Raw genomic sequence first — 121,896 nt, forward strand, 5'->3', positions numbered from 1 at the left:
TAACATGGACAGGGAGATCTACAACATCATACAGTTTACATTGCACTCTTTCATGCCGTCATTGTTCCTTTTACATGTTTGTCTTTGGAAGAGAGAGTGATTATTTGCAGATAAAAGAAATTTACCGGGGCTATAATTTTCAAATAATGTCGAGCTAATTAACAACACACAATGCATTGGTGTGTATATATGGGGACAAGATGGAGCTAATCATTCTGTAGGCTTCTATGTATAGTATAGAACGACACTCCTTGACGTGTAGGCTGCGATGTCGGGGTAAACTGTACCAGTGTTGTAGAACACTGCTGTCGCGTGCTGGTAACTTCCTAGTACATTGGGAGTGTGATTGTGCTGATGTGCATTTGGATTGTGGTAGGGGATGCTGAGGGAATGTATAACATTCCATGTCTTCTACACAATCAATTAAATACACACACCGCAGACGCTAATTATGGCACTTGTATGGCTTATTCCGGCAGTGTAAAAGCACATCAGGAGTATGTTCGTGGAACTCGGTCGATGTATCAACGTGTAAATTTAGTTAAGTCAATACTTCAGTAGTACAAACATGTCTTCCCATGATCCTTGGTATTGTGTTGTTGTAGTTGCACTTTCATAGACCTTATCTCAAGGGGAAATCGTACGGCCAGTCGAAAATAGTGATCGTTACGTATGTTTCTAGATCACCTGTCTCTTGTTGACTGCTGTAAATAGTGTACTTTTCATTGTCAATGACAATCCCTCCTTAACAACGGCAAGCTTCTTGTTCGGGAATACTTTCTCTATCATAAACATATTTGAAGCAAACTACATCACAGCGCACAGGAACGTGCGAATTCAAAACAACACTATTCGTCATTTTGAGTTTAAATCCAATTACATGACCACACAGACATGAATGTTTCAGTATAAGCGTCTACTGGTTCATGAGAGGATTGTAAGTTGGCCTTATCCATTTCCATTGCGTAACGGTACGATAACAGCCAAATAAATTAGATTTCAGTCTGGAAAACCGGATTTAGTATATTATTGATTTTAAACATTCATTGATTTCTATGTGTGATGAACCAAATGACATCTACGTAATGATATAGTTACAGAAGCGAGAGAGACCAACGCACCTGAACAGCACCTTGCCAAAAACTTTACATCCCGAGGAAGAAGCCGGCAGTTTTTTCCCCCCAATTATATCACAAAATATCAATTTTTCCCATGGTGCATTGCGGTATCCGTAAAAACGATAACTGGTAGCATTTATGAAATATCATCCTTCAAAATTGAATTAAAAATATTTTATTATTAATTAATTTGATTACTTCTGGAATCTAATTGTGTTTTCGTAGTCTATTTTGTTTTAAAATTATCAATGTAATCACTCAAGTTTGAGAAAAAATGTAATAAATATCATATTCCTTGTATCTCGATGAATGACAGTTTTATTTCATCTAATGATGCGAAAACTTTCATATTTTTCACTCACACATCGTCCCACTCCACGACATATCACCAATATTCTTCAAAAGAAAATCTTTTCTGCGTTATTTATCAGCGCAAAACCAACTTAAAAAACATAACATGTAATATTATATATGTAAAAGGCACGAGGCGTTTCTAAATAGACTAATGAATTATTGTTAGAGTTAACTAATGACTAATCCAAAAATCTACAGTGTAGTGTTAATTAAGATTAAAATAAAAAGAGAGAAATAATCGAGATTTCATTCATGTAGATCTGGTACAAACTTCCGCCATTTATTTACCGAAAATCTCCCAACAGCCTTTGCTATAAGCTTGCATGAATGCCATCTAACCAAGATTGGTGATCGAAACTAAAATAAGGTTAACAAAATTTAGACAGAAATTGACGACTTTGAAACATATTGATATAAAAAAGAATATTTCAGTATAAATAAATGTATATTGTACGAATTGCTGGCCATGTTTGTCGCTTCTACACTCGCTAAAACTTAAGACACTACCAAATCTGTTGGAGCTGACAGTAATGGCTGCTATAAGAGACCTTACTTCATTGTCTCCAGTTGATTTAATTCCACAATAAACATGAATCACCGATTTTCAATTAGATATCAGAAGATTAATTCTATGTCAGTTTGGAAACTTAATCATTATAGATCCAACACCCAAAAAGTGAAAAGCGACAAAATAAAAATTACTGCGAATTTCACAAACTACTCAAATCAAAATATATCGGAATCCTACCCGTCTACAGTACTGGAATCCTACTCGTCCACAGTACTGGAATCCTACCCGTCTACAGTACTGGAATCCTACCCGTCCACAGTACTGGAATCCTACTCGTCCACAGTACTGGAATCCTACCCGTCTACAGTACTGGAATCCTACCCGTCTACAGTACTGGAATCCTACCCGTTTGCAGTACTGGAATCCTACCCGTCCAGAGTACTGGAATCCTACCCGTCCACGGTACTGGAATCCTACCCGTCTACAGTACTGGAATCCTACCCGTCCACAGTACTGGAATCCTACCTGGAATCCTACCCGTCCACAGTACTGGAATCCTACCCGCCTACTGTACTGGAATCCTACCCGTCCACAGTATCGGAATCCTACCCGTCTACAGTACTGGAATCCTACCCGTCCACAGTACTGGAATCCTACCCGTCCACAGTACTGGAATCCTACCCGTCTACAGTACTGGAATCCTACCCGTCCAAAGTACTGGAATCCTACCCGCCTACAGTACTGGAATCCTACCCGTCCACAGAACTGGAATCCTACCCGTCCACAGTACTGGAATCCTACCCGTCTACAGTACTGGAATCCTACCCGCCCACAGTACTGGAATCCTACCCGTCTACAGTACTGGGATCCTACCCGTCCACAGTACTGGAATCCTACCCGTCCACAGTACTGGAATCCTACCCGTCTTCAGTACTGGGATCCTACCCGTCCACAGGAATGGAATGTTAAAACACTAGTGTCTTATACGATTCGTTGACACCATAGAAACACAACATGGACATGATAGCATAGCTAAGTTACAAGTTAAACGTTATACTGGCCAAATGTGGAGTGAATAACGGGAAAAAAAATACAAAAACAAAAACAAAAACCCACGAAAATCATACTCTTAAGGGTATTAACATTGGTCGCCCAACATGACCGTACTATCGTAACTTTCCCTCTTCGGGGCCATTCCGTTAAGACGGTTCCATAGATCAACGATCCTTTCTTGACAAGTAAACAAAGTAGTTGTGTGTTACAAGGTTTTTGATCTCTAGAATAATTGACAGGAAAACAAACGAGACTTGTCGTGTTGGTGTAGAGTTTTTTTGTTTTTTGTCGTACGAGAGTCTTCGTCCCAAATGTCACCGAAACGAAGTGTTACACATGTGCGCGAGATCGTCACGTCTTTCCCCGTCTAGGGAAGATTGCATCTTTAACCTATTTTAAAACACTTTGCTTGACTGCAAACCAAGCCTTTCAAAACACCATGTTTTATTAACTAGCTTTGTTTGGTATCCCAATAGTTACTCTATCTTAACAGGTGCCCCCCTCCCCCTCCGACCAACGACTCGTTCACACCGGTCTTCCTCCTCTTTGACCCACTTCCCCTCTTTAACTCGTGTATATTTACCCCGATATTTTCTCTTTGTCCGACTCTTCAAACGTTTCGTTGTTCATTCTTCTTCCAACTTTTCCGTTCTTTATCTGGTACAACCTCTTCAACTCTGTCTCAGTACCTTCAACCATTTTGCTTGTGTTTCGAGCCCGTACAGTGGTTTTCAAGCATTGTAAAAAGAGGTAATTTTTTAATCAGTAACTATAAAAATTATCACTATCAAGTCATCGACTAGAGTTTGAATGAGACTGTTTTCCTTCGACAAATTGTCGTTTATTCTGATAGCCCATCTGTGTGTTGCATTGGTTTCCGAACAATGACAGAATCGTCGGAACCGGATATCAACTTGATGAGGTCCTGACATGCGCTTCAGTAATATGGTTTGATGGACTTCTTAATGATCGCAAGATATTTCATCTAATCACGGACATGCTTAAATTACACCTAATTTCTTGGGAGGAACTGTCTCGTAAAACATTTTGATCACAATATAGGATCGACTGATCACAAAACATGAACGTTGATGCCGGGTATGTGAGCATGTCTTGACGTAATCGTTGATACTAGGGGACACATAGAAAGTCTACAATAGGGAGTCACGGAAAGGGACAGACGACAGGTATTGATGTATCTTGAGAAAGATTTCAATAGGGACTGTGGAGACACGAAAAAGGGACAGACGACAGGTATTGATGTATCTTGAGAAAGAACGCAATAGGGTCTGGGGAAACACGGGAAAGGGACAGACGACAGGTATTGATGTATCTTGAGAAAGAACGCAATAGGGACTCGGGAGACAAGTAAAAGGGACAGACGACAGGAATTATGAGTCTTGAGAAAGACTACAATAGGGACTCGGGAGACAAGGAAAAGGGACAGACGAACGATATTGATGTGTCTTGAGAAGTCAGCAATAGGGATTAGGGAGACACGGAAATGGGACAGACGACAGATATTGATGTGTCTTGAGAAAGCCTGCAATAAGGACTCGGGAGACAAGGAAAAAGGACAGACGACAGATATCGATGTTTCTTGAGAAAGCAAAGACTGCAACAAGAACTTCGGAGACACGAAAAAGGGAAAGGAGACAATGCGAACTGAGGAGGCTTGTTTCACATGTGTCTCCTGCCTTTTTGTGTCACATGCAGTCACAATGAACTGATCACAGTTGTGTCTGGTCGTGACACACAAACCTATTCAAGGTCGACTCTGACCGATTCTTTAAACACATTTCTGTCATGAGCAGCCAAAAAGTGTCCTTATTTGTCACTTATTGTCACAAAAACTGACATGGTTTATTTCTAATAGCGATAAATGCGACACCCTCTCTATTTTGACCCTTTAACCCCTACCTTCACTCTCTCTGAGTCTAATTATCAAATGTGAGAACCTTCGATGTGTCTATGTGGTCTGCTAACTAATCCATATCCTTTACATAATCAAAGATTCTGAACGACAAAATTACCCCCAAGGAGATGTTGTCTACATTCAGGCAATACTTTTCAAATGTCAACGGTCATTACCAGTCATTTAATATCTGTGTACAGTGACAGAGACCTGTGATTTTACATGCAGTTTTACTGTATATCTGTCAGGTACAACCAAACCTACATATATCGGCTGCTCACGTTCATCCTCAATAGAATTTCACCGAGAGGGTATTTCATCGAAAGGTGAATGTAGTTTAAAATATAACGCTGTTTATTGTTACCCGACTTATTAATCTTCTCGATTGAAAAAAAAAACCCAACATGATGTCCATGTGACGGTGGGAGAGAAGGATTTTGTCATCGGTCTGAAAAGATGGTACATTCATTCACTTTTTTAAAAATAAGGCAAGGAGCTCTGAGTTAAACCTAAGGCAAAAAGATACTATTAGCAACCACACTACTACACAGATACAGAGCTAGATAACAAGTGCAGAGGAAAAATCAAGGAGTGTGGGATAGAGGCCAATTAAAATATGATCCAGAAAAACATCATCAAGCTTAATTAAGTATAAACAGATCTGTTGTGTCACTCGAGATTTGTCTATCTCAATGTACCTTACCTAATTTTCAGTCCATATGTCGCTGACTAAGATCTCAACTCCAATTCGACGGAATTTAATTAAGAATAACACCTGATAGATTATAGACGAAACTCAGCTGTTCTGATCATACGTCGCACACAGTTTCATTAAGATCACTCCAAAAATACCCAGCCTATATTATTTGTAACTATAAATGTTTTTCGTTATTATGTGATGAAGTGTTTACTTTTCGGTTTGTACCAATATTTATTATGGTCGAGTATTTGGTGTGGATTAACCATACATACACTTCATGTGTTATTTTGATTCGATACGCCTATATACAATTATATATATATATATATATATATATATATATATATATTGTTGTAGATTCGATACGGAATATGAAAATTGAATACACAACTGTGATGGTCGTGTCAGACAGTGGCACTTCATCACAGTGACGGTTGTGTCAGACACAGTGACACTTCATCACTGTGACGGTCGTGTCAGACACAGTGACGGTCGTGTCAGACACAGTGACACTTCATCCCTGAAACGGTTGTGTCAGACACAGTGACGGTCGTGTCAGACACAGCGACACTTTATCACTGTAATGGTTGTGTCGGACACAGTGACACTTCATCACTGTGACGGTCGTGTCAGACACAGTGACGGTAGTGTCAGACACAGTGACACTTCATCACTGTGACGGTCGTGTCAGACACAGTGACGGTCGTGTCAGAGTGCATTGACACAAATACATACAATTATTTCACTGATGGCTAGGTTACCTGACGCATACACATATACATGTCCAAACTTTCCATTAGCTGGATGTAATAAACAAATTCCATCTCCGTTTTATAAATTGCTATAAACATAACATGGTACCAGTTTCAAAGGATACCTTAGAAAAGTAAAACCATAAAAACGTAATACTTTTGGTTTTCTCTTCACTTAAAAGTCTAACATGGCCTCTTTTGGACACATTTAAAAGTATATCCATGTTCAATTTCCGGTGTTTAAACAGAAATGTCGTGAAACGTATCAGAGTGAATCACGTTGGTATTACCAAGGAAATTCGGTTACAGTCCGGATTTCATGGAGTGAATGTCTTGTGTAGGAATGCAAAATCCAAAAATCAATATACTGATGTCCTATTAAGTGATGTGTCATTTCCAGCGAAATCTTAGAGAGTGATTATTTCGGGAGTGATGTCACGTTAAAAAAGTATATTGGACCGTCAGACCACCATAGTGGCTGGATAATTCTTAGATGTACAAACAAATTTATGAGCTATTTAAAGAATTCTTGCCTTGTACAGGCAACATAAAGAGAGGATTGGTATCAGATTTAGGGTGTGTGTTTCACATATAGAGAGAATCATTAACGGATCGAGAAGTGTATAGGTAACATATATAAAGGATCGGTGTAGGATCGTTAAGTGTATAGGTAACATATATAAAGGATCGGTGTAGGATCGTTAAGTGTATAGGTAACATATATAAAGGATCGGTGTAGGATCGTTAAGTGTATAGGTAACATATATAAAGGATCGGTGTAGGATCGTTAAGTGTATAGGTAACATATATAAAGGATCGGTGTAGGATCGTTAAGTGTATAGGTAACACATATAAAGGATCGGTGTAGGATCGTTAAGTGTATAGGTAACATATATAAAGGATCGGTGTAGGATCGTTAAGTGTATAGGTAACATATATAAAGGATCGGTGTAGGATCGTTAAGTGTATAGGTAACATATATAAAGGATTGGTGTAGGTACTAATTAATATCTTTGCCGATAGACAAGAGATCTCATCTTTAGAAATGGACTACATATTATACAGATTATTGGGGACGTCTTTTGTAGATGACATATGTTTCTACAGACGTTGTATGTTACATAATTTTATCTTATCAAACATAAAATTGAAATATTTGTATTATATTAATACTACATCAGTTGCTTAGGTTTGTTATTGTTTGTCGCTAATATAAGTATACCTCTCATGCTCGTATCGTACATCAGTTAAACATTGGACAATTCTACTGCTGTGCAACACTGACGCAACCGTAAACCACTTGTCGGTAGCCGGCCATTCTGAGAAGATATGTAAAGTGCACGTCCTGTTGCAGACTAAGACTATACTGCTGCACGCGGTAATGATTATTAGAAATCAATACCCAATTGATAAATGCACATTTTTTCTTGACAGCAGAAAACGCCAATTTACTGGATGGCAGGTTGGCACAGCTATTCCGTTGGCTGGTTATATCGATTTTGTTGTTACATTTAATGTTTATTGATTAGCAAGGAATGATATTTTTTCTCCAAGACATGACTTAAATTGGTGTGACTACCTCATTTCCCGGGATGTCAATAATACGCCCAAGGGATTGGTAGCAGCAGATAACAACCTGCATTAATGGAAGAAACCCGTACAGACTTAAAATCTGATAAATGTTTCGCAATCGTAAAATTAAAGAAACATTACGTGTTGGAAGCATGCAGCACAGAAAAAAATCTCGTCAACCTGCAACCAGCGAAATAGTTATGTTGTAAATATTATATCTACGTTTAATTAATCAGAAGAATCACTAGATGACATTGAGCTATATATAGACACAATAGATGACATTGAGCTATATATAGACACAATAGATGACATTGAGCTATATATAGACACAATAGATGACATTGAGCTATATATAGACACAATAGATGACATTGGACTATATATAGAAACAATAGATGACATTGGACTATATATAGAAACAATAGATGACATTGGGCTATAAAGACACAATAGATGACATTGGGCTATATATACACAATAGATGACATTGGGCTATAAAGACACAATAGATGACATTGGGCTATATAGAAACAATAGATGACATTGAGCTATATAAAAACATTAGGTGCCGTAAAAGTTCAGGTAACGAAACAAGGAATTATTGATAGAGAATCTGCTACTGAAAGTGACAACAGGATTTACATGACTCTTCGTGCTTATGTCACCCTTTAACTACTTAATTAACATTTTGACCACTTAACTGACAGTCCACCCTATATTTGTTCTTTTGATCATATGTACTAATTTCCTGGAGCGTTCCCGTTATAAGGATTAATCTGTTTACTTCTCTTAGTGATTATGCCAAAGCTATAACGATCAATATAGACACTTTTGTACTAGGCGAGCCTACCTGTGACAGAAATAGTCAGACATAAAGTCATGTATACATTGGTTTATTGGAAAATCCTCACATTTTAGTTTTTACATAATCCAGGAGGAATCCATAATTATATTATATTATATATATATTATATTATATTATATTATATTATATTATATTACATTATATTATATTACATTATATTATATTATATTATATTATATTATATTATATTATATTATATTACATTATATACATTATATTATATTACATTACATTATATTATATTATATTATATTATATTATATCACATTATATTATATTATATTACATTATATATTATATTATATTATATTATATTATATTATATTATATTATATTATATTATATTATATTTCCATTGATGAAATCTGATATCAATTTACAGATTTTATATAAATCCTATTGGACATGTTTGCGATTTTTATTCTTGTTTTTTTAATTCTTCTTTTTTTAACTTTCTGTCTTCCTGATATTTCTGTTTGAGTGAGATTTTTCGAACAGTCTACTTATGTCCAATGAGATAACATTTCATACATAGTTAACACACACAGATAATATACATAGTTGTGATAAGTTAAGTAATCAATTGTGAATTCCCTCCCTTGAAATGTTTCATTGTTTACATTTTAAATCTCCATATACTAATCTAGCAACCCAGGAATTGGTGTCTGTTACATGCATCTTTTGTCTCACCCTATTTGTCAATAAATTTTGTTGAAATGAATATAACTGATATTAACGCGAACCTTACCGGTGTGGGCCTGGTTCATAACGAAACGGTAGCCAAAGAAACCAGTGATTTTTTCTAAGACTGACGAGGAGCTCAGACGCCGGTGCTGACGAGACAAAAATGCTGTTAAACGATATTAAGAAGCTCTTTAGGACTGAGGTGTTAAGTGTCTTATACTTTCTCGTCTTGTGATAGAATTACATCGATATTGTAATCAGCACCCTTTGTTACTAATTTGTACTTTACAGCTTGTGAAATCTCGTTAAACTGCTTTTTATTAGACTGGCGACCTGTTGGACCAGCTTGATTTATTTTGATGTATTGTTTACGGGTTTGTACTTTCTTAAGAGTACATGTCAATTCAGTATTATGGCTTGACTTGAGAAAACATATGTATCAGGTATCTTCAGTAAGTGTATAAGTCTTGATACGCCATCTTCTTAGTTTTCTTGTTGATGCCAGTTTTTAAAAGTTCTATTTAGAAATATGTCTGTGACTATACATTGAAACTATCACAATTCATGTAACCATTATATTAACTAATTACGGGTATGATTTTATATAAGATTTGTTCAATACTCGTTGATATGTCTGTAGATACCTTATAAACCCGGTTTTCATTTGAAAATGTCGTGATATGACATGAAAAATCATATGTTAACGTGTGTTAGAGGGGTGGTCGGATGGCGCAATTGCAACACATTCGCCTTCCACCTAACGTCCGTGATTCGATTCGCCGAACGGACGTGAAAAGGTATGGGGTCACATGGCCGACCATATGGGTTTTCCCGGGTCTTTTCAAAGTAAGACCCATGGGGCGCTTCCCTTCCGACTAACGAGTATGATATAACTCGCTCGCTGTTGATGTAAATCAAAAGACCCTTTCAAATCACTTGTTTTATCACAAGTACTTTACAAAAGAACTCTTGTTTATATTTTCCCCTCGTTTCATCTGTTTGGAGTATGAAGATAATTTCACCAACATATCGGTATTCTCGTGGACATAACGTCGTATTTATGATATTTATATATTTGTTTTACTTTTCCAAACCAAGGATTGTTACGAACATCACATCAGATAATGATACAGCGACACCATCCAGTTTTGGTTTGTTGGCTCATCAAATACACTGTTTAAAGAGTTATAATGGACACAAACGGAAGTGATGATATACCATAAATTTCTAAAACTGTCCACTCCAGGTGGATTTAATGGCGAATTCTTATCGCTCCATGCAGGAAAGAAATGGAACTGGATTACAATGTAAGGACATCTATCGCCAAGGTGTTTCAAAGATTGACGAGGCGGACATGAGGCTGAAATTTCTGTTGCCCGTTATGGTCGGTGTTATACGACAATAAGAGCCTATTTATTGAGCTGTTATCACGTGGTTTATATTTCCTCGTCCTGTTCTATATATGGCACCGTTACATCCGCGAGTCGTAACGTTATCAATCTCTAATTGTACTTCACAACTTGTGGTTCCACATCAAGCTGAATGTTGTCAGTGTAACTGTAATACAAGACAAAACGAGTTCCGCAATCAAATGTTTTGTTTGATATCGGATTTTAGGTATATTATATAATATATATATCATATTGAGAATTTAAACTGTATCTTATAAAAAAGAATGTAAAATCATTCGGAAACAAGAATTAATGTATTCAATAATGACGACACAATATAACTTTACCATGGAATAATTACCTAGAAGGAATTAGCTGTAAATACGTAAGTGGTGTTCAATATTTCCTAAAAATACTGTAATCAAATCTCTGGCATGTGATTAATTTGATATTGTGACTACACCACCAAACAATAGGAAACAGATACCACCAGACTGTAGGAAACAGATACCACCAGACTGTAGGAAACAGATACCACCAGACTGTAGGAAACAGACACCACCAGACTGTAGGAAACAGACACCACCAGACTGTAGGAAACAGATAACACCAGACTGTAGGAAACAGACACCACCAGACTGTAGGAAACAGACACCACCAGACTGTAGGAAACAGACACCACCAGACTGTAGGAAACAGACACCACCAGACTGTAGGAAACAGACACCACCAGACAGTAGGAAACAGACACCACCAGACTGTAGGAAACAGACACCACCAGACTGTAGGAAACAGACACCACCAGACAGTAGGAAACAGACACCACCAGACAGTAGGAAACAGACACCACCAGACTGTAGGAAACAGACACCACCAGACAGTAGGAAACAGACACCACCAGACTGTAGGAAACAGACACCACCTGACTGTAGGAAACACATACCACCAGACAGTAGGAAACAGATACCACCAGACTGTAGGAAACAGACACCACCAGACTGTAGGAAACAGACACCACCAGACTGTAGGAAACAGACACCACCTGACTGTAGGAAACACATACCACCAGACTGTAGGAAACAGACACCACCAGACTGTAGGAAACAGACACCACCAGACTGTAGGAAACAGATACCACCAGACTGTAGGAAACAGATACCACCAGACTGTAGGAAACAGACACCACCAGACAGTAGGAAACAGATACCACCAGACTGTAGGAAACAGATACCACCAGACTGTAGGAAACAGACACCACCAGACTGTAGGAAACAGATACCACCAGACTGTAGGAAACAGATACCACCAGACTGTAGGAAACAGACACCACCAGACTGTAGGAAACAGATACCACCAGACTGTAGGAAACAGATACCACCAGACTGTAGGAAACAGACACCACCAGACTGTAGGAAACAGACACCACCAGACTGTAGGAAACAGACCACCAGACCAGACTGTAGGAAACAGACACCACCACACTGTAGGAAACAGACACCACCAGACTGTAGGAAACAGACACCACCAGACTGTAGGAAACAGACACCACCAGACTGTAGGAAACAGACACCACCAGACTGTAGGAAACAGACACCACCAGACTGTAGGAAACAGATACCACCAGACTGTAGGAAATATACCACCAGACTGTAGGAAACATATACCACCAGACTGTAGGAAACAGACACCACCAGACTGTAGGAAACAGACACCACCAGACTGTAGGAAACATATACCACCAGACTGTAGGAAACAGACACCACCAGACTGTAGGAAACAGACACCACCAGACTGTAGGAAACAGATACCACCAGACTGTAGGAAACAGACACCATCAGACTGTAGGAAACAGATACCACCAGACTGTAGGAAACAGACACCACCAGACTGTAGGAAACAGACACCACCAGACAGTAGGAAACAGACACCACCAGACTGTAGGAAACAGACACCACCTGACTGTAGGAAACAGATACCACCAGACTGTAGGAAACAGACACCACCAGACTGTAGGAAACAGACACCACCAGACTGTAGGAAACAGATACCACCAGACTGTAGGAAACAGATACCACCAGACTGTAGGAAACAGATACCACCAGACTGTAGGAAACAGATACCACCAGACTGTAGGAAACAGACACCACCAGACAGTAGGAAACAGACACCACCAGACTGTAGGAAACAGACACCACCAGACTGTAGGAAACAGACACCACCAGACTGTAGGAAACAGATACCACCAGACTGTAGGAAACAGATACCACCAGACTGTAGGAAACAGACACCACCAGACTGTAGGAAACAGATACCACCAGACTGTAGGAAACAGACACCACCAGACTGTAGGAAACAGACACCACCAGACTGTAGGAAACAGACACCACCAGACTGTAGGAAACAGACACCACCAGACTGTAGGAAACAGACACCACCAGACTGTAGGAAACAGATACCACCAGACTGTAGGAAACAGACACCACCAGACTGTAGGAAACAGACACCACCAGACTGTAGGAAACAGATACCACCAGACTGTAGGAAACAGACACCACCAGACTGTAGGAAACAGATACCACCAGACAGTAGGAAACAGATACCACCAGACTGTAGGAAACAGACACCACCAGACTGTAGGAAACAGACACCACCACACTGTAGGAAACAGACACCACCACACTGTAGGAAACAGATACCACCAGACTGTAGGAAACAGACACCACCAGACTGTAGGAAACAGACACCACCAGACTGTAGGAAACAGATACCACCAGACTGTAGGAAACAGATACCACCAGACTGTAGGAAACAGACACCACCAGACTGTAGGAAACAGATACCACCAGACTGTAGGAAACAGACACCACCAGATTGTACACATCACCACCAGACTGTAGGAAACAGATACCACCAGACTGTAGGAAACAGACACGACCAGACAGTAGGAAACAGACACCACCAGACTGTAGGAAACAGACACCACCAGACAGTAGGAAACAGATACCACCAGACTGTAGGAAACAGATACCACCAGACTGTAGGAAACAGACACCACCAGACTGTAGGAAACAGACACCACCAGACTGTAGGAAACAGACACCACCAGACTGTAGGAAACAGATACCACCAGACTGTAGGAAACAGACACCACCAGACTGTAGGAAACAGACACCACCTGACTGTAGGAAACACATACCACCAGACAGTAGGAAACAGATACCACCAGACTGTAGGAAACAGACACCACCAGACAGTAGGAAACAGACACCACCAGACTGTAGGAAACAGACACCACCTGACTGTAGGAAACACATACCACCAGACAGTAGGAAACAGACACCACACAGACTGTAGGATGTAGGAAACAGATACCACCAGACTGTAGGAAACAGATACCACCAGACTGTAGGAAACATACCACCAGACTGTAGGAAACATATACCACCAGACTGTAGGAAACAGATACCACCAGACTGTAGGAAACAGACACCACCAGACTGTAGGAAACAGACACCACCAGACTGTAGGAAACAGATACCACCAGACTGTAGGAAACAGACACCACCAGACTGTAGGAAACAGATACCACCAGACTGTAGGAAACAGACACCACCTGACTGTAGGAAACAGACACCACCAGACTGTAGGAAACAGATACCACCAGACTGTAGGAAACAGACACCACCAGACTGTAGGAAACAGACACCACCAGACTGTAGGAAACAGACACCACCAGACTGTAGGAAACAGACACCACCTGACTGTAGGAAACACATACCACCAGACAGTAGGAAACAGATAACACCAGACTGTAGGAAACAGACACCACCAGACAGTAGGAAACAGATACCACCAGACTGTAGGAAACAGATACCACCAGACTGTAGGAAACAGACACCACCAGACTGTAGGAAACAGACACCACCAGACTGTAGGAAACAGATACCACCAGACAGTAGGAAACAGATAACACCAGACTGTAAGAAATAGATACCACCAGACTACTGGAAATAGATACCACGTGACTGCAGGAAAAATATTCGTTAGATGATATGTGTACACATCTAATGACAGGATATATTTTTTCTCTGAAATCCATTATTGCATGCTCATTGAAGTTCTAACGTGTCATGACTTTTATTCCTATGAGTTCCTGAAAGTAAGTTCAAATTGATGAAAACAACCCAAAAACGCACCTGAAACTGTATACTTCGTCACCACACGAGGAGTAGAACAGAAATGATACCATACGAGGTGAGTGAACACGTCATTTATAGATGGCATAACATGTGCTCCCTTGTTACACTATATATTTTTTACAAGTGGCCATCTTTTTTGTTTTTGTTTTCAGGGCGCATTGTACAGCTGTCTTCAAATGTTTAATTTTAAATTCTGATATTTCTCTTTAACATAAAATCAACAGTGTGTGGTAGGATTTGTTATCCCCACGCGACGAACGTTGTAAGAGGGGGTTAACGTACCGTAACACTTATCTTTGTCAGCAATTTGGCGGCCTCATGTAAAGAATGATTATATCTCAAAGTTCTAGGATCAAGGTCAAGGAATCCGTTACGTTTTTTTGGTTTTGTTTTTTTAGAATTTCCGTCACTTATTGTTGACACGTGAGGGGATTTGTATCGCTTGCGATGTCTTGTTGGCCTTGTGCCACACCTTCCTTTCCGTAGCCTAACTGCTGCAGGAAATTTTACATGAAATTTGATGTTAAAGTATTTACCTTATAACATTAAATCACCAACATATCGCTGCATTCGTTTTGCCTTGTTTAACAAATTCATAGTCTAACCCGGTCTCTGTTGTAACTATGCAGTAATTTGCTGTTGTTTGTGTATGCCTTGTGTCTCATGTTTCCTTTGTCAAGGTAGGTGATAGCTCTTGTTTAACCCATCCTTGAATACGTTATTAGCTTTTCAGCAGGAGTTCTGCTGTAGAACTGATCACGAGGAGCTTCCGTAAACATTAATAAAGTAATTAAAAGATACATGTCTCGTTGGAGACCCTCAATGGTTTTAGTTTGTTATTTATACTAGTTCTAGACGTTTAATCAAATGATGTTAACGTCGGTGGTGTTTCTATTATATATGACTTCCGGTTAATGCTGGGAAGAACAGTTTAACTTGTTTTACTCATAAACTTCTTCGTTTTTATAAGTTAAGTGATTGATTTCAAAGTAATTTCAAACGTTTTTCTGTTAGATGGAAATGAAGTAAACATATGACGGCGATATAGCTGGAAACAGGCTTCGGTGATTCTGTATTCGCCGACGAGCAGAATGTCTTCAGGACATCGACCCTTTGCGTGAGAAAACATATTGTTAAGGAATACTGAGACTTAAAGATCAATATTAAAATATGAAAAAAAAATAACAGTTGATGTTGTTCCCTGTCAATAAGAGACATTTTATGAAGTCGTTTTTGTTAACTGATATTGTAACTGAATTGCCATGCGAAGTGAAGCAAGTGACGACACAATTGAAGACGATTCGTTTTGGCAGTTGACAAGATGAATTTTCGTAAGCTTCATAGATTTTATTTCATTATGACTGAGGTTTGAATCAGACTTTGCCACAGACAACAATCAGTGGAGAAGGAAGACACTTGTGGCCTCATATCGACACCTTGTGTGTCTTTTATAAAAAGTGGACTAGGTTATATCATTGTAATGAATGTATTCTATTTCTGATATATACATCATAACTTTCATACTTCTATGATCATAGTGATGAAAACGTCAATTAAATATTAAAAAACGCAAGAAGACGAAAGAAGTCCTGCAAACTATGTCCGATGTTGCGATTTATGACTTATAACGCAGACAGAATCGTTCGTTCGGTCTTACAAATAGATCTGTTTTCTACAAAGTATATATTATAAACATAAAAAAACAAACAACTATACAAAAACAACCTCCTTTAACAATGTTCAGTGATTTTGCAAAATTACATTATATTCAGCTCTTCTTCAATAACAGGAAATTATTTAAGAGCAATTGAAGGCTTTCGAAACCATAACCACGACAGTTTTATACGTTACTGCACGATGTTCAAGGATTTTTCCCGATTAAAATGTTGTTCCATCATGTTAGTGATGTCACCGTAAATACATTTCGATAGTCACCGGGTAAGGTTCCATTCTTTGCTATCAATGGCGGGACCGACAACCGTTTGACTGTGTGACGATAATTACTCTCGGGTTTGAGAAAGGAACACATTTCCCGTTGGATTTGTTTGTGTTTTTCTTTGAAAGTAAGCAATTACTCCAGTGATTACTTGTGTTGCCTTTGCAATGTTTTGGCTGTAGTTAAGTATAAATGGAAGCTACCAAGATTGATGCTGCATGTACTTTAAGAGAAAGAAGTACGGGTTTTGTTTGCTGCCGTTTGCTGAGTTTATCACATTGTGAACAGACACTATCATGCTGAGGCGGCTCTCCATGCAGGTAGCTACTTCACTGAACACAATGCAAGAGGGTCGTCTTATGTTATCCAGAGCATATAGAATAAAGTCTTTTGCCGATAGACACAACCACGACAGGATAAAGAATCCGCCATGGATAGGGAGAATCGTACCACACATTGTATCACCATTTGTACTAACCCAAGTGAAAGGATATATCTTATTAAATTGAACATATATATACTAAAAGGATAAAGAAACGCAGGATGAACTTTAAACCAGAAATTAAGTATGATATCGGGCTTCATTTAAAACGAAATTTTGTATACTTACAGATAAATTAAAGCTTAAAAATTTCCAAAGTCTGTATTTTGCATCTGACAATTGATTTAGAGGTACTAACGATTAAATTGAATGGACCCATAGGATTTTGAAATTGAAATTGAACTGAGTCATCAATATCTTGTGTGTCCGCCGTTTGCTGTGATCACGGCTCTTATTTTTCTGGTCATAGATTTCATGAGAGCGTTAATCCGTCTTATGGGGATGTTGTCCCACTCTTCAATCAGAGCTCTGGTCAACTGCTCTCGAGTAGCAGAGGGTGGCTGGCGCTTTCGAACCTGTCTATCCAACTGGTCCCAAAGATGCTCGATCGGGGACAAATCAGGGCTATATGGCGGCCAATCTAGTGGTTGAATGTTGTTGTTGGCCAGAAAGACTTGGCAAATCCTTGCTACGTGGGGCCTAGCATTATCCTGCTGGAGGGTTAGATTATGCTGCTGTAAGAAAGGGATAACATGGGGTCGGAGGATCTCATCTCTAAACTTAGCTGCTGTTAAATTGCCATCAATAACAACCAATTGTGATTTTAACCCGTGTGAGATTCCTCCCCACACCATTACTGAATCGCCCCCAAACCTATCCCTCTCTACAACGCAAGGGTCCGTAAAACGTTCGCCACGACGTCGGTAGACACGTTGAGGGCCGTCTGATCGATAAAGACAGAATCGAGACTCGTCCGTGAAGAAAACTTGTCCCCACTGCCTCAGTGGAAACCGTCGTGGAGCATTTGCAGCGACCCAGGCCATACGACGCTGACGTCGAGTAGGGGTAAGGTGTGGACCTACGTAGGGGCGACGTGCTCTCACACCAACTTCTCGTAATCGATTCCTTACAGTTTTTGAACTTATAGGACGCCCATGATTTCCACGAACATCAAGTGCACTCTCAACGACAGTAAGGCGCCGATTACGCGCGGACGTCATCGCCCAGTTTCCCGAACCGTCTTACAAGACGTTCTATGGTGGAAACATTAACACCAAAGTGCCTAGCAACCTGATTTTGCAGCTGCCCTTGCATCAGCATCTGAATGGCCTGACCCTTCTGAACTTCTGTGAGTCGTGCCATTCTTAAAACGAATCCAATTCTCAATTAATTTTAGGGAAGCTGTTGGTCTGTATAAAGACTAACGAAGAGTGACTTAACCAACGCTGCATGAGACCAGAACAACACGGTGCACGAGATTCTTGTTTTTTCCTTCCTCCATTTACCAGAGCTGCGCACTGTACCGTGACTAAATTTTCGATACATGACAAGGTGTAATATGACCTTTATCACTTTATTTGGAGAACAAGTTTTCAAAATATCGGAATAAATATTACCCTGCGTTTCTTTATCCTTTCAGTATATATTCTGTAACATAGAGACTAGATCAAACTATTATATCATGTATGTCATTTACATAAGGGAAAAACTAGTTATTTTCTATAATAATTATTGCACTTTTTCGGTTTAATCTATTTTGAAGTTTTTAGAAGTATAAATGGTTTGTCACGGCGATTTTATGTTTAATTTCGTAGTGATAAAGATAAAAACTTTATCAGAATATTTCATCTCATTTGCTTGTTTGTTTTTTTTTCAAACATGGTGTAAAACGTTCATTTTCCCATTCTCTATAATTTGTGCACTTTGAAAGTTAAAATTGGATGAGACGATCTTAATTATTATTAATTTTATGTATGTTTCGAAGGGAAGGGGTTACAATTGGTTGGTTAAACATTTTACTTCGTATCAATATAATCTAAAACGGAAGTAATCAACTTATGATTCTATCATCCTTGTTTTCAATCATTCTATTCTAGGGAGCAGTATCGTTTTTGAAGATTTATTTAACACGTCCTTTCATAAAGAAGTTTGTTTCTTTTGTTTTTCTGTGGATTTTAATTATAAAAAACTAAATGGAAAAATAAACGAAAAAAACCCGAAATTTCTCTTTATAACGATTAATTGGCCCTGTCACCCGTCTGATTAGTAAAATGATTACATTCGTATGTTGTATTTAATTCAAGCTGACATGCTTTAGGTCTGTCAAGAGAAAATATTCCTTTTATACTGTAATATAAGATTAATCACAATTTGTACAGTAAGGCCTAGTATCTGTCAACTCTCCTTTCTCGATTTTAATTGCTTTGTAAACAATATCTGTTTTGTCTTGCCGATCGGTGAAAATGTTTTCATTGTCACAATATGACATCAAATACTGTCATTATTTTGATATTTGTTTTTATAACGGTTTGTTTTGTACTTCATGAAGCTCTAAATCCATAGATGTTATATCAAGTGTATGAAAATGGAGACGATACGAAAAAAAAGCGGAATGGTTATCCGGAATACATTGATTAGGACTTTATCACGGGGAGTAAACAAGGCATCAGTGACTGTCTGAGACCGGATATCTTAGAGTCAGGACAACGCTGTCTCCAATAGGTCTAGCTTGACTAGAATCGATCAGAACTACGGGGAAATTAGGACTGAATCAACCCGAGTCAACATTGACGTAATCAAAAATGTGTAGTTTCACTCTCATATGAAGAGTATCAGTAAATAGACTTCTTGCCTGCTACATAACCTTCTTTCACACCATTTATCAAAACGTTATCCATTACATATAAGTTAATAATACCCTACCACATCACATAGCCTAGTAACTAAATACATAACCTTCTCCCCTACCACATAACCTTCTATCCTACCACACAACATTCTCCCCTACCACACAACCTTCTCCTCTACCACATAACCTTCTCCCCTACCACATAACCTTCTTCTCTACCACACAACCTAGTGACTTAATACATAACCTTCTCCCCAACCACACAACCTTTTCCCCTACCACACAACCTTCTCCCCTACCACACAACCTTCTCCTCTACCACACAACATTCTCACATAACATTCTCCCCTACCACACAACCTTCTCATCTACCACACAACCTTCTCACACAACATTCTCCCCTACCACACAACCTTCTCCCCTACCATACAACCTAGTAACTTAATATATAACCTTCTCCCCTACCACACAACCTTTTGCTCTACCACACAACCTTCTGCTCTACCACACAACATTCTCCCCTACCATACAACATTCTCCTCTACCACACAACCTTCTCCCCTATCACATAACAGTTTCCCCTACCACACAACCTTCTCCCCTACCATACAACCTAGGGACTTAATTCATAACCCTCTCCTCTACCACACAACCTTCTCTCTACCAAACAACCTTCTCCCTACCATATAACCTTCTCCCCTACCACACAACCTTCTCTCTACCATACAACCTTCTCCCTACCATATAACCTTCTCCCCTACCACACAACCTTCTCCCTACCGTATAACCTACTCCTATTGATAATTAGAGGCTTAAAAAGTGCTAAAATCTAAATTACATAATTTGGAAGCAGCTTAATTTATTATTTTCTTATTTTCTTACAGGAAGTCATTAAATGTGAAATATTAGTTGATAAAAATATGGGCTGAGTAGATTTGATGAACTGCTTTGAGCAATTTGAGATCTTTAAAATATGTAAGACTATCATATTGAATGTAGCAGCTATACATAATAACAGGGTCATGATTTCCCACACTTCAGTCAGGTAAACACAAAGAATAACGAAAGTTCAGCATAGGTTTTATTGTAAATATCTCAGCAACCCTCCATGTCATGTATTGTTCCTTACAGAAACTAAGTTGGTCAGTGCAGTGACGAAATCAGTGATGCAAAGAGCTATGAAATGTTAGACTGTGAGAATGAAAATAGAAAGAAACCGAACAGGTATCAATAACTGTCAACACCAACAATAACGATAAAACAAAATGATGTAGTGAGACAACAGTATGTGTATCACAAGACGTAATATAGTCTTACATGTATTAAACGGCCACTGTTGGGAAATTATGAAAGTGGCCTTTATAGAGAGGTGGCCTCTTAATTGAGGTTCTTTATTTTCGAACCCATGTTGCGGCAATTTACACATTGACATTTTGATACAGTTTAATAATAAGATATAAAAACATCATCTGTTATTATTTATTACCTTGTTAGCGAGTAATTTGAAGACAGACCAATCCTTATTTTATGACACAACTATAAATACAAAAGAACAAAATTGAAAGGAAGGCATGTACAAGTTTTAATGAAGCTATTGAAAAATTCTTAATCGAACAACCGTAACTTTCTACCTGTAATTTCGCATGTGATTCAAGTCAAAACATTTCCTTCATGGTTTGGTTTGTTAATGCAAAATTATTCCCAATAATTGTTAATATTTGTTTGAATATATTACATTTACGAACAAGAAAACGTAAACATAAATTATTCATTACTAATCTGCCTGCGTTTTCAATCAAACACTCGATGCCATGTCTAAACGACATCCAGTAAAGACTGGTATCTAGAGTGGGTGGGAACTTTATAATGACGTCGCACGAAAAATGGCGGCAGAGCGGAAGCGCTCCGGTATTGTATCTATTGTTCTTACAACCTTCAAAAACGAACCACTGCATTGTTTTTCCTTTCTATCAATTAAAATATTTCTTTATAAAATTTCTCATCCTAGTAACTTGTTGTCAGGAATGTTTCTAGGTTTTACTCTACTCCTCATTAATATTCATGACCTCAGGTTACGGATAGCCGCTCTCTATTCTAGCGAAATGTTGATTTTACGAAGCGAAAACACTCGCAATGAAATTTGATCGACATAACACAACTAAATGTGGTATTTTTCGACATGGCATTTATTCTCTCTTAATGATCGATATTTTGTTCGATACAGAAACTTTCGATCCGATATATCTATCGAACGTAAAATACCGGTTTTCGATACATCTTCAAGAGTTAAAGTTTTTCGTTTGCTGCTCATATTTCGAAGTGATTTGCCACAATAGTGATTATATGCCTTTATTGTGTATACCAGTGACGTAAATGAAATCAAACCCATTATAAAATGCATGGTGAATTGTGTTTACGTGCCATCAGCTGTTTTCTTTGTAGAAATGTTCACGTGGCGAGAAAACGTGACTCGCAGTCAAGAAAGCTTGTCAAATGACTTGTGGTCAAAACGGCCGTTTAAACGAGGTTCGATCGCGAGTTTGGGGACGAAAAGGGTGGCCGCTGGCCGCGTTAGACAGGTGGCCGTTAAATTAGGTATCATTAATGAGCAAAAACGATTGGGAGGATCTGAAAACGGCCGTTATAAGCAGGTGGCCGTCTAACTAAGGTGGCCGTTATGACAGGTTAGACTGTATACACCTACGGTATACATTTCATCATTCTTGTTCAGTTTTCTCTTTCGGTAAATGGATTTCGATATGGTAGATGACTCCTCAATGGTAATGATTAACCAGTATATCTATACCTACATAGGATTTCGAGTAGGACTGACGGAAATCAATGATTCTGAGATTGAATTGAGCAGTGATCTATTTCAGGATAGCCCGTGCTTGTTCAGCTATGTCCTTTGTTACAAATCTGACATTTTGTATAACCCGATATTGATCATCCCAGACCAGATTCGATGGCAATGGAACATCCGTGATCAGGTGAACATAAAGTAAAGGAATTACAGCATATTAATCAGCATTAATTCACAAAAGGTGCCTGTCTTTGCGTTGGTGGAGTACTGGCACAACCTGGAGATTGTGGGGTAAGACACTTGTGGTGGAGTACTGACACAACCTGGAGATTGTGGGGGTAGACACTGGTGGTGGAGTACTGACACAACCTGGAGATTGTGGGGGTAGACACTGGTGGTGGAGTACTGACACAACCTGGAGATTGTGGGGGTAGACACTGGTGGTGGACTAATAGTCCACGAGGTTTGCAGTAATCTGTTGCCAGTTGTTTCAAAACTTGGAAAGAGATAATCAACGGTTTACGAAAATTATCAAGTATGAATGAAAGAAAGATGGAAACATTTTGTAGAAACCGGTCAAATTGATATTTTATCGTCATTTTTTGTAGTTAGAGTCCTTGTTTTTTCTGTTTCAACATTCCATATTTTTCTGCTAGACATTAATTGATTCTAACCATACTTTAATCAACTGAGGCCTGTATGTACCCCCTAGCTTTAACCCGTCTCAAAAACAAAACAGCGGTGTGATACGATTTCTTTTATCATTTAGCTTTAAGTATATAATTCTAAATCTGTATTGAAAGCCTCTATGTGTGTCATTTGTACATTAGTCTTACTAACAATACTATATAAAAAGGGAAATATAACACCTTATTTGAACGATATGTTACAAAATGTGTCAACAGTAATACTGGTGTAACACTAAATACTAGTCGCAATATACCGTACGGTTACAAAGATCTTCTCTATAGCTCGATCAGACTAGTAAACACGACTCAGAAGTCCCGGGTTCGAATCCCATCTGAAACATTGAAATAAAAAACTCCTTCTTCTGTTACACTGAAGACTATTTATTAAGGCTTATGTGAGTACTTATAGTTTAAGGTTCTGTCCATTAGGTATTTAGCTCAATACTAGTGATGCATGTCCTCATACCTAACACTTTATTCTCATTCCATCAGTAGATGTTTACACTATCAAATATATCTGTAGGTAGCTTCAGTTTGTAACGATTGATGACACGGAATCAAGTTTGACTTCCAGGCTTGATCTCATTCAGATACCGTTTTAGATTTTAGGTCAATGTCTCTGAGAATCTCACAATACGTCCATTTGATGTACATCTAATATGGTTACTAAAATTGAGTCTATTTCACTCCTACTTACCATACGTTTCCATTCATTGGGACATTGAAGAATGACTGGCCTGTTACATGGATAATGGAAACAGTGCAGATTTCTTCAGGTCGCTTCCTACATCAGCGGTAAGAACACGTGAGCTTTGTTACATATATATCTAGGATAGGAAACAATGGGGATGGTAGGGAGGTGGTTTATAAATAATCAAATATAGATTGATTGCTTTACACGAGATTTCTTCACCATATACAATAGTAAGGTTATTTCTACATATCTAAATGTCGCTTTATTGATCATTCAACACGATACACGTGTAATCGTATTGACAAAATTGTATGTGAACAATGCTGAATTGATTTGTAAAGAAAGAACTTCATCAGCTGAGAAATGAGATACTATATTTGACTTATTACTAGCAGCAGGCTGAATGAATGTGGTATTTATACTGAGGAGGACAATTTCATTTGTGTCTATCTATGAATCCTGTCTGACACTCTATATAGCCATCCCTACTCTCCCTAGGGATGACGTCGAGGAGGAGCTATAGACGATGGAATGTCGCCGCTAGGGTCTACACCCACACACCATTTTACTGCTGACGTTTCAGTATTCAGCTCCAGACTCAGAGGAACCTCAGCACTGACTATAGTCATTTATAACTTTCAACGGATAGAACACACCTGTATTTGGTTTCATTTAAGGTAAAATTAATTTCACTCAACAACATGTAATGTGACATTTTTTACTCCGTTACTTCCATTTTAGGGCAAATCCAGTAAAAATAACAAATATTCATATATATATATATTCTTATAGCAAAGGACTGACCAAAAAAGTTTATCTAATACGTTATGAGAAAAGTGTTTGTAATGAAGCATCGAACATAAGCTAAATGTCCAGATAATTTTTATATACAAGGAGTAAAATGGTTTAACAGGAAAAACCTGACTATAGAATCTTACACTGTGTGCAGTTTCTGCAGATCATTGAATAAATCAAACGTATGAATGACAAATGTCTGCAAGCTTACAGATAAGTTAGCTACCAGTGTTTGATGGTTCCCAACCACGCAAAGATCTAAATGCGTCCTACTTCTATAGATAAGGGGCCAATAAACAAAAGCTTGGGATAAGCGAGGTAGGACATGATTGCAGCGCAGAGTCGAGGAGTTAATAGAATGTAACGACCAAACAAGATGGATGGAAACCATCAATGGTTCCAACTACGACAGATATCATCTTAGATTCAGCCACGGGTCAGGGCAGAGTCCATCTACGACAGATATAATCTTAGATTCAGCCTCTGGTCAAGGAAGAGGTTAAGTTGTGTTTGATTCCACTAGAATTACTGACACGGTCGCTTTTATGTAATTTATCAAATATTTTTTAAAATGAAAACTGATAGAAATTATCCATATAAACATTTTCTTTGTAATAAATGGACAACACTACTTCATAATGTTGCTTAATGTATTATTTCGCTCCTCTGCATCTAGTTCAAAAATTATATTATATTTATTTGACTCGTTTATGATAGCTCAAGTATGGAATGATAATGTTATCTGTACATATATATACATTTAAATATCCTTTAAGTCGACTTTTATCGACTATGTTAGTCTGTTTTGTCGTGTTCCAATGTAATATACACTGAACTGAAACCTGGATATCATTGAGTGACCACGCTTTACCTCCATTGTTTCCCACAATGGTTTGTTTTGAATTTAACGTCCTCGCAACAGTAAGCCATACGTGTGTCCAGAGGGACGAAAGGAGCAGATAATAGACCATTAAAACGTCGGAAAAAACCCCACAATATCCAGATTTCCCAACAGCGACTGCTTTCCACTAAGCTGATAAGCAAGTAGATTTCGATTTGTCCATGGTTAAGTTACTATTTCCAGGCAATGAGCTTACATGCCACAGTTGATTCGTTATTCTAAAGTGTGTTCCAGATATAACGACTTTCGTGAATCATGTCGACAGATAAACTTACAGGGTTTGGAGGGATGAAGGTTGATGGACACTGCGGATTAGTCTTATGGTCGTCACCATGATCTTGTTTTCCTTGTGTGACATGAAGTTAAATGTGTTCGATGCTCTTCAGCATGTCTGGTTTTCGTTGTTAACTTCATTCTCACTTAATAATGTGCCGTTTCTTGAATCGACCAAGATTTAGATGTTGGATGACGAAGCGGAAGACAATTATCCTTTCGTAATACAGTCTAATTATCATTGAACTCGTGTCCAGGATTATTGCGTAAACGTTTCTTTGGTTAATATTTTGTCCTCGTTTAATTGATTTTGAATTCGAATCATGTGTCTATTAGTATGTTGACATCATCTGCTTCTTTCTGCAGAGTTTGGTGGTGATATTTTTAAAACGACTACTGACATACCTACAAAAACTAGGTGTTCTCACTTCACTGACCTGGATTTGTTTTAAAGTAGGATGGTGTAACAAAAAGATTATTAAAACAATGGAAGTTTCAGGAAGCGTGGAACCAACGTCACTTCGAATTCCTCTACATCTATTGCTAACCCCGGTAGTTAAATAATATCCCTATAATGCATGAAAACGACTTTGTTTTTTTCTTTTGCAACTTCAGTATCTCTTTACATCAAAACCCTTTCTTCCCAAACATTTGGTGTATTTTTTTTAAAAGGGTTTTCGATATTCAAAGGCATCAAATTTCCTAAATGCTAGACTCTATTTATCTATGAGACATGAAATTTCACGATTGCGAAATTCCATTTCCTTGTATGATATAATGTATATATTCAATTTGTTAGTTCCGCTGTCAATACCGCGGTTCTCATATTGAGAACGCACAAAATGTATATTTGTTTAGACTTTCAAACTTCATCGCTTATTGTTTACACTTATTTCTTATAATCTGTATCAGGACTACAACTTCAGTTACATATGATATTCTCGAACTTCCGATCGGTGTTTTCAGCAATAATCGCTAATTATTTATGTGTCATCTCACTACCAGTTTTTTACTCTGTGTTTAAAAAAGAAACATCTTGCTAGCAAATAATTCTACAACAATTTTTCATCATCAACGACTACAAAACTTTCTTAGAAAAATTCCATCATCGTCAAGGCTTTCAGTGATACTGCTAAAGGTACTGTACCTACCCAATAGGCTGTACATAAGACAATGACTGCGGCACAAAACAAATTTGATTTTATATCAAATATAAACTGAATAATAAATTAATTTCTATGAATAAATCATAAGTTCATTTGTCCTCTTTAATGTTAATTATATAACCGGGTAAACGATTTTTTTACTTTACGTTTCTAAATGTAAAGTATATCTCGAAATAAGCTAGTCATATGTTAACACCTAGAAAAGCGGACATAATTAATTTCGCTTCCTAAAATACCACCCAGACAAGCCCTTAATAAACCTAATTATACTGGCACGTGATTAAGTATATGGGTATTAGAACCACCATTATGTTAGTCTACCGTCGCCATTGATACATCAAAATGGTGGTTTTTTTTGTGATGTAAAACGTGACCAATATACCCCTTTGATACCAAATGTTATATATCCTAGGGAGCATGTACCATTGTTAATGACAAACCGTCTTCTAACATTATCTACCTCTAGAAACATTCATCGAGTATCGATGGTTTAAGTTCGTTATTGAATTAAATGCCCTGTGCATATGGCTACCCCCGTGTTAGTACGTCTGGAGGAGTTGGTTAAACCTGCAAGGGGATATGGACAGTTTTCGAAAGGGAAATGCCGTGTACTTGATCTAACCTTTCATGAATAATTATGGCTCTCCCATGACGAGTATGTCTTTCTTCGTGTCTACGAATTTGTATGAGAGACAACATCATTATTCTGTCTGCTGTTACCCTTGAGGGTTGGGATTGCAGTTTCCTGCATAAGACCTTCGACGCATAAAGCTTGGTGCTCATATACTGGACATGCACTATAGATATACCATAACAGTCAAACATTTGGCTCAAATGACTCCCTATTGTAAGAAGCTGCGTGTATGTTTGATTCAGCTTTCATTTTGATAAATTGATTATATCTTCTACATTTGAATTTATAGGAAAAACTGCCAATTCATAATGGTTTTAAGCAATGCTGTAGGAGGAGACTGTAGTGATCCAATTTACTAGTATAGTTATTAGCACGTGACAATTGAAGTAAGCATAGGAACGTCTCTGGGAATGCTGACTACGGTGATGTCCTTCTAACTGGCATAGATATCATCGCGTGCCTTACTGTTGAAATCAAAGTCTTACACTTCTAAATTCTGGGTTACGTGTTTCTTATACTACTGGCAAACTGGTTACACGCTTCTTATACTACTGACAAACTGGTTACACGTTTCTTATGTTACTGACAATCTGGTTACACGTTTCTTATGCTACTGACAAACTGGTTACACGCTTCTTATACTACTGAAAAACTGGTTACACGCTTCTTATACTACTGACAAACTGGTTACACGCTTCTTATACTACTGACAAACTGGTTACACCCTCCCTACGCTAATGGTTTCCCGACTTATGTTCGTAATAAACAATGGAAACCAAACGCTAATGTGCCTTTTAAAACTAATTACCACGTCACTCAGAAATCATCAGATCAAACACCTGAGAAGGTATAGCCACTTAACGGCGCCAAAATAGTACCTCAGTCAAGACAGGTTTGGGGTGTTGGCTACAGCTTATCCTGAATGTCGACGTCACGGAAATTTCGATTTCATTACGATAAAGTACAACGTTTTTATATTTAGTTTTGTATCGTCTACATAGTTGGAATGTTTTGTCATCTTTTATCCAAAAGGCGTATTTTATGCAAATGAATGTATCAGGCAAATTAGGACTTCTCTTTTCCTTTTTTGACAAATTGTCTATATCGTATAATATCTCAAAAATGCATGATTATAAAATCGCTGAAAATGCAAGACAAACAACAACGATAATGTGCAACTGTTTATTTCATTTTAAGTTAAATTGGGTTCATTTTTTCCAAAATACAATGTACTTCCTCCAAGGTCATCACGTCACGGTTGTCGACGAAAGACAAACAAAAATATCCAATGTATACAACAACATCTTTTGAAAAATATATCATAGCAAAATATTCCTTTATCAACAATCATTTACCTCTGGTCATCAATGACCAAGGAAACCTTTCCTTTAGGAGAATTACTAGTGTTAGCCATTTCTGTTCTTAAAGCTGCTGCAAGCGAACGAAAGACAAAACGGAAATGAGTTAGATTTTGAATTTTGATAGACTGAAGCAATTTCTTTTTCACATGAATGAAAATTTTTATGTGGCAATGGCGTGGGTCTGATAAATGCTTCTGATAACAAAACAGGATTTAGTTTCCGTTTACCTGAAAAAATACAAAAATTATAGACAATATTACTGTCACACCTCGGTATCTCAACATTTCATTACCATGGATCTCGACAACCCAAAATTCACCACCAGGAATCTCGACAATCCACACTTCAAGACTACGTATTTAAGATTTACAATCCATTATTCAGGTACTTCGTTTATCCACACGCCACTAGATCCATCGTAGATAATGTATTATCCAATACGTATCTCGACAATCTACACTTTATGACCCGGTATATCGACTTTCGATATTTCACTACTCAGCATCTCGATGACCTACACTCAAATAGCGGAAATAACGTAATCATGAATGGCCACGTCATCATGATCTGATGTAGGCACCTGACTTCTTCGGTATCTGACCAAGGCGTCCTCGCTTTAAGAGTGTAAACATTTTTTTACGATACACTGATGTTCATATAAACACTTTCCCGGCTCCCTATACGATCTCCCAGGTGTCAAACAAGTAACAAGATATGATATTTCACGATCAATAGATACAACAACAGAGCGCACTGACATTTTGAAATAATGTTCAGGAATAAAGGGTTTTATCAATACAGTTTGATGTACATGTTAATATTGAATAAGCTATTAGTTATAATATGAAAGAGTGGAAATTCGGAGTTAAAATTCAGTGGTTCTGATCAATCACGGGACCTGTTTAATTAACAGTTGCACACTTCTGTTTCTAATGTTCATTAAAACCCTTCAGGAACTGTGATTTACGTTTTCTATTACACATCCGATAGAAAGTATAACCGCGTTCTTCTCATGCTTTGGAAGTAAATTGAATTCAAATAAATTGGTCCTTTTTGTTGTTTATGGGCATCGGCAGGTCTTGCCTTCGGTGCCGGAGGTTTCCGTCTGAGTATTTCGTGGGACCACCTTCGGAGGTTACCTGTCAGAATTGACGTTGGATATACGTCACTCACTTTATGTATTAGAGAAATTATACTATAAAATCTGTACAAATTTGGTATGAATCCTTAACTAAATTGCTGGATTGTTCCGATTTTACTAGCTACGGCACTGTTGTTAAATTGTAGCTGTTTGGACATGTTTGACGACGATAACTAAAGGAAATCTACCGAGTGGGAATTTCTGATGCTATTTGGTATAAAGCACTCTTAAACGTCAAATATTTAATTTATCGACGAAGATTATAAAGATTCTTAACTTTTTAATTGAGGACAATTTTATATATGGATACGGTATCCTTTATGAATAATTTTGCTTGCATATTTTGTTTTTTTTATCACTAATTTACAACCATATATATTCGCGTATATAACCTATGAACTGTCAAACAGGATAGAACATTTTCGTTCTGGTCACATGCAAAATAATACTGTTATGCTCTCATGTGCTTAACTTCCCCACCTCTGTGGTTTTAAGGACTTTTTCCTAGGTAACAGGTCTGTAATTTTCTAGATTGAATCCGTCTGCAGTTTCTATACCTAAGTCTGTTTTCTTTACATGCACGTGAATTAAACTAAGTACCATATCTTCACTTACTGCAGAATCCCTGCTTATTTGTTCAGGAATCACTGGCTGATGTTTTACACAACCTGGTCCAGTTTATATCTATTAAACCACTTCTTAGTTTAAATACATGCATGTTAGTCAATAAAGAGTCATAGTATTAATCTCTGTACCGTGGTACACTTCATTCCTTCAGCTTGTGCCACTCCGCGATCTGCTTCCGGGGGCAGTTGATGACTTCGCTCCAGTGATGCAGCTGCTGGCTGCTGGTTCTTGCACCGACTTCCAGGCGACCAATCACTTCGTTCTTAGTGACTCGGTCCCAGTCGAGCACCAGAAACTCCAGACTGATATTCTGTAGCCCTTCATTATATGGAACGTCGAACAGAAAGGACTCGTTGAACACGGGGTTCAGTGTTCGCTTTTTCACGTGCGTCTTCTTTTTAGCAATTCTTTGGCCATTGTAGAGAAGGTATATCTTCACGTAGGGATCTATAACACACGAAAGATAATTCTTCACTATAGTCTGGATGTATAACATTATTAATTATAGTTTTGACTTATGCAAGAAAAAGACACTATGCAATAAAATAGTCACCGTAATATACATGGAACACCTGAAGTAACATGGAACACCTGAAGTAACATGGAACACCTGAAGTGGAACACCTGAAGTAACATGGAACACCTGAAGTGGAACACCCGAAGTAACATGGAACACCTGAAGTAACATGGAACACCTGAGGTTACATGTAACACCTGAAGTAACATGGAACACCTGAAGTAACATGGAACACCTGAAGTTACATGGAACGCCTGAAGTAACATGGAACACCTGAAGTTACATGGAACACCTGAAGTGGAACACCTGAAGTAACATGGAACACCTGAAGTGGAACACCTGAAGTAACATGGAACACCTGAAGTAACATGGAACACCTGAAGTAACATGTAACACCTGAAGTAACATGGAACACCTGAAGTAACATGGAACACCTGAAGTTACATGGAACACCTGAAGTGGAACACCTGAAGTTACATGGAACACCTGAAGTGGAACACCTGAAGTAACATGGAACACCTGAAGTAACATGTAACACCTGAAGTTACATGGAACACCTGAAGTTACATGGAACACCTGAAGTAACATGGAACACCTGAAGTTACATGTAACACCTGAAGTAACATGGAACACCTGAAGTAACATGGAACACCTGAAGTTACATGGAACACCTGAAGTGGAACACCTGAAGTAACATGGAACACCTGAAGTGGAACACCTGAAGTTACATGGAACACCTGAAGTGGAACACCTGAAGTAACATGGAACACCTGAAGTAACATGTAACACCTGAAGTTACATGGAACACCTGAAGTTACATGGAACACCTGAAGTAACATGGAACACCTGAAGTTACATGGAACACCTGAAGTTACATGGGGATGGAACGAATGAGACGATCGTGAACATGCAGATCCATGTAAACGAAGCGCAGCACTATAAATCAATATATTTCAATGAACAGTTAGCATGGCAACACACGTCAAGTAGACAAGTCCCCCGGGAACAACCTAATGGTAAACAGCTACTTCTTAATTAGCAGGATGTCCATCTATTTTTATCTTTCACAGACAGCTAGCAAGTCATGCGGCAATTTCGTGGGTATTAGAAGCTCTTTATAGCGTTAGTTGCAGTGAGATTGCAGGTCACGATATCACTGGTTTGATGATATGACTGATGCACTTGTATAAGTCCTTTTGCACTATAGTGAAATATTCTATTAACCCAGTGTCTTGATCAATGTTTATCATAAAAACTTTAGAATACAACAAAGGCATGACAACAAAATTATATTCAAAACTCAAATTTAACGTAACTAGGGCAAAATATGAGCAAAAGAAATTCAAACGAAGGCACTCGAAAAAGCATAAAAAGGAAAAGTGTTTCGGAAGAGTAAACGTCTTCTGTTTCATCAACGCCAACCGCAATATAATTTTCGGTCAATCCAGGCAAGTAATGTCAATAGAATACAAGCGCTTATAACACAACCAGTAGAAGATTTGATTGTGACGTTTCGACTACTACAAGGTCACCTTTATTAGACAAACGACCAGTATAATGCGTATTAGCGCTGACGCATGTAGTGTATTTACAGTCTTATCTTCTACTGGTTGTGTTATCAGAAATGCCATTCTACTGACATTACCAACATGAGTTCCAAAAATAGTAATGTCACGTTCCCAAATGAGAACACAGTAAGCAATAACAACAGGTGTTTTAACGAGCGTCAAACACGTACAGCTCCGTATCGCATAAGGGAACACAATATTTCCCAATCAAATCACTATGACGACCACGAAACTTCCCCCATCATTGTCACAAGCACTTCCTAAATCCTGAGTAATGAATTTGTCAATTACCGACATCTTGCATGAAAATCATGATATTGAGAACAATCTTTTGAGTAGCGAATCAGCTGCGACATGTAAACATTAGAGGTTTGGGATGCAGGAAAGTTGCTCTCCAGAAAAGGAAATTCACAAAAGGGAAATTGAAATCCTCACGTTTATCATATAGCTTGGCGGAGAGTTGTTGATTTTGTTGTAGGAAACGCTCGGGGTAAGCGAATGATGTAGAATATGTAGTGTCTAGAATTGTTTGAATTCTGGTGGATATACAATATGGCTATGATTAAAGATGTTCTTGTTATCTAAATACAAGACTCGGCACTATGTCTGAAAGTGAAAAGAAAGCACTTCGTTAGGTCTAAGACTTTGGTGACTAGTTTTGATAAGATCTTCGATAAAACCAGTTTCGTGAGAAGACAAAAACAAGGCAGCCAGATGAGGGGCACGGATTGCCAACCACACAGGTATGAAATTATTGAGGAGCTTATCAGAACAGGAAACAATGGTCTTGTCAATTGCTTTAATGTCATGTTTACATATCTTGAAACTGCCCTACCTAAAAATAACAAGACCATGTTCGTCGTAAATATTGAAGTATAAATACCCACCAGAATTGGAAATCATGGAAACAGGTGACACTTTCCATAAGCCGTTTACCTCGATTCTCGCTTACAACGAAACCAACAGTTTTTCTACCATATTGTGTTCATTCTATCTGTAGAAAATGGCATCCCTGTTTCTTAAACCTTTAATGTCTTCATGCCACAGTTGATTTGATATTCAATGGCTTGTTCACAATATCACTGAGTTCCTAGTAAATTGCCTGACAAGTACACCTACGTAGGTAAATTAAGACTCTGTTCATCACCAGGATATGCCAAAGAAATGTTCGGTAACCTAGTGACTTGTTAATATACCTAGGTGACATTACTTATTAATATTGACCAGGAATTATTTGTTGAGTGTCGTTCATTAAGTAGAAGACGTTCTCAGTTCCAGAACACTAAGTTTTATTTTCTTTGTATATTTTAATCGATATCTGTTTCATGTGTACTGGGTTTTAATTAAAATAAAACGATGGCAATTTGACATATAAATTTATGTCACACAGCCGTCGTTTCCATGCACAGTACGATATTTACTACATGCAAATTCATGACACACATTTTAACATGTTTGAAGTTAAACATGAATTTAAGTATCCTAACTATGCTTGTTATCTGACTAACAGAGACAATCAGATTGGTAATACGTCATATAGTCGCGACGGACGACAGTAAATACAATCCGAATGGGGACCAAATATTTATAGTTCTCTTTGTGTGTTCTAGGAATTAGATTGTCCGTATCCCCCGGGATGTCTCGTGGGTAATATAACTGTGTGGCATGCTTGTAGGCACACGCACTGCCACGGTGAATTCCGCGCGCATTGCTATATGCATCTCTGTATTTCACACGATGATTCCGAGCTCGCGATCGTTATAACATAGGTCTCTCTGCTGTCTCGTCATTTCCGAATCTTTACTATACGTATCTATTTGACTGACACAGGGAGATTCGGAGTTCCAAACATTTTTTCTTTGACTCTATGTTTGACACATTCCAAGGATTTTGTTTCAACACTGACATTACGGGTTCCGACCTCATGGTTCCATGAACAAGTACTTTTCTCCTCGTACTTCAATGGCTGAAACTGTAAAGTCTGCACGTGTGACGTCCCGGTTACTGAACTCTTTCCTCCACGCGTTATTTAGTTTTATCTAAAGAATACTCCAGGGGATTCTCTGGTTATACTCCGTTTGCCTCCATCAATGACAGTATGACACTCCTCTGACAGCCCCCGATATCTAATTTGTGTCAATCAATGAACCGAAGAGGTAGATTGTAGTTTGTTCATCCTAATTATTGACATGGATAAGATGTTAAGTTCCGGAATGGTAATTAAACAATCAAAGAATGAAAAGGGATTTTATTATAGAATAATGAGGTTTCTAATGAGAGGTATAGTGTTTGATGTGTAAACAAAAAAGTCGTCCTATGGTTCTTATCGTGTCTGTAATAGATATATATGGAACAGGTATGTAAATAGGGAACAAAAGCAGCTACGTCATCGCTGTGTAGTTTTTTTTGTTTTTGTTTTTTTTTAAATACATTAGCAGTCAAGACATGTTATCAAGAATACTATCCAGAAAACAAACTATCAAAAGGTTTCAGGATCCGGTGATTTATCCGTCACGTAATTCTATCAGCTTTTGGCTGGTAACAGTGACCACGCGATACAATATTTACTTAGTATGATCTAGACTTATATCATATAATCGATAGTTCTTACCTATTACCTTATATGGTACCTGTTTTAATGGTCGTGAATCATTGATATCATGTAATATTATGTCTTATTTCAATTTTATAGTCACATTAATATGGAATGCACTCAGTGGAATGTATTGTATCTAATTCAGTAAAGATAAATTTGTTGATACGATCAATATCTTAACACGTATTATATATAATGCTGGAATATTTTCAGTAGATAAGGGAGATATTTGTATAAAACTGGTGAGATATTCCAATCTCATGCAGGAAGCAGTCTACAATTAATTGTAATATGAAACAGATTATGATACGATAAATTCCTAATAAGGATTTAGTGGCGATAAAAATTGTTTGATGAGGAGATGTTGTGGTAATCTAGTACTTAATAAATTAAGTTTAAAATGTGTTCCTTTTAATGGCTGTCTATTGATCATACAGCTGATACATAGATCTAAGTGTTGAACCCACACCCATATAGCACACTCTCTGACGAAGAAAGCAACGCCTTCATACATACGGCGCGTTTCAAAATGTTATACGTATTGAATGTATCACATACACACTACGGTCAGTGTTGATCATGTTATATCAGAATCTTCCGTAGTATCGATCCCATCAAGTGACTGATGGCGGTGCAGCACCGCGCATGCGTGTACACCAGACGGTATTCACAAACTTACAAGACCATTTCCCTTCAGACTTTCACTGTTAATCGAGCGGTCTTGATCGATTTTACCGCGGTTAAAATTTACTGATGTAGATATTGTTCTTATAGAAAATGATATAAATCCACAGTGTCCGAATCTATTTTTTCTTGCTTGTAGATGATAGTGGAATCATTCTTTGAAAAGACGAAAAGAATAGAAAACAAAAAAGAGATTGTGAAATGTGACCTACAGTTCTCACCTGACAGCCCCGTGATATCCATCTTTGGGAGGTTTCTGGCTTTCAGCACAACCACGGTGAGACGGTTGGCAGCGGGCTGATAACACAGGGAAACCAGAAGTTCCCCTCGGCCCTGCATCTGAAACTGGAGAAAAAAAAGGGACTTAAGAGAAGTAAAGAACAAATGTGGCAATACTTGGTGGATGCTGTATGTGTTAATATGTTTGTCAGCGGTATTGTATGTGAAAATGAAATAAAAGTTTGTCTATAACATTGATATCACTAAAAGGATTTAAAATGTATCTCCATGATTCTTAAGATACCATGACGTCAATACCTAAAGGCCATATTGTACACAAAAATAACAGTATATAGTATAGCGTCAATACCTAAAGCTAGGCCATATTGTCAATAAACATGACATTATATAGTATAGCGTCAATACCTAAAGCCAAACCATATTATCAACAAAAATGACAGTATATAGTATAGTATAGCATATTGTCAACAAACATGACAGTATATAATACCAATACCTAAAGCTAGGCCATATTGTCAATAAACATGACATTATATAGTATAGCGTCAATACCTATAGCCAAACCATATTATCAATAAACATGACAGTATATAGTATAGCGTCAATACCTAAAGCCAGGCCATATTGTCAACAAACATGACAGTATATAGTGTAGCGTCAATACCTAAAGCTATGCCATATTGTCAACAAACATGACAGTATATAGTATAGCGACAATACCTAAAGCCAGGCCATATTGTCAACAAACATGACAGTATATAGTAGAGCGACAATACCTAAAGCCAGGCCATATTGTCAATAAACATGACTGTTTATAGTATAGCGACAATAACTAAAGCCAGGCCATACTGTCGACAAACATGACAGTATATAGTATAGCGACAATACCTAAAGCCAGGCCATATTGTCAACAAACATGACAGTATATAGTATAGCGACAATACCTAAAGCCAGGCCATATTGTCAACAAACATGACAGTATATAGTATAGCGACAATACCTAAAGCCAGGCCATATTGTCAACAAACATGACAGTATATAGTAGAGCGACAATACCTAAAGCCAGGCCATATTGTCAATACACCTCCAATAAAAAGAATAATTCAATCACTAGCGTCAACATACAAGGACAACATTTAAACCTTAACGACAAATCACAAGGATAATAAATATAAGAGGTATGTATTAACGGAGACAGAAATAAGCTTGTCGTGACGACATTTTTCGTTAAGATACCCAGGACGTTACAAGTAGAGCGAAAAATAACCCCATAACATTAGTATGTGTGCATTCATCGGCTGTACATTGTATGGACTCCACGAACGATTGACATCCTCCCGTGTTTGGAACTTGATGCTAAACTGCCGGGAGAATGGAATGAAATATTAAAAGTCTTATTCACACATTAGAATCTATTCTAAACCTCTGGGCACACATCATAGATCGTGATGAAAAATGTCTGCCTTCATTTTAACGTGTACGTAATGTAGAAGTTATGAATAAAACAGTCGTTTACTGTATTGTCCATCGGCCAGATTATGGTAATTGCGTAAACATAGGTTCTATCGACTGTCATCCTGATGAATGAGGAACATTAACGTTGTTCCTACCCACTGTAAATATGGAAGCTGATAGTCAGACAAAGAAGCCAGACAAATAAAAGCTATCTCAAACTGCAACACAACCATTGATTTCTTGTCTTTCATGGTATCACCAAAACTAGCCATGGTTAGCGTGTGTTTGGATCTCCAAGATAGGAGATGCTGACAGGATATGACGTCAACATCGGGCGATATCGGATGAGTTTTCTCGCTGGGTGGTCGTGATGTCCGTTGTTATAGCTGTTTCTTATTGGTGGATTTATTGCACGTTCTATATGGTGGTACATAATAACTCTCAAAACATAATAGAGAAATCTTGTAGTCATTTCAAACAAAAAATAAGATTATTATCTTTGTACTGATACAATATAAATTAATGGAACCGTATCAACTTTTCTATAATATATCATTTGTCTATAATATATAACTTGTACATAATTAATTACTTTTATGTAATACAATGCATTAAAATAATACAGAATCATGTCCGTCTATTGATTTTATTCTCTGAATGGTTTATATTCTGGAACATCAAAGGACTCTCGTCTTTATCAGCAGCTTTAGTAAGCCCGTGCATATCAATTTAGTGGGGACGTGAAACTATTAAGTTAGGGAGAAGCATGCAACTATAAAGAAATAGAAAGATCAATAGGAAAATCACACTATCCACATAGCTGAATTGTCATACATATTGATGATAAGCAATCACTGTTGGTCGTGTTAAAGGTCAAGCTAGATTGAAGGTAAGGAGAGTTTGTAGAATATCAACTAGGTTTCAACATTTCTTGTTATCTGAAGTGAACACGGTGTTTAGAAAAGTGGATGCTGAACCGAACGAATGTTGAAATTGATATCATTTTATAGCTGAACAGGATTGTGGTTCTATGGCTTCGCCTAATGTGTGTTAAAAGCCATGTTTACATGGATAGAGTGATGCAACTTCCTCCATGTACTGGATACAGGACTACTCCAAGCCTCCGATCGATTGTGGAGGTATCCACTTCATCAGTGATAATTTGAGAAGGATTTTACGATGACATGCTTTGTGTCACCAGCTATAACAGGAAACAGTAGAATTTAATCGATGTCTGTTGGGAACCTGACACAATGGCCCTATGACGCAGTAAAGAGGACCTGCTTTCCAGTCCGGGTATTTGATATTCCTGTCGTCCATTATCGGTCTCATGTTTGTCGGCAGCTAATTAATTGTCCAACTAATCGCATTGACACCTTCTCACGGCCGTTTTAACACTTCATACTCTCAAACAAAATCTATAATCCTATGGCTTCTCTGTTGGTAAATGTGCTGTCACCCATAGCATGAAATGATATCTTTGTTGTATAAAACGTCGCTTCTGATTGGCTAAGTCAAGCGGAATAATTCATAAAAAGGAAAGAGTTCGTTAAGAAATGTGTGAAAATAGTCTGCATTACATGTTAGGATTCTAATGGATTTAGTTTGCCTCCAGTCTGCTGCATTATTTACGTGCAGTTTGTATACGTGAATCGTTAAATAAACATCCCTGTAAACATCAATTCTGTTATTGATTGTGTTTTATACATGTCCATTTACGTTTTTATGCTGCCTCGATATTCACAGTCAATTTATAAATGTCCTGCTTGACAACTTCGTTGGTTGGATATCTCCTCTCAAATCTAACGATGATAATGTTACGCAATAGATACGAAAACGAGGCAGTTCAGTTTGTAAACACGAACACACAATGGCGGACAAAAATGCCAGAAACAGAAGTGACACAGGCAAAAAATACCGTTTTCATCACCGTATTTTGTTATGGGTGTGGTAAATGTTTTTATGATACTTCGAAGGGTAACATATCACTGTTTTATAGGACATGTAGGGTAACATATCACTGTTTATAGGAAATGCATGACTATCACTGTTTTATAGGACATGCAGGGTAACATATCACTGTTTTATAGGACATGCAGGGTAATATATCACTGCTTTATAGGACATGTAGGGTAACATATCACTGTTTTATAGGACATGCGGGGTAACATATCACTGTTTATAGGACATGCAGGGTAACATATCACTGTTTTATAGGACGTGTAGTGTAACATATCACTGTTTATAGGACATGCAGGGTAACATATCACTGTTTTATAGGACATGCAGGGTAACATATCACTGTTTTATAGGACATGCAGGGTATCATATCACTGTTTTATAGGACATGTAGGGTAACATATCACTGTTTATAGGACATGTAGGGTAACATATCACTGTTTATAGGGCATGAAGAGTAACATATCACTGTTTTATAGGACGTGCAGGGTAACATATCACTGTTTTATAGGACGTGCAGGGTAACATATCACTGTTTTATAGGACATGTAGGGTAACATATCACTGTTTTATAGGACATGTAGGGTAACATATCACTGTTTATAGGACATGTACATATCACTGTTTATAGGACATGTAGAGTAACATATCACTGTTTTATAGGACATGTAGGGTAACATATCACTGTTTATAGGACATGTACATATCACTGTTTATAGGACATGTAGAGTAACATATCACTGTTTTATAGGACATGTAGAGTAACGTATCACTGTTTTATAGGACGTGCAGGGTAACATATCACTGTTTTATAGGACATGTAGAGTAACATATCACTGTTTTATAGGACATGTAGGGTAACATATCACTGTTTTATAGGACATGTAGAGTAACGTATCACTGTTTTATAGGACATGTAGAGTAACATATCACTGTTTTATAGGACATGTAGGGTAACATATCACTGTTTATAGGACGTGTAGGGTAACATACCACTGTTTATAGGACATGTAGAGTAACATATCACTGTTTATAGGACATGAAGGGTAACATATCACTGTTTTATAGGACATGTAGGGTAACATATCACTGTTTATAGGACATGAAGGGTAACACATCACTGTTTTATAGGACATGAAGGGTAACATATCACTGTTTGATAGGACGTGTAGTGTAACATATCACTGTTTATAGGACGTGTAGGGTGACATATCACTGTTTATAGGACGTGTAGAGTAACGGATCTCTGTTTTATAGGACGTGAAGGGTAACATATCACTGTTTTACAGGAAGAGTAGGGTAACATATCACTGTTTTATAGGACGTTTAGGGTAACATATCGCTGTTTTATAGGACGTGTAGGGTAACATTACTTGGTACACAGGATATTTAGGCAAGTGTCACTGTGTAAATAGAACGTGAAAGTTAACTTTACTGTGTATGTAGACCATGTAGGGTAACATCACTTGGTATGAGGACATGTCGGGTAACATCACTCGAAAGTAAGCCATTTTGATATGGACATGTAAGGCATCATCGTTCTATGGATTAGGTTTCTAGTAACACTCCCAGCACCACGTCAGGGCCTACCTTTATTTACAAACGTTGGCCATTGATTGATTGTATTATAGTCTAACACTAAAATCGAACATGGTGTTAGCAGTGTATGGCAAGCAGTATCAATATTAGATTTCACCATTCTTACGATTGTATTTAATCCGTCTATTGTGACACATTGTTTGTCTAGCACAAGGTCGTATCGTTCATTTGTGTTATAGTGACTGATCACTTGAAAATCACACGTCGGATATAAGGAAACACTTTACTACACGATGGGTATAAAGTTACATTGTATTACACGACGGGTAGATGATAATACTATATTACACGTCGGATATAGGGTAATACTGTATCTTAAAACGGGTATTTTGTAATATTTCGACTTTTTCCTAAAACAGAACCAACAGAAACGGATTTCTATATCAAGCTGTGGAATACGCGTTATGATTTCAATTCTCCTATTATAAATTTTCCATTTCTTGATATCCACATCCCTACATTCCTAACCTTTGGTATTTACATGGCGCAGTTGATTTATATACGAGAACTTGATCGTAATATCTCGATTTTCGTGCAAAATCAACTCACAGTGCAGGATTTCTAGAGATGCAGGATGAGTTAGATTGTGTGCAGTTTAAAGGTCGTCATAATGACTACATTGAGAATATTCCATTTTCATACGCGATATCTAGCTGGATGTATTTGATGCTGTTCATTATTCGTGGTGGTGCAGTTGTTGTTGACCTTGTTCTCGTTTGGGAACGTGACATCTCTTGATTGGACTTAAAGAGAATTACTTGGATGGGTGTCGTCGATAAAGGATAAGACGCATATCCTTCTGTAAAACCTGGTTTAGTTCTTGTGTTCCTCATTACCCCGAATGAGGGTACAAAATCACCAGATTGGTGAAATTCAACACTTGTCGGCCAAATTTTCAAGCATTCTCCTACACAAGTACATCGTTAGGGATACACTGTTCTCCCAATCTTTTAAAGGTTTATATTTTGCTTATGTTTTATCCAGTTTGGATTTGAATTAAGATCCTGTCGACAAGATGGTATTTTCATTGTTGTCGGGTGAAGTGCTTAACTGTATTACACGTCGGTTATAGAGTGATATTGTAACAAACATTTGGTTGATAACATCAGGTGATCGCACGTCAGCCGCCTTGCTGTTGTTTTAATCTCATTTAAGTATGCCTAAAAATACTACTACTTTTAAACACTGTCAGATACCTGAACGAGCTATTGTCTTAAGATAACGAAGAATTTATCGACCGTATCCCTAGGATATCTCACCTAGAACTTAAAATCGACGACACTTTAATATTAATGGAGAAAAAACTCACTACTAACCTAAATGACAAGAAACAAAGCATTCATTTTCCTTGTGAGTTTTCATTTTCAGACAGTATCATTCCCGCTTCTCCGCCTAAATTGTTTCCTTAAAAGATGTAGATAATTAATAAAAACATCTAATAACACAAGGTTTCTTGAAACGCAGGTTGATGAAAGTTTTGTGGTCTTTCTCATCTTCGTTGTAAGAAATATTCTATTTCGATTCTGATATGCTTTGTTCTTTCGGTATTACTGAGAACGTGACATCTGTTCGATTATCAGACGTACATGTAAGGGAAACAAGCTTCTAGTACTACATAGTTCTCATAGCATTATAATCTTTTGTTAATATTGTATCCCCAATTTATCGATTTGACTTCACGACTTTGTTTTTGAATGCACGACAGCAGCGGTAATATTTAAGATGATATATTCTTTTATGAATATGTCTCCAAAATGGTAATTCTGAACCATATTGACAGTCAAATTTTGAACAAAGAACACGTTGCCATCGAGACCCTTGGAAAATCTGGATGCGTGTGCAATTTCTGCTTCATCAGTCACATAAATCCAGGCCAATAAAATACTGCTATTTTCTCTAAATGGGAATCAGATTAATTACTATATAGAACTATGTAGCGGTATATAAAGTCTAGCTAAAGTTCTCGGGAAAATATGACTTAATATTCATGCTTAATTGTATTGCTATTTAATACCGTACGTCTGACATCTTGTATAAGTTGTATTTTTGCTGTAAAAACGATGTGGTTTTGACAAATATTATGGTGTTCCTTTGATTTGAGTTTACCTACAATTGAACATGAATGATCATCACCTTTTATGATGTGTATTGGGTTGCTTCTTTAATAAGGTATATTCAAATTAACGGCTATAAGAGACACACTTTTATATCTAAGTATAATGAGCTAATATTAACTTAAAATATTAACAATGTCAATTAAGTGAAAACTTGAAAAAAAAAACATTGCATAGAAACACTATGTATCAAGTGAATGAACCGAAGTGGGCTAATTAAACTATAAATAGCATCGGGTTAGATTTTATCGCTGATGTCATGACGACACAAGATGACTTTCTAATCTAGATACTAGTAAACATTCAGTAGGAAGTGTTCTAAAAGCTTTTCTGGTGGTTCTGCTCGTAAATGACGTGACTGTGATTGATTCCGATAAAACATGTGACAGGATGGCGGGTATATGATTTTATTTGGATATTTAATAGTCTGACATCAGTGCCTGGGTAAGTAAACAGATTCCATGTTCCTCTGGCCATCGCATTTGTAAGAAAATCACGCCTCGCTTGTTCAAAGAACGAATGGATATAACGAGTGGTTGGTGAAATTTTCGAAGACTGATTAAACACAATTTGGAAGATTGGTTGAGACAGATCAAAACAACATATTTTTGAATTTCAATTTTGCTTTCAACTTTCTTTGTCTTTTTGTGGCAAAGTTTTTAATTCCCCCCAACCGCTGGTTAACTGTAACTATATGACGTGCCTGGTGTGTACATCTCAGTTCTGATAGGTATATTGGTGGATTTTTATCCTTCATTAATTCCACAAATTCTGGTACATGATGTGATTAAACAAGGCATTTTTTGTCTCCGTATCAAAGTCTAAATTTGATGTGATGTTTAATGTTGCGAGATGTTGAATTCAAACTTCATATGTGGTCTTAACACGTGAAAACATGCAAATCTTTTTCATCCACCTTACTGTAAAAAGACATCGTTAGTCTTGATATCCTGTGTGGATAAACCTATAGAAGCCCTTTGGCAGACCATATATCACGTCAGCGAAATCCAATTACATCCGGGCACTGATTTCTGTAAGGCTTCCCATCAGAGGTGCTTTCTGGAATTTCTACTACTGCGTCTTCAGCTTTTAAGCAACCAAAGGAAGGACGACTTTTTCAACATCGTATCCAATTAATCATGAATAGGACAGGGATCCTTCGGGGAATTTACACTTGTTGCTATCGAATATGAAACGACGGATTTGAACAGAGTAAAGATGTGAAACAGTCCACGGGAGTACAGCAACCTATTACATTATTTAGCTGCCTCCAAGGTCTATAGTGCTGAACTAATTAACTCGTTTTATAGCCGTCAAGGCGCAATGTGTATTTCATATTGGGAATCATTGTCAACATAGAACACAGTGATATCTAAATAAGTTAATCTGTGGGTACTCCAAAACCATCGTTTCTTATCCAGTCATTTATACAATATTTTTTTTACGACTGAAGTAGATCTGTCATTCAGTTCTAAAATGGTATCGTTATTATTTAGATACTTAGGCATTGGTGTCTGAAGTTTAACATACACAGCGATGTCTACTTCAGTAATAACTAACGTTTATGGATGTACATTGTATTAACGTGTATGTTACATTACATCATTTACCGACTGTCAGGTATCACTAGACTTATTTACCGTTTTCATCTTGGATACTTGTCATTGATTTCAGTTATTGTTGTGTAAACTTAGGAGAGACATTCCATGAACAACTTCAGTATTACTGAAGATCACACGCAGTTGTTGCTAAGTTCTTGGCTGATGGTCGAACAACTTCAGTGTAATGGCCGATTTCGACAGAAGTCAGAATCAATGATCGAACACCATAAAAATATCAAATATTTACAATGTTGTTTTTTGTTGTTCTATATAATGATATTCAAACTTCAAACCTTCTCTACATCAAAAACTAAAAAAGACTAATTTCAAGGTTAGTATTGTGGTAGAAATACACGAGATAAATGAAGTCATTTTTGCATAATCGGTGCTCGAAACCACGCATCAGCATGCGGTTCTATGGGGGAAATTTGGACCAATATTTTTGTTTTAGTGTATTTTGTAAAATACACCATACACAGTATCCTCATTTAACAGAAGACTTTTCTTTTAGAAATTTTACTATAATTATTTCAGAGTAACCAAAAAAGGAGGTATGTAAACATTTGTTAGGAACCGGCGTTTTCTTGACAGTTGTCGAGCGCAGCAGAATCGGTTGCGCAGTCGTCTGCTGGATTCAGATTGCCATGGTAGTGAGAGAGCTTTTATTAGAGACAGAACACTGAACACTACATCCCATAATTATCACGCATCAGGAGTGGACAAGTCGGTCGCTTTGTGGAAATTAATATAAGTGTTCCAGTAATGTTTCCGTTCGAGCACTTGTCAGATAAATTTAATATTTACATTATGACATATCTTAATAATAATGAAACTGCTTGGGTACCTAGAGTTATATGATGTACTACAAAGTACCGGAAGGGTGAAACATATATACCGTTTAGTCTTTACATAAGTTTTACAAGATAACAATCCTCGGATTAAGATTAACAAATGTATACTACATTGTAAGAAAATTCGTTAGTTTTACTCTGTCTGGAAACGAACATTCAACTGCACAGCACAATATAGTTCTCGTTTGTCTTACTGAGAAATCACATTCATGGAATAACATGGAATAATGCAGAATTAGTTTCAATTAGCCAAAGAGGTTGTGTTCATTGATTGAGTGGAATGCACCATACTCAATAGTGGTAAAACGTGACTTCGTGCATTTAGGAATCAGGTTTAGATTCATTACATGGTGACTGTACCACATCTGACAGACAAGGACCTTATAGATTTGTAACTTCCCAACGTAAACCACCTCCTTCCTTCGTAGTTTCAACTCCAATTTCCATGAAAATACGACCATGATGTTGAACTCCAGCACGAAACACAAACCATATATAATGTAAGGAGGCATGATTCAAACGTCTAGGTGACGTCACCGAAACATTTACCTACAACGTTACCTTGAAGCGTTTATGTGGCGTATATGTCCGCGTTAGTTCGTGAGAAACCCCACTTATTTTTCTAGGAAGAAAATAACTATATATCCAGTTTTAATTAATTTTGTTGTGAATTTAATTGCACGTGATTCGGTGAAAAACTATAAAACTTTAGATCTAATTAGATCTAACACACAATTACCTTGAACTTTAATCACAAATACACTATCGCTGTTTCTTGATGCATTTAAAGAATTTACGGTTTTATAAATACCAGCTCAAACGCTCAAAAGGCGTAGCATGCAACAATACCTTAATTGATCTGCTAATCTCGTTAGTTTCGTACCCAAATGACATGAACGTGCCGCTGTTAGCAATTCTCGGCGTATTTTTTCACTGAATTTCAATCGATGCTACTCTGTTGCTAGTCGTCCTCTACTGAATCAACTCTTCAAAATTTCACTGGGTTCTGTTTTGGACTTTTCTAGGGGGAAATGTGCTAATGCCTTGTGTTTCACTCGGTTGTATAGAGTGGGGATGGGTAACAACTGTTTTGGGGTAAACATATGGACTTCAGAAGTACAGAAAAAGAGTACACTATCAGTACACACTGGTGACGAGATCATACCAGTACAAAATGGTGACGAGATCAGAGTACACTATCAGTACACACTGGTGACGAGATCAGATCAGTACAAAATGGTGACGAGATCAGAGTACACTATCAGCACACACTGGTGACGAGATCAGATCAGTACAAACTGGTGACGAGATCAGAGTACACTATCAGTACAAACAGGTGATGAGATCAGAGTACACTATCAGTACACACTGGTGACGAGATCAGAGTACACTATCAGTACACACTGATGACGAGATCAGATCAGTACAAACTGGTGACGAGACTAGAGTACACTATCAGTACACACTGGTGACGAGATCAGATCAGTACAAACAGGTGACGAGATCAGAGTACACTATCAGTACAAACTGGTGACGAGATCAGAGTACACTATCAGTACACACTGGTGACGAGATCAGAGTACACTATCAGTACACACTGGTGACGAGATCAGAGTACACTATCAGTACACACTGGTGACGAGATCAGAGTACACTATCAGTACACACTGGTGACGAGATCAGAGTACACTATCAGTACACACTGGTGACGAGATCAGAGTACACTATCAGTACACACTGGTGACGAGATCAGATCAGTACAAACAGGTGACGAGATCAGAGTACACTATCAGTACACACTGGTGACGAGATCAGAGTACACTATCAGTACACACTGGTGACGAGATCAGATCAGTACAAACAGGTGACGAGATCAGAATACACTATCAGTACACACTGGTGACGAGATCAGATCAGTACAAACTGGTGACGAGACTAGAGTACACTGTGTCAGTACGTTTGAGTTCATAGCACAGGATCTAATGTGTTTAAATAGATTGCAATGGAACAGGGAGTAAATAAATCCTGAACTTCCCAGATAACATCATTTTACATTGTTCTTATGTCCCGTGACATCGACTGCCGCTGGATGAAGAGTAGAATGCGACAGACCATTTAGTACGACAAGTTGTTATCAGACTATAAATGAACCAGGTTGGTGTGTCTTGATCAGTACTGTTCCTGCCTTTTTATCGGGATCCTATTTCTAAATACTGCGAACAAATACTTTTTTTTATTTCTGTAGAACATAATTCATGTTACCTTCATTTGAGATCAATATCGATTTTGAGTTTTGCATCGTAATGTTTTGTTCTGTGCCTGGCTATACATCTGAGATGGCTTCACGTGTTATGGAATATAAAGTAAAGAATATTGAATTGTATGACGAAAATCATGTCTTTGTATGAACCAAATCTGAGAAGCGAATTATTCAAAAGTGATGTAGTTACCTCCGTAAAAATGACTCATTATCAATTTTAAGACAGGAGCTTAAGAAATAAACGTTAAACAATTTAGACATAATAGAATACAATTTTAACATTTGAATTTCAATTTAACATAAATGTTTGAAACTGTCACACATCCAGCAATCTGGTCGGACATCGTTCTTTTGCGTGCGTGCCGAGATTACAAAGTCTTTATCGCTTCGACTATATGAATATTCAAACAAAAATATTCCCTCGTTGTATATAAGCTCGATATCTGTCGTTTTCTGTAGTAACATGAGTAACATTAATATTCATTGAAGAAAACACCTCACCAGGAGCATGAAAAACATTGGAACTACAACTGGAAGTGTTCGCTGTAAAAAGGAAGTGATATTGTGTTCGATAACTCAATGGAGCAGATTCTGATATTCAAACAATATAAACCACTGAAATACAAAGCATGTGTAACTGTGTTATTAAATTATCAACAAAAAAATGTATGGAGAACAATGTGTATTAACCATAAATGCAGATAAAACGAGAAAATGCCAAGGAGAAACACTTACTTTGAGGTGACGTGGATGAATCTCCTTGGTCAGGTGAATTTCCTTCTGGGTAGGATCAACTCCATTTAGGGGATAAACAACTTCGCCGATAATCTCGTCTCGCGAGAACCGGTCAAAGCTAAGGACGACGAAATGCAGGGTAATTCCTTGTATCTGATTTTCACTGATGCCATAGAAGGTGAAGGTCTCGTCATACGTTGGACTAAGGGTTTTCCTCAGCACCCTTGTCTTACATTTGTGCCTTTTATCAGGCAGCAACTGCAGCTTGACATAAGGATCACATCCTCCTAAACTGGGGTCCCTCTGGGGTAGGTCTACAGCGCGCAGGATCGTCACAAGCAATGCGGTCTTCAGCGAATCATATTCCACAGAGAAATGGAGATTGCCCAATTTCTGTATTTTATTTTCATCAATTTGTTTTTCCCTCATACACACTTCCTTTTCTGGTGTTTTTCCCTCTTTCTCATTTTCCACGTACACTTCAGATTTCACGTGACCAGATGTCTCTTTTTCGGACTGCATCGAATGAGACGGGGGCAGCATACGTTCTGTGGATCCAAGGTCATGCTGTGATGGCGGAGTTATAGGACTGGTGGCTTTGTGCTTCATTGGTGTGCCACGTGCGGAGACATTTTTCTTGACGTTAGTGCTTTCCTTTAGCCCCTTTTTGATGGCAGACGACAGCCGGCTTTGGGCCTCCTGAACTCTCCGGCGACGATAACATTTATACGTTACGATGGTGGCGAGAACGATGAACACTATTGTTCCAGCGACTATCCCGACTATTCCAAACGGTGAAACTGAAAATAGAAAAAGAGAGTATAAAAGTTAACATGAAATCACTGATAATCATTACATACTCTGGATGTATTGACGTTATTTAGAACGATACATTATAAATCACTGTATCACAGGGCTTAAAAAATCTACGTCTGAACTAACACGTGCTCAATAATTTCAAATTTATTTCTTACTCTGACGTTGACTTAAGATAAGAAATATTTTCATTCGAAGTAATTTTGCAAGTAGAAATGTCTGTATATTACTCTTCTAGGTCTGGGCTGATAGGAGAAATATTCTTGGTAGTGTATAATGCATGTATAATATTATCATGTAGAATTATCTTTCGATATCTGCTAATCACATCAGTGATCACGTCCTCTCCAGGTTCCTTCTCTTCACACCAATAAGTTCAGTCTCCAATATTATTATCAGCTAATGCTATTGAGATGTTAAGGGTAACAAAGAATATGTATTTTTTTTCAGCAATAATCACTTGACAGACAATGCCATAACGACATCTCCTCATCGCCTGTGTTATGAGTCTCTATGTCCAGATAACCAACAAGTAGAAATTTTAACACATGTTCTCCTTCACCTAACACTTATTTTTATATCATTTACTCCAGCTCATAGAAATTTTAATTTTTTATCGTATCAGACGTTTGATGCTACTACAAATCAATGGTTTCTTGAATGACATACATATACATATTAACCCATTTTTTTCTAGTTCGACCTTAACAAAAATTATGTCAGCCAGAAAAAGTTAAAATGCTGACAAATTTCTTTAAAAGTTATTTCGCATGGTTCAAAATTTCGCTATTTTTTTTAGTGAAAATGTAATCCGTTGTAGATAACATGCTATTTACATACTGACTTAGGGAGCTGTCCACGATAGGGAACGGCATCGAAAATGTAGTCCGTTGTAGATAACATCTACATACTGACTGAGGGAGCTGTCCGCGATAGGGAACGGCATCGAAAATGTAGTCCGTTGTAGATAACATCTACATACTGACTGAGGGAGCTGTCCGCGATAGGGAACGGCATCGAAAATGTAGTCCGTTGTAGATAACACCTACAAACTGAGGGAGCTGTCCACGATAGGGAACGGCATCGAAAATGTAGTCCGTTGTAGATAACATCTACATACTGACTGAGGGAGCTGTCCGCGATAGGGAACGGCATCGAAAATGTAGTCCGTTGTAGATAACATCTACATACTGACTGAGGGAGCTGTCCGCGATAGGGAACGGCATCGAAAATGTAGTCCGTTGTAGATAACATCTACATACTGACTGAGGGAGCTGTCCGCGATAGGGAACGGCATCGAAAATGTAGTCCGTTGTAGATAACACCTACATACTGAGGGAGCTGTCCACGATAGGGAACGGCATCGAAAATGTAGTCCGTTGTAGATAACATCTACATACTGACTGAGGGAGCTGTCCGCGATAGGGAACGGCATCGAAAATGTAGTCCGTTGTAGATAACATCTACATACTGACTGAGGGAGCTGTCCGCGATAGGGAACGGCATCGAAAATGTAGTCCGTTGTAGATAACACCTACATACTGAGGGAGCTGTCCACGATAGGGAACGGCATCGAAAATGTAGTCCGTTGTAGAAAACATCTACATACTGACTTAGGGAGCTGTCCACGATAGGGAACGGCATCGAAAATGTAGTCCGTTGTAGATAACATCTACATACTGACTTAGGGAGCTGTCCGCGATAGGGAACGGCATCGAAAATGTAGTCCGTTGTAGATAACATCTGCATACTGAGGGAGCTGTCCGCGATAGGGAACGGCATCGAAAATGTACCAGTTTGGTTATAAAGAACATGTCAACCAGAAATACTTCACATAAAAAAATGTTTGTCAAGCTGATGATAAATGGAAAACTGTGAAAAATGAATACTGAACGTATTTGCTTTGCTTGGGTTTGCATTGTATAGAATGGGCTGTCAACATAATGTTTGGTTAAACATCGAGATGTAGATATACTTGTTTACTGTCCCAGCACGATCTCAAAACACGCACTGAAGCAGCATAAAACGATGTTGCCATGGTAACAACAGCAATTTATTCAAAGTCTGAGAAATAACTTGAGAGAATCGATAGGACACGAGAGATCATACGAATGACAAGGCATCAACCTGTCAGAAATACCACGAGAATGGTGGCTGATTTTGTCTTCCGATACAGTCCGGTTATCTCCAGCTACTTTAGCAGCCGTCCGTGCGAATAGGGAGTTCGCTAACATTTTGCATTTCCCCATTTTAGGATGTGTAAACTATATTGACCGGTAGATCGGCTGATGTATTTATCACAAAAACTATCTGGAAACAGGAAAACCACGTGTTGATACTAGATTGTCAGTCCTACTCAATCTACACTATCTGGAAACAGGAAAACCACGTGTTGATACTAACTAGATTGTCAGTTCTACTCAATCTACACCATTTGGAAACAGGAAGACCACGTGTTGATACTAGATTGTCAGTCCTACTCAATCTACACTATCTGGTAACAGGAAAACCACGTGTTGATACTAGATTGTCAGTCCTACTCAATCTACACTATCTGGTAACAGGAAAACCACGTGTTGATACTAGATTGTCAGTCCTACTCAATCTACACTATCTGGAAACAGGAAAACCACGTGTTGATACTAGATTGTCAGTCCTACTCAATCTACACTATCTGGAAACAGGAAGACCACATGTTGATACTAGATTGTCAGTCCTACTCAATCTACACTATCTGGAAACAGGAAAACCACGTGTTGATACTAACTAGATTGTCAGTTCTACTCAATCTACACTACACTACGACGATTAATACATTATAGATATATGTCTGATCGAGAGGACCGACAAGCCACGGCGGAATTTTAATTCGGTCGAATAGGGACACGATTCAGAAAGAATGATCTTAAACTGAAATTCATTGAATGTTTAGGGTTTGTGAACCTCCCCGACTGATTTTTGACAGCAATTTCTACCAATTTTCATTTCCTCCAGTTCTCACCTCTGTCTCAACCATTTGGTCCTTTGTGTTACTGACGTGTCCTAGAATTACGAAATAGCTGTATGATGCATTCAATTATTTATCTATAATGTATCTAATTGTAGAATTATATTGAAATTATATTCGTGTGTATTATGTTATACCATCACTGAATACCAAATCACGACTCAATGGTTCAAAGAATCAGGGATAATACGGTTGTATATCAAGCGTTAACATAAGTATATGTATTTTGTTGTAAAATAATTCGGTCATGACTCAAAACTAACTCTTGAAGTCACGGATGATTGATTTAACGGCATATCAACAGATATAAACATATCGACTAGTCGATCGATCCTTATGATACTTTCAAAATGGCCACCGACACGCAAGCCGTATTTATTTAGTTTCCGCAACAGTCAGATTCAGTTGTCTGCACTTAATGGGAAGTGATCCTATCTAATGGGTCCATAATTTGACCCTTTTGTTGAGACAACGTTGTCAAAGCCTATCGACATTAAGGAGTCTGTGTGGATGTAAATTACACAAAAAATCAATGAGTATCAGAAGGTTCTATCGCCGTCACGGTCACGGGATTAGTTTGTCCTACTTATCATTCTGGAGTCATTGTAGATATATCGCGTCACGGTCACGTGGTTAATCTGTCCTACATATCATCCTAGAATCATTGCAGATGTATCGCCGTCACGGTCACATGATTAATCTGTCCTACATATCATCCTAGAGTCATTGCAGATGTATCGCCGTCACGGTCACATGATTAATCTGTCCTACATATCATCCTAGAGTCATTGCAGATGTATCGCCGTTACGGTCACATGATTAATCTGTCCTACATATCATCCTAGAGTCATTGCAGATGTATCGCCGTCACGGTCACGTGATTATTCTGTCCTACATATCATCCTAGAGTCATTGTAGATGTATCGCCGTCACGGTCACGTGATTATTCTGTCCTACATATCATCCTAGAGTCATTGTAGATGTATCGCCGTCACGGTCACGTGATTAATCTGTCCTACATATCATCCTATATTTATTGCAGATGTATCGCCGTCATGGTCACGTGATTAATCTGTCCTTCATATCATCCTAGAGTTATTGCAGATGTATCGCCGTCACGGTCACACGACTATGTCCTATATATCATCCTAGAGTCATTGCAGATGTATCGCCGTCACGGTCACATGATTAATCTGTCCTACATATCATCCTAGAGTCATTGCAGATGTATAGACTCTTAAATTGAATTTTCATTTCATGTTGGATTCTAGGAAACACGTATGATATTTTTTTTCTTTTCTGTTTTTTTTTTAATTTGCGAGTTTGGACAAGCAATGATTAAATCCTTCAAGACAAGTAACATGAAATTTCATTTGAAATGAAACCAAAGAGTTTACGTACCTTACATTTTAACAGGCTTTTATGGCAAAAAGCAAAAATGGAGAGGACAAAATAAAATGAAGGCCATCAGTGGGTGGTGTGGGTGTGTAATCTTACCCGAGGCTGTTAAACTTCACATGAATAGGATATGATTTATCAAACAAGTTCTGTACATGATCGATTTACCAGGCTTAAGTTTCGTTTTCTCATGTGTCAGTGTTTAGTTTTTTTTCTATCAGGAAAAAATATTGTCGATTCCAACGACATCACTTTGCAATATACAACCATGAAATACGACTAGAATGATACTAATTGAACGGAATATAATGTATTATTGAATGTGTGGTCGAAAACTATTTTTAAGAATTTGAAATTATCACATTTTATCTAATTATCACATATTATCAAGTAATTGTATAACTTCAATACGTGTTATTTCTATTCAGTTTAAATACGATTTTCTACGTGTGGGTAGTTAAATAATGAAATTGGATGGCTTAGAAGGAAATTTCTCAGTAAATACATATTATTTATAGATCAAAATATGCAAAAAAAATGCACGGCAAGTTTCGTGTTTCAAGCAAATACCTACACAAAGTTCACAACGATTTAGGTATGTGTGTATTTCTATATCCATACAATCCGACCTTTATCAATTTCATTATAAAATACAAATTAAATTTTGCACTAAATTGAGACGAATCTATCGACCAGGATATATGCTTTCCGGAAGTATCCCCTTACTTAGATTTAAAAAGGACAGATGTATATAATACTCAATATCAGACGCATATTATTGAAACCGATTTTTGACAATAACACATTTCTTAAACGTCAGCCAAGTGAAACAGACATCTGATGTGATGGTCAATAGAAATTGAAATAAGACATTTGTCACCGTTAGCCCGCATGCGCTAGTTCTATACAGTCTTTTCCGGTAACACGTTTTCTTAAGACGCCCGACCCTTTCAAGCTTGCAAAATGATTAAAGGTTTTATTGCCATTGTTATGAAAAGTGTTCAAATAAATGCATTTTTTTCCTCGTATCAGCATCCACTTTTTTTCTATTGTTCCCAGTAAAACCCGTATCCATTATCAATCACGTATACTTTCAGTGCTTAATCGTCAGAATTCTGATGACGTAGTCTCCCCCTTTGTTCTTTCAAACCCGTTTCATCATTATTCTGTATGATCGCGATAATAGGCCATCTCCGATGGAATTTTTTTTTTTTTCAATACCTTGAATATCATGTTTGAGTAACACTCACAGAGAGTCATTAACTAAAGTTTTCCCTGTCCGGATATTGAAATTGGAATCTCATTGGAAAAAGAACTCGCAAACATAGGGCAGAGCAATTCTGATAAAACCATTGAATATATGTTAATATTTATCGTCCATCAGTAAGGATATTGTAGGCCGATCTATTTATTTTTCATTACTATATTGACAAATCTCTTAGATGATTAATTACTTTTACCGTATTATATATATATAGCAAGCTGTTGGACTGATACCAGTCTAAAAACAACAAAGACAATACTCACATGTTAACAAACTCTTAATCCAAACTCAAATTAATGAAATTAGAGCAAAATACGAACAAAGGAAAGATTTACACGGTGACTCTTGGGAAAAGCTTAAAACATAAGAACATGTGTTTCGGAAGATGAAGCGTCTTCTGCTTCATCAACGATCAAGATCTTGCTGAAAAATATTCTATTTCCTTGTGCAAAACGAAGTTAGATGCGTTCCATATTCGTTGGTATGCCTGGTATTTCGTTGCTCTTACCCTAGTTTTCATTTGCGAATGTGACATAGCTTCATTGGATTGATCAAGATTTACATGGCGGTTGTCTTCCATAAAGCGGTGGCGATCACCCTTCAACGATGAGTTTGAGTTTATATATATATGACAGCTCCAATACAGAGAAAATATACACAATAGCACTAAATATATAACACATTGCCAGCGCGATGACGATGTATACACTATAGAACAAGAATACTATATATACCACAGCGCCAACATGAAAACATTATATAGCACAGCGCCAACCCGACAAACAATATAAAGTAAAGCGCCAACCCGACAAACAATATATAGCAAAGCGTCAACTCGACAAACAATATATAGCAAATCGCCAACCCGACAAACAAAGCAAGCACAGCGCCAACCCGACAAACAATATAAAGCACAGCGCCAACCCGACAAACAATATAAAGCAAAGGGCCAACCCGACAAACAATATACCCGACCCGACAAACAATATATAGCAAACTGACAAACAATATATAGCACAGCGCAAACCCGACAAACAATATAAAGCAAAGCACCAACCCGACAAACAATATAAAACAAAGCGCCAACCCGACAAACAATATATAGCACAGCGCCAACCCGACAAACAATATATAGCAAAACGCCAACTCGACAAACAATATAAAGCACAGCGCCAACCCGACAAACAATATAAAGCACAGCGCCAACCCGACAAACAATATATAGCCAAGCGTCAACCCGACAAACAATATAAAGCAAAGCGCCAACCCGACAAACAATATAAAGCAAAGCGCCAACCCGACAAACAATATATAGCACAGCGCCAACCCGACAAACAATATATAGCAAAGCGCCAACCCGACAAACAATATAAAGCAAAGCACCATGTTGACTGACGTTATCTAATGCCTTTGCAACTTTGTGACTGTTAAGGAACGACAACTTTGGTAGAGATTGTCACATAACACACACTTTACGTTCATCACTTAGCTGCAAATGATTTTCAGAGAGTTTTTCCATTATGTAAACATACAGTGGAAAAAAATTAATACGAAAAATAAACCCCAAAAAACATGCTGATGTTTTGAATAATCTCCAAAGTGTAAATATGATCATTGAACATCTGTCAACATGTATTTATTGTCAATATGAATGCACTTTGGGAGCCAGATAAATAATCATGATGTCATAATGGGCGTTTGTCTGTCATTCAGATTGCACTCATATTATAGAAATACCGTAAGATCGATATTCAATTATTAGATATCACAATGTCTAATCTCAGCCTTTAAACCGAGAGGAAATTCAGAGAAATCCCACTTTTCTGTTAGGATTCCTGTACAAAATACCTACCAACACATTTCCCCTCCAAACTAATCAGATGGTTCGGAAAAGCGTATATATTAACACAAATTTCACATTAATGATATATATGGTTCATTGGGAGATTAAGATCTGCCTTCTGACTCTATAACTGACGAAAACAACGGAATTAGTCTTCAAGCATGGTCTGTGATTTTAGGCTGATTGAAACATTGGTTCTGTCACCACGGAACTCGCTGTAAATTGGCTGCTAAGACGGTAAATTATGATTGAAGAATGTGTTTTGCCCAGGACTACGGAAATGAAAGCATGGCGGACACTATTGTATTGAATCTAAAATAAGGATGGTAAGGCATTTTAGAACCATCCCTCTTTAGTTTGATTTCGTTCGGGCAGCTTAATGTTAAAATCAATTTGCAACATCTGAGATTTGAATAATAGAATGAAATAGCAAAATTACTATGAATTAAAAAGTGATCGAAGACGATGATTTTTAGAGAAGCTGATACATCGTTTTCTCTCCGTATTTAGCTCGAATTTCTTGCGTTCTATACAACGCCAACACCAATACCGTCTCACGCGTCAAGCGTGAGGGTACTGGTTAAATCTGATTCTATACGATAATGTGCTGTGACTCTGAACTCTATCAAAAAGGACAACCGCTGAATATAGTCAATACCAGATAGCCGACGAATTCAACAACTTCATTAACGTAAACAGTGGTTATAGAACAGAACAGTGGATTGCATCACATCTTCATTAAAAGCCCTAACGAACTCAAGTCAATCATGGTATCCTACTGTCGATAAATCTGTGATTACACATCTTGACTAATCGCCACCCGCACCACAATGACTTAATGAAATCAGTGATGCTGATATAAGAGACAGTTCTTCATGCAATCAGCAAAGAACATCAAAACGTGGTGACGGTTTACTTCAGCCAAGACTTTTGGTCTGATCCGTCGTTTCCTGAGGAACCTCGCAGAAATGATGACAACTTTACCTGTAAGGTCATGAATTAACAATGAAATGCTGTCTGATATGATATCGATCGACTCCTACAGCGTTACAGGTGCGTCACCATGTTGTTTCCTAATGCAGGTATCGTTCACATTAGAACATGTATACACACTTATAACCCAGCAACAGATCGTGACGAGGAGTCATTACGTCACTGGCTCGTCTGTAAGGATCTTTTCAGTGTGGGTGATTCAAATCAAATTTCAATTATCTCTCTGTTTCATTTTATTTCTCACGCAATCAATATCGACTATTTTCTGATGTTTTAAATAGGAGCGACCAGATCAGTATAGAAGCAGATTTTTTCCCCTGTGTGTTTCCTCAGATATCTATCCCTGTCTGTTCCCTCATTTCCCTCAGACATCTACTCCCTCAGTTCCCTCAGACATCTACTCCCTCAGTTCCCTCAGACATCTACTCCCTTAGTTCCCTCAGACATCTACTCCCTCAGTTCCCCCAGACATCTACTCCCTCAGTTCCCTCAGATATCTACTCCATAATTTCCCTCAGATATCTTCTCCAGTCTGTACCCTAACTTCCCTCATATATCTATTGCTGTCTGTTCTCTCAGTTCCCTCATATGTCTATTCCTGTCTTTTCCCTCAGTTCCCTTAGATATCTACTGCCGTCTCTTCCTTCAGATGTCTATTCCTGTCTGTTCCCTCAGTTCCCTCAAATATATACTCCCTCATTTTCCTCAGATATATACTCCTTCAGGTCCCTCACATATCTTGTCCCTCACATATCTTCTCCCTCAGTTCCCTCAGATATCTTCTCCCTTTTCCCTCATTTTCCTCAGATATCTTCTCCCTCACTTCCCTCAGATATATACTCCTGTTTGCTCCCTCAGTTCCCTCCGATACCTACACCCTCATTTCCCTTAGATATATACTGTTGTCTGTTCCCTCAGTTCCCTCAGATATCTTCTCCCTCAGTTCCCTCACATATCTTCCCCCTCAGTTCTCTCAGATATCTTCTCCCTCACTTCCCTCAGATATCTACTCCTGTTTGCCCCCTCAGTTCCCTCCGATACCTACACCCTCAGTTCACTTAGATATTTACTGCTGTCTGTTCCCTCTCATCCATAAGATATATCTTCCTTTCTTTTCCTATGTTAAGTCATAGTTTATAATAAAGACCAACATTTTTCAGATAACCTAGAATTTTATAAATCTGAACAGTCTCAAAAAGGTTCCTTTAGATTTGTAACGTTACGATAAAAATTCTCTAGTAGACATTCCAATAAAAAATGGTTAACGGTGAATGGCTCATCACATCCGGTAAGAAAACAAGGAACAATGAGTGTGGTAGTTAACAGTAGTCTATAATTGTCCGTCAGGTTGTCAGTACCACACGTTGTAAAGCTGTTGTAAATTCTACTATGCCTTCTATACTTTAGTGACAGGGTCATTCATCATTAGGTTGTACTTTATAACCAGGATGGCAGGCATTACGGGATAAAAACCACCCGGCATGGTTAAATCACGTGAAAAACCTGAGGGCTACAATCTCAGATACAGCTTCAGCTGGTATTGACATATGTAGATTATTAATTGTTAAAATTCCCGATAGATTAGGTTTGGTACAGACACGATGGAACCAGAGAAAACCAGTATGTGTTTTATACAAACATCCAACTGTCATAAACTGGTGTGTTTTAATGGACTGTCAATCTCTAGTGAATTTATGATAAATCACCGTGAAGTTGTACTGCATTGTGTTTAGATTTAGACAACTCACAATTGTCAAATTTTCTCAATAGACCTTGCCTCTTGTGTAATATTACAGGCGTTTGCCAAGTTACATAAAAAGATACATAAGAACTACATAAAATTGGTTTGCGTGGAGAATCTTGGGGAGATTAAAACAAGAGAATACGCCATGGGAATTGGTAAAATTCAGCAATGTCTCTGCATCGAAATGACAACTGGAATAATGACAAAAAATCCCAATGCATTCTTAAGGGCAACGATCATAAAAAACTTGCACATCACAGTAGGCAATATTGAATTATCCACTGACACACGATGTCCACCATAAATTCGTCTGCAGGCTGTAATTAATGAATCCTGGTGTTCTGTATTCTTCAGCAGGTTGTGTGTGTGGAATTTCTATGTTGTAAGGTTTTGCCTTTAGTCGTCAATTCCTATCTAGCAAATTATACAATCGCGAATAAGTTATTGAACTTCAAATCAAAGACGACATGTTTCCAAGGAAAATAGGAATGATACTGTCGGAAAATGAGAAATTATATATACGTATGTCAAGATTTGGTAAGTAGCTCCCAAAGTTAAGTCATTGTCAGCTGCACATTGTACACTCTCACTTAATGGTCTAGAGGTCTTCAGTTGTCACGTGTCTTTCTGGACGATAGTTGTATGATCTACAGAATATAAACATGCTGTAGGATTTGTTTAAGATAATCTTGTTTTTAATTTACCACAAAGTTATAAAAACGGCAGATATCGAGACCACTAGCATCCGGGAAGAAATTATGTCGTGTTATCGCCATCTAAGCCAGGTCAATTTATCCAATTTTTTAAATCTAAGTAAACGGTGTCATGGGAATGATGTTTTATCATTTTTTAAAAAATCAAAGTGCAGCTAAAACCCACAAACTCATTCCCTGAGCAATCAGTACGACGCCATTGCTTGCTTCATTATATTTATCATTAGTTCTATATCTATTCTTGATCGCGAGGAAAATTACCGGATGCAAATAAATGTATGAAAATGGCGGATTCCCGCGGAAGCTGACTGCGGAGCTGACTTGTGATAAAATGTCAACGTAATCAATACGGGGACATTAATTTAGTTTTATCTAATCAGCCCGAGGATGAGGCTTTCTAGAGTGATTACTTCCAACACGCGCTCCAAACACATAGCTATATACTTATCAACTATAGGCTGGTACCTAATTGTCTACCGAAATAAGGCGGGTAAATTAATTAAAAATCCCTGTACAAGAAAAAACGAAAATCGATGAATACCGGTAGAACTATATTGTAGGAAACATTGTAAAATTTATTGTTATAAATGTAGAACACCTTGACAGGTCCTAGAGGACGTGGTGTAGACACGAAACTGCCTTCTCCTGACTGTCGCACTTATCAATGTTAAGGACTGCCAGTGAGAAATTGATAAAAATTACAAATATGAATGAATACCTGTCACAGGTCATACTACAGGTATCGAGTTACGTTTGAGTTGTCTATTGTCTAACACCGAGTCTGGATCCTATTCAATTCTCCGCACGAGTCCGTAACTAACTTCCGGTCTGTTCCGTGTTATCTAGGTGCTTTAATACCTAAACTTTGACGTGAAATCAATCCGCAACTGTACCGCTGCGGTTTTCAATAACTCTAGGTATAAATAAAATATGTGTTTTAACAAAGCATATTCCGAACTAACGAGAATGTTTTGTTTCTGAATTGATCGAAACTGACATCTATGAACAGGCTTTCTAGTAGCACGTGAGTTATAGACCCTGCTGGAGATAGCGCTGTGCCTCTGTATATCAAGGACTTGCGCACCAACATACGCATGACCTTGAAAAGCTGATTTGTTTTTACATTTCAAGAAATTTCATTACATTCACCCTGCCTTTACACATTTAGCTTCGCCGAATAAAATTTGGAAGAATTTGTTCATTTCATAGCACAAAAATCAGATAATTTATGCATATCGATCTCCAAGCAGAATTGTCCACCAGAAGAACGCTTAGAGATAGGACGAGCCAAGGAGACGGAAAACCTGTAACCAACTAACCGATCATTCCCATTACTGACAGTTTGTCAAATCTTCACTATACGTGTTATATAGACTGCTATCGATAAATCAGACAAAACATTATGCATGTTCTCGGGATCTAAAGCCAGATAACAAAGTGACATATCTGCGCCAAGAAAATGGCAAAAAATTTAATTATACAGTTTTATGGTTTTTTGATGAGGAATAATAATGACAGTGGTCAATGCATCAGATGAAATTGTGTTACCTATACCACTGTCCCCACATCAGACATCAGATGACACTGTGTTACCAATATCACTGTCCCCACATCAGACATCAGATGACATTGTGTTACCAATATGACTGTTCCCACATCAGACATAGATGACACTGTGTTACCTATACCACTGTCCCCACATCAGACATAACATGACACTGTGTTACCAATATCACTTTCCCCACATCATACATAAGATGACAATGTGTTACCAATATCACTGTCCCCACATCAGACATCAGATGACACTGTGTTATCAATATCACTGTCCCCACATCAGACATCAGACATCAGATGACACTGTGTTATCAATATCACTGTCCCCACATCAGACATCAGATGACACTGTGTTACCAATATCACTGTTCCCACATCAGTCATCAGATGACACTGTGTTATCAATATCACTGTCCCCACATCAGACATCAGATGACACTGTGTTATCAATATCACTGTCCCCACATCAGACATCAGACATCAGATGACACTGTGTTATCAATATTACTGTCCCCACATCAGACATCAGATGACACTGTGTTACCAATATCACTGTCCCCACATCAGACATAAGATGACAATGTGTTACCAATATCACTGTCCCCACATCAGACATCAGATGACACTATGTTACCACTCACTGTCCCCACATCAGACATAGATGACACTGTGTTACCAATATCACTGTCCCCACATCAGTCATCAGATGACATTGTGTTACCAATATCACTGTCCCCACATCAGACATCAGACATCAGATGACAATGTGTTACCAATATCACTGTCCCCACATCAGACATCAGATGACATTGTGTTACCAATATCACTGTCCCCACATCAGTCATCAGATGACACTGTGTTACCAATATCGCTGTCCCCACATCAGACATCAGATGACACTGTGTTACCAATATCACTGTCCCCACATCAGACATAAGATGACACTGTGTTACCAATATCACTGTCCCCACATCAGACATCAGATGACACTGTGTTACCAATATCACTGTCCCCACATCAGACATCAGATGACATTGTGTCATCAATATCACTGTCCCTGGTGTAAACATATTTTGTTGTGTTATCGCCCCCGCACGAACCATGTAATAGTCTTAATACTTGGACTTGTCAGCGAAGTGACATTTTGTTGGCGGTTAATCGAAGAATCTCGGGAGAGAATAGAGAGCATCTGACCTTTTCATGATTAACTAATTTCTCTGGAATCGATTTTATATCAAACTTACTTAAGCAGATACATCATAGGCGGATTCCAAGTGTCTTACCCTATAATTGGCAGGCGCAACATGATGGAATCCTATCGATTTGGTAAGGAGAGCTGCTATGACCTATTTTGTTACAAGAACTATTTCCATGCAGGTTACTGTTTCATCAGGTAATGACTTTGCTGTGGACCTGAAGTGAAGACCAACGCTGATTGGTTCTTGACACACAATGTAGATCAAATTGTCTTGTCTGATTATGATCAGAAGAAATCTGATTTCAGGCTAATTACAGAACAAAGAAAAAACATGTTATTAAATTTGTTTCCATGGAAACGTGAACAACTGTTAGTAAAGCATACTAAATATACATGTAATAATGATTATTATCATATAAAGGGAATCGATTAAAAACAAATAGAAGTAAAATACATGATTAACCAAATGGCATGTTGTAATGTAATATTTTCAACCAACATGTTGGTGAATGAAATGTATTTTCTATAGGAACTCTTTTGTTATATGTTCTAAATATTATCGTGTCGATACCATTGTGATATTACATTGTGATAAAGATAAAAAAATCGATGTACAGTGGGTGAATTCGCAGTGTGTTTTTGACGGCTAATTTCCCTATTGACAGACAGATTTTTAGAATCTTTTTTATCTTACTGTTACCAAAGCAAAATGTGCATTGAAATCCTTATTGCCTTCCATGAGAAGAACGGATTACTACTTCCGTTTACAGAACAATGCTTCTTTCTATTTGTAGAATTTTGATTTGTAATGAACAGTGTAGTTCAATGCCAAAATGGCCATCTGTAACAAAGCTTGTTTATTTCTCGGATTCTATTTCAAAGACGTCTTATAAAAAGAATGAGTATTACGGGAACAATGAAGATCTCTTTAGGATGTAGTAACGTTAGAAATAAACATTAAGATCATGTTAAAATGTCTTATTTCGTTTATTACATTCTGACAGAATATGCCACAAAAGATTCCTATAAATGTAACGACTCCGACTGGTACGCTGCATTTTTCGGATTCCACAGGGGTCCATTTTTGTGGCCCGCAATTAGAAATGGAACTTTGAAAGAATTTTATGTTTTGAAGCTTTACGATTTTTAAGACTTGCAATACAAATAAACTTTCCATTGCAGACAAAAAACAGAAACAAATGCAAAAACCAAACACACTTCGACTGATCTGCTAGCCCCGTCGACATCCAAATACAGCGTATCAGGAACCTGGAACCTAGTAAATGATAGTGAAGTTGTAGGGATTATGTTCTTGGTTTAAGGTACAAATTAACTATGTTTTAGCCATCTCTTTAGCTCTGTTTATGTTTTATGCTTGGTTAGATATACTGTGTCCTATAATGACTGGCGCCATGACCCGCTGTATAATGACATGCTCTGACGCCGCTTATCTTTCATTATTAAACATAACTGGTTAACCTTCGACAAAAGATTAAACAAAAGAGTCCCACATGACTCCGAAGTAGATGTTCTTGATGGTGTTTTAGCAACAGCAATCAACAGTACCCGACCGGAAGTTGTCTGGTCGTAATATCTTATAACTTTCCAATTCTACCTTTGTATATTACATGGCGACAGGAAGTACTATTTTGTCGCGGAATCGTTCGATAATAGATATTTAATGCTCGGAAAACATTATTGCAGCTACTCGCTTGTTTCCTGATAACTAGAATTTTCTCAAGATAAAAAAAAATATCACCAATTTTCATTATAAAGACAACTATCATTTAAACCTTGCCTAGACCGTTTTGTAAACAAGTAAGCTATTTTACCTCTAGTTACCATGTGGTTTGAACACATTCTCTGTCTAGTTATCAAGCGGTAAAACAACACAATTGGACACCTACACAGCAATTATTTCAGTAGTACAATGACGTCATAGAGGAAGCAGAAGTTAATGAAAACTTCTCTATTTCCAGTGTGTTTCTGTCGCTGAACTTACATCATCTTTCATTTTTTTAGTCTTATTTGACTGAAGTCGCACAATTTAAGCTATTATCCTAAAAAAATGAACGGTTAAAATCTGACTAGTTCTTCAAACAACAGGTAAGTATTGTAACAGGATACAGCGTACAACATACCTTAATTTGTTTAATAACAAGCTTATTCTAGTCTGCCTGGCTGACGTATATACCTACATATATTTGTATACCATAACTGTACGATCTTCAACCAAACACTTTACTTAGTATACGTAATTCGAAAAAAGGGATCATGAACGACTGTATACATACGATTACCTGTCCATTTACCTGTTCTTAAGGATACCGCGTGACAATTAATTATCTTGTTTACATATCAGTGAAAAAACGTCAGACATAGACCATTTATTACAGTCACGTGTCAGTCCTTCCATATGGTGTTCTTCTCCGTCACTCAAACCTTGAACGCGATAAGTAAAAAACAAAGCTATTTGTTCTCTTGGAGACTACGGTTTCGACTATATGGCGAGGTCTTCCTTTGAGTTATCATTGGTCCGTGTTGCCTTCAAGTGGATGGGTGATTCTTTAATTTCTACTTTGATAACAGACAACCCACAATTATTTATAGTTGTTCATTAAACTCGAGGACATTGTTGAGATATGGTGTGTTTTAATTTGTGCTGCTTACAGGTAACTTATAATCACAACCATTGGTTTATCAGATCTCGTGTTACAGGTAACTTATATGGACATTCACACCCATTGGTTTATCAGAACACGTGTTACAGGTAACCTCTACCCAGCAGGCGTTGTTTACAGGATACACCATAGGTTTATCAGAACTCGTGTTACACGTAACCTCTACCCAGCAGGCGTTGTTTACAGGATACACCATAGGTTTATCAGATCACGTGTTACAGGTAACCTCTACCCAGTTGGCGTTGTTTACAAGATACACCATAGGTTTATCAGAACATGTGTTACAGGTAACCTCTACCCAGTAGGTGTTGTTTACAGGATACATCATAGGTTTATCAGATCACGTGTTACGGGTAAACTCTACCTAGTAGGCGTTGTTTACAGGATACATCATAGGTTTATCAGATCACGTGTTACAGGTAAACTCTACCCAGTAGGTGTTGTTTACAGGATACATCATAGGTTTATCAGATCACGTGTTACGGGTAAACTCTACCTAGTAGGCGTTGTTTACAGGATACACCATAGGTTTATCAGAACATGTGTTACAGGTAACCTCTACCCAGTAGGCGTTGTTTACAGGATACACCATAGGTTTATCAGAACATGTGTTACAGGTAACCTCTACCCAGTAGGTGTTGTTTACAGGATACACCATAGGTTTATCAGATCACGTGTTACAGGTAACCTCTACCCAGTAGGCGTTGTTTACAGGATACATCATAGGTTTATCAGATCACGTGTTACAGGTAACCTCTTCCCAGTAGGCGTGTTACAGGATACATCATAGGTTTATCAGATCTACTCTACCTAGTAGGCGTTGTTTACAGGATACACCATAGGTTTATCAGAACAGTAGGCGTTGTTTACAGGATACACCATAGGTTTATCAGAACATGTGTTACAGGTAACCTCTACCCAGTAGGCGTTGTTTACAGGATACACCATAGGTTTATCAGAACATGTGTTACAGGTAATCTCTTCCCAGTAGGTGTTGTTTACAGGATACATCATAGGTTTATCAGATCACGTGTTACGGGTAAACTCTACCTAATAGGTGTTGTTTACAGGATACATCATAGGTTTATCAGATCACGTGTTACAGGTAACCTCAACCCAGTAGGTGTTGTTTACAGGATACATCATAGGTTTATCAGATCACGTGTTACGAGTAAACTCTACCTAGTAGGCGTTGTTTACAGGATACACCATAGGTTTATCAGAACATGTGTTACAGGTAACCTCTACCCAGTAGGCGTTGTTTACAGGATACATAATAGCTTTAACAGATCACGTGTTACAGGTAACCTCTACCCAGCAGGCGTTGTTTACAGGATACATCACTGACACAAACAAATGCTCAACAATTATGATACCGAATGTCTGCAAACGTCATCACAACAACTGAGCAATGTCGACACGGGTGTTTGTTGAGGGTAATTTCCCACGTGTATTACACGCACGACACCTATCGGTTGATTGTTGGAAACAATGTGCGCACACGAACCTATACTACGGGCATTGAAAGCTTGTTTATGCACAGCTATTGACGTCGTTCTTACATAGATCTATCTTAATGATATTTTTTTGACAAATAGATACGTCATCGAGGTATTTGGAAAGGTTGTTTGTGAAAACTGTTGGCCTCGATCCCTTAATTTCAGTAATAACTGACAATCAATTAAAATAATTCGAAAAATGTTCGATCTTGTTTATCTCGATGTCACACTTGACGTGAGAACGTCAGCTGATACAAACATAGCATTTAAACTACATACGTCATTTTACTGTTGCTTTGTATTTTCATATCTCCCCTTAAACAAGAATTTAGATAAAAGAGTTTCCATTTAGATCAGATGAAGCGAGTCTATGATTTCTGTATTTTGTGTCGCCTGTCGTCTTACGAGTGCCGAAAATCATGAATATCGTATGAAATGGGAACGAAAGTAAGATGCTGTTTATCATATAACTTAGACATTAAATAAAAAAAAAGAAGAAAAAACGCGATAACAGTTTGATAACACCATTAATTGGCGACGTTCTCACTCTGATTTTATTGACGTCATAATGCATATGACGCCATGCAGTTATGACGTCACAATGGAAACAGATGGAACCTTCAACCAATCAAAGTTTCGCTAGATAATATTAAGCATGGACGACAAATTAAGATTATGTACCGGGTGCTATTACATTGATGACGGGACAGCTATGTGACGTGTGGTACTTCATTTATAACAAGTTAGTGTGAACTGAGCAGAGAGACGGAACTCATTACCACAGCCTGATACGAGGTACAGCCGTCAGTTTGGAGTATCTAATGTCTTACAGCAAGCCGACTAACATGATGATATCTTATTCAAATAAATAATATGTAGGTCAAAATAAAAAGTTTGCATGAAGTAAATTATTTTTCTTGATCTTGTCAAGATTTATTTTATCAATTCATCAGAAAATGTATAGTACAGTTGTTATTAAATATCTGATGCAGGGATTTCATAGGGTCACGAGTGCTGATTTTAATTTCTGTTGAATCTATTACTAAACCAATGACTACTAAAATCCCACGAAGATATAAGGTGTTATATATCATTGGACGGACGAATGGTTAGACAATCCGTTCAATCCATTATCACACACCTCCCGACAAACCAAGATGTCCCGAACTTTTTAATAAAGCGACAGTGATCGTATTCGATAAAAATAAATTAACATTGGGGAGGTAAAGTTTTTATATAAAAAAATATATATATATATATATATATATATATATATATATATATATATATAACATTTGTATGTTCACGTGTTCAGGTAGGACGATATGTTAACGTGTTCAGATAGGACAATATGTTAACGTGTTCAGGTAGGACGATATGTTCACGTGTTCAGATAGAACGAGGACATTCTATTACTGGATATTAATTAATTAAATCAATATGATATGGCAGGCAATATTGTGTATCTTTGAATATTGAGATTAATTCTGGTTGATTAAACTCCACTCTTAACCAGTATTTAATGGACAAACTTTACATTGCTTCTTTATAATGAGGAGACAGATTAAAGTCTGTATATCATCATCCACAGGATCCATTTTCTCCTAAGTAGATGAACAGCCAACACAACTTATTCATTCCGTCGTTTATTAAAATGTACTTATGAAATAATGAAGCCCATGGTTAAGCATTAGACCGGCTATCGACCGTGGTATTTATTACTGGTCGTCCGTAAACACGACTAGATATTATATAGAAAGATGGACTAATCAACGATTTTACATCAGCATGACTCTCGTAGATTGCTGATAACATTAATCAATAGCATGTAACACCCAACAGGGTACGTGTTTTAATACAATATACACAGAGGAATCAATATTAAACAACGGTTATCGCACCTGTAGTAACACAATGTGGTTAGCTGGAAGTTGGTATTGACCAATTTATCAAAGCATAATTGGCAATATCTATGTCATATTGCGTCCACGCATGAATGAAAGTGAATTAAGGGTGATTAAAGAATATCAAAGTGACCTAATATTACCACGGAGGAAGACCAATGAACATCAGTATAACCCGATATCTTTAACGGAAAGTTCCCAATAGACCATGGTTTGACAGTAAACTCGGATTAAGAATAACAGTTGACAAATAACCCGTGGTCTACTGTACAACATATCACATGTTTTCTAACAGATCGTGAGTTGATACTGAGACCTGTAGTCTCATAAGGCATGCCAGTTGAATCAATTTTCTCATACTAGTTGGAAATGGGATTTTTAAAAATGATCTCGAGTGATTAAATTAATTTCTCCTAAAGAACGCTGCATGTTGCGGGCAGGATATAAAATGGAATTTTATAAAAATCAGTAAAAACAAAATTGACTTTGCCTTCCGCCTGATGCTGCATTGATAATTCAAAAGTCATCGTGTTTGTTTGTAAATCAATTTAACGTTGATGAAATCGACAAGGGCAATATCTTACGAAACTCAATAACACTCGCCATGGTACTAGATGATAAAAAACAGCAAGCATGTTCGTTTGGCCTTACTTGGAGGGCGCACTCGCTTAAAAATAAATATGTTTCATTATGTTCGCCGAGGAGACGTACAAACTGATAATTCATTTGAAATCTTGTTCATGATATGTAGGAATGACTGAGAATCTACCACTAATGGACAGTTGATGTGGCTGTAGATATCTACTGTTTAATATATATTGTTAAAGGCTTAGCTGTTACGCTAGGTTTTTCATCGTCTCGCCGTCCGTCCGTCGAGCCGTCCGTCCCAAACCTTTGGTTAACGTTTTTTTTACTGTCGTTCACTGAACAATTGTTTTTGGATGTAGAGACTTTACAAAAGGTTCTTTAGGGTCTAAGTTTATTGTTTTAGGCAGAAAATGAAAAGCCTTTTTAATTAGTTTGCCTGAATTGTTCTGGCATTTTTTTCTGTCTAAACTTTTTTTAAACGATTCACCACTATTTTACTATAATAAAATATGAATTTAAACTTGTCTTGCTTGGTAGTACTCGATATGCTTGTTTATGAAGATAATTAACACTTAGGACACCTGAGATAAATGTTTATTTACGTGTCAGTGTTACAGGTATACACATTAGAAGTGGTATAATATACAGATAAACAGCCAGCTTGACTTATGGGACAAAATAAGGTTAAAAGTATTCAAATGGTTAAATTCTGAAAAGTTTGGACATTTGTCTGACTCGATAAAAGTCATCTTTCATCAGAATAATACCACTGTCTATACATTCTATTATACAATGACGCTAGTCTCTTACCGATTTTGTCTGAACTTATCTGACGCCATAACAGGACAGGAACAGGCTAGTTCAATTTCAAATGATTTATATAGTATCGCTATAGTAACCGAGGGCCTTAACGCGAGACTTGACACAACAGCAGAGTTCTATTCTTGATCAGCTCTAGTCGGGATATCAGAAGGTTGTAGTGCCGAGAAGGTATCGACAAGTTCTGCTTTAGACAGTGTGTACAAAGTAAGATGTCGACTTCACTCAAATCCCGCGCCATAGAAATTGAGATTCATCTAGATTCTTATAAACAGTAAAAGATATATGTGACTGAAAACGACATGGAAAAATAATTCTCCGTCTGGGAACGAACTTCCTCAAGTTAGAACATCTACAGATAGTTGGTAGACTATTTCCATAGACGGAGAGCCCTTGTACGGAACAAACAGATATGATGAGTGTCGTAACCTTTCAGTTAGAATGATCCAATATTCTAAACTTTTCATGTAGTAAGTGAACTTTTACTTCAACATCTTAACATTTGATGAGGCTGAAAACGATTTCACTAACTCATTGTCTCAATTTACAGTGTTTCGATCCAAAGCATAACTGAAGATTTCTTCATTTGTCTGGAATAATTTCACCTATAGGTTAATATCAATTGTAGGGACTTTTCATCAATTCCTGTACCAGAACGGCACCCAGTGGAAAGTTAGAAATATAGCGTATTACGAAAACCAGAAAAAAATGGACAAAGAAAATTTCCCTACGCATGATTATCCGTGATTCAAAGATGAACAAATTATAATGTTTCTCCATACGCTTCTTTCAATCTGAAAACAGGCCAACACTTGAATATCAACAATCACAACAGTTTTGGCATCTGAAATGTAACATTATGAACAAGTCTGACGACTGGATATCAACAGTATGAACAAGTCTGACGACAGGATATCAACAGTATGAACAAGTCTGACGACAGGATATCAACAGTATGAACAAGTCTGACAACAGGATATCAACAGTATGAACAAGTCTGACGACAGGATATCAACAGTATGAACAAGTCTGACGACAGGATATCAACAGTATGAACAAGTCTGACGACAGGGTATCAACAGTATGAACAAGTCTGACGACAGGGTTTCAACAGTATGAACAAGTCTGACGACTAGATATCAACAGTCTGAACAAGTCTGACGACAGGGTATCAACAGTATGAACAAGTCTTACGACAGGATATCTACAGTATGTACATGTCTAACGACAGGATATCAACAGTATGAACAAGTCTGACGACTGGATATCAACAGTATGAACAAGTCTGACGACAGGATATCTACAGTATGAACAAGTCTTACGACTGGATATCAACAGTATGAACAAGTCTGACGACAGAATATCAATAGTATGAACAAGTCTGACGACAGGATATTAACAGTATGAACAAGACTAACTACTGGATATCAACAATATGAACAAGTCTGACGACTGAATATCAACAATATGAACAAGTCTGACAACAGGATATCAACAGTATGAACAAGTCTGACAACAGGGTATCAACAGTATGAACAAGTCTGACAACAGGATATCAACAGTATGAACAAACAAGGATATCAACAGTATGAACAAGTCTGACAACAGGATATCAACAATATGAACAAGTCTGACGACAGGATATCAACAGTATGAACAAGTCTGACAACAGGGTATCAACAGTATGAACAAGTCTGACAACAGGATATCAACAGTATGAACAAGTCTGACGACTGGATATCAACTGTATGAACAAGTCTGACGACTCGATATCAACAGTATGAACAAGTCTGACAACAGGATATCAACAATATGAACAAGTCTGACGACAGGATATCAACAGTATGAACAAGTCTGACGACAGGATATCAACAGTATGAACAAGTCTGACGACAGGATATCAACAGTATGAACAAGTCTGACGACTGGATATCAACAGTATGAACAAGTCTGACAACAGGATATCAACAGTATGAACAAGTCTGACAACAGGATATCAACAGTATGAACAAGTCTGACGACTGGATATCAACTGTATGAACAAGTCTGACGACTCGATATCAACAATATAAACAAGTCTGACGACAGGATATCAACAGTATGAACAAGTCTGACGACAGGATATCAACAGTATGAACAAGTCTGACGACAGGATATCAACAGTGTGAACAAGTCTGACGACTGGATATCAACAGTATGAACAAGTCTGACGACTGGATATCAGCTGTATGAACAAGTCTGACGACAGGATATCAACAGTATGAACAAGTCTGACGACAGGATATCAACAATATGAACAAGTCTGACAACAGGGTATCAACAGTATGAACAAGTCTGACAACAGGATATCAACAGTATGAACAAGTCTGACAACAGGATATCAACAGTATGAACAAGTCTGACGACAGGATATCAACAGTATGAACAAGTCTGACGACAGGATATCAACAGTATGAACAAGTCTGACGACAGGATATCAACAGTATGGACAAGTCTGACGACAGGATATCAACAGTATGAACAAGTCTGACGACAGGATATCAACAATATGAACAAGTCTGACGACTGGATATCAACAGTATGAACAAGTCTGACGACAGGATATCAACAGTATGAACAAGTCTGACGACAGGATATCAACAGTATGAACAAGTCTGACGACAGGATATCAACAGTATGAACAAGTCTGACGACTGGATATCAACAGTATGAACAAGTATGACGACTGGATATCAGCTGTATAAACAAGTCTGACGACAGGATATCAACAGTATGAACAAGTCTGACGACAGGATATCAACAGTATGGACAAGTCTGACGACTGGATATCAACAGTATGAAAAAGTCTGACGACTGGATATCAACAGTATGGACAAGTCTGACGACTGGATATCAACAATATGAACAAGTCTGACGACTGGATATCAACAGTATGAACAAGTCTGACGACTGGATATCAACAGTATGAACAAGTCTGACGACTGGATATCAACAATATGAACAAGTCTGACGACTCGATATCAACAGTATGGACAAGTCTGACGACTGGATATCAACAGTATGAACAAGTCTGACGACAGGATATCAAGAGTATGAACAAGCTGATTGTGATATTTAAGTACCTCTTTCCTCTGTGAAATATGTGAAATAAACAATTTAATGTTTAAATTAGTAGTTGTTCTCGATTCACTACAGCTACCTAGATAATGTTGAAATCAATAATTCAATATATACTTATTGGCTGTCATATTTAGAACAACACCTACATGTTGATATAAAGATGTGTAATGACCAGCGCAAATCTACTGATAAATACTTATACATGTACAAATTACTTAATGCATGATATGGTTAACATTGCCCATCTCGTGCCACACCAGTCGGCGGCCTGTACAGTGTAATTTAAAACATGTAGACTGACAAACAAACTGCAACAGTACTTATAAATATATATAAGTAGTTTTTACTAATAAATAAAAAAGGAAGAAAATTTCTACAAAATCTCAAAAATTCTCAATCTAAAAGAAATATATTATTTTTAGAAATCAAGTACATTGTTTGAAAGAGAATTTTTTTTACTTAATTTGAAATACCAAGAGACATAAATTACGTCCATATGTCACAACATACAAGTATACTTACTGCTGCCATCGGTGGCGGCCCGATGGATCATATGCTTTTTTTCCACCATTTTTTGTCACTTATATTTTGAAGAAACTAAAAAAATCCAATAAAAATCCGAAAGGTTTGACTATACAAATGAAGAAACTATGAATATTCGTCACATTTTGGTTTTAGTTTCAAACCAGCGACCCTTCTATTGTTTTCTTTCGGATCCACACACAAAGGTCTACCGTTCTTACGTAGAACCTGGTTTCAACTGATATCAAAACAACACATACACAGTACCGAAGAGCAACACGGCTTCTGAGAGGAAATCGATCGCCGTAGGTCCGTTAGACGCATGCGCCAGTTTTACTGAGTCTGTGATCGATGTATTTGGAAAACATCGGAGGTTACCACTTGTGCATTGGTGCTGAAAGCTTCCGACTCGCTTCGTTGTTCCTGTAGAGACCGTTGCGGCAGCATAATTCCCCCGAGTAGGGACCAGCGTAATCGGAAAACATCACGGATTTCATATTTGTGTTAACATTCGAAAATGGCTTGCTAATGAATTCCACATTGAATTAATAATGTTTAACACTGCTAAGGGTATCTGTTAGGATGGGAAAACTTCAAAATAATTTGATGAGCGTTTTATTCAGAAATCGTGAAAATTAATGTACGCTGTATAAATAGGACGGGGATTTACGTTTTGATTTTTGTAAAATTAAGAATGATGAGACTTTTTCTTGTTGTTTCCTCCGCTAGTTCTCTCCTCCGATTGTTTATTGGTTTTATAGTAGAACCTCTAACTGATCTGGACGAAGGATCTCCTGAAAATATTTCATTCACAAAGCTCTTCCACTTACTTGACGCTTTTGTTGAAAATATTTATGATATATTTTTTCCTGCACACTATTATTAGAATAACGGAAATTATTATCGTTTTCTCAGAAGGGGTACTGGGATGTGTTCTTCCAACTAATCGTAAATGACCTTGATCGTTATAGCTAGACACACAACCCGCGGACGAAATCTGACATGGGACACCGACACATGCGCAGACGAGGATACAGTGTCGGTATCGTTACCAAGGGAAATGCCATTGATGAAATATTGATGATATTAGCTCTATTCACGCTGGTGCACCGCCCTGTGTTTGTATTGACGCATATATCTATAGATATTTAATCCTATACGTCCAGGCCGTCATCCTGACGGTCCGTCCACAATTGTGATATGTAAAAGGTCGCTGTTTCAGACGTAAGAGTATGAAGTACACTAATCTATAGTATCCTTTACCGATGGACACTGTTTAACACGTGGGGCGATCAGTTTGTAGTATAATAAAAATAATTTCTGATATTTTTTTTTTGCTGCAGCCATGGTCATCTTCGATACAGTTGAAATTTGTACCGGGGTAATTTTCCCTTTGATGTTTCACATTTCAATAAATCAAGGTTCACCTTGATTATGCAAAATATGAAGCAACGGCAGTTTTTCACAAATGACCCAACTATCAAAAAATTTATACTTTTAAAAAGAATGTGACTTTTTTTTCAAAACACTACTGAATCTCTTGAACAAGAGACTTATAGGGTCTGTACCGCTCACCTGGTTGAGTTTGCTGAAATGAATTTATTTCAATTAAGGAAAAAGTATTTAGAAAACTTGTATCGTGTCCTCGTTATAGGCTCAACCCTCGTCCCAAACGGGGTTACATGCAACATTTGTAACAAAAGATCTTTTCACCAAGGATGTCTTCAGCTCCAACATAAGAAATATTTTAAAGAATTTGCCATACTGGGTCCAATCCTTTTCACCTCAGAGGCCTGACCACTCTATTTATACAAGATTGATTTTCCATAAGCATGCTTCACACCAAATTTGGACAATATCTTGCAATTCCTGAAGAACAAGATAGATTTCAAAGAAATTTAAAGTTTTCAATTTTGGGTCCCACCCCTCTGGTCTCAGGGGGCCATGGCCCACCGTTTACACAAAACTAATTTCCCTGCACCCAAGCATGCTTCAGATCTATTTTGGACAATATCCAGAAATTCCTGAAGAAGATAATTTTTTAAGAAATGATTAAGATAAGGGGGTGGGGCAAGACCCACAGTTTATACAAAATTAGTACCACTTCCCCAAGGATGCTTCAGACCACGTTTGATCAAAAAGGAAGAAAAAGCTTTATAATTGAAAATGGAAACAAAATATATATGGCAATATAAATCATTTCCATTCCATTCGCTGTGTGTTTATATCTGAAGATAAGGCATGTAATGTTTAAATCCTTGCCTTCAAAAACGATTATATTTCTTCTGAATAAAAGAACTATGTATGCTTGTTTTATAACCAAGGAATACTTACTCACACATTTTCAGAGATGAATAAACTGCCTCGTTTTTATTGGATTCGTTAACTTCACAATACATGCACTCAGTATCAAAAAAATGTCATAGATATTTGATTATTTGTTCAACTTAACCTTTGTTCGAGTTTTCTATTACATTTTTAATTACGTCGTGATGACAGTCGTGTGTGTGGGCTATATGATCGAGGAAATAATGTAGTGTTGGGATTAAGGTATGGACAAAAGGGAACTCACTCGCCTTCACTTACTACGAAAGTTTTTGGATATATAGGCTTGAACGTTTCTGGAACAGGTAGGATAACTGAATTTCTGCCTGACAATCGCCCAGTTGATTTTTATCCGGAGTTTGTGCTCCTGTCTATCTGAGTCTAGGAGAGGGATGCAACAGTATGATGCAGGTTTTGTCGTGTTTGACATATTCTGTATCTGTAACCTGCTACACACATATAGGAACGGCAATCTCGGTTAACTTGTTTGAACTGATAAGTTTGGTTTTTGTACAAGAGTGTGAAATTATTAAAATTCTTAATTTGTAGGTTTACAAGAAACACTACCACCTATTACAACTGAGCACCTTTTGGTTTTTAATTAAACTAGCTCTTAAAAATATATATTCTCTCTCTCTGTATATATATTTGCTAACTATATATAGAATTGTCTATATCTATATCAAGAAACACTACCACCTATTACAACTGAGCACCTTTTGGTTTTTAATTAAACTAGCTCTTAAAAATATATATTCTCTCTCTCTGTATATATATTTGCTAACTATATATAGAATTGTCTATATCTATATCGGTGAATGTAAGATCTATAGCGTCCGTCCTATAAGGTATCCCATTTTCTACATCCATCGTTACAACACTGGGAAATGCTGTACAACAGCTACTAGAAGTGAATGTGTTAAGAACGATAACTCATTTATTGTGAGCTACGTTTCTTTCCGTTTTAAATGCGCTCTATTTTACAATGAAATCTGAAAGAAACGACCTGTAGTGTATGTGAAAGTACCACGTGATTATGTAGCTTTGATAACTATAGGCATTTTAACTATGCAATGGGTTGTAGTGTGATACTGATTGTAGAGCGAATGTATCAACTATATAAACACTAATTATACACTTAGTCAGAAATACAGGGCCGCCAATATATAAAAAATATTCAATGACAATTCAACAAGATGTTTAGTGTTTTTTTTTTTTTTTTTTTTGCATGTAGCGAAGCTATACAAAGTCGACAGGAACTGTATCATTTTAAAAGATGTGCTCAAAAAGGCTTTCCAAAAGTCTCGAGAAAAGTTTGACTTTAGCTGTCTCCTTTTAACAGATACGTCATCAAATCACAGACGTGTTACCAAGGACATAAACAAACCAACGAGTTTCTATTTGGCAAGAAAACGCCAATATCGGGTATGGTCACCACGTTTCTGGTATATTTCTTGTGCCCGTCGTCTCGTACCATTGACCAGTCGCCGAGGTTTATTCTGAGGAAGCCTCTGCCTCTCATGCATCAATTAAGATCGTTCTCCAATGGTTTGGCATTTTAGATCATGTTCAACCGTGTTCATATTTGTTGACATGGTAGGCCATTGGAACGTCTCTATTACTTCTTGTTGGAGTCTTTCACTAGGCGGGCTGTGTGTATTTTGGCATTGCCACCCATTAGAAAAGGCCAATCTCTCATTGGATGGATACCCACATGATGAGGAACTAAAGGCCGAAAGATCTGGTCCCGGTTCTGCACATACATCCATCAAGGCCATACAAGCCGATTTGTTTCATACGACACCAAAACACTGTAAGGTGTGTTTTAACAAATGGAAAAATAAGTTTTGATTGAGGTTTTCATTCCTTAATTGATCGTCCATAAATTATCAACAAGCGTATACTTTTTCCTTTTTACGATAGACTAAACAACCCGATACGACTGTTGTTGTATCAGAGACACTCGTTATCCTACCAGTATACACTGTCTATCTATAATCTAGGTCATGAACTATACAAACTCTTCCTCCTGGATATCTGTATCGATGAGACTTTGTTACTGGTGAAATCTGCCGGATACATCCGTTGAATGTCAACGATCTCAGTGAGGGACACACTCAAACCTTCACGATGGAGTTTACAAAACTAGTAATGTTCTGTTTAGGTCTTTGTGTGACGGATTGTGCCACTTTGGGCTCCAATGGCTACCACTGCACGTTTCCGACCCAGTGGCAGAGTCGAGTGTACATGGACTGCGGGGCGATGATTTGGATTGCGGAACAGATGAACGCCACCGGTACCTACTTTTACGATTTCCCAAACCAACAAATGAGACTGGACATTTCTGGTTATGCGCTAGGGAATTATCACTTCTCGTTTACCTTTATTTGGAAATTCCATGAGGTAGATATTCAGTACATACACACAATCCTTTCCAAGTGATGTGAGACTAAAATAAGGTTCAAAAACCGATTCGAACGCGTGGCTTGTTACTTGTTAAGCCGTGTTTATTATTCAAAATAATTTTTTTTCGAATATTTGTTATCAAAACTTCATGAAATAAACTAAAAACGTGTTTAGAGATAAATGAGCCCTTTTAAACAGTAATTGTTTGTAGTGAGATCCATTACAGGGAGCGGTCTATACCATAGACAACAATAACAGTACTTGTGACAGAGAGGCGGACACCATTCAAGTATGGAATCAGTGGGCCGGAGTACCCCGTAAGTATAGGTGAAGTGTGTAGTATCGGGTGAGTAATGGCGAGGCGGAGTATCTCGTAAGTATAGGCGGAGTGTAGTATCGGGTAAGTAATGGCGAGGCGGAGTACCTCGTAAGTATGGGCGGAGTGTAGTATCGGGTAAGTAATGGCGAGACGGAGTGTAGTATCGGGTAAGTAATGGCGAGGCGGAGTACCTCGTAAGTATGGGCGGAGTGTAGTATCGGGTAAGTAACGGCGAGGCGGAGTACCTCGTAAGTATGGACGGAGTGTAGTATCGGGTAAGTAATGGCGAGACGGAGTGTAGTATCGGGTAAGTAATGGTGAGGCGGAGTATCTCGTAAGTATGGGCGGAGTGTAGTATCGGGTAAGTAACGGCGAGGCGGAGTACCTCGTAAGTATGGGCGGAGTGTAGTATCGGGTAAGTAATGGCGAGACGGAGTGTAGTATCAGGTAAGTAATGGCGAGGCGGAGTACCTCGTAAGTATGGGCGGAGTGTAGTATCGGGTAAGTAATGGCGAGGCGGAGTACCTCGTAAGTATGGGCGGAGTGTATCATCGGGTAAGTAATGGCGAGGCGGAGTATCTCGTAAGTATGGGCGGAGTGTAGTATCGGGTAAGTAATGGCGAGGCGGAGTGTAGTATCTGGTAAGTAATGGCGAGGCGGAGTACCTCGTAAGTATAGGCGGAGTGTATTATCGGGTAAGTAATGGTGAGGCGGAGTATCTCGTAAGTACGGGCGTAGTGTAGTATCGGGTAAGCAATGGCGAGGCGGAGTACCTCGTAAGTATGGGCGGAGTGTAGTATCTGGTAAGTAATGGCGAGGCGGAGTACCTCGTAAGTATAGGCGGAGTGTAGTATCGGGTAAGTAATGGCGAGGCGGAGTATCTCGTAAGTACGGGCGGAGTGTAGTATCGGGTAAGTAATGGCGAGGCGGAGTACCTCGTAAGTATAGGCGGAGTGTAGTATCGGGTAAGTAATGGCGAGGCGGAGTATCTCGTAAGTACGGGCGGAGTGTAGTATCGGGTAAGCAATGGCGAGGCGGAGTATCTCGTAAGTATGGGCGGAGTGTGTAGTATCGGGTAAGTAATGGCGAGACGGAGTGTAGTATCGGGTGAGTAATGGCGAGGCTGAGTGTAGTATCGGGTGAGTATTGGCGAGGCGGAGTACCTCGTAAGTATGGGCGGAGTGTAGTATCTGGTAAGTAATGGCGAGGCGGAGTACCTCGTAATAATGGGCGGAGTGTGTAGTATCGATTAGTAATGGCGAGGCGGAGTACCTCATAATTATAGGCGGAGTGTAGTATCGGGTAAGTAATGACGAGGCGGAGTACCTCGTAAGCATAGGCGGAGTGTAGTATCGGGTAAGTAATGGCGAGGCGGACTACCTCGTAAGTATGGACGGAGTGTAGTATCGGGTAAGTAATGGTGAGGCGGAGTACCTCGTAAGTATGGACGGAGTGTAGTATCGGGTAAGTAATGGCGGGGCGGAGTGTAGTATCGGGTAAGTAATGGCGAGGCGGAGTACCTCGTAAGTATGGGCGGAGTGTAGTATCTGGTAAGTAATGGCGAGGTGGAGTACCTCGTAATAATGGGCGGAGTGTGTAGTATCGGGTAAGTAATGGCGAGGCGGAGTACCTCATAATTATAGGCGGAGTGTAGTATCGGGTAAGTAATGACGAGGCGGAGTACCTCGTAAGCATAGGCGGAGTGTAGTATCGGGTAAGTAATGGCGAGGCGGAGTAACTCGTAAGTATGGACGGAGTGTAGTATCGGGTAAGTAATGGCGGGGCGGAGTGTAGTATCGGGTGAGTAATGGCGAGGCGGAGTACCGGGTTAGTAAAGGCAGAACGGACTACCGGGTAAGTAAGGGCTCGGCAGACTACCAGGTGTGTTAGTAACGGGTAAACAAGCAAGGGCAGGGCTACCTCCCGGGTAAGTAAGTGGCGGAAATGCCGGGTACGTAAAGGGGGGAGGTTGGAGGAGAGGTTGGGGAGTTGGGATGATATACGATATTCCCGTTTTTTATGCTATCTATATATATTCATTTGTAGAGGACGCTGTGGGCTTGACGTTCGGTGGATTGGGTGATTATAAAGTGATAACAGCACGGTACTCCCTGCTCAGAAATGCTGGTGATACCAACGCTGTGGTCACACTGGATGTTAAAGAAGGTCAGTATGTCCTTACATAACCTTATAAAAAAAGTAAAATGTTTCCGCTAAACAGTCTCGAAAAGTCAAGATGATTTATATGAATACGTCAGAAGTAAAATAAAGTGGAATGAATTGTGAACAGTTCGTCGTCCGTCCAACTTCAACATCTTTTACAGCAATCATTTAAGCTATAATTTGTTCAATACAAAAGTAACTGTGTTCCGTTTGGGGTCAAATATTAACATAGTCTGCGTTAAGAAATAAGACCCTTGATTGAAGGTGATCCAAGTTTAGATTTATTCTATACGACAATGAAAGGTTTCAACAGACACACATATGATATTTATACCAACCTATTAAAATATATAAAAAATGGTAAAAATTATAGAATGATTGTTCCGTCTTGACTTTCATCGACTCTCGACTCATATAACATGTAAACCTTATTGATATAGAGATCTCAGTAAGATAAGCTGTGAATCACTATTGGTGAATACAAAATGCAAAATTGAAATAATAAAAGAACGCAACGCTGATTTAATAAGAATATTTTCCTTGAATTCTAAATATCATGGCTATCGATAGAAGAACCCCTCTATAACTGGACGTTAACAAAATAACTCATTTCATAATAACATTTTTTTTATCTCACATGTGTGTCATTTTAGGTAGTGTCTGTTCCCCTCTGCGCGTGTCATTCCAAGATGAACACCTGGATCCTATATCTGGGGAAATGGTTAATTATGAATTTCTGGACGCCATGCCACTCAGTGATCCTGCTGTGTTTAGGACCCCAGCACACTGTGCCAATAATACCGTACAGGTAAGTGTATTCCAACTGAGACAATAAATAAAAAGGTTGATAAACAAATTAAGCCATATTGTTTTCTGTAATATGTATTCTTGAAATAAGATAAACAAAATATATTTTCTCTCACATTTTTATTTATCTTTTCTTATATGCTAGGCTTGATAACCATGACACTATATTGTTTTATCGAGACGATGACAATTATACCTGTGTTATTTGTATTATACGTGTGTAATTATTGTTTTATCGAGACGATGACGTGTGTAATTATTGTTTTATCGAGACGATGACGTGTGTAATTATTGTTTTATCGAGACGATGACGTGTGTAATTATTGCTTTTATCGAGACAATGACGTGTGTAATTCTTATTTTATCAAGATGATGACGTGTGTAATTATTGTTTTTATCGAGACGATGACGTGTGTAATTATTGTTTTATCGAGACGATGACGTGTGTAATTATTGTTTTATCGAGACGATGACGTGTGTAATTATTGTTTTATCGAGATGATGACGTGTGTAATTATTGTTTTATCGAGACGATGACGTGTGTAATTATTGTTTTATCGAGACGATGACGTGTGTAATTATTGTTTTATCGAGACGATGACGTGTGTAATTATTGTTTTATCGAGACGATGACGTGTGTAATTATTGTTTTATCGAGACGATGACGTGTGTAATTATTGTTTTATCGAGACGATGACGTGTGTAATTATTGTTTTATCGAGACGATGACGTGTGTAATTATTGTTTTATCGAGACGATGACGTGTGTAATTATTGTTTTATCGAGACGATGACGTGTGTAATTATTGTTTTATCGAGACGATGACGTGTGTAATTATTGTTTTTATCGAGACGATGACGTGTGTAATTATTGTTTTATCGAGACGATGACGTGTGTAATTATTGTTTTTATCGAGACGATGACGTGTGTAATTATTGTTTTTATCGAGATGATGACGTGTGTAATTATTGTTTTTATCGAGACGATGCCGTGTGTAATTATTGTTTTTATCGAGACGATGACGTGTGTAATTATTGTTTTATCGAGACGATGACGTGTGTAATTATTGTTTTTATCGAGACGATGACAATTATACCTGTTTTATCGAGACGATGACGTGTGTAATTATTGTTTTTATCGAGACGATGACGTGTGTAATTATTGTTTTATCGAGATGATGACGTGTGTAATTATTGTTTTTATCGAGACGATGACGTGTGTAATTAATTATTGTTTTATCGAGACGATGACGTGTGTAATTATTGTTTTATCGAGACGATGACGTGTGTAATTATTGTTTTATCGAGACGATGACAATTATACCTGTGTTATTTTTATTATACGTGTGTAATTATTGTTTTTATCGAGACGATGACGTGTGTAATTATTGTTTTTATCGAGACGATGACGTGTGTAATTATTGTTTTTATCGAGACGATGACGTGTGTAATTATTGTTTTATCGAGACGATGACGTGTGTAATTATTGTTTTATCGAGACGATGACGTGTGTAATTATTGTTTTATCGAGATGATGACGTGTGTAATTATTGTTTTTATCGAGACGATGACGTGTGTAATTATTGTTTTTATCGAGACGATGACGTGTGTAATTATTGTTTTATCGAGACGATGACGTGTGTAATTATTGTTTTATCGAGACGATGACGTGTGTAATTATTGTTTTATCGAGACGATGACGTGTGTAATTATTGTTTTATCGAGACGATGACGTGTGTAATTATTGTTTTATCGAGACGATGACGTGTGTAATTATTGTTTTTATCGAGACGATGACGTGTGTAATTATTGTTTCATCGAGACGATGTGTGTAATTATTGTTTTATCGAGACGATGACGTGTGTAATTATTGTTTTATCGAGACGATGACGTGTGTAATTATTGTTTTATCGAGACGATGACGTGTGTAATTATTTTTTTATCGAGACGATGACGTGTGTAATTATTGTTTTATCGAGACGATGACGTGTGTAATTATTGTTTTATCGAGACGATGACGTGTGTAATTATTGTTTTATCGAGACAGTTGTACCTGTGTAATTATTGTTTTATCGAGACGATGACGTGTGTAATTATTGTTTTATCGAGACGATGACGTGTGTAATTATTGTTTTATCGAGACGATGACGTGTGTAATTATTGTTTTATCGAGACGATGACGTGTGTAATTATTGTTTTATCGAGACGATGACGTGTGTAATTATTGTTTTATCGAGACGATGACGTGTGTAATTATTGTGTGTAATTATTGTTTTATCGAGACGATGACGTGTGTAATTATTGTTTTTATCGAGACGATGACGTGTGTAATTATTGTTTTATCGAGACGATGACGTGTGTAATTATTGTTTTATCGAGACGATGACGTGTGTAATTATTGTTTTATCGAGACGATGACGTGTGTAATTATTGTTTTATCGAGACGATGACGTGTGTAATTATTGTTTTATCGAGACGATGACGTGTGTAATTATTGTTTTTATCGAGACGATGACGTGTGTAATTATTGTTTTATCGAGACGATGACGTGTGTAATTATTGTTTTATCGAGACGATGACGTGTGTAATTATTGTTTTATCGAGACGATGACGTGTGTAATTATTGTTTTTATCGAGACGATGACGTGTGTAATTATTGTTTTATCGAGACGATGACGTGTGTAATTATTGTTTTATCGAGACGATGACGTGCGTAATTATTGTTTTATCGAGACGATGACGTGTGTAATTATTGTTTTATCGAGACGATGACGTGTGTAATTATTGTTTTATCGAGACGATGACGTGTGTAATTATTGTTTTATCGAGACGATGACGTGTGTAATTATTGTTTTATCGAGACAATGACGTGTGTAATTATTGTTTTATCGAGACGATGACGTGTGTAATTATTGTTTTATCGAGACGATGACGTGTGTAATTATTGTTTTTATCGAGACGATGACGTGTGTAATTATTATTTTATCGAGATGATGACGTGTGTAATTATTGTTTTTATCGAGACGATGACGTGTGTAATTATTATTTTATGATGACGTGTGTAATTATTGTTTTATCGAGACGATGACGTGTGTAATTATTGTTTTTATCGAGACGATGACGTGTGTAATTATTGTTTTTATCGAGACGATGACGTGTGTAATTATTGTTTTATCGAGACGATGACAATTATACCTGTGTTATTTGTATTATACGTGTGTAATTATTGTTTTTATCGAGACGATGACGTGTGTAATTATTGTTTTATCGAGACGATGACGTGTGTAATTATTGTTTTATCGAGACGATGACGTGTGTAATTATTGTTTTATCGAGACGATGACGTGTGTAATTATTGTTTTATCGAGACGATGACGTGTGTAATTATTGTCTTTATCGAGACGATGCCTTGTTTAATTATTGTTTTTATCTAGACTTTGAAGTTTGTAATTATTGTTTTATGATGACGTGTGTAATTATTGTTTTATCGAGACAGTTGTACCTGTGTAATTATTGTTTTATCGAGATGATGACGTGTGTAATTATTGTTTTATCGAGATGATGACGTGTGTAATTATTGTTTTATCGAGATGATGACGTGTGTAATTATTGTTTTATCGAGAAGATGACGTGTGTAATTATTGTTTTATCGAGACGATGACGTGTGTAATTATTGTTTTATCGAGACGATGACGTGTGTAATTATGACGTGTGTAATTATTGTTTTTATCGAGACGATGACGTGTGTAATTATTGTTTTATCGAGACGATGACGTGTGTAATTATTGTTTTATCGAGACGATGACGTGTGTAATTATTGTTTTATCGAGACGATGACGTGTGTAATTATTGTTTTATCGAGACGATGACGTGTGTAATTATTGTTTTATCGAGACGATGACGTGTGTAATTATTGTTTTTATCGAGACGATGACGTGTGTAATTATTGTTTTATCGAGACGATGACGTGTGTAATTATTGTTTTATCGAGACGATGACGTGTGTAATTATTGTTTTATCGAGACGATGACGTGTGTAATTATTGTTTTATCGAGACGATGACGTGTGTAATTATTGTTTTATCGAGACGATGACGTGTGTAATTATTGTTTTATCGAGACGATGACGTGTGTAATTATTGGTTTTATCGAGACGATGACGTGTGTAATTATTGTTTTATCGAGACGATGACGTGTGTAATTATTGTTTTATCGAGACAGTTGTACCTGTGTAATTATTGTTTTATCGAGACGATGACGTGTGTAATTATTGTTTTATCGAGACAGTTGTACCTGTGTAATTATTGTTTTATCGAGACGATGACGTGTGTAATTATTGTTTTATCGAGACGATGACGTGTGTAATTATTGTTTTATCGAGACGATGACGTGTGTAATTATTGTTTTATCGAGACGATGACGTGTGTGTTTTATACGTGTGTAATTATTGATGTCTCGAGAAGATGACGTGTGTAATTATTGTTTTATCGAGACGATGACGTGTGTAATTATTGTTTTATCGAGACGATGACGTGTGTAATTATTGTTTTATCGAGACGATGACGTGTGTAATTATTGTTTTATCGAGACGATGACGTGTGTAATTATTGTTTTATCGAGACGATGACGTGTGTAATTATTGTTTTATCGAGACGATGACGTGTGTAATTATTGTTTTATCGAGACGATGACGTGTGTAATTATTGTTTTATCGAGACGATGACGTGTGTAATTATTGTTTTATCGAGACGATGACGTGTGTAATTATTGTTTTATCGAGATGATGACGTGTGTAATTATTGTTTTATCGAGACGATGACGTGTGTAATTATTGTTTTATCGAGACGATGACGTGTGTAATTATTGTTTTATCGAGACGATGACGTGTGTAATTATTGTTTTATCGAGACGATGACGTGTGTAATTATTGTTTTATCGAGACGATGACGTGTGTAATTATTGTTTTATCGAGACGATGACGTGTGTAATTATTGTTTTATCGAGACGATGACGTGTGTAATTATTGTTTTTATCGAGACGATGACGTGTGTAATTATTGTTTTATCGAGACGATGTGTGTAATTATTGTTTTATCGAGATGATGACGTGTGTAATTATTGTTTTATCGAGACGATGACGTGTGTAATTATTGTTTTATCGAGATGATGACGTGTGTAATTATTGTTTTATCGAGATGATGACGTGTGTAATTATTGTTTTATCGAGACGAGATGATGACGTGTGTAATTATTGTTTTATCGAGACGGTGACGTGTGTAATTATTGTTTTATCGAGACGATGACGTGTGTAATTATTGTTTTATCGAGACGATGACGTGTGTAATTATTGTTTTATCGAGACGATGACGTGTGTAATTATTGTTTTATCGAGACGATGACGTGTGTAATTATTGTTTTATCGAGACGATGACAATTATACCTGTGTTATTTGTATTATACGTGTGTAATTATTGTTTTATCGAGACGATGACGTGTGTAATTATTGTTTTATCGAGACGATGACGTGTGTAATTATTGTTTTATCGAGACGATGACGTGTGTAATTATTGTTTTATCGAGACGATGACGTGTGTAATTATTGTTTTATCGAGACGATGACGTGTGTAATTATTGTTTTATCGAGACGATGACGTGTGTAATTATTGTTTTATCGAGACGATGACGTGTGTAATTATTGTTTTATCGAGACGATGACGTGTGTAATTATTGTTTTATCGAGACGATGACGTGTGTAATTATTGTTTTATCGAGACGATGACGTGTGTAATTATTGTTTTATCGAGACGATGACGTGTGTAATTATTGTTTTATCAAGACGATGACGTGTGTAATTATTGTTTTATCGAGACGATGACGTGTGTAATTATTGTTTTATCGAGACGATGACGTGTGTAATTATTGTTTTATCGAGACGATGACGTGTGTAATTATTGTTTTATCGAGACGATGACGTGTGTAATTATTGTTTTATCGAGACGATGACGTGTGTAATTATTGTTTTATCGAGACGATGACGTGTGTAATTATTGTTTTATCGAGATGATGACGTGTGTAATTATTGTTTTATCGAGACGATGACGTGTGTAATTATTGTTTTATCGAGACGATGACGTGTGTAATTATTGTTTTTATCGAGACGATGACCTGTGTAATTATTGTTTTATTGAGAAGATGACGTGTGTAATTATTGTTTTATCGAGACGGTGACGTGTGTAATTATTGTTTTATCGAGACGATGACGTGTGTAATTATTGTTTTATCGAGACGATGACGTGTGTAATTATGTGCTTTTATTGTTTTATCGAGACGATGACGTGTGTTATTATTGTTTTATCGAGACGATGACGTGTGTAATTATTGTTTTTATCGAGACGATGACGTGTGTAATTATTGTTTTATCGAGACGATGACGTGTGTAATTATTGTTTTATCGAGACGATGACGTGTGTAATTATTGTTTTATCGAGACGATGACGTGTGTAATTATTGTTTTATCGAGACGATGACGTGTGTAATTATTGTTTTATCGAGACGATGACGTGTGTAATTAATTACGATGACGTGTGTAATTATTGTTTTATCGAGACGATGACGTGTGTAATTATTGTGAGACGATGACGTGTGTAATTATTGTTTTTTTCGAGACGATGACGTGTGTAATTATTGTTTTATCGAGACGATGACGTGTGTAATTATTGTTTTATCGAGACGATGACAATTATACCTTTGTTATCTATATTATACGTGTGTAATTATTGTTTTATCGAGATGATGACGTGTGTAATTAATGTTTTATCGAGACGATGACAATTATGCCTGTGTTATTTTTATTAAACGTGTGTAATTATTGTTTTTATCGAGACGATGACGTGTGTAATTATTGTTTTATCGAGACGATGACGTGTGTAATTATTGTTTTATCGAGACGATGACGTGTGTAATTATTGTTTTATCGAGACGATGACGTGTGTAATTATTTTTTTATCGAGACGATGACGTGTGTAATTATTGTTTTATCGAGACGATGACGTGTGTAATTATTGTTTTTATCGTGATGATGACGTGTGTAATTATTGTTTTATCGAGACGATGACGTGTGTAATTATTGTTTTATCGAGACGATGACGTGTGTAATTATTGTTTTATCGAGACGATGACGTGTGTAATTATTGTTTTATCGAGACGATGACGTGTGTAATTATTGTTTTATCGAGACGATGACGTGTGTAATTATTGTTTTATAGAGACGATGACGTGTGTAATTATTGTTTTATCGAGACGATGACGTGTGTAATTATTGTTTTATCGAGACGATGACGTGTGTAATTATTTGTTTTATCGAGACGATGACGTGTGTAATTATTGTTTTATCGAGACGATGACGTGTGTAATTATTGTTTTATCGAGACGATGACGTGTGTAATTATTGTTTTATCGAGACGATGACGTGTGTAATTATTGTTTTATCGAGACGATGACGTGTGTAATTATTGTTTTATCGAGACGATGACGTGTGTAATTATTGTTTTATCGAGACGATGACGTGTGTAATTATTGTTTTATCGAGACGATGACGTGTGTAATTATTGTTTTATCGAGATGATGACGTGTGTAATTATTGTTTTATCGAGACGATGACGTGTGTAATTATTGTTTTTATAGAGACGATGACGTGTGTAATTATTGTTTTATCGAGATGATGACGTGTGTAATTATTGTTTTTATCGAGACGATGACGTGTGTAATTATTGTTTTATCGAGACGATGACGTGTGTAATTATTGTTTTATCGAGACGATGACGTGTGTAATTATTGTTTTATCGATACGATGACGTGTGTAATTATTGATGACGTGTGTAATTATTGTTTTATCGAGACGATGACGTGTGTAATTATTGTTTTATCGAGATGATGACGTGTGTAATTATTGTTTTATCGAGACGATGACGTGTGTAATTATTGTTTTATCGAGACGATGACGTGTGTAATTATTGTTTTATCGATGACGTGTGATGACGTGTGTAATTATTGTTTTATCGAGACGATGACGTGTGTAATTATTGTTTTATCGAGACGATGACGTGTGTAATTATTGTTTTATCGAGACGATGACGTGTGTAATTATTGTTTTATCGAGACGATGACGTGTGTAATTATTGTTTTATCGAGACGATGACGTGTGTAATTATTGTTTTATCGAGACGATGACGTGTGTAATTATTGTTTTATCGAGACGATGACGTGTGTAATTATTGTTTTATCGAGACGATGACGTGTGTAATTATTGTTTTATCGAGACGATACGTGTGTAATTATTGTTTTATCGAGACGATGACGTGTGTAATTATTGTTTTATCGAGACGATGACGTGTGTAATTATTGTTTTATCGAGACGATGACGTGTGTAATTATTGTTTTATCGAGACGATGACGTGTGTAATTATTGTTTTATCGAGACAGTTGTACCTGTGTTATTTTTGTTTTATCGAGACGATGACGTGTGTAATTATTGTTTTATCGAGACGATGACGTGTGTAATTATTGTTTTTATCGAGACGATGACGTGTGTAATTATTGTTTTATCGAGACAATGACGTGTGTAATTATTGTTTTATCGAGACAATGACGTGTGTAATTATTGTTTTATCGAGACGATGACGTGTGTAATTATTGTTTTATCGAGACGATGACGTGTGTAATTATTGTTTTATCGAGATGATGACGTGTGTAATTATTGTTTTTATCGAGACGATGACGTGTGTAATTATTGTTTTATCGAGACGATGACGTGTGTAATTATTGTTTTATCGAGACGATGACGTGTGTAATTATTGTTTTATCGAGATGATGACGTGTGTAATTATTGTTTTATCGAGATGATGACGTGTGTAATTATTGTTTTATCGAGACGATGACGTGTGTAATTATTGTTTTATCGAGACGATGACGTGTGTAATTATTGTTTTATCGAGATGATGACGTGTGTAATTATTGTTTTATCGAGATGATGACGTGTGTAATTATTGTTTTATCGAGACGATGACAATTATACCTGTGTTATTTGTATTATACGTGTGTAATTATTGTTTTATCGAGACGATGACGTGTGTAATTATTGTTTTATCGAGACGATGACGTGTGTAATTATTGTTTTATCGAGACGATGACGTGTGTAATTATTGTTTTATCGAGACGATGACGTGTGTAATTATTGTTTTATCGAGACGATGACGTGTGTAATTATTGTTTTATCGAGATGATGACGTGTGTAATTATTGTTTTATCGAGATGATGACGTGTGTAATTATTGTTTTATCGAGACGATGACGTGTGTAATTATTGTTTTATCGAGACGTGTGATGACGTGTGTAATTATTGTTTTATCGAGACGATGACGTGTGTAATTATTGTTTTATCGAGACGATGACGTGTGTAATTATTGTTTTATCGAGACGATGACGTGTGTAATTATTGTTTTATCGAGACGATGACGTGTGTAATTATTGTTTTATCGAGACGATGACGTGTGTAATTATTGTTTTATCGAGACGATGACGTGTGTAATTATTGTTTTATCGAGACGATGACGTGTGTAATTATTGTTTTATCGAGATGATGACGTGTGTAATTATTGTTTTATCGAGATGATGACGTGTGTAATTATTGTTTTTATCGAGACGATGACGTGTGTAATTATTGTTTTATCGAGACGATGACGTGTGTAATTATTGTTTTATCGAGACGATGACGTGTGTAATTATTGTTTTTATCGAGACGATGACGTGTGTAATTATTGTTTTATCGAGACGATGACGTGCGTAATTATTGTTTTATCGAGACGATGACGTGTGTAATTATTGTTTTATCGAGACGATGACGTGTGTAATTATTGTTTTATCGAGACGATGACGTGTGTAATTATTGTTTTATCGAGACGATGACGTGTGTAATTATTGTTTTATCGAGATGATGACGTGTGTAATTATTGTTTTATCGAGACGATGACGTGTGTAATTATTGTTTTATCGAGACGATGACGTGTGTAATTATTGTTTTATCGAGACGATGACGTGTGTCATTATTGTTTTATCGAGACGATGACGTGTGTAATTATTGTTTTATCGAGACGTGTGTGTAATTATTGTTTTATCGAGACGATGACGTGTGTAATTATTGTTTTATCGAGACGATGACGTGTGTAATTGTTGTTTTATCGAGACGATGACGTGCGTAATTATTGTTTTATCGAGATGATGACGTGTGTAATTATTGTTTTATCGAGACGATGACGTGTGTTATTATTGTTTTATCGAGACGATGACGTGTGTAATTATTGTTTTATCGAGACGATGACGTGTGTAATTATTGTTTTATCGAGACGATGACGTGTGTAATTATTGTTTTATCGAGACGATGACGTGTGTAATTATTGTTTTATCGAGACGATGACGTGTGTAATTATTGTTTTATCGAGACAGTTGTACCTGTGTAATTATTGTTTTATCGAGACGATGACGTGTGTAATTATTGTTTTATCGAGACGATGACGTGTGTAATTATTGTTTTATCGAGACGATGACGTGTGTAATTATTGTTTTATCGAGACGATGACGTGTGTAATTATTGTTTTATCGAGACGATGACGTGTGTAATTATTGTTTTATCGAGATGATGACGTGTGTAATTATTGTTTTATCGAGACGATGACGTGTGTAATTATTGTTTTATCGAGACGATGACGTGTGTAATTATTGTTTTATCGAGATGATGACGTGTGTAATTATTGTTTTATCGAGACGATGACGTGTGTAATTATTGTTTTATCGAGACGATGTGTGTAATTATTGTTTTATCGAGATGATGACGTGTGTAATTATTGTTTTATCGAGATGATGACGTGTGTAATTATTGTTTTATCGAGACGATGACGTGTGTAATTATTGTTTTATCGAGACGATGACGTGTGTAATTATTGTTTTATCGAGACGATGACGTGTGTAATTATTGTTTTATCGAGACGATGACGTGTGTAATTATTGTTTTATCGAGACGATGACGTGTGTAATTATTGTTTTATCGAGACGATGACGTGTGTAATTATTGTTTTATCGAGACGATGACGTGTGTAATTATTGTTTTATCGAGACGATGACGTGTGTAATTATTGTTTTTATCGAGACGATGACGTGTGTAATTATTGTTTTATCGAGACGATGACGTGTGTAATTATTGTTTTATCGAGATGATGACGTGTGTAATTATTGTTTTATCGAGACAGTTGTACCTGTGTAATTATTGTTTTATCGAGACGATGACGTGTGTAATTATTGTTTTATCGAGATGATGACGTGTGTAATTATTGTTTTATCGAGACGATGACGTGTGTAATTATTGTTTTATCGAGACGATGACGTGTGTAATTATTGTTTTATCGAGATGATGACGTGTGTAATTATTGTTTTATCGAGACGATGACGTGTGTAATTATTGTTTTATCGAGACGATGACGTGTGTAATTATTGTTTTATCGAGATGATGACGTGTGTAATTATTGTTTTATCGAGACGATGACGTGTGTAATTATTGTTTTATCGAGACGATGACGTGTGTAATTATTGTTTTATCGAGACGATGACGTGTGTAATTATTGTTTTATCGAGACGATGACGTGTGTAATTATTGTTTTATCGAGACGATGACGTGTGTAATTATTGTTTTTATAGAGACGATGACGTGTGTAATTATTGTTTTTATAGAGACGATGACGTGTGTAATTATTATTTTATCGAGACGATGACGTGTGTAATTATTGTTTTATCGAGACGATGACGATGACGTGTGTAATTATTGTTTTTATCGAGACGATGACGTGTGTAATTATTGTTTTTATAGATACGATGACGTGTGTAATTATTATTTTATCGAGACGATGACGTGTGTAATTATTGTTTTATCGAGACGATGACGTGTGTAATTATTGTTTTATCGAGACGATGACGTGTGTAATTATTGTTTTTATTGTATTGTTTTTATTGTTTTATCGAGACGATGACGTGTGTAATTATTGTTTTATCGAGACGATGACGTGTGTAATTATTGTTTTATCGAGACGATGACGTGTGTAATTATTGTTTTATCGAGACGATGACGTGTGTAATTATTGTTTTATCGAGACGATGACGTGTGTAATTATTGTTTTATCGAGACGATGACGTGTGTAATTATTGTTTTTATCGAGACGATGACGTGTGTAATTATTGTTTTATCGAGACGATGACGTGTGTAATTATTGTTTTTATCGAGACGATGACGTGTGTAATTATTGTTTTATCGAGACGATGACGTGTGTAATTATTGTTTTATCGAGACGATGACGTGTGTAATTATTGTTTTATCGAGACGATGACCTGTGTAATTATTGTTTTATCGAGACGATGACGTGTGTAATTATTGTTTTATCGAGACGATGACGTGTGTAATTATTGTTTTATCGAGACGATGACGTGTGTAATTATTGTTTTATCGAGACGATGACGTGTGTAATTATTGTTTTATCGAGACGATGACGTGTGTAATTATTGTTTTATCGAGACGATGACGTGAGTAATTGTTTTATCGAGACGATGACGTGTGTAATTATTGTTTTATCGAGACGAGACGATGACAATTATACCTGTGTTATCTATGTTATACGTGTGTAATTATTGTTTTATCGAGACGATGACGTGTGTAATTATTGTTTTATCGAGACGATGACGTGTGTAATTATTGTTTTATCGAGACGATGACGTGTGTAATTATTGTTTTATCGAGACGATGACGTGTGTAATTATTGTTTTATCGAGACGATGACGTGTGTAATTATTGTTTTATCGAGACGATGACGTGTGTAATTATTGTTTTATCGAGACGATGACGTGTGTAATTATTGTTTTATCGAGACGATGACGTGTGTAATTATTGTTTTATCGAGACGATGACGTGTGTAATTATTGTTTTATCGAGACGATGACGTGTGTAATTATTGTTTTATCGAGACGATGACGTGTGTAATTATTGTTTTATCGAGACGATGACGTGTGTAATTATTGTTTTTATCGAGACGATGACGTGTGTAATTATTGTTTTATCGAGACGATGACGTGTGTAATTATTGTTTTATCGAGACGATGACGTGTGTAATTATTGTTTTATCGAGACGATGACGTGTGTAATTATTGTTTTTATCGAGACGATGACGTGTGTAATTATTGTTTTATCGAGACGATGACGTGTGTAATTATTTTTTTATCGAGACGATGACGTGTGTAATTATTGTTTTATCGAGACGATGACGTGTGTAATTATTGTTTTATCGAGACGATGACGTGTGTAATTATTGTTTTATACCTGTGTTATTTGTATTATACGTGTGTAATTATTGTTTTATCGAGACGATGACGTGTGTAATTATTGTTTTATCGAGACGATGACGTGTGTAATTACGTGTGTAATTATTGTTTTATCGAGACGATGACGTGTGTAATTATTGTTTTATCGAGACGATGACGTGTGTAATTATTGTTTTATCGAGACGATGACGTGTGTAATTATTGTTTTATCGAGCTGATGACGTGTGTAATTATTGTTTTTATCGAGACGATGACGTGTGTAATTATTGTTTTATCGAGACAATGACGTGTGTAATTATTGTTTTATCGAGACGATGATGATGACGTGGGAAATTATTGTTTTATCGAGACGATGACGTGTGTAATTATTGTTTTATCGAGACGATGACGTGTGTAATTATTGTTTTATCGAGACGATGACGTGTGTAATTATTGTTTTATCGAGACGATGACGTGTGTAATTATTGTTTTATCGAGACGATGACGTGTGTAATTATTGTTTTATCGAGACGATGACGTGTGTAATTATTGTTTTATCGAGACGATGACGTGTGTAATTATTGTTTTATCGAGACGATGACGTGTGTAATTATTGTTTTATCGAGACGATGACGTGTGTAATTATTGGTTTTATCGAGACGATGACGTGTGTAATTATTGTTTTATCGAGACGATGACGTGTGTAATTATTGTTTTATCGAGACAATTATACGATTTGTATTATACGTGTGTAATTATTGTTTTATCGAGACGATGACGTGTGTAATTATTGTTTTATCGAGACGATGACGTGTGTAATTATTGTTTTATCGAGACGATGACGTGTGTAATTATTGTTTTATCGAGACGATGACATTTCTACCTCTTATATATGAAGAGAACAAGACTTTACTCCAGTCAGATTGTGGACTCACGATTAAGTGGGTAATTATTGTTTTATCGAGACGATGACGTGTGTAATTATTGTTTTATCGAGACGATGACGTGTGTAATTATTGTTTTATCGAGACGATGACGTGTGTAATTATTGTTTTATCGAGACGATGACGTGTGTAATTATTGTTTTATCGAGACGATGACGTGTGTAATTATTGTTTTATCGAGACGATGACGTGTGTAATTATTGTTTTATCGAGACGATGACGTGTGTAATTATTGTTTTATCGAGACGATGACGTGTGTAATTATTGTTTTATCGAGACGATGACGTGTGTAATTATTGTTTTTTAGCAATACGATGACGTGTGTAATTATTGTTTTATCGAGACGATGACGTGTGTAATTATTGTTTTATCGAGACGATGACGTGTGTAATTATTGTTTTATCGAGACGATGACGTGTGTAATTATTGTTTTATCGAGACGATGACGTGTGTAATTATTGTTTTTATTGTTTTATCGAGACGATGACAATTATACCTGTGTTATTTGTATTATACGTGTGTAATTATTGTTTTTATCGAGACGATGACGTGTGTAATTATTGTTTTATCGAGACGATGACGTGTGTAATTATTGTTTTTTCGAGACAGTTGTACCTGTGTTATTTTTGTTTTATCGAGATGATGACGTGTGTAATTATTGTTTTATCGAGACGATGACGTGTGTAATTATTGTTTTTATCGAGACGATGACGTGTGTAATTATTGTTTTATCGAGACGATGACGTGTGTAATTATTTTTTTATCGAGACGATGACGTGTGTAATTATTGTTTTATCGAGACGATGATTATTGTTTTATCGAGACGATGACGTGTGTAATTATTGTTTTATCGAGACGATGACGTGCGTAATTATTGTTTTATCGAGACGATGACGTGTGTAATTATTGTTTTATCGAGACAATGACGTGTGTAATTATTGTTTGATCGAGACGATGACGTGTGTAATTATTGTTTTATCGAGACGATGACGTGTGTAATTATTGTTTTATCGAGACGATGACGTGTGTAATTATTGTTTTATCGAGACGATGACGTGTGTAATTATTGTTTTATCGAGACGATGACGTGTGTAATTATTGTTTTATCGAGACGATGACGTGTGTAATTATTGTTTTTATCGAGACGATGACGTGTGTAATTATTGTTTTATCGAGACGATGACGTGTGTAATTATTGTTTTATCGAGACGATGACGTGTGTAATTATTGTTTTATCGAGACGATGACGTGTGTAATTATTGTTTTATCGAGACGATGACGTGTGTAATTATTGTTTTTATCGAGACGATGACGTGTGTAATTATTGTTTTATCGAGACGATGACGTGTGTAATTATTGTTTTTATTGTTTTATCAAGACGATGACGTGCGTAATTATTGTTTTATCGAGACGATGACGTGTGTAATTATTGTTTTTATCGAGATGATGACGTGTGTAATTATTGTTTTATCGAGACGATGACGTGCGTAATTATTGTTTTATCGAGACGATGACGTGTGTAATTATTGTTTTATCGAGACGATGACGTGTGTAATTATTGTTTTATCGAGACGATGACGTGTGTAATTATTGTTTTATCGAGACGATGACGTGTGTAATTATTGTTTTTATCGAGACGATGACGTGTGTAATTATTGTTTTATCGAGACGATGACGTGTGTAATTATTGTTTTATCGAGACGATGACAATTATTCCTGTGTTATTTGTATTATACGTGTGTAATTATTGTTTTTATCGAGACGATGACGTGTGTAATTATTGTTTTATCGAGACGATGACGTGTGTAATTATTGTTTTATCGAGACGATGACGTGTGTAATTATTGTTTTATCGAGACGGTGACGTGTGTAATTATTGTTTTATCGAGACGATGACGTGTGTAATTATTGTTTTATCGAGACGATGACGTGTGTAATTATTGTTTTATCGAGACGATGACGTGTGTAATTATTGTTTTATCGAGACGATGACGTTTGTAATTATTGCTTTATCGAGATGATGACGTGTGTAATTATTGTATTTATCGAGACGATGACGTGTGTTATTATTGTTTTATCGAGACGATGACGTGTGTAATTATTGTTTTTATCGAGACGATGACGTGTGTAATTATTGTTTTTATCGAGACGATGACGTGTGTAATTATTGTTTTATCGAGACGATGACGTGTGTAATTATTGTTTTATCTAGACGATGACAATTTATATCTGTGTTATTTTTGTTACAGGATCACAGTTTCATCAGGAGGCTACTTCCTCGCCGACGCTTTGGGTTATTCATGGGATAATTCAAATAAAGAGATTTAATTTAGACAATGTCTTGTCAATAGTTCTTGTACGACACTAAACATACCAGTTTTGATGATGAACACAGTAGTCATTTACACAACAGAATGGTCAAACCACTTAATGAATTCTCTGATAAATCTAGTGTTATTTCTAATAAATATGGCTGGTCACTCTTGTCATGATATTAACGTTTTAATACGGTATACAGTATATTGTAAATAATACACACAAAATACCTGACAGACTCTACAATCACAATATTAAATCTGACATTGTAATCATTCCGTATCAGATATTGTAACCAACCAATTGACATGCACTAAACAGATGACGTCATCATATTGGAGAAAATCCCATATGTGATGCAGTTTGATATTTTCTCACATGAACTTTCTGCACTCGATCAGTCTTTATACCTCAGCATATATACGGAAATAAAGTTAACGTGTTCGTTAACGAATGAATAAGGCATGGCAGTGATGTTATATCAATTTACGTGTAAATCATTTATCAACCCAGTCGGTACGACCTGTCTGTGGTGTGATAGACATGATCGGTAAAATGTGCAAATATTGATAGTCTATAGTTCATAAAGAAATAGCGTTTTTTGTCATTGTTACTAAAAGTAGACTTGATAAATGACAGATAGACATTATATTAGATTTTACTCCTATCTAGTTCTGGTGGTGACCTCGACTTGTCAACTTATCGTATTGTGATATAAATGATACGTGTAAGATAAAAGCATTGCACGTAGATTGTTACGTGATAAAATCCATGGTGTCCTCGGATAACAGCTTAGTGGGGATATTCACATCGATATTTCAAAGACATAAACACATTTCTTGAGATAACAAATTAAATAAAATAAGCTCACTTTTTCCACATATTATTCGAAAGGAAAGAAATCAGTGATAGCTCAGTAATGCGAACTCTCATGATGAATGACAAGTCACCTGAGAGATTGGCATCAGGTTTGGAACTCAAATATGGTTCTTAGATAGTCTTTCTAGAATTGATTACCACAACCTCCTGAGAGAGGTTAAACGGGTTTGGAGATCACAGATGGTTCTTTGTCTTTCTAGAATTGATTCCCACAACCTCCTGAGAGAGGTTTAACGGGTTCAGAGGTCACAGATGGTTCTAAGATAGTTTTTCTAGAATTGATTCCCACAACCTCCTGAGAGAAGTTTAACGGGTTTGGAGATCACAGATGGTTCATAGATAGTTTTTTCTAGAATTGATTCCCACAACCTCCTGAGAGAGGTTTAACGGGTTTGGAGATCACAGATGGTTCTTAGATAGTCTTTCTAGAATTGATTCCCACAACCTCCTGAGAGAGGTTTAACGGGTTTGGAGATCACAGATGGTTCTAAGTCTTTCTAGAGAATTGATTCCCACAACCTCCTGAGAGAGGTTTAACGGGTTTGGAGATCACAGATGGTTCTAAGTCTTTCTAGAGAATTGATTCCCACAACCTCCTGAGAGAGGTTTAACGGGTTTGGAGATCACAGATGGTTCATAGATAGTTTTTTCTAGAATTGATTCCCACAACCTCCTGAGAGAGGTTTAACGGGTTTGGAGTTCACAGATGGTTCATAGATAGTTTTTCTAGAATTGATTCCCACAACCTCCCGAGAGATGTATAGCGACCGACTTGTCCACCAGAAAACTCTTGTAAAAAACAAAGGGACGATTTTTCTAAAAATATTGTAGATCAAACATGGATATTTTGAATGTGTTTGTCAGTCACCTGATTTCAAAATATGATGTGTTATCGAAAGTGTGAAATTATGCCATTGTGTAACGATATATTAATCATGAAGCCAAAACCACGCCCATCTATTGATTCAAACATGGCGTTAGTAAATGTCTGAAATAATTTATCAGCATGTCAGCAAATATTACCAGCTGATTAGGAGAATACACATCCCAGGTATATGATAAAATCACATTTGATAGCTTATCGTTACACATGGTATAAAAATGGAGACTTTCAGATTGTTGATTGTCCTCTCAATCATTTCGTTATCCTCCGCTGTATTGGAAAGTGACATTGGTGTACATTGTACATTTCCACCATCATGGCACAGTAAGGTTTTCTTTGACTCTGGTGAACTGATAATGTCTATACCAGAACAGATGAACGCTACCGGAACGTACTACTATGATTACCCCAGTCAGCAAATGAGACTTGACCTGAAGGGCATAGCGTCACTAGGCAACGTGACCTTCTCTAACACATATATATGGCATTTTAATGAGGTAAGTGAACAGTTTCAGACACCTAAGGGTGGCACTTCTATAGGCTAAATGACCAATATCACTATCCCTATGACATTTTATTGAAGATTTTTCCAGGTAAATATATACATTAATTGAAATTTTAAGAAGGGCTTTTCAGATAATGAAGTCTGCCCTTTTATGATGTTTGGATGCTTTTTCATACCTTAATGGTGTAAACCAAAATCTCAAATCTCAGTGAGAAAAATGAACATTGAAGTTGATGATACCGGGGCATTGTAGTGACAATTAAGCTAATGTTCATTGTATTTTTATGGTCGTATATTTGTGTGACGACGTCATTAACCCCCTTCTCATTATGAGAACGTTACATTATTTTGATTTACACTTTTTACGTTACAGAGCGCAGTATACAGTATTGATAACGACAACCACACCTGTACTAAGGATAAGGATAGTGACTACATATGGAATCCCTGGAATGGCGTGCCATGTTTGTCTTTATATTCCTACAATAATTATACCACAACAATCGATGTACCATTCCTATCAAATTATCACTGCAATCAATGTACAACCACAATCCTTTTACCACTACAACCAATATACCATTAATATTAACATACCACAACGATGAATATACAGTTAAAATAAAAATACCACTACAATCATATACCACTTGATTCATATACCACTATACTAGTTATACCACTACAATCATATACCACTTGATTCATATACCACTTGATTCATATACCACTTGATTCGTATACCACTTGATTCATATACCACTTGATTCATATACCACTTGATTCATATACCACTTGATTCATATACCACTTGATTCATATACTACTATACTAGTTATAACACTACAATCAATATACTATTGCAATATAGTTACCAATACACTCAATTTATCACTATTTTCGATATACTACAACAGTCGCTACAATTCATCTACAAGTCGATCTACCACTATAATTAAGTACAATCAATATACTACTAAAAACAATATACCACTGTAAACACTATACCACTATAACAATATACCACCTAAACAAGATACCACTGTAACAATATACCACTATAACAATATACCACTATAAACAATATACCACTATAAACAATATACCACTGTAAACACTATACCACTATAACAATATACCACTGTAAACAATATACCACTATAACAATATACCACTATAACAATATACCACTGTAAACAATATACCACTATAACAATATACCACAACATACCACTATAACAATATACCACTATAACAATATACCACAATATACCACTATAAACAATATACCATAAACAAAATACCACTATAAACAATATACCACTATAAACAATATACCACTTATACCACTATAAACAATATACCACTATAAACAATATACCATAATATACCACTTAAAAAATATACCACTATAAAAATATACCACTATAAACAATATACCACTATAACAATATAAACAATATACCACTATAAACAATATACCATAAACAAAATACCACTATAAACAATATACCACTATAAACAATATAATATACCACTATAAACAATATACCACTATAAACAATATACCAATGTAAACAACATACCTATAAACAATATACCACTGTAACAATATACCACTATAACAATATACCACTATAAACAATATACCACTATAAACAATATACACACAATATACCACTATAACAATATACCACTATAACAATATACCACTATAACAATATACCATTATAACAATATACCACTATAACAATATACCACTATAACAATATACCACTATAACAATATACCACTATAACAATATACCACTATAACAATATACCACTATAAACAATATACCACTTTAACAATATACCACTATAACAATATGCCACTATAACAATATACCACTATAACAATATACCACTATAAACAATATACCACTTTAACAATATACCACTTAAACTTAAACAATATACCACTATAACAATATACCATTATAACACTATACCACTATAAGCACTATATCACTATAAACAATATACCACTATAAACGAAATACTTTAAACTATATACATCTTAAGGAAAACCATTCAATTTTCTTTTTTTTACATTTAGATAAAAAAAAACAAGTGAAAGAAGCCGATCCAAATAAAAAGTAAAATATTCCAAAACGTTCGGGAAACTTTGGTGCGCTCTTTGACATTTAAAATTTAATATTCTGTCGTTTTATGTTAACTGGTACGAATTGCTAACAGAACTATTTTTTTTATAAACATGGAGTTATTTGAATGAAAAATCAACCTATTCAATCTACGCTTTAATTGCCCCCGTACATGAAATCGGCTAATTTCAACGCTGTGATTAGATAACACAGCTTCGGTTCGTCAAAAGTACGAAAGTTATATCATTACTGGAAAAGTTATATCATCATTGGAAAAGTTATATCATCACTGTCAAGTATGTAACAAGATGTCGGCATCAGTATTAGTCTCTATGTTAATGATCATCAACACTACAATGTATGTGCCTATATAACTACTTACATGATATACATACATTGTTATACCATCAGTGGACGCCCACTCCGACTCGCATGGTGGTATAGGGGACTTCCGGGAGATAACAGAACACTTCACACTGATCAGGAAGGAAATGTATGCTGACGTCATCCTAACCCTTGATGTTAAAGTAGGCAAGTATTACGTAAAGGGTAACATGATGACGTCATCCTAACCCTTGATGTTAAAGTAGGTAAGTATGACGTAAAGATTAAAATGATGACGTCATCTTATCCCTTGATGTTAAAGTAGGTAAGTGAGGCATACCCTTATTTTGGTTGAAAGGTTGTAAATTTGTAAACTGCATGTCTTATTTTTTACAAGATATGCGATTTCACAATCAATAAAACTCTATCAAAATTATAGAATTTGAATCAAAATAAAATTTCTCCGTTGTATTTACTAAATATATCCGTCCGCCTAAAAGGCTGATAACACAATATTGTAGTTCATTAATGTTTCCCAGACCTACTTCCCCACACTATTGTATATTTATCACATCTACAGGAATGATCCTATCCTCATTCCAGAGTAGTTCTAATATTTGTAGTGTTTATTTCTGTATAGTGACATTGTAATATTCACAGGGTCAGTCTGTCCACCTATCCGTTACCTTATCCAAGACGAAGACTACGACCCTGTTAGTGGAGCGATAGTCAATTACGAATTCGTGGACCCACAAGTCCTTACGGATCGCAGTGTATTTTCCCTGCCATCGTTTTGTGCTAACGCTACATCATCACAGGTAGGCTGAAGTGATATAAATAATGTGACAGGTAGACTGAGCGATACCAATAATGTGACGAGTAGGCTGGAGGATATAAATAATGTGACAGGTAGGCTGAAGTGATATAAGTAATGTAACAGGTAGACTGAGCGATACCAATAATGTGACGAGTAGGCTGGAGGATATAAATAATGTGACAGGTAGACTGAGCGATACAAATAATGTGACAGGTAGGCTGGAGGATATAAATAATGTGACAGGTAGCCTGGGGATACAAATAATGTGACAGGTAGACTGGATGATACAAATAATGTGACAGGTAGACTGGGAGATACAAATAATGTGACAGGTAAACTGAGCGATACAAATAATGTGACAGGTAGGCTGGAGGATATAAATAATGTGACAGGTAGCCTGGGGATACAAATAATGTGACAGGTAGGCTGGGTGATACAAATAATGTGACAGGTAGACTGGGGGATACAAATAATGTGACAGGTAGGCTGAAGTGATATAAATAATGTGACAGGTAGACTGGGCGATACAAATAATGTGACAGGTAGACTGGGGGATACAAATAATGTGACAGGTAGACTGGGCGATACAAATAATGTGACAGGTAGGCTGGGTGATACAAATAATGTGACAGGTAGGCTGGGTAATACAAATAATTTGACAGGTAGGCTGAAGTGATACAAATAATGTGACAAGTAGACTTTGGTGTGGGTTTATGTTGTGTGTTTGTAGGTATCTAAATCTGTTTTATACCTTGTATTTATATATATGTTCTTTTGTCTAGTACAACAGGGTAAAAAGAAAAATTCCATACCGTTATCTACGACTCTTCATGGATTAGATGGATCGTTGGATAGAAGAAGAGGAGGAGGATGTATTGAGATTCCTACAAGTTGATACAAAACATGTGATATAAAACTAATGATATCAATTATTTATACAATAAACTATCAGTGATAACAGAAAATGTGGTGATGTCAGTCAATTATTTTCTATAACAAACTATCAAGTATTAGACGTTTTTTTAGATGTAAATCAAGAAAAAAACCCGCTTAATTTTGATAAAAAATGATGACATTTAAAGGTTCTGGAAGGTTAAATTCAATGCTAGACGTACAGGTATCTTCATAGTTTATAAACACATTCTCACACCCAAATTACATTAAAGGATGTATTTATGATACTCCACTTGTCCACTGACCGAAATGACGTAATAGTGGCTTTCTCGGCCCCCGTCGGCTGTCAAGCTTAACGCTATACCATTTGACAGAGTGAAAAAGTGGAGGTAAATCCTGATAAATAAATGGACACTCCTGACGGTATATCTATCGATATGTATATCAAGCTATAGACGAAAAATAAAAGATACTGTAGAAAGTCTATTAGTCACGTGACGTTAGCTATCTTAGGTAACGTGATACATGTCTATAGAATCACTCGTCATCTGGATAACCTCTTTTTCTTACACGCACGAAGTTTTCTGTAAATTGTTCTAAGTAAACTTCATTCTTGTCGGTCTCTTGTGACAAGTTGGTGAGTATGACACCGTACATCCATTGATAAATAATATTTACTGAACACTATATGTGTATAGTTTTAACAGTTTTATATACATTCTCTAACAACTACACTAGCCAATAATGTTACTACTTACAAAATATTTGAGATGAGAGAGTAAACCTTGACTATCTTACTAATAACATCCATACTGTATCCAAAATAACGATATCCGGGTGGTTTTGTTTATCTGATGTACGTATATATCAAACTCTATCACAATATAACGATATCCGGGTGGTTTTGTTTATCTGATGTACGTATATATCAAACTCTATCACAATATAACGATATCCGGGTGGTTTTGTTTATCTGATGTACGTATATATCAAGTTGGTTTTCTCAGATTTGAAACCTGTCTTTCGGTGACATGCTGGAAGAGAACTTTAACCCTTCAATCAAAATCCTAACTTTGAAGACTTCTAGACTGGTTAGTGTAAGGTATGACATCTCTGGCTTCTAGACTCGTTAGTGTAAGGTATGACATCTCTGACTTCTAGACTGGTTAGGGTAAGGTATGACATCTCTGGCTTCTAGACTGGTTAGGGTAAGGTATGACATCTCTGGCTTCTAGACTGGTTAGGGTAAGGTATGACATCTCTGGCTTCTAGACTGGTTAGGGTAAGGTATGACATCTCTGGCTTCTAGACTGGTTAGGGTAAGGTATGACATCTCTGGCTTCTAGACTGGTTAGGGTAAGGTATGACATCTCTGGCTTCTAGACTGGTTAGGGTAAGGTATGACATCTCTGGCTTCTAGACTGGTTAGGGTAAGGTATGACATCTCTGGCTTCTAGACTGGTTAGGGTAAGGTATGACATCTCTGGCTTCTAGACTGGTTAGGGTAAGGTATGACATCTCTGGCTTCTAGACTGGTTAGGGTAAGGTATGACATCTCTGGCTTCTAGACTGGTTAGGGTAAGGTATGACATCTCTGGCTTCTAGACTGGTTAGGGTAAGGGTAAGGTATGACATCTCTGGCTTCTAGACTGGTTAGTGTAAGGTATGACATCTCTGGCTTCTAGACTGGTTAGGGTAAGGTATGACATCTCTGGCTTCTAGACTGGTTAGGGTAAGGTATGACATCTCTGGCTTCTAGACTGGTTAGGGTAAGGTATGACATCTCTGGCTTCTAGACTGGTTAGGGCAAGGTATGACATCTCTGGCTTCTAGACTGGTTAGGGTAAGGTATGACATCTCTGGCTTCTAGACTGGTTAGGGTAAGGTATGACATCTCTGGCTTCTAGACTGGTTAGGGTAAGGTATGACATCTCTGGCTTCTAGACTGGTTAGGGTAAGGTATGACTTCTCTGGCTTCTAGACTGGTTAGGGTAAGGTATGACATCTCTGGCTTCTAGACTGGTTAGGGTAAGGTATGACATCTCTGGCTTCTAGACTGGTTAGGGTAAGGTATGACATCTCTGGCTTCTAGACTGGTTAGGGTAAGGTATGACATCTCTGGCTTCTAGACTGGTTAGGGTAAGGTATGACATCTCTGGCTTCTAGACTGGTTAGGGTAAGGTATGACATCTCTGACTTCTAGACTGGTTAGGGTAAGGTATGACATCTCTGGCTTCTAGACTGGTTAGGGTAAGGTATGACATCTCTGGCTTCTAGACTGGTTAGGGTAAGGTATGACATCTCTGGCTTCTAGACTGGTTAGGGTAAGGTATGACATCTCTGGCTTCTAGACTGGTTAGTGTAAGGTATGACATCTCTGGCTTCTAGACTGGTTAGGGTAAGGTATGACATCTCTGGCTTCTAGACTGGTTAGGGTAAGGTATGACATCTCTGCCTCTAGACTGGTTAGGGTAAGGTATGACATCTCTGGCTTCTAGACTGGTTAGGGTAAGGTATGACATCTCTGGCTTCTAGACTGGTTAGGGTAAGGTATGACATCTCTGGCTTCTAGACTGGTTAGGGTAAGGTATGACATCTCTGGCTTCTAGACTGGTTAGGGTAAGGTATGACATCTCTGGCTTCTAGACTGGTTAGGGTAAGGTATGACATCTCTGGCTTCTAGACTGGTTAGGGTAAGGTATGACATCTCTGGCTTCTAGACTGGTTAGGGTAAGGTATGACATCTCTGGCTTCTAGACTGGTTAGGGTAAGGTATGACATCTCTGGCTTCTAGACTGGTTAGGGTAAGGTATGACATCTCTGGCTTCTAGACTGGTTAGGGTAAGGTATGACATCTCTGGCTTCTAGACTGGTTAGGGTAAGGTATGACATCTCTGGCTTCTAGACTGGTTAGGGTAAGGTATGACATCTCTGGCTTCTAGACTGGTTAGGGTAAGGTATGACATCTCTGGCTTCTAGACTGGTTAGGGTAAGGTATGACATCTCTGGCTTCTAGACTGGTTAGGGTAAGGTATGACATCTCTGGCTTCTAGACTGGTTAGGGTAAGGTATGACATCTCTGGCTTCTAGACTGGTTAGGGTAAGGTATGACATCTCTGACTTCTAGACTGGTTAGGGTAAGGTATGACATCTCTAGACTGGTTAGGGTAAGGTATGACTTCTAGACTGGTTAGGGTAAGGTATGACATCTCTGGCTTCTAGACTGGTTAGGGTAAGGTATGACATCTCTGGCTTCTAGACTGGTTAGGGTAAGGTATGACATCTCTGGCTTCTAGACTGGTTAGGGTAAGGTATGACATCTCTGGCTTCTAGACTGGTTAGGGTAAGGTATGACATCTCTGGCTTCTAGACTGGTTAGGGTAAGGTATGACATCTCTGGCTTCTAGACTGGTTAGGGTAAGGTATGACATCTCTGGCTTCTAGACTGGTTAGGGTAAGGTATGACATCTCTGGCTTCTAGACTGGTTAGTGTAAGGTATGACATCTCTGGCTTCTAGACTGGTTAGGGTAAGGTATGACATCTCTGGCTTCTAGACTGGTTAGGGTAAGGTATGACATCTCTGGCTTCTAGACTGGTTAGGGTAAGGTATGACATCTCTGGCTTCTAGACTGGTTAGGGTAAGGTATGACATCTCTGGCTTCTAGACTGGTTAGGGTAAGGTATGACATCTCTGGCTTCTAGACTGGTTAGGGTAAGGTATGACATCTCTGGCTTCTAGACTGGTTAGGGTAAGGTATGACATCTCTGGCTTCTAGACTGGTTAGGGTAAGGTATGACATCTCTGGCTTCTAGACTGGTTAGGGTAAGGTATGACATCTCTGGCTTCTAGACTGGTTAGGGTAAGGTATGACATCTCTGGCTTCTAGACTGGTTAGGGTAAGGTATGACATCTCTGGCTTCTAGACTGGTTAGGGTAAGGTATGACATCTCTGACTTCTAGACTGGTTAGGGTAAGGTACATCTCTGGCTTCTAGACTGGTTAGGGTAAGGTATGACATCTCTGGCTTCTAGACTGGTTAGGGTAAGGTATGACATCTCTGGCTTCTAGACTGGTTGGTAAGGTAGGGTACTGGTTAGGGTAAGGTATGACATCTCTGGCTTCTAGACTGGTTAGGGTAAGGTATGACATCTCTGGCTTCTAGACTGGTTAGGGTAAGGTATGACATCTCTGGCTTCTAGACTGGTTAGGGTAAGGTATGACATCTCTGGCTTCTAGACTGGTTAGGGTAAGGTATGACATCTCTGGCTTCTAGACTGGTTAGGGTAAGGTATGACATCTCTGGCTTCTAGACTGGTTAGGGTAAGGTATGACATCTCTGGCTTCTAGACTGGTTAGGGTAAGGTATGACATCTCTGGCTTCTAGACTGGTTAGGGTAAGGTATGACATCTCTGGCTTCTAGACTGGTTAGGGTAAGGTATGACATCTCTGGCTTCTAGACTGGTTAGGGTAAGGTATGACATCTCTGGCTTCTAGACTGGTTAGGGTAAGGTATGACATCTCTGGCTTCTAGACTGGTTAGACTGGTTAGGGTAAGGTAAGGTATGACATCTCTGGCTTCTAGACTGGTTAGGGTAAGGTATGACATCTCTGGCTTCTAGACTGGTTAGGGTAAGGTATGACATCTCTGGCTTCTAGACTGGTTAGGGTAAGGTATGACATCTCTGGCTTCTAGACTGGTTAGGGTAAGGTATGACATCTCTGGCTTCTAGACTGGTTAGGGTAAGGTATGACATCTCTGGCTTCTAGACTGGTTAGGGTAAGGTATGACATCTCTGGCTTCTAGACTGGTTAGGGTAAGGTATGACATCTCTGGCTTCTAGACTGGTTAGGGTAAGGTATGACATCTCTGGCTTCTAGACTGGTTAGGGTAAGGTATGACATCTCTGGCTTCTAGACTGGTTAGGGTAAGGTATGACATCTCTGGCTTCTAGACTGGTTAGGGTAAGGTATGACATCTCTGGCTTCTAGACTGGTTAGGGTAAGGTATGACATCTCTGGCTTCTAGACTGGTTAGGGTAAGGTATGACATCTCTGGCTTCTAGACTGGTTAGGGTAATGTATGACATCTCTGGCTTCTAGATGACATCTCTGGCTTCTAGACTGGTTAGGGTAAGGTATGACATCTCTGGCTTCTAGACTGGTTAGGGTAAGGTATGACATCTCTCTTCTAGACTGGTTAGGGTAAGGTATGACATCTCTGGCTTCTAGACTGGTTAGGGTAAGGTATGACATCTCTGGCTTCTAGACTGGTTAGGGTAAGGTATGACATCTCTGGCTTCTAGACTGGTTAGGGTAAGGTATGACATCTCTGGCTTCTAGACTGGTTAGGGTAAGGTATGACATCTCTGGCTTCTAGACTGGTTAGGGTAAGGTATGACATCTCTGGCTTCTAGACTGGTTAGGGTAAGGTATGACATCTCTGGCTTCTAGACTGGTTAGGGTAAGGTATGACATCTCTGGCTTCTAGACTGGTTAGGGTAAGGTATGACATCTCTGGCTTCTAGACTGGTTAGTAAGGTAAGGTATGACATCTCTGGCTAGACTGGTTAGGGTAAGGTATGACATCTCTGGCTTCTAGACTGGTTAGGGTAAGGTATGACATCTCTGGCTTCTAGACTGGTTAGGGTAAGGTATGACATCTCTGGCTTCTAGACTGGTTAGGGTAAGGTATGACATCTCTGGCTTCTAGACTGGTTAGGGTAAGGTATGACATCTCTGGCTTCTAGACTGGTTAGGGTAAGGTATGACATCTCTGGCTTCTAGACTGGTTAGGGTAAGGTATGACATCTCTGGCTTCTAGACTGGTTAGGGTAAGGTATGACATCTCTGGCTTCTAGACTGGTTAGGGTAAGGTATGACATCTCTGGCTTCTAGACTGGTTAGGGTAAGGTATGACATCTCTGGCTTCTAGACTGGTTAGGGTAAGGTATGACATCTCTGGCTTCTAGACTGGTTAGGGTAAGGTATGACATCTCTGGCTTCTAGACTGGTTAGGGTAAGGTATGACATCTCTGGCTTCTAGACTGGTTAGGGTAAGGTATGACATCTCTGGCTTCTAGACTGGTTAGGGTAAGGTATGACATCTCTGGCTTCTAGACTGGTTAGGGTAAGGTATGACATCTCTGGCTTCTAGACTGGTTAGGGTAAGGTATGACATCTCTGGCTTCTAGACTGGTTAGGGTAAGGTATGACATCTCTGGCTTCTAGACTGGTTAGGGTAAGGTATGACATCTCTGGCTTCTAGACTGGTTAGGGTAAGGTATGACATCTCTGGCTTCTAGACTGGTTAGGGTAAGGTATGACATCTCTGGCTTCTAGACTGGTTAGGGTAAGGTATGACATCTCTGGCTTCTAGATGACATCTCTGGCTTCTAGACTGGTTAGGGTAAGGTATGACATCTCTGGCTTCTAGACTGGTTAGGGTAAGGTATGACATCTCTGGCTTCTAGACTGGTTAGGGTAAGGTATGACATCTCTGGCTTCTAGACTGGTTAGGGTAAGGTATGACATCTCTGGCTTCTAGACTGGTTAGGGTAAGGTATGACATCTCTGGCTTCTAGACTGGTTAGGGTAAGGTATGACAACTCTGACTTCTAGACTGGTTAGGGTAAGGTACATCTGTCTTCTAGACTGGTTAGGGTAAGGTATGACATCTCTGGCTTCTAGACTGGTTAGGGTAAGGTATGACATCTCTGGCTTCTAGACTGGTTAGGGTAAGGTATGACATCTCTGGCTTCTAGACTGGTTAGGGTAAGGTATGACATCTCTGGCTTCTAGACTGGTTAGGGTAAGGTATGACATCTCTGGCTTCTAGACTGGTTAGGGTAAGGTATGACATCTCTGGCTTCTAGACTGGTTAGGGTAAGGTATGACATCTCTGGCTTCTAGACTGGTTAGGGTAAGGTATGACATCTCTGGCTTCTAGACTGGTTAGGGTAAGGTATGACATCTCTGGCTTCTAGACTGGTTAGGGTAAGGTATGACATCTCTGGCTTCTAGACTGGTTAGGGTAAGGTATGACATCTCTGGCTTCTAGACTGGTTAGGGTAAGGTATGACATCTCTGGCTTCTAGACTGGTTAGGGTAAGGTATGACATCTCTGGCTTCTAGACTGGTTAGTGTAAGGTATGACATCTCTGGCTTCTAGACTGGTTAGTGTAAGGTATGACATCTCTGGCTTCTAGACTCGTTAGTGTAAGGTATGACATCTCTGGCTTCTAGACTGGTTAGTGTAAGGTATGACAAATCTGGCTTCTAGACTCGTTAGTGTAAGGTATGACAAATCTGGCTTCTAGACTAGTTAGTGTAAGGTATGACAAATCTGGCTTCTAGACTCGTTAGTGTAAGGTATGACAAATCTGACTTCTAGACTATTTGGTGTAAGGCATGACAACTCTGACCTCTAGACTTGTAAGTGTAAGGTATGACATCTCTGACTTCTAGACTCGTTAGTGTAAGGTATGACAAATCTGGCTTCTAGACTCGTTAGTGTAAGGTATGGCAAGACTGACTTCTAGACTCGTTAGTGTAAGGCATGACAACTCTGAATTCTAGAACGTTAGTGTCTGGCAAGACTGACTTCTAGACTATTTAGTGTAAGGCATGGCAACTCTGACGTCTAGACTCGTTAGTGTAAGGTATGACAAATCTGGCTTCTAGACTCGTTAGTGTAAGGCATGACAACTCTGACTTCTAGACTCGTTAGTGTAAGGTATGACAACTGTGACTTCTAGCCTCGTTAGTGTAAGGCATGGCAAGACTGACTTCTAGACTCGTTAGTGTAAGGCATGACAACTCTGACTTCTAGACTCGTTAGTGTAAGGTATGACAACTGTGACTTCTAGCCTCGTTAGTGTAAGGCATGGCAAGACTGACTTCTAGACTATTTAGTGTAAGGCATGGCAACTCTGACGTCTAGACTCGTTAGTGTAAGGCATGACAAATCTGGCTTCTAGACTCGTTAGTGTAAGGCATGACAACTCTGACTTCTAGACTCGTTAGTGTAAGGTATGACAACTGTGACTTCTAGCCTCGTTAGTGTAAGGCATGGCAAGACTGACTTCTAGACTCGTTAGTGTAAGGCATGGCAACTCTGACGTCTAGACTCGTTAGTGTAAGGTATGACAACTGTGACTTCTAGCCTCGTTAGTGTAAGGTATGACAACTGTGACTTCTAGCCTCGTTAGTGTAAGGCATGGCAAGACTGACTTCTAGACTATTTAGTGTAAGGCATGGCAACTCTGACGTCTAGACTCGTTAGTGTAAGGCATGACAACTCTGGATAAGATTGACTTTTTCCAATAAAGGAGGTTTTCAATTTTCTATACCTTCACTGATCAAATAGCTAAAACAGAACGGGTAACAAAACACTGAGCTTACCATATATCATAAACATTATATCATTTGTACTGATAGTGATGGGAAGTCACCATGACGAAGTCACCACAAACTCACACCAGATAATGTTACGTGATAAGTTACTATTCAGATATATAGGATGACAGATTTATATTTTAAAAATAGATTACCGACATCTTTACATAAGGTCAACAAGATGTTTTGAATATTTAAGTGTATCTACTATGAATCCTCTCCATTTATATGCCCGTATATTTTCAAAATCACAGTGAAAACAAATTATACTGTAAAACTTCCAATCAGAAAGATGCTACTTTTTAAAATAAAAAATAGTGTATTGCGACGACCAGGTTGCTGGTAGTAATAGATAGGATATATACGAATGTACATACAGATTCTCAACATCAGACAAAAGACACATGAGAGAATAGCGCCATTTAATACAGAAGATAAGATAGACTGGCGTTAAAAAATGAATTTAACTGCATCATAAAGCAAACATTTGTTATGAAATACCGACATCCGATAAGAAACGTAAAATGATGAAAAATCGATTTGTTTTGTGTGATGATACTTACATGGATGTCATTAGCAGTGAAGTAGTTAATGTTATGCTGGTTAGAAAGCATTGTGGTGTTTACATATTTATATGTAACCATAATTAAATGGCTTTTGTTTTTAATTCTTTAACAACTTATCGACGTCATTAGCAGTGAAATAGTTAATGTTATGCTGGTTAGAAAGCATTGTGATGTTTACATTTTTATATATAACCATAATTAAATGGCATTCGTCTTTAATTCCTTAACATCTTGTATTTGGTGATCCACTTACCTACAAGTCAGATTACTGGGTCACCGCAGGGTGCACATACTTTCTAGTGGATTCCGAAACTGGTGGCGCTTGACCAAACAAAAATATATAGCACCCTGTCTGCAGAAAGGAGATTAAAGGATTTGTGTAAGTATATATAGTTTTCATGGTGTTTGAGATAAATCCATTAATACTGTATTACATTAGGATGACACTATTTTCTCACTGTCTATTTACATTAACTTGTATGTTATCAATTAGTACTAAGATCACACTGAACGTCTTTTTACACCGGTAGTGTTTTCCAGCCTCTTTCAGTTCCAAGCACCTCGAACGAAACATTGTGCGACGTTTCAATCGTTTTTCATTTCTTTTTCATTACCTAGGGAGCATTACGTTACCTTTCAATGAAAGCGGAAATCTACATTTTTGAATGTTGCCTCAAAATAACAAAGCATTACTGTTATTGTGGAAAAAACCTATATATATCTAAAAAAAATCCTGGAACACGTATTCTGAACCCTGTATCTGAAAAAATGTAAAAACAAGCACCCCAACATAATGAATTTCTGCTTTTGAAATATTTTCGGAAATCCAACTGTTCAAAAAATCATTACTAGTTAAAAAGCGAACTTTTATATTTTGGCCACTAATTCTTTATACAAGTGCATCCTTAGGTATTGAATATAGTACTGAATCAGATGTATATCTTACTGATATAAATATATCTTAGTTTCTCTGTCAGGATTTCTGTGATTGATGTTTAGGATATATACTGTAAAGGAAGTAACACGAGACAATTTACGGTAGGGTAAAGTATTGTGGTATCTGGTATATATATTGTATCTGATGGTCAGTGAGATATATTATGATAAATAGAGGCCCGATGTATGTGTACAACAAGGTGTCAGAGGTATATAAGATTGTAAATAGAGGCCCGAGTTTACAAGTAAAAGTATCTGTGGTCAGTGAGGTATATATGATAAATAGAGGCCGAGATATAGTGATATAATAGAGGCCCGAGTTTCTATTGTATCTGTGTGGTCAGTGAGGTATATTATGATAAATAGACCGAGTTTCTATTGTATGTGGTGGTCAGTGAGGTATATTATGATAAATAGAGGCCCGAGTTTCTATGGTATCTGGTGGTCAGTGAGGTATATTATGATAAATAGAGGCCCGAGTTTCTATGGTATCTGGTGGTCAGTGAGGTATATTATGATAAATAGAGGCCCGAGTTTCTATGGTATCTGGTGGTCAGTGAGGTATACTATGATAAATAGAGGCCCGAGTTTCTATTGTATGTGGTGGTCAGTGAGGTATATTATGATAAATAGAGGCCCGAGTTTCTATTGTATCTGGTGGTCAGTGAGGTATATTATGATAAATAGAGGCCCGAGTTTCTATTGTATCTGGTGGTCAGTGAGGTATATTATGATAAATAGAGGCCCGAGTTTCTATTGTATCTGGTGGTCAGTGAGGTATATTATGATAAATAGAGGCCCGAGTTTCTATTGTATCTGGTGGTCAGTGAGGTATATTATGATAAATAGAGGCCCGAGTTTCTATTGTATCTGGTGGTCAGTGAGGTATATTATGATAAATAGAGGCCCGAGTTTCTATTGTATCTGGTGGTCAGTGAGGTATATTATGATAAATAGAGGCCCGAGTTTCTATTGTATCTGGTGGTCAGTGAGGTATATTATGATAAATAGAGGCCCGAGTTTCTATGGTATCTGGTGGTCAGTGAGGTATACTATGATAAATAGAGGCTCGAGTTTCTATTGTATCTGGTGGTCAGTGAGGTATATTATGATAAATAGAGGCCCGAGTTTCTATTGTATCTGGTGGTCAGTGAGGTATATTATGATAAATAGAGGCCCGAGTTTCTATTGTATCTGGTGGTCAGTGAGGTATACTATGATAAATAGAGGCTCGAGTTTCTATTGTATCTGGTGGTCAGTGAGGTATATTATGATAAATAGAGGCCCGAGTTTCTATTGTATCTGGTGGTCAGTGAGGTATATTATGATAAATAGAGGCCCGAGTTTCTATTGTATCTGGTGGTCAGTGAGGTATATTATGATAAATAGAGGCCCGAGTTTCTATTGTATCTGGTGGTCAGTGAGGTATACTATGATAAATAGAGGCTCGAGTTTCTATTGTATCTGATGGTCAGTGAGATATATTATGATAAATAGAGGCCCGAGTTTCTATTGTATCTGGTGGTCAGTGAGGTATACTATGATAAATAGAGGCTCGAGTTTCTATTGTATCTGGTGGTCAGTGAGGTATATTATGATAAATAGAGGCTCGAGTTTCTATTGTATCTGGTGGTCAGTGAGGTATATTATGATAAATAGAGGCTCGAGTTTCTATGGTATCTGGTGGTCAGTGAGGTATATTATGATAAATAGAGGCTCGAGTTTCTATGGTATCTGGTGGTCAGTGAGGTATATTATGATAAATAGAGGCCTGGATTTCTTCTTTTGTATATGAAGGTGAGTGTGATATGTTATAAATGTTATGATACTATGGGTTGATTAACGCACTGATAACAACCCTTGTTTATTTCTGTGTATAGCACGGTTGATGTGACTGTAGCCTCCTTTACACATCAAAGATAAATGTAGATAAAATTTTCGATATGAAATCTAATCAGGTCCTTGTTCAACAACCTCTTCTCCTAACATATTGAATATTTAATGACCACTTTGGATTGACAGGACATTCATTTGAAAGCTTTACCTTACACAACGATATCAGAGCATATAGTATACTATCTCTGTTTAGTATTCACTGCCTCTTTGTCTTAACTAAAATCATGGAAATTATCAATTTCCTTTTGTTGCTGTCAGGCATTCTAATTTTATTAAGTATTGTACACGCAAAACCCAAACATTTGCAGTGTAAATTTCCTGCTCAATGGCAGAGTAAGGTGTTCTTTGATTTTGATATGATGTTGGTGGCTCGGAATCAGATAATTGCTACCGGGATGTTTTATTATGACTTTACCAACCAGCAGATGAGATTTGATTTCTCCGGAACAGAGCTTGCTGACAATACTTTAGTAGACTTTACCCTCATATGGAAGTTCAACGAGGTAGGTACCAAGAAACGATTCTATGATTCAAAGTTATAGTACTAAAAAAATGATAAAAAGTATTATAAGTATCAGTATATGTGCATGTTATGGCATCAGAATTAGAAAATAAATAATACGAAATGTCATTTTATACGGATATAGAATTATAAAGTAGAAGACGCTTCTAATTGTGCTTGTGTCAGTTAAGTTGTAAGTGATTGGTTCACCTTATCTTTATAGCTTATAAAATGTTCTAACATAAGTTTGTTTACAAACCGTTTAACCACGTCACACTTTCTGATTTCCTGTCAAGTAGCCTGCATTTTACACTGTTGACAACTCTGATAACAGTTGTGAGAGAGAAGAAGGAATCAGTACCTTCTGGAATCAGTGGGAAGGTATACCAGGTGAGTGATGCGGGGAATTCTGGGGTCAGTGGGAAGGTATACCAGGTAAGTGATGCGGGGAATTCTGGGGTCAGTGGGAAGGTATACCAGGTAAGTGATGCGGGGAATTCTGGGGTCAGTGGGAAGGTATACCAGGTAAGTGATGCGAGGGAATTATAAGGTCAGTGGGAAGGTATACCAGGTAAGTGATGCGAGGGAATTCTGGGGTCAGTGGGAGGTATACCAGGTAAGTGATGCGGGGAATTCTGGGGTCAGTGGGAAGGTATACCAGGTAAGTGATGCGAGGGAATTCTGGGGTCAGTGGGAAGGTATACCAGGTTAGTGATGCGGGGGAATTCTGAGGTCAGATGGAAGGTATACCAGGTAAGTGATGAGAGGGAATTCTGGGGTCAGTGGGAAGGTATACCAGGTAAGTGATGCGGAGGAATTCTGGGGTCAGATGGAAGGTATACCAGGTAAGTGATGCGGGGAATTCTGGGGTCAGTGGGAAGGTATACCAGGTTAGTGATGCGGGGGAATTCTGGGGTCAGATGGAAGGTATACCAGGTAAGTGATGGGAGGGAATTCTGGGGTCAGTGGGAAGGTATACCAGGTAAGTGATGGGAGGGAATTCTGGGGTCAGTGGGAAGGTATACCAGGTAAGTGATGCGGGAGAATTCTGGGGTCAGTGGGAAGGTATACCAGGTTAGTGATGCGGGGGAATTCTGGGGTCAGTGGGAAGGTATACCAGGTAAGTGATGCGGGGGAATTCTGGGGTCAGTGGGAAGGTATACCAGGTAAGTGATGAGAGGGAATTCTGGGGTCAGTGGGAAGGTATACCAGGTAAGTGATGCGGGAGAATTCTGGGGTCAGTGGGAAGGTAGGTAAGTGAGGGTCCAGGTAAGTGGTGGGGTCAGTGGGAAGGCGGGTCAGTGGGAAGGGAATTATAAGGTCAGTGGGAAGGTATACAGGTAAGTGATGCGGGGGATTTCTGGGGTCAGTGGGAAGGTATACCAGGTAAGTGATGCGAGGGAATTCTGGGGTTAGTGGGAAGGTTTACCTGGTACGTGGTGCGGGGGAATTATAAGGTCAGTGGGAAGGTATACCAGGTGAGTGATGCGAGGGAATTCTGTGGTCAATTTGAAGGTATACCAGGTAAGTGATGCGGGAGAATTCTGGGGTCAATGGGAAGGTGCGGGAGAATTCTGAGGTCAATTGGAAGGCACACCAGGTAAGTGATGAGAGGGAATTCTTGGGTCAGTGGGAAGGTATACAATGTAAGTGATGCGGAGGAATTATTGGGTCAGTGAGAAGGTATACCGGGTAAGTGATGAGAGGGAATTCTGGGATCAATTTGAAGGTATTCCAGGTGAGTGATGCGGGAGAAATCTGGGGTCAGTGGTATAGCAGGTAAGTAAAGCGAATTCAATGGAATTACATTTTAGTATTGTATTCACATTTGTCATCAGCGTGAAATTCTTTAATATGAAAAATTTTGAATATGGAAGTAAAGAAAATATTTAAAAAATAAGCCTTCATTAAATTACAAGATTTAGAATTATAGATTGGTATGTATAGTGAGTGATGTATGGAATTCTAACATCATCTACCACGTTTTTTTTTTACAAATACGTACAATATGTTTAAACGATTTTATTTCCATGTTGTAGCTGACGCTTTACCAGAATATTTCGGAGGCATAGGTGGGTTTAAGGAAATTGTAGGACAGTACCAATGGACGAGAAGAAATGCAGGGCCGATGGGGAATTTAGCAATATCTATGGATGTTAGAGTTGGTGGGTATTACAGCTGGTGGCATTCAAACTAAGTTGTTGTCAGTTATATTTTATGTTACATTATATGTCACGTGATAGTGAATTAATAAAAAAAAATATAAAAAGAGAACGTCATATTAACGATATCAAGACATTAAAACTCCAATATTTACTTTTACGAAGCTGTCTTTTGAACTTCAATGTAACAAATGCTGTGTAAACTCTTTGTTTTTCAATTCTGTTGTCATTATATACAAGTATACATCGTAGGACAAGGCTGGTATCTGATAAATTACGATGCCTGTCCAACTGGCATTTCTTTACTAGAACTTTGTGAACGACACCTGTGACCCAGTCCGTTTCTTTTATAAAAGGTTTTTTTGTATCTTCCCTCCATTTATGATGTAGAATCTTGTTGGTTACAATTTCTTACATTAAATATTGTAGGTAAAGTCTGCCCCCCAGTTCGCTTAAACATGCGAGACTTAAGTAAGATTTCGTATGGGTCATTTGCCTTTAACTACGAGTTTTTGGACAACGCCGATATAAAGAGCCCGGATGTATTCATACTTCCTCACAACTGCCACAACAACACAATACCGGTAAACGTACTTTTTTATTACTGTCGACTGGACATTTCCGTTATCACTTTCATTCTGTGCTTTATTTGTACTATTTATGTATTATGTGATATATCTATGTTATATATATGATATATCCTGAACTGTTCATATTGTACTCTAGTTTTATTGAATTTGATTTTGGATTGTGATTATTTTCACAATTTGATATGTTTTTGTTGTTTTTGTCCATTTGTAAAAATACAACGAGTTGGTTATACATGTTTTTATTCTTTCAGAGAAAACATAACAGACTGGCTTCCATATCGAGAGAGATTGGTCTGTTTATAGGATAATCAGGACAGAATTCGTCAGAAAGTGGCAATAACGATATATTTCCTACAATAGCTCCAGCTATTTTACCGACATCAGTTAAGTCTGTTATATTGTCATGTATATTTCTTACCGACATGCTATTGTCGTGTTAAATATTAGACTAACACAGGCCCTCTGAACCTCTTAATACTAGTCTATATAGGCTGGCTCAGTGAATGTCTCTGTGACGTTTCCATACAATTTTCATGTTCATCAGGGACTAATATAGGGTTTAATGAACACCATGGTGGAACA

General features: G+C 37.5%; 4 protein-coding genes across 4 annotated transcripts; 3 read left to right on the forward strand and 1 right to left on the reverse strand.

Moving 5' to 3' along the window:
• Positions 1 to 31,446: 31,446 nt before the first annotated feature.
• On the reverse strand, positions 31,447 to 75,201 carry LOC132554486 (synaptotagmin-11-like). Its single transcript, XM_060218801.1, has 4 exons — positions 75,153 to 75,201; positions 49,487 to 50,286; positions 36,885 to 37,017; positions 31,447 to 31,754 (listed from the first exon to the last, which is right to left on the reverse strand). Exons 1-4 carry the CDS (start codon positions 75,199 to 75,201, stop codon positions 31,447 to 31,449), a joined length of 1,290 nt encoding a protein of 429 aa, XP_060074784.1.
• Positions 75,202 to 79,607: 4,406 nt separating this feature from the next.
• On the forward strand, positions 79,608 to 99,825 carry LOC132554351 (uncharacterized). The gene is made up of 5 exons (XM_060218660.1): positions 79,608 to 79,880; positions 80,110 to 80,200; positions 82,249 to 82,368; positions 83,019 to 83,173; positions 99,754 to 99,825. The coding sequence occupies exons 1-5, from the start codon at positions 79,608 to 79,610 to the stop codon at positions 99,811 to 99,813; spliced, it is 699 nt and encodes a 232-aa protein (XP_060074643.1). The 3' UTR covers positions 99,814 to 99,825.
• Positions 99,826 to 101,800: 1,975 nt separating this feature from the next.
• On the forward strand, positions 101,801 to 106,210 carry LOC132554362 (uncharacterized). The gene is made up of 5 exons (XM_060218670.1): positions 101,801 to 102,079; positions 102,461 to 102,551; positions 104,642 to 104,761; positions 105,215 to 105,372; positions 106,154 to 106,210. Exons 1-5 carry the CDS (start codon positions 101,801 to 101,803, stop codon positions 106,208 to 106,210), a joined length of 705 nt encoding a protein of 234 aa, XP_060074653.1.
• A 12,074-nt stretch (positions 106,211 to 118,284) lies between these two features.
• Positions 118,285 to 121,622, forward strand: LOC132554373 (uncharacterized). Its single transcript, XM_060218681.1, has 5 exons — positions 118,285 to 118,563; positions 118,862 to 118,952; positions 120,602 to 120,727; positions 121,154 to 121,308; positions 121,566 to 121,622. The coding sequence occupies exons 1-5, from the start codon at positions 118,285 to 118,287 to the stop codon at positions 121,620 to 121,622; spliced, it is 708 nt and encodes a 235-aa protein (XP_060074664.1).
• The last annotated feature ends 274 nt before the right edge of the window (positions 121,623 to 121,896 follow it).

The sequence above is a fragment of the Ylistrum balloti genome, unplaced genomic scaffold, assembly GCF_031769215.1.
Source record: "Ylistrum balloti isolate Yb309-2 unplaced genomic scaffold, AGI_CSIRO_Ybal_v1 Utg369640, whole genome shotgun sequence".
Classification (NCBI taxonomy): domain Eukaryota; kingdom Metazoa; phylum Mollusca; class Bivalvia; order Pectinida; family Pectinidae; genus Ylistrum; species Ylistrum balloti.

Bases quoted from the DNA above. Each gene is read 5' to 3' on its own strand.
- LOC132554486 (XM_060218801.1), bottom strand. From the start codon at position 75,201: ATGGTGGAAAAAAAGCATATGATCCATCGGGCCGCCACCGATGGCAGC. The intron at 50,287-75,152 runs GTAAGTATACTT...TTCTATTTTCAG, and splicing joins GGCCGCCACCGATGGCAGCA to TTTCACCGTTTGGAATAGTC. The intron at 37,018-49,486 runs GTAAGTGTTTCT...TTTTTTCTCCAG, and splicing joins TTCATCCACGTCACCTCAAA to TTTCAGATGCAGGGCCGAGG.
- LOC132554351 (XM_060218660.1), top strand. From the start codon at position 79,608: ATGGAGTTTACAAAACTAGTAATGTTCTGTTTAGGTCTTTGTGTGACG. The intron at 82,369-83,018 runs GTCAGTATGTCC...GTGTCATTTTAG, and splicing joins CACACTGGATGTTAAAGAAG to GTAGTGTCTGTTCCCCTCTG. The intron at 83,174-99,753 runs GTAAGTGTATTC...TTTTTGTTACAG, and splicing joins GTGCCAATAATACCGTACAG to GATCACAGTTTCATCAGGAG.
- LOC132554362 (XM_060218670.1), top strand. From the start codon at position 101,801: ATGGAGACTTTCAGATTGTTGATTGTCCTCTCAATCATTTCGTTATCC. The intron at 102,552-104,641 runs GTTTGTCTTTAT...TTATACCATCAG, and splicing joins TCCCTGGAATGGCGTGCCAT to TGGACGCCCACTCCGACTCG. The intron at 105,373-106,153 runs GTAGGCTGAAGT...TCTTTTGTCTAG, and splicing joins CTAACGCTACATCATCACAG to TACAACAGGGTAAAAAGAAA.
- LOC132554373 (XM_060218681.1), top strand. From the start codon at position 118,285: ATGGAAATTATCAATTTCCTTTTGTTGCTGTCAGGCATTCTAATTTTA. The intron at 118,953-120,601 runs GTGAGTGATGCG...TCCATGTTGTAG, and splicing joins TCAGTGGGAAGGTATACCAG to CTGACGCTTTACCAGAATAT. The intron at 120,728-121,153 runs GTGGGTATTACA...TAAATATTGTAG, and splicing joins ATCTATGGATGTTAGAGTTG to GTAAAGTCTGCCCCCCAGTT.